This window comes from Asterias rubens, chromosome 2 (assembly GCF_902459465.1).
Source record: "Asterias rubens chromosome 2, eAstRub1.3, whole genome shotgun sequence".
Lineage (NCBI taxonomy): Eukaryota > Metazoa > Echinodermata > Asteroidea > Forcipulatida > Asteriidae > Asterias > Asterias rubens.
The window spans coordinates 3,552,705-3,694,864 of record NC_047063.1 but is presented as its reverse complement, the minus strand read 5'-3'; the positions used below and the strand labels follow the sequence as shown (position 1 = coordinate 3,694,864).

General features: G+C 39.1%; 2 protein-coding genes and 58 non-coding genes across 61 annotated transcripts; 59 read left to right on the top strand and 1 right to left on the bottom strand.

Moving 5' to 3' along the window:
- Positions 1–51,738: 51,738 nt before the first annotated feature.
- Positions 51,739–55,357, bottom strand: LOC117307398 (angiopoietin-related protein 2-like). Its single transcript, XM_033792138.1, has 7 exons — positions 55,348–55,357; positions 54,896–54,973; positions 54,163–54,396; positions 53,410–53,942; positions 53,188–53,246; positions 52,639–52,841; positions 51,739–51,998 (listed from the first exon to the last, which is right to left on the bottom strand). Exons 1-7 carry the CDS (start codon positions 55,355–55,357, stop codon positions 51,739–51,741), a joined length of 1,377 nt encoding a protein of 458 aa, XP_033648029.1.
- A 1,738-nt stretch (positions 55,358–57,095) lies between these two features.
- Trnaa-agc lies at positions 57,096–57,168 on the top strand. The gene has a single exon. It is a non-coding gene; the product is annotated as a tRNA-Ala (tRNA).
- Positions 57,169–57,244: 76 nt separating this feature from the next.
- Trnaa-ugc lies at positions 57,245–57,317 on the top strand. Its single transcript has one exon. It is a non-coding gene; the product is annotated as a tRNA-Ala (tRNA).
- Positions 57,318–57,396: 79 nt separating this feature from the next.
- Positions 57,397–57,469, top strand: Trnaa-agc. The gene has a single exon. It is a non-coding gene; the product is annotated as a tRNA-Ala (tRNA).
- A 76-nt stretch (positions 57,470–57,545) lies between these two features.
- Positions 57,546–57,618, top strand: Trnaa-agc. The gene has a single exon. It is a non-coding gene; the product is annotated as a tRNA-Ala (tRNA).
- Positions 57,619–57,694: 76 nt separating this feature from the next.
- On the top strand, positions 57,695–57,767 carry Trnaa-agc. The gene has a single exon. It is a non-coding gene; the product is annotated as a tRNA-Ala (tRNA).
- Positions 57,768–58,740: 973 nt separating this feature from the next.
- On the top strand, positions 58,741–58,813 carry Trnaa-ugc. Its single transcript has one exon. It is a non-coding gene; the product is annotated as a tRNA-Ala (tRNA).
- A 228-nt stretch (positions 58,814–59,041) lies between these two features.
- Trnaa-agc lies at positions 59,042–59,114 on the top strand. Its single transcript has one exon. It is a non-coding gene; the product is annotated as a tRNA-Ala (tRNA).
- Positions 59,115–59,190: 76 nt separating this feature from the next.
- On the top strand, positions 59,191–59,263 carry Trnaa-agc. The gene has a single exon. It is a non-coding gene; the product is annotated as a tRNA-Ala (tRNA).
- A 974-nt stretch (positions 59,264–60,237) lies between these two features.
- Positions 60,238–60,310, top strand: Trnaa-agc. The gene has a single exon. It is a non-coding gene; the product is annotated as a tRNA-Ala (tRNA).
- A 76-nt stretch (positions 60,311–60,386) lies between these two features.
- Trnaa-agc lies at positions 60,387–60,459 on the top strand. Its single transcript has one exon. It is a non-coding gene; the product is annotated as a tRNA-Ala (tRNA).
- Positions 60,460–60,988: 529 nt separating this feature from the next.
- Positions 60,989–61,061, top strand: Trnaa-ugc. Its single transcript has one exon. It is a non-coding gene; the product is annotated as a tRNA-Ala (tRNA).
- Positions 61,062–61,286: 225 nt separating this feature from the next.
- Trnaa-agc lies at positions 61,287–61,359 on the top strand. The gene has a single exon. It is a non-coding gene; the product is annotated as a tRNA-Ala (tRNA).
- Positions 61,360–61,435: 76 nt separating this feature from the next.
- Trnaa-agc lies at positions 61,436–61,508 on the top strand. Its single transcript has one exon. It is a non-coding gene; the product is annotated as a tRNA-Ala (tRNA).
- A 77-nt stretch (positions 61,509–61,585) lies between these two features.
- Positions 61,586–61,658, top strand: Trnaa-agc. Its single transcript has one exon. It is a non-coding gene; the product is annotated as a tRNA-Ala (tRNA).
- A 76-nt stretch (positions 61,659–61,734) lies between these two features.
- On the top strand, positions 61,735–61,807 carry Trnaa-agc. Its single transcript has one exon. It is a non-coding gene; the product is annotated as a tRNA-Ala (tRNA).
- Positions 61,808–61,882: 75 nt separating this feature from the next.
- Trnaa-agc lies at positions 61,883–61,955 on the top strand. The gene has a single exon. It is a non-coding gene; the product is annotated as a tRNA-Ala (tRNA).
- A 79-nt stretch (positions 61,956–62,034) lies between these two features.
- On the top strand, positions 62,035–62,107 carry Trnaa-agc. The gene has a single exon. It is a non-coding gene; the product is annotated as a tRNA-Ala (tRNA).
- Positions 62,108–62,184: 77 nt separating this feature from the next.
- On the top strand, positions 62,185–62,257 carry Trnaa-agc. Its single transcript has one exon. It is a non-coding gene; the product is annotated as a tRNA-Ala (tRNA).
- A 78-nt stretch (positions 62,258–62,335) lies between these two features.
- Trnaa-agc lies at positions 62,336–62,408 on the top strand. The gene has a single exon. It is a non-coding gene; the product is annotated as a tRNA-Ala (tRNA).
- Positions 62,409–62,485: 77 nt separating this feature from the next.
- Positions 62,486–62,558, top strand: Trnaa-agc. The gene has a single exon. It is a non-coding gene; the product is annotated as a tRNA-Ala (tRNA).
- A 77-nt stretch (positions 62,559–62,635) lies between these two features.
- Positions 62,636–62,708, top strand: Trnaa-agc. The gene has a single exon. It is a non-coding gene; the product is annotated as a tRNA-Ala (tRNA).
- Positions 62,709–62,784: 76 nt separating this feature from the next.
- Trnaa-ugc lies at positions 62,785–62,857 on the top strand. The gene has a single exon. It is a non-coding gene; the product is annotated as a tRNA-Ala (tRNA).
- Positions 62,858–62,936: 79 nt separating this feature from the next.
- Positions 62,937–63,009, top strand: Trnaa-agc. The gene has a single exon. It is a non-coding gene; the product is annotated as a tRNA-Ala (tRNA).
- Positions 63,010–63,085: 76 nt separating this feature from the next.
- On the top strand, positions 63,086–63,158 carry Trnaa-agc. The gene has a single exon. It is a non-coding gene; the product is annotated as a tRNA-Ala (tRNA).
- Positions 63,159–63,229: 71 nt separating this feature from the next.
- Positions 63,230–63,303, top strand: Trnaa-ugc. Its single transcript has one exon. It is a non-coding gene; the product is annotated as a tRNA-Ala (tRNA).
- A 229-nt stretch (positions 63,304–63,532) lies between these two features.
- Trnaa-agc lies at positions 63,533–63,605 on the top strand. The gene has a single exon. It is a non-coding gene; the product is annotated as a tRNA-Ala (tRNA).
- A 75-nt stretch (positions 63,606–63,680) lies between these two features.
- Trnaa-ugc lies at positions 63,681–63,753 on the top strand. Its single transcript has one exon. It is a non-coding gene; the product is annotated as a tRNA-Ala (tRNA).
- Positions 63,754–63,830: 77 nt separating this feature from the next.
- Trnaa-agc lies at positions 63,831–63,903 on the top strand. The gene has a single exon. It is a non-coding gene; the product is annotated as a tRNA-Ala (tRNA).
- A 73-nt stretch (positions 63,904–63,976) lies between these two features.
- Positions 63,977–64,049, top strand: Trnaa-agc. The gene has a single exon. It is a non-coding gene; the product is annotated as a tRNA-Ala (tRNA).
- A 78-nt stretch (positions 64,050–64,127) lies between these two features.
- Positions 64,128–64,200, top strand: Trnaa-agc. The gene has a single exon. It is a non-coding gene; the product is annotated as a tRNA-Ala (tRNA).
- A 77-nt stretch (positions 64,201–64,277) lies between these two features.
- On the top strand, positions 64,278–64,350 carry Trnaa-agc. The gene has a single exon. It is a non-coding gene; the product is annotated as a tRNA-Ala (tRNA).
- Positions 64,351–64,429: 79 nt separating this feature from the next.
- Trnaa-agc lies at positions 64,430–64,502 on the top strand. The gene has a single exon. It is a non-coding gene; the product is annotated as a tRNA-Ala (tRNA).
- A 75-nt stretch (positions 64,503–64,577) lies between these two features.
- Positions 64,578–64,650, top strand: Trnaa-agc. The gene has a single exon. It is a non-coding gene; the product is annotated as a tRNA-Ala (tRNA).
- An 82-nt stretch (positions 64,651–64,732) lies between these two features.
- On the top strand, positions 64,733–64,805 carry Trnaa-agc. The gene has a single exon. It is a non-coding gene; the product is annotated as a tRNA-Ala (tRNA).
- A 76-nt stretch (positions 64,806–64,881) lies between these two features.
- On the top strand, positions 64,882–64,954 carry Trnaa-ugc. Its single transcript has one exon. It is a non-coding gene; the product is annotated as a tRNA-Ala (tRNA).
- A 76-nt stretch (positions 64,955–65,030) lies between these two features.
- Trnaa-ugc lies at positions 65,031–65,103 on the top strand. The gene has a single exon. It is a non-coding gene; the product is annotated as a tRNA-Ala (tRNA).
- A 76-nt stretch (positions 65,104–65,179) lies between these two features.
- Trnaa-ugc lies at positions 65,180–65,252 on the top strand. The gene has a single exon. It is a non-coding gene; the product is annotated as a tRNA-Ala (tRNA).
- A 75-nt stretch (positions 65,253–65,327) lies between these two features.
- Trnaa-agc lies at positions 65,328–65,400 on the top strand. The gene has a single exon. It is a non-coding gene; the product is annotated as a tRNA-Ala (tRNA).
- A 79-nt stretch (positions 65,401–65,479) lies between these two features.
- On the top strand, positions 65,480–65,552 carry Trnaa-agc. Its single transcript has one exon. It is a non-coding gene; the product is annotated as a tRNA-Ala (tRNA).
- A 77-nt stretch (positions 65,553–65,629) lies between these two features.
- Trnaa-agc lies at positions 65,630–65,702 on the top strand. The gene has a single exon. It is a non-coding gene; the product is annotated as a tRNA-Ala (tRNA).
- Positions 65,703–65,782: 80 nt separating this feature from the next.
- On the top strand, positions 65,783–65,855 carry Trnaa-agc. Its single transcript has one exon. It is a non-coding gene; the product is annotated as a tRNA-Ala (tRNA).
- An 81-nt stretch (positions 65,856–65,936) lies between these two features.
- On the top strand, positions 65,937–66,009 carry Trnaa-agc. The gene has a single exon. It is a non-coding gene; the product is annotated as a tRNA-Ala (tRNA).
- A 75-nt stretch (positions 66,010–66,084) lies between these two features.
- Trnaa-ugc lies at positions 66,085–66,157 on the top strand. The gene has a single exon. It is a non-coding gene; the product is annotated as a tRNA-Ala (tRNA).
- A 76-nt stretch (positions 66,158–66,233) lies between these two features.
- Positions 66,234–66,306, top strand: Trnaa-agc. The gene has a single exon. It is a non-coding gene; the product is annotated as a tRNA-Ala (tRNA).
- Positions 66,307–66,388: 82 nt separating this feature from the next.
- Positions 66,389–66,461, top strand: Trnaa-agc. The gene has a single exon. It is a non-coding gene; the product is annotated as a tRNA-Ala (tRNA).
- A 76-nt stretch (positions 66,462–66,537) lies between these two features.
- On the top strand, positions 66,538–66,610 carry Trnaa-ugc. The gene has a single exon. It is a non-coding gene; the product is annotated as a tRNA-Ala (tRNA).
- Positions 66,611–66,835: 225 nt separating this feature from the next.
- Positions 66,836–66,908, top strand: Trnaa-ugc. The gene has a single exon. It is a non-coding gene; the product is annotated as a tRNA-Ala (tRNA).
- A 230-nt stretch (positions 66,909–67,138) lies between these two features.
- Trnaa-ugc lies at positions 67,139–67,211 on the top strand. Its single transcript has one exon. It is a non-coding gene; the product is annotated as a tRNA-Ala (tRNA).
- A 233-nt stretch (positions 67,212–67,444) lies between these two features.
- Trnaa-ugc lies at positions 67,445–67,517 on the top strand. The gene has a single exon. It is a non-coding gene; the product is annotated as a tRNA-Ala (tRNA).
- Positions 67,518–67,592: 75 nt separating this feature from the next.
- Positions 67,593–67,665, top strand: Trnaa-agc. Its single transcript has one exon. It is a non-coding gene; the product is annotated as a tRNA-Ala (tRNA).
- Positions 67,666–67,747: 82 nt separating this feature from the next.
- Positions 67,748–67,820, top strand: Trnaa-agc. Its single transcript has one exon. It is a non-coding gene; the product is annotated as a tRNA-Ala (tRNA).
- A 76-nt stretch (positions 67,821–67,896) lies between these two features.
- On the top strand, positions 67,897–67,969 carry Trnaa-ugc. Its single transcript has one exon. It is a non-coding gene; the product is annotated as a tRNA-Ala (tRNA).
- A 380-nt stretch (positions 67,970–68,349) lies between these two features.
- Trnaa-ugc lies at positions 68,350–68,422 on the top strand. Its single transcript has one exon. It is a non-coding gene; the product is annotated as a tRNA-Ala (tRNA).
- A 79-nt stretch (positions 68,423–68,501) lies between these two features.
- On the top strand, positions 68,502–68,574 carry Trnaa-agc. The gene has a single exon. It is a non-coding gene; the product is annotated as a tRNA-Ala (tRNA).
- A 76-nt stretch (positions 68,575–68,650) lies between these two features.
- Positions 68,651–68,723, top strand: Trnaa-ugc. Its single transcript has one exon. It is a non-coding gene; the product is annotated as a tRNA-Ala (tRNA).
- Positions 68,724–68,799: 76 nt separating this feature from the next.
- Trnaa-ugc lies at positions 68,800–68,872 on the top strand. Its single transcript has one exon. It is a non-coding gene; the product is annotated as a tRNA-Ala (tRNA).
- Positions 68,873–69,101: 229 nt separating this feature from the next.
- On the top strand, positions 69,102–69,174 carry Trnaa-ugc. The gene has a single exon. It is a non-coding gene; the product is annotated as a tRNA-Ala (tRNA).
- A 75-nt stretch (positions 69,175–69,249) lies between these two features.
- Positions 69,250–69,322, top strand: Trnaa-agc. Its single transcript has one exon. It is a non-coding gene; the product is annotated as a tRNA-Ala (tRNA).
- Positions 69,323–69,787: 465 nt separating this feature from the next.
- LOC117306707 (inner nuclear membrane protein Man1-like) lies at positions 69,788–110,616 on the top strand. Of its 2 annotated transcripts, XR_004520981.1 has the most exons (15): positions 69,788–71,157; positions 80,938–80,981; positions 85,572–85,647; positions 86,284–86,366; positions 86,613–86,704; positions 87,468–87,634; positions 88,449–88,550; positions 90,855–90,957; positions 95,831–95,993; positions 97,168–97,207; positions 101,676–101,763; positions 103,671–103,776; positions 104,868–104,946; positions 105,975–108,134; positions 108,303–110,616. XR_004520981.1 is itself a non-coding variant. In XM_033791188.1 (14 exons), the coding sequence occupies exons 1-14, from the start codon at positions 69,807–69,809 to the stop codon at positions 106,124–106,126; spliced, it is 2,646 nt and encodes an 881-aa protein (XP_033647079.1). In that variant the 5' UTR covers positions 69,788–69,806; the 3' UTR covers positions 106,127–110,616. The 2 variants fall into 2 exon arrangements, 1 of the variants encoding a protein (XP_033647079.1); XM_033791188.1 differs by having other exon boundaries at positions 105,975–110,616.
- Positions 110,617–142,160: the final 31,544 nt, after the last annotated feature.

Here is a 142,160-nt window from a genome sequence, read left to right as displayed (position 1 = left end):
CAGGTGAGAGAGGCGATCTGTAAAATACAATCAATGCAAGAATTGTCGTTAGAGTGAAAGGGTTACTTACATGTACATGTACAGACAAACAAAAAGAAGCAGGAAATGTTTTTAATAATAACACAGAAACTGCGAAAAAGAAACCAGAAACTATGAACGTGGATATCCTCCTTCCTGAATACATTTTAGGTGTGGGGTTTATGTAAAGGATTTAACAACACATACATTTGATCATCTAAAGAGCAAATTGAGACAAGAAATTAGAAATCAAACCAAAAATACTTTAACAATAAACACACAAACAACTTTTCAACACATTTTTCTAACACTTTGGCCCACTCTTACTAAAGCTACTTAAAGGCACTGGACACCTTTGTAATTGTCTTCTCACGCATAAAATAACAAACCTGTGAAAATTTGAACTCAATTAATCGTCAAAGTTGCAAGAAAAGAATGGAAGAAAAAACACCCATGTCACATAAGTTGTGTGCTTTCAGATGCTTGAATTCGAATGCCTCAGCTGAGGTCTCAAATTCAATTGAAGTATTTTAGTGAGATATGACCTCTTTCTCAAAAACTATGTTACTCCAGAGAGACCAATTTCTCACAATGTTTTATACTATCAGCAGCTCTCCATTGCTTGTTACCAAGTAGTTTTTTTATGGTAACAATTATTTTGAGTAATTGTCTGCTTTTTTCGAGTAACTGTCTAGTGCCTTTAAGTTTCACTTTTCTACAAAAACAAGTAAACAAGTGCACATTTTTTCCCAATATCATGAGCGTACATTTCCACAAATCAAACTTTAGACTGCATCTAATGCACAGAGACTTATCTGCTTACATGTACACAAGTTTACAACTCATGGGAAGTTAACCTTGACATCAGGAAATACTTTCATAGCATTCCAAGGTGTATACTTTATTGTATGCAAAAAAATCAACCACTCCTGTACAAAACATTACAAACATATGACTTTGGTTTTTACACCTGAACTCCATAATGGTTCACACCCTCTTAATGTGCAAGCCCAAACTGAAATCTTCAAATATGCATTTTCTAGACAACAGTTTCTCAAATTCTTTGGAAAAACCATTTCACACATGAACTAGCAAAATGCAATTTTCCATAAACGTGTGACGCTCTGTGTAAATGAATCCATGCATGCGTATAAATACATCGCCAACCGTCCGACATGAATGTATTCCGAACTGATGCAAGGACACAGCAGAAGGACACTACGGTTTTCTCCATGTGCTTCCCGAACAACAATAAAAACATCATTAGCATAAAGAAATACGCGCAGACAAAACTGCTGACTGAATGTCTGCAAAAGTTGTTTGAATCACGTAGCCTTTATGTTAATGTGGCTGCTTTTATGACATTAGAAAGCGATTCCTGCACCGGTTCTAATCTATTGATCTATCTTCTTTGAACCAAACAAAAATGGACCAGTTCACTATTTGATTTGTATTTAATACATCTAAACAAAACGGTTGTTATTCCAAAGAATTTGCAACCCTGGACTTTTCCTGCCCTTGGCAAAAGGGTGGGTTGACTTGTAACGTTACTACTTTTTTTAAAGTGACTAAGCGTCAAATGCTCACTTAACTCATAAGTTTAAAATACAGCACAATCATTCTGAAGAAATGTTAGTGGAAAGAGTCATTCTTTCTTAAGAAAACAGTTTTTTTGTAATGACTCACTTACATTTGTACAACACAAAAGTAAAGAGTTGTTGGAAAATGAAGACCAAACAGGGTTTGTTTGTTTGTTTGTTTGTTTGTTTGTTTGTTTGTTTGTTTGTTTGTTTGTTTGTTTGTTTGTTTGTTTGTTTTAAATTCTGCAGTGACTATAGTTAGCACTGAGCAAGGCCCTTTAGTCTGTGGTGCAAGATGTTCTTGCCTTTCAAACCCACTACTTAACAGCGCTTTTATGTGGGATACAAGTTATTCATACATGGAAAACATGACAGGTGGATAAGGAGGGTAGAAGAGTGATGAACAACAACGTCTTGTACATACCAAGACATTTTTCGCGGTCGTGCCCAATCACTATTTTTTGTTTAAATTGGCCACTGGTTAATCACTGTGCCAATGACTGAAACAGTTACATGTATCGGTGTACATACAGCTGCTTTAAATGCACCCCTGATCATTGGAGAATATTGACATGATTGATATAACACTACCAGGTGTGGAAATGTGGAAAACTTAATTCTTGACATCATCACCATAAAGCTTTAGGGGAAGTTCACGATGTTTGTACAATGTTAAAGTCTGCAAAGAATGTTTAGCAAAGGTGTAGCTTTCTGGTTCAAAACAAAATACAAAGGCCTAATTGCCACCATTACAGGAGAATGATAAAACCTACCGATTGGAAGGTCTACGGTTTGACACACGCACCAAGCATTTTCTTATAAATTCCTCAGTTGCCATGTCATCATTCAACCCTAGCTCAGACACTTTTTAAACATTCCTTCCAAGAAGAAACCGGCAATTTCCTGAAACAATCTACACCCCCTCTTGACACATCCAGTTCAAAACTCCACTTACATAAAGAGTACACAAACTTGGATAAGATTTCATAGGCGATCAGTAGTATTACGTGGAAACCACTTAATACCAACCCGCATAATTATTGTCGGATACTGTCAATGTTAATTAGTAATACTGAAAGTTCCTGTGGTCAGAGACCAGAACATTCACCCACCAGTACCAGTAATTATAACTTCCTATCTGGTAATCACTAGTAGTGGTCATTAAAAGTAAAGCTACATGTAGTCTTAAACCAGACAGGTAGATGCACAAAGTACACTGTACATCAGAACACACAAACTGGTGTGTGATCATTGAGTCTTGACATAACTGCTATACCTACCTACATGTACCTGTACCTGTACACAAAATGTACCTTCAGCTCGAGTCTATACCATCAACCATGTAGCCTAATATATTATAATTGTAACCTATTGTACAATACCTGTTTACTGCCCACTGCCAGAATGTTGTGAACAGGCTGCATGCAGCCTTGTACGACAACAAAAAGCAGTGTAAACATTGCATTAGAGCAAGGACCAGTATAACGTTCAACCATGGAGGAAGGAAAATATACTTTCTTCCTACATGGTTCGACACAATGCAATGTACATGTAGCTCCCTCTGTATGCTACTCTATGGTTTATCTAAACACTTATACATACCTTCAGAATCAGATATTGCGATATAACTCACTCCTCACCCTTCGAACATTGCATATATTCCTAAGAAGAAGTGTACCAGCTTGTTCGGACCAGATGTAAACAAAGTTTTTACACAACCTTTTACCAGAGAAGCAGTATCCACCCACAACTGTCACAGCCCACTCATCATCAGTTTGTACACTGACTGTACAAATGACATCATATTCAAATAGTCAACTATTAACACTTATTGTCAACACAATGTTATCAGTAGGGAAACTGTACTGGTCGTTGACAAACAAACTGAGATTAATAATAAGGGAACCCAGCAGTAAGTGAGTGAGGTTCAGTAAGCAATTATTAAACCCATAAAGGTATGTTTTTTAGGGGTCTTGTCTACGTGTACCAGCCTGTCCCGTTATATGAATCTCTATATAAAGTGGAAGGCTAAAGGTCAATGCCTTCAAAATCTAAACACCCACTATGACCCTGCTGGGCCCTCTCTACACAAGTCCCTGGCTCACTGCACAGATGCAACACCATTGCGGAAAGCAAATCCACAATACTGGGTTTGCCAGGTTTGAAAATAAACATGCTAAGATCAAAGCGGGCCTGAATTTCAATGAATACATGTAGTTCTTCCACTACCACTACTACCAGACTTTGTGTTGTGAAGTTTTGTGTTGAACAGTGAGGTACTTTTAGTCAATTGAAAAACACAAGACAACCGGACTTGTCCAGTCCTGAGTTTACTCACCCAAGGCTAAAATCACTGGCCTCGGGCCTGGTCCAATATTTTCAAGAATTTTGAGACCTGATTCATAGCAATACAGTACATGAGTTTAAAGCTGTTATCCGGACCATAAACTTAAAGGAGTGATGTGATATTTGAAGTTCAATTGCACTCCTCTGCACGTTTAACATCCTACAGGAGTGCCAATAATAGAACTCCTTAAAATTTTAAAACGGACTTTAACAAAACTGTTATTATAGCAGTAGGCCCAAGTACTATCGATGTGGCATGCAATTGCAGTATTAACTTTTTTGACAACAATTTTAAACAAGGAAAACTGACAGGCACAGTTTTTCTCCCCTCAATTTCCAATGATACAGCTGAGAAACACCAACCAGGAAATCAGCTGATAGTGATAAGCTGAAAATTTGCAAGCCTAACTAGCGTAGGGAAAATACTGTCCACAAAACTAAAAAACAAAAAAAACACTCAGACACTAATATATCCTTGCAGCAGAGAACACATCAAATAATGTGTTAAAAATTTGCAGTTTGTGATGAAGAGAAATTAAAGTCTTACTCGTTTTGCCTCCAGAGGGCAGCCTACTCAAAAGTTTATCAGACTACCTGCATGACTCAGTCACCAGCGACGTTCGCATTACACACAAGCGCATCATCACAATTGAATGTCATCCCCTGAATACCAAGCCGGGTAAATAGCCCCCTCTGTTGACTAGACAAAGCCAGTGGGTATTATTACAAAGCCTCAGTCATAACAAAATAGGCCAAGTGGCAGTTGGCATGTTTGTCCTGCAGATTTCAAGGATAAAACCCTCGCCAAATATTGACCAATGTATTGAGCTTGACAGATTTCCCCGAACAAGTCGAACGATCGAATACAGTAGTCCTGTATGGAAAATAAATACAGAGTTAATTGAATGTCCTCTTATTACTAAAAACCTTCCCCCTAGAAAAAAAAACAAGATCAACAACAACAACAACAACAACACCACACTAAAGCAATAACTAAACAACTATAAAAAGTAAATTAAAAAATTAATAAAATCCAAAGAAAGTGTCAGAAAATTGACTAAAATTGCACTTTGTTTTGCGTACATACTCTCAGTTGTGATTTATGGATATGCTATTTCTTTTCTTTTTTGAAATGGAGTACTCACTCACTGACAAAACTAATTTAAAAAAAACTAATTAACTTGTCTTTTAACCAGTCATTCATCAGCAAAAAAGATTTCCCAAATGATATCAGAAAATTTGCTCGCGGGCAGTTAATCTGTGCAAGTGTTTTTTGTTATGCTCTGTGAACTCTCACAGCCTTGTCAAGATTATAGTTTTAGCTCAGTAGAAGTTATCTATCAGGTCACAAAATTAACAAACTTTTAATGTTGACAATCTTTGTGCTACAAATAAGTTGATGAGAACTCATAAATTCATTTATGAGAACTCATAAATACAGTGCTAACACACATCAGTGTATGGGTAAAAACAAAAATTAATATTCTTTATCCCCGATGCAAACTTAACATCTATTATATCGTTGCGGTACCCGCTGCCAAAACATAGGATTCGAACTGCCTCTAGCTACCGGGCAACCTCGGATAGTCTAGTTGGTAAGACACTGCTCTAGAATTGCAAGGGTTCGAATCCCACCCGAGTAACATGCCTGTGATATTTTTTCACAGGACTCGGGAAAGTACTGAGTACACAGTGCTAACACACATAGGTGTATGGGTATAAACCAAAATTAATAACTCATAAATTGTTCAGCTAAATCTTGAGGTGGTCAACGGTAACATCTAGCACACAGGGTTGTTCTGGGAAATCTGGATGAGTATCAACTTGTGGGATAGTCACTAGTACATGTACGTATGTAGGGCCGTTGCTGACCAAAAGGTCTGATTAAAGGACACTCATATTAGAGGGTTATGTTTTAAAAAGGCGGCACATCTACCTTGGGAGGCATGTTAAAATGACTGGCCTGATACTTCAGAGGCAATGAAGGCGATTGCCTCCATGCCCCCTGTGCCCCCTGGTGATTGCCTTCGTGCCTTGAAATGCTCCATTAGAAATTTACAATTTCCCCATATGGACCCCTTTACCAAGAAGAAACGAAGCATACAGGCCTGAAATATTGGCATTTGGAATAGTTACAGTGAAGGAGTAAGGAGTGATGAGAAGATGTGGCAAAGCATTGTGAGTAAAGGTTTGTACAGAAGGAAATGAAAACAAGTATATGCTTAATTTTAGCTCTCGTTTAACTGTAAGAAAATACAAGAGCAGCATTCTTGATAGACTGCATACTCAGCACACATCGATTCTATTTCATTACCATCTTCCTTCAGCTACCCAAAACAGCTAATCATCATCGCTAGCCAGTTTCACTAGCCTGTAACCCTTAAAGGAACAAACTCTATCCCTCACTTAACCTAAACATAATCCATGGGAAACTAACTGGGGGTTGTTTATCCAAGGGTATGGATTTGCAGCTAGAGTTTCATTTTGGAACAGTGGGTCGCTCCGAGGGGAAAAATTGGCACGTGCAACAGGACGGAGGGAGGGCGAGGAAGGGCGAGGAAGGTCCCCCAGTCACTCTGAAATCATCTCAAACCATTTCTTAGGGGCATGGGGAGGAAGATGAAGAAGACCTCTGAGGAGGCGCTTAGTGTAACATGGGGGTGATAATTCATTTTGAAGTTTCAGACAAGAGGTTGATCATTTGGAATGACTATAACTGTTTATCGCCAGAATATCTCCAACGCTTTACCGCGATTGTAGAGAAGTCACCCGGATTCCAAAAAATGACGATACAATAGGTTCTCAAAACAAGTTTTATTGTTCTCGTAGATAATATCTCAGATATTTATGCAGATATGGTGTTATCGAGAAACCAAATTTAAGCTGATACCTCACAATGCAATAATTAAATGGCTCAAATCTCATAGAAAATAATCCTGTTATTCATTTTGTAGGTTTGAAAACTGTGTACAAACATCCGTCCTCGTTTGCAATCGAGATCTGTCAGCCTGAAATCTGTCAGCCTGGAGGTTAGAAAAATGGTGTGGAGGTCACTCGTTTCCTTCCTCCATGCTCACCCAGCTAATCATGCAGCGTTCTCCCTTAAAATTAGTCCGCTGGCTAAATGCTACATGTAGTTAAAACACCTCAGGACCAGTCAATATTCACTATAATTGATAAGAGGTCTTGCTGGCTAGTTCGCTAAACATGCACCATATTTTAATATGAAATATATGGACTTGGGGGGGGGGGGCAGTGAAATGGCAAGCTACATGTACAATGATCCTGCTGGCTAGTCACTGAAAACGATGATTGGAAACCCTGACATGTACTTGTAACAAAGTAAATGACTTGAAGTAGGGCCCTATTGTATTTATTTATTTATTTTGTTGTGTTTTGGCAGGGGTTTTAAACTGCTTAATGCTAAAAAATGTAATTTGAAAAAATCATTGACAATTTCAACCAATTATTTGTAATATCATTTTACTCACTATGACATCAAATTCCATGTCAAAGGTCATGGAAAGATGAGGAGACAAGCAATCAAACCTGTGAAGTTAATTGCCACTACTGCAAGGGAACAATTGACTCCAAGATGTACTACATGTACCAGTGTACATTAATTAATTTTCTCTGCATCGCTTCATCACATGACTCAGCAGTATGACTCCTCTACTTCATCCAAATAAACACAGGCTCCTAGTGTGTACTCTCTGATGCTCTGTGTTATCCATTTATTGTTTGTAAACCACAATGGTTAAAGGGACATTGGCTGCTGTTAGCTTCGGTTTTTGCTCCCTCAATACATTGTACAGGAGCAATGAAGCAGACGGCCTGCCAACATTTGCAATCTTGATGCACCGTATGCAAGGACATACAATCAGCAAGCTACAATGTAGAGAAGTGAGCGGATAGGGTCAAGGGTTGCGCTGTCCAGTCCTCCACACGATCCATCCCCCCATTCCAAGACTTTTGCTTAAGGCTGTGTCCGAATTAGCGGCTACAGCTATGTCTGGATTGCTACAGTGCATCATTATATATTGAAGTATAGAACATCCTTAGCAACACCATTAGCAACAGTCAAAGTCCATGAAGCCATAGCCGTAACTGCCAATTTGGATACCGTCTCATATTACACCTGCAGCAGGTGACCATGACCTCTGGCTTGTGAAATAGTGCTCTCACATTTCAGTAGTGCATTCTATTTTAGATAGCCCTGACCTTGTTATTTGGGTTAAATATCGAGACGTCCTGCACAAATACAAAAATGTACAAATATGTGTTTTTGAACTCAGAAACCAGCCGTGGCAGTTCCGGGAAAAACAAGTCAATTGGCAGTCTAATACATTTACCTAATACATAATGTACAAGCCAGGCCTCGAAGTAACCCTTGGTATGGCACCCACATTAATTGTTATGGTGCCATGTGCTTTTGCTGTGGTGCCCTTTGCAAAGTTCTAACACAAATTTACATATCCTCAGACTCCTAGAAGTGCCCCTTACCAAATGGAAATTGCTGTAACCCTTCCAGCCAAGAGCGACGTTCAAGGCCTTATAAGCAATGCGGAGTTCTCTTAAATTTACTGTGTACTGATTTACTGACGGCTGTTCGTCCCTTTTAGAACCTAACAAGCGTGATCCTACACAGAGACACACGTTGCCCTACCCCTTCACTTATATAGAGACTCTTGCAGATGTGTACTGTACAGCACGGATCTGTCAAGTCTCAACCGCAAATTACTGTACCATGAAACCAGGGTTGTAACCCATGCAAATAAAAAGGCAGACGTTTGACGGGACAGATACTGCCGACGACGCGCAATCAGGCTGAAATGATCAGGGGGAGTATAGAGATAAAATGGACACAACATCTTTAACAGAAAGGATGCTAGTAAATCAAAAATCTAGGTTCGGTTTAGGAGCAGATCATGCAGAAATTGGAGCCAATACAATGTGGTATCTCATAGAGTGATAAAGTAGTAAATAACGGAGAAGGATCTGGGTTGACAACAAGACAACAATCTGGCTTGACATTGAGTGCAGAAGTGCGTTTCAGTAGACATCCTTATCCTTGTATGATCCTGTTTTAAATGTCCATACATGTACAAGAAGTACATTGTACATGGGCAGTTGGGTAGCCGATGTAGAAATTAAAATTACATCAGTTAAAATTGAAAAGAACTTGTATTTATGGATAGGTCAACATTCATATTAGTATTTTTGTCAGCGCTTTATTGTTTTATGGTTTTTTGCATTTTTATGTGAACAATTACACTAGGACTATAGACTGTATTGTTTGTAACATTTCACTGTGGTACACTATAAACATGATTGATAGCTTTGTTTTCATTTTAAAATTTAATTGCAGTGTTTAGTTAGGTTCACTTTATGATTTCACACCGACAAGACATGTGTGAAGGTCCACAACATCATGGAGGTAATGGAACCATTACACACCACAAATGGGGGAAATGAAAACAAAACAGAACCCTTGACAACAAAATTACTGTTAGGGAAAAAAGTGATTTGTGACTACATTAAGAGATGCATGTATGGGCCCTTGCCATTTCTTGTTGTGATTATTTCAAATTAATTTGTACATTAAAACTAATTACACTGTGCTGTTTTATAAAAAATTATCTGGGGTTCTTTGGGAAACAAATTATCTCTTTCTCAAAAACTATGTTACATGTACTTCAGAGGGAGCTTCATGTATTTATCATAATGTTGTTTTATACTAACAACAGCTCTCCATCATTTCCAAGTAACTTTTTATGCTAACAATTATTTTGAGTAGTTACCAATAGTGTCCAGTGCCTTTAACATCAATCTAAACAGCACTGGCCACTGAATAATAAATAAGTAGCCATACTGGAAAGCAATCTACTCCAGCCAGCAGTGTAAACCCATACATGCCTCCAATACAGGAAACTACTGCTCATGTAAAATAGCATTCTAGAAACAAATAATTTCCGGAATTAAGAGACATGTGCAGGCAGAAAGCGGGTTCTTGATCCAATTAATGTCTTACCAATCTGTAGGAAATTGAGTCTTCGGGGGCTGATGAATTGTTTAACAGAAATGGTATCACTCCAGGAAATTCATGCTTTTGTTTTTAAAACTCTGTTTTTATATTTTTACAAAGAAATTGTGTTCTTAGTTTATTCAGAATGCGACCATCAGTCAAAATTGTTTTGTAAAAATAAAAAAAATACATTTTTAGAACTATGGCTGCTTTTATCAGAAATCATGACACAATTTCCCTACATGTATTTGTAAAGCCTGTGAAGCATTGGTTGTACATGTAAGTGCTGAACTTTAGGGAGAGCCATAAACACTGGGCCCTGATGACAGTTTCACCCAAGTATTTCTCTAATTTTATGCACATTGTACACAAAGGCCTTGGATTTCATCTTTAAGAGAGTAAGACCATTTTCAATTTGTGGAGGTCACATTCAGCAAAGTCTTAGGAGATAATGCGGCCAAGAGCCATCACCTATTAGAGCTGATGGCCCAAAGCCTCTAGAATCTTCAAAAGCAGCAAAACATAATTTATTAATCAGACTCAATTTATTTTCAATCAGAAATTTCAAATGGGCGTCAAAAACTCACAGCCACTCGAAACACCCAGAATGCAGATTCAGTCCAAGATTTATTTGAGATAAAAGAACCACCGACATGCCTGAGCAAAAGGGATTTACTAAGTCCAGTAATAATTACGCAGTCTTTTATTTGGCGCCGTACAAGTACAAATAGATCCGGGAGCATCTAACCGAGAGCTAAAGAAAATGCAAATTACGGAGAAAGCCATTTATTTACATAATTGCATCAAAGAAAGACTTATGCGCTTAAAAGATTAAAACTTCTAAATACCGTATCAAGTACATAATCACTGTGCACTGTGCAAGGCTCCTGTCAACATCTCAGTTTAGTGGACATTTGATGGTAGTAAATCAGAAAGAAAAAAAATCATATCTAAAGAAAACGAAGTCTGAGCAATCACGAAAGATGCTCAACCCGCCATTGCAAACAAACTGACCCAACCGACCTAGTCTTTTTTCCAGTCACAATTTACTTGGGAGTAGATACGTTAACTGACAGCCTTGCCGACAGAGCTCAGTATCCTCTCTCGACTGCTTGAGTAGAGTCTTCACTCTGCCATCAAGATCACTGAACAGGACACGATAAAACTGACACAGCAGGGTCGTTGACGACCCCCCCCCCCCCCCAACGATCCTCCTCACAGACACAGTTTGCTAGGCAACCAAATGACGCATGAAGACGAGCGATTAATTACTGAGAGTGTTTCAGAGGATTAGAGGTTAAAGACGTAATGATACGCAGTTGAGCGATTGTGGATACCATTAAAAACGACTCGATCTGTGACCCCTGGGTCTCATTACAAACAAAAATCAGGGAACCAGGGATGTGATAACATGAGACTGCATGCTTAAATTTTTAAAGGGCAAGGGCACCAAGGCATTTTCTCCTCGGAAAAGGACACCCAATGAGGAAATTGTTGATACTGGAGCATTTCAAGGGCACCAAGCAAGGGGCATGGAGGCAATCGCCTTATTTGCCTCCGTGAAGTATCCACCCAATAAGGAAATTGTTTCTACTGGAGCATTTCAAGGGCACCAAGGCAATGACCAAGGGGCATGGAGGCAATCGCCTTATTTGCCTCCGGGAAGTATCCACCCAATGAGGAAATTGTTTCAACTGGAGCATTTCAAGGGCACCAAGGCAATGACCAAGGGGCATGGAGGCAATTTGCCTTATTTGCCTCCGTGAAGTATCAGGCCTGTGCAGACATCTTGTTATCTACATGTTTATGGTCGATCTTCAAGGTGATGTAGAAAATATTTTCTGATTGGTAAATCAGACTTTTTACAGTGGTAGACAATTTATACCGGGGGCGTAATATGTTATTTTGGCAAAGACCAGGGCAATGTACGTTATTGTAGGCAATGAACGTCATAAGTCTTATGGGGATATGGTGGACACTACATTGGTTTGTAGTTTGGTACAAATACCATAGAGTTATATATAAGAACTAGAGGGCGCACGAGTGATCCTTCGTGCACAAACGCCACGGGACTGCAAGATGACAAGCGCGTCATTCTGCACGCGCGTTGAATATGAAATACACGTTTGAGGTTTTTTTTATTGAACGCTCACGCGATGCTGTTTGTTCAACTTACAAAATGGCCGCACAAACACACGCTGTGAGATGCCAGTTTTGTCAACTTAGAAAATGGCCGCCTGCACGCATGCCGGGGCGTGTATATAGGCCAGTGCGCCCTCTAGTTCTTTTATATAACTCTATGACAAATTCTGTCAACCAAAAACACTGAGTGCACGCGTGTAATTCCACATACTTTTGTTTTTCAAGACCCTACTTTATGGGACCTTTTTTTGCTCTCAAGTCCACACTTTGTAGCATTAAAACAGGGACACTGACTCCCATCATGATTATGATGATGTCAGGTGTTGGATCAATAGGCGGGGTGCAACAAAAACTAAACCTTGTGAAACTGCAACATTCCTAAGAGGGATTTAAAAGCATCCTGTTCTAGTCTGATTCACTGTTAGTATCATCTATGGAGTAGTACTTGGTGATAACACAAGAATAGCTTTTCATATCATTAAAAAATATCACACCACTCCAACAAATTCTTTGCACAATGACGATTAAGCGCGCCTTACGCATGCATTTCCTTATAAAGGATGAAAGAGGGCTGCATTATATTGGGATAATGCGGCCCTGCTGGGTTGGAACTGCAACTTCCCCTTTCATGGTAATTGTTACCATTAAGCTCACAGGGGGTTGATCGAAACCAAACGTTGCCCCCCTGTTGTCTGTTAATACAAAAAGAATACATGTGTTGTAGTACGTGGTAGTTCATGGTGTGGCAAAGCCAATACCCGAAAGTGAAACCAGATTTTTATAAAACTTATGCAGTGGTAAGACCTGTACTTTGGTCAGTATTTATGTAAGTTTACAGTAAACAAAAAGCTAATGCAGTAATGGGTATGAGGAAGCAAACTTTATATTCGTATTTATTTAATATTGTTATAGAAAGAAAATGGGAATGAGAGAGTCGGTGAAGAGTTTGAAGGATTTGAACATTCCTGAAAAATGGAGCATTGGCTTAGGCTCCCCCCCCCCAAAGCGCCCCTTATTCTAGACAAACCTCCCAGATCATGATGTTACAATTCAGGAGGTTTACAGATTCAACTCTGTGCAAGAGATACAAAGAGTGTGGACACTTCAAATCCTTCCATTTATATTGGAATGAGGACTGCACTTATGAAAGCTTTACTGGGAATCAGCCAAACACTTTGGGTGTCGAGTTACCATGGTGTTGGATTATGTTAGTGTGAAGAAGGGTCCTAGTAATAGGATCACTCCAGAGTGCATGTAATCAAAACATGACAAAAAGACTATTCCCTGTGACATTGGCATTGCTGTCCAGCAAGTTGTTCTAAGTCCAGCAGTTTCATAGCACTACATGTACTTACAGTAAAAGTGAGCAAATTTTAGTGTCAACTACATGAGATATGGCAGACTAATTTGTTCACACATTATCACAGCATGTTTAATGGATGAGTACAGTAAGCTTGTGATTTGCAATATCAGCCACTTTGTTATTGAGATTTATACATTCTATGGCCTGCTGTCGACAAACCTCATTACATTTATTAAGAATCCCAACGCTTGAGAATCAGTAAGGAGCTAGACAAAGGCATAAATAATTATAACGTTCCCCCTCGCAATGATAATTACAATTTCATGTACAATGTACCCACTGCATCCAATAAGAAGACACAGAAGAAGATGGTTGAATTGTCGAGCCATGTCAAATGAGGCATTATTTTGTCAGCGATTTTGATGTAACCACAAGCACTCCATGAATTGCAAACAGAAAACCTTTATCAGCATCAGGCCTGTACATTTAGGACCAGAAAAGTCTAATATTCTTGTATTTTTCAATGAAAACTCTCATTTTTAAACATCCGCAAAGTTCTCTTAATTCTCACGGCACACAAATCTCACCAAATGTTCAGTTTCAATTACCTAAAACACAGATATTACAACAGCAGCTGAAACACAAGTATAACCTTATTCCACAAGCAATCTGAAACACCATTTCATACCCTCTCCAAGGCCTGCAAAGCAAAGATATTTTACACACGTACCGTGCGTCAAGTGCATTATGGATTGAAAGCCACCTAGAAGGGATCATGTGGAGGAGATTCTAAGTTCGTTTTTGAGCCGTTCATCCCATCCTCTGTCACGCCAACTGTACAGGTGACATTTGAGTAGTGCAAGCATTTCATCGCCGGCGCTGAATGACAATTTTATCCCTAATTTCACGCTACTCAGTCAAAATAGCAGTCAAAATACCAAGAGCAAGTGTACGTGTTTTTTTGAAGAGCCGCACATTGACAAGATTTCAAAAAAATGTGTATATTCACAGGATAGAGTGGATACAAATAATTTAGTGCATTTCAGGCATGATAATTGGGACTTGGAAAAGAGTAGAAACCGGTTATTGAGCAAGGGTGGTTATATGTTTGTTTTTTTATTTTTTATTTTTTAGGCAAGTCGCCAGACCCACAAGGCCTGAATGCTACTTCAAGATGAGAGCTACAATCTATCATCCATCAGAAGCCTGTGCTGGTAGAGCAGAAAGCACTACCTCCCAAAATCCCCAACTTTACAAAGCAATCACAATTATTAAACTTGTCATGACCGAGACTCGAACCCACACACTGCTAATCAAACACTACAAATTCAATCTGCCAATAACTCTTTTCAGGCTTTAAATTTTGCAGGTGTATTTCCCCGAGGGGCAAAACAATTAGAATGCATATTAAAGTAGGAAGAATATCATGCCTGACAATTTCAGTCAAGCTGTAAAATGGCAATTTGCACAGTCTGCGACATCATCCTAATTAGGAAACTGTACTTGAGTTGAGGATTTGGACAAGAGGCAATTTGTCCTGTGCAATCTAGGGACTTTCAACCCATGGGTCTGACTTCTTGGAAATGCTGTATTGTAAGCAGAACCCACCCCCCCCACCCCCAAACAAATAAGACAAATTGACAGGGAAACAGTCAAAAAGGTGTCAGCTTTACCATTACTTGCAGGTAATCTTAGCAACACACTTGACCTGTGTACCTGTATGAGCATGAAGGTATGGTATATTAAAGCCTTGGTGATGTAACTGTGAGACATTTTCACAAGACCTCTCTACACTATTTCTTTCACTTTTTTTAGCTGACAAACTCCATGTATTTGACCAGTGTCCAGTGGTCATGTTTGAATATTTTGAGCCCACCCCCCCCCCCCTTCCTTTCTGGTCAACCTAAAATGTTACACTGACTGGTGCATGTATAGTACGTGTTATTGCTAAACATACTGTACATGATATAGTAAGGTCCTTGATGCTACTATTGGTAATACTTGTGTTGGAATCGTATATTAAGGTGGACATCTAAATGTATGTAAACTAGTACAATTTGTTTTAAGCATCTTATGTGTAACCTTCGCTACACAAACACGGTGCAGCTTAACAGTGTCAACTTGTCAAGTCACTTAATGAGATAATCGATTGCTGTCGGGACCAACTAAAGTCGCTTCCAATTAGTAGTACACGATTTGATGTTGTGTGAACTGAAAATTTGTTTATTGATCCAACAGAATTCTCACTCAACAGCTGCTTCCATTTTACTCTGTCATGTTTGACCATGTTGCAAGCTTGCAGGTGCATGGGTGCATCATGCGTTTTATTAACGACTACTTTTAATTGTAGTGTGATGATATTTTTTTAACATTTGTTTGATCAGAGAACCCACAGTAACAGACAGTATGTCCATCTACATAGGTACATGTAGAAGATGTGACATTCTGACAAGATCTCTGTTGTACATGAAATAGTTGCTGGGAATGTTAAGAGTGAACATTTCACGAGGTTTACCGCGGGTTAACAGAAAGTAACACAAATGTAACTTTACATAATTTTAAAAAGCTTGTATTAAAGTTTCCCCCTGAGAATTGTGCATCAATTACTAGAACAGTCTGAGGCATCCTGAGTTCATCTCACAGTCACAGTCAAGCTTTACACCATGCATGCCCTGCAACATAGACACGCACCCTGCGTGTGCAAAAACACAACTATACCCACTGGTCCGGAAGGTGTGAAAGATGAAATTAATTTTCCAACTGGACCGGATGGTTAGGACATTATAAAGAGCCCCCCCCCCTCCCTCCCATTCACTCTCGTTGCCTCGAGGAGGGTGGGTTAGAACCAGGTTGATGTCATTACAGACAACTCTGAATCCTATTATAAGATGGTATAACACATTAGGATTTCTCCTTGGTGTGATCATGGGGAGTGATCAGCCAGAGTCCTCCTGCGTGCCGAGTAACTGGAGTTGATGATGCACACACATTTGGTTGCCATTTGCGCTGGTGAATGATGAGCAAGACTTATAGATATGTTGTACATATGCACATGTGTGCATTATGGATACATGTGTGATGCATGGCTCTAATAAAAGGCAGTTGTGGTCATTTTGCAACAGGGGGCATGCTTAGTTTACTATCGACCAGCTTCATGTATTTCTTTATTTGGGTTCTTTCAGATGCCAAATGAAAGGCTACAGGTCTTTTAATGTTTGAGTGAGAAATTATCTCTTTCCTAAAAAACTAAGTTAATTCAGAGGGAGCCGTTTCTCAGAGTGTTTAATAGACGCAGCCATCTTGAATTTTTCCCATTGATATCAATGTTACCAAACCTAGGCTGGAATAACAAAATAGTCTGGTTCCTAATTGCAAAATGATTATTAGCATTCATTATTGTTATTCCATATGAGGCACACGACCAAGATGGAGGCAGCATGATAAAGTACATGTGAAAAGGGAAACAAGACAGAAAACGACATCTAAAATATTTAAAACAAGAAAGCGACAAAAAAGCAAAATTGACAGGACAAAAACAAAGCAAACCATGTGAGACAAAAAAACAGCTGGGATAGTGAACTTGTGGGCAAATGTTTATTGTTATTATTATTGTTCATTATACCCGATGTACAAGAGACCTGCACTCAAATCGATTAACCTCTCTGCTCTTCTTTTTAAACTAGAACTAAACATCATCAGAGGTCTTGTCTTTTGCAGTCACAGACTAACCTAAATAACAGCTGGAGAAATGCCTACACCACAGTGTGTCTCAAGGCTTTGTCTAGGGGCCATTCATTTCTACCAATACAAATTGTATGTAGTGGTAATGGAGCACTATATTCTCTGCTTTCCTTTCCAACCATACATGTAAGTTGAAGTTGTCCTTAAATGAGGATCCTTCTTGCTCTATAAAATCCACTGTTCCACAAGGGTTAGTACTTGGTCTTACTCTCTTTCTTGGGATTACGTTGGAGGATGTCCTGTACTTACTTACATGTACATGTATGAGCACTTACATTACATTCATAGACTACCTGTAGGCCTATAGAATGTGTAAATAAGAAGTACAGTACTTATAAACCGTTGTCAAATAGAGGACTTTTGGACGGTGCTTTTTCAAAGAACTTTCTCATCAGTTAAGTGCTCAGCCCAAATCGCAATGATTTTTGCACAACAAAATAAAATAATAATAAAGACCACAAATAAAAACATACTGATTGTTTCTGAGTAAATCCTACATGTTTGAACTTCCTGTACATTCTGGTCCGGAAGTATCAAAAAGGGTTGATACCTAACTGTATTAGTAGCCAGCCATGTAAAGGTCAAGGAAGTTTATCTCCAAATAAATAACAGCCCAGACAGCCACCTCATTAGTCATGTGCTACATATATGACTGCTCACAAAAGACATGCCCCCTCGCTGCTAAGTAAAACTTTGCCAGTTGCCACTTAGCGAAGTCTAAGCTCCAAATGTTTCAATACACTTTGACAACCCCCCCCCCCCACAAAACCCAGTAAGAAAACCAAAACATATCACTTTTTCTAAATTTGGGGCAAGAGACTTCTCCTTCTACACATAAAAACTTAAAGCCAACCAAATTTATTGATAACTACATGTACGTATTATCTTTTTTGTAAATTTTCTCAAACAGTTAAAACATACGTACAGGCACACTGTCACACCTTGGGGTTTTTTGGTCAGGTAATGTGCCTTGTGTTATTATTAATTTGTTTGAAGTTCAACAGACAATTGTGTATCCGAGCATATTTTGATTCAGAAACCCTTTGGGGTACTTCTGCATCTGGTTGAACGGAGCATAAAAGCAACGTAATCGGTCGCTGGGAACGTTTGAAAGGAATTTACCGACAGCTTTTGTGGTGAATTTTAAAAGCTTTTGTTAGCGCATCTGTAATTATTTGTGGTTGAATAGTTGGTGAGAAATGAAAATTTACATGCATAATGTGTGTACGCAATGTCCGTTTGTAATGTGCATTTTAAACAGTTTCAATCGCTCAGCCGGCAACTGTCTGATTTTGTCGAAAAGTCTTTCTTCTGGTACTTGTACCTTGTACTGGTATAATATTTTTTCACAGATCAATGTAATTCTAAATCTGGTTTCAGATCTTCTCCCCCTTTCTTAATTATTTGTGTGCAAATTTGACAAAGCTGAGCAAAAACATGCAGTCGACTATAAACTGATCTAAAGCACTAACCAGAGCACCAGTAAAATTTAACTACACAAACACGTAAATGTGGCTGGTCCAAGAAGCAAGTTCTGTATACTGTATCTTCTTTCCAAATTGAGAATAAGGTTGGTCTAATGTTTTTTCCCTGCCTTCACCTCTGTGGATCCCTGGCTCAAATCCGGCTCCCACTGAATTTAAAACAAGTTCAGAATGTTTCTGCTTGGTGTTTATCATAGTTTTCAAAGCCCAGTACGCCAATTTGGAGCATCCATGGTATTCTCTTATAAAATAAAAGTGTTTTTGAATATCGACCAAAATGTACGCATATCGGCACACACAAATCACGCATCGGCCCGATACGCTAGCTCACGCACGGAGAGAACCCTATTGTTTGTGTTGGGTCCATGCAAGTACATTAACAGCATTCCTTAAAGATGTGTGTTGTGGTGGCATACACATAATATTCTGGTTCAATAACCAATTTTATTTTCACCACCTTTCTGGGTTCATTGGCCAGAGAGGGAGAAACACCGAGTTATCAGACGCTAGCTCCAGGATGCTCTACATCATCTGCATACACGCGGCACCGTTTATTACAAGAGCAATTATTCACTAACATGAATGTCAATAAAAACTAATTAGCTGACGAAGCAGTCTTGTCTGCTTTACTGCCTGGGAATCCTAAGTGGTAGAGTGCTATTTGTTTTTATAGATCTTTTTAATAGATCGCTGTTTACTCCTGGACACAATTATCACTCGAAATTGCGTGGTTTCCTTTTTTCTCGTCGACAAACACGGTCGGCCATTTATGGGAGTAAAATTTCAAATGAAAACCACGCAATTTCGAGGCAAATGTGTGTGGATCATTGTATTCTACTTTTCAAACATCTTTCTAACCGTCATGCATTTTATAACAAACGGTTACAACTCCTTTTCAAAGACCAACTCGACTGATCCAAGGCAACATGTTCCTTTAACTAATGATGTATTATAGCAACGTGGTCATGAAGGGTAGGCCTACATTGTACACTGGAGCGACCCCTTTTCTTCCATCAACATGAACAATGCATCGCAAACGATAACAAATGTCTCATGCAACACAAATTTATGTAGCCTGCAAATTTAGCCCTGACTCATCCTCCATAATTCAATTCTGGGTGAAAATAAGTTCAAAAATATTAACAAAGTAAGTTCCTGGGTAAACAATAATGCCTTCTGGCACAAAAAGAAAATGACAAAAATGTGCGGTTGGCTATGGTTTAAAGGCACTGGACATGTTTGGTAATTTTAAAAGACCAATATTCTCACCTGGTGTATTCCCAAAATATACTTCGTAAAAATAACAAGTGAAAGTTTGGGCTCAATTCATCATCAAAAGTTCAAGAGAAAAGTGAAAGAAAAAACACCATTATTGCATTATTGTGTGTGCTTTCAGAGATGCATAACAAAAGGCACAGCTGAAGTCTCTTATTATTTGAGTGAGAAATTACATCTTGTTTTTTTTAAACTACGTTACTTCAGAGGGAGCTGTTTCTCAAAATGAAACACTATCAACAGCTCTCCATTGCTCGGTACTACTTTGGTTTTGATGCTAACAATTACTTTGAGTAATTACCAATAATGTCCGGGGGTTGATGCTTTAACTGTGAACTGTCTGTGTTTATAGGCCTATAAACCAACCATCAGTTACATATTTCTCACTTTCCACCAGGTTAAACCACAAGTTTCCCCCTTTCCCCGAACCCATGCCGCTATTGTTGAGCAAGGACTATGGAACAAAACGTCTCATTTCAACGGGGCATTCAGAATCTGTTGAAAAGACTGAGAACATTTGTTGAAAAAAGGCCATTCAGCATCTGTGTAAATTAACTCCATTGTTCACCTTTTCCGTTTACGACTTCTGGTACAGCTCCATTACCCAAGGTTTATTCTATAGAAATAGGTTAAAAAGAGTGACTCACATGGCTTAAATTTATTGCCATTTGAATGAATAATGAAGAAGAAAAAGAGAATATAACTGAAATAACGCAATTTTCACGTGAAATTTTAACACCGAGTACTTCAATGATGAACATTACATCTCAATAATTATGTTAATATGGGGAATTTTAACTGAAACTGTTGAAATGCATTGTGTTTTTTTTAAAGGATGATTGATTTGGTTTGGCTCTACACCATATACAATAATAAACACTCCGGGAAAACAAAAGTTCCTGGTATGTTTTTGTCAGTGGTGGGGAGGGGGAGGGTGTCATGGCCCAGGAGGAGGGGGCAGGGCATATCTTCGTCCTTCGGATGAGACACAAAGACATCTATATCTTGTAAAGTCCCCTGTGTTTCAGGTGTTGCACATGAAAGAACCCAGCTACAAGTGTACACGTACAAAAAACTAAAAAAGGGGGTTTCCCCAGTGGTTCTTGCAGTGGCTGCTAAATGCCACACAGCACATTGTACACCAACTAAAGCTTTCTGACTTTTTTGTAAACAAATCTGTTTCATTAACAGAAAGGTTACGACGCCCGTCAATCTCTTTTTGAAAAGGATGCTTAGTAGAACTACAGTCACCATTCCCATTCCTTGGATTGTAATACCTTAACCTACATGCACCGTAAATACATGTTTCTATCAGCTGCAACCATTTTGCTTGCGTTGCAGTCATCATCAAGATTTCACAAAAGGTTATGTACATAAAATACATTCGTTATTATATCGTGGACATATGGTTTCTTTGACAGAAACCAAATTCGGTTCACTCCGGAAAATCAATTAGCAGACCAGCAGATTAGACGGAGGAGTGTGTTTTTTTAATCTGATGATTTTGACATTTTCAAATTGTGGTGATAGGAAGCAATACAATTTTTGGAGCTTTAAGCTTACGGCACTCTCTGCAGGGTTCTCCCCATTGCGAGCGCATCGGCCAATACGCGCAAATTGCATGCCGATGCATGCAGATTATGTGTGAGATACGCGTTAATTTCAACTGATACTAAAAAGTTGTTTTTTTCTTACTTCGCAAATATCATCAAAAGAAAACTATAGAATAAGAATGCTCCAGATTGCACAGTAGGGCTTCAGTTCAGTCTGCTTCGGCCAAACAAAGATGCAGGTCCAGAACGCCCCACAGTTTTGAAAAATCCTGTGGAGAGCGCTGGTCTGTAATTTTATTTTGAGGTACCAGTGCTTTAAATTGGGCCCAGATGTCTCCGTAATTATCTCAACATTGTTTGTCAAGTAAATTTCCAGGTCTTTGTCAATGAATAATGCTTTAAAAGTTTGTCAAAACATAATATCTTTAAAGAATTACCTTGTTATAATAGTCCTTTAAGTTTTCGGGAGGGGGGATTAGCAAACTACACATTTTTGAATCTGTATCAAGCTTACAAAATCAGAGTTTACAATTACCAATGTTTCCATTTTCCCTGAGGCATAATGGTTATTAGATCCATGGGTATGGACATGTACAGTAGTTGACAACTGACATCAAAACAAATAGGCCTACAACTTGTTTTCTGTTTAACTTACACCAACCACAAAACAATATAAAAATAATAATCAATCACATCGTTAACATGACAATATAATTAGAAAGCTTCTTATTACCAACCAAAATGACCTACTTGGTGTGTCAACAAGATAAAATGACCAAGCCTGACATTTCGACCTTAGCACAGTCTTTCTCGAAGGTATAGTAAACATGTGGAGTACAACTCAAACTGTGACCAATACCTTGAACAAAAACAGTTGTTGAAAATACACAGAAAAACAAACACTAGGCCTATACACACACACACAAACAAAAACATAACTATTTTTGTTCACTGAAAAGCTATTTGCTTTCTAAACTTCAGCAAGTTCGGATTAAATCCTGAATGTCAAACCTTGTTGACTTTTCATTGGACTCAGACAAAGATCAATTCAAAGTGTAACACTAAAATCCACGACGGGTAAAACCATTGCACACACATATCTGGTGTAGCAGTTTCCACTGAGTCACTACTAAAACGCGATACCCAAACACAGGGGGAACCAGATACACAATAGGGTAGAAGCAGAGAATGAAGGTGGTTCTACAAATAACACGAGACCCAAACACATGGTGTATACAAAAGAAGATCAACAGAATAGTGGGAATAGTCATTGTGTGGTATCTGATTTGACCCTGTCTTGCCCCACACATCTCTCTACGGTTTAGGTCCGGGTTTGGGCTGGCTTACCAAAGCATTTGGTAAACAACGACACCTGTAGCTAGTTGGCTGGGTCCATTCTATTTACCCGATTCCGACTGCAGACCGTTGTACATTGTGGCTAGACATGCTAGACGGTACACTAGCCCATTCAAGGATCCTGACTTCAATCTCGCTCGCTATTTTTACCATATTACACCAAAACTAATTCTGGTTTTTGCTTTAAGTATTCAAGACAGGGTTTGATGATTACTAAAATAAACTGATTTTATAAGGAAAGCTTTGATCTACAGGTCATAAAAAAATTGTCAAAGAATATTGAAAGTATTTCATTGTAATGTAATGGCACATCCATGAAAATCCACCAAAAGGTGATAAACGTCGCGACAGTGAAAAACCATAAGGCTAAGTACCGCACCATTGACCTACAATGTATTGAGGCCTATCATGTAGACATATATTCATGTACAGACATTGTAAGACCAAGATTCTGTGTGGAAAGCAACATTTTCATCTTATTATGCCTGTTATTTCATCAAGGCCACCTTTCTCATGGGTGTGCTTACACTATAAGACTATTTAGATACACACAACACAATGTATACGTACACTGTGGGTGGGAGAATATTTGAGGTGGCCAATAAGGGCAAGATCAGGGCAACAGAGACAATTGGCCTGAAGTGGGCTCCATGAATTCCCAGTCATGACATTGTAAGGAGGAAAGAAAGGGTATAAAACATGCATTTATGGCACAACTCTTCAAAGTTTAGAACACCTGACATTAGCAGTGCTTGGGTAAGAAATTTTGAACTGAATTTTGATTCAAGTGGGATGTTAACCAAGCCCACAAAACCGAAATACAAGGGAAGAAACCAGCACCAGTAGGGCCTACATTGTGTTTGTGTGCATCAGTACAATCAGTCAAGTTCGAACTACCTCTAGCTTCCGGGTAATCTCGGTGGTCTTTGTAGTTGGTAAGCCACTGCTCTAGAATTTCAAAGGTCGGGGGTTCGAATCATACACAAGCAACATTCATCACCTGTAATTTTTTTCACAGAGCTCGGGAAAGTACTGAGTATACAGTGCTATCACATGTGTATACGGGTACTTGTAACCAAAATGAATACAATCACTGTTATTGATTTTGTGTTGTCCTTCCATCACACATCGGCCATACCATACCACCACCATGACCACACAGAAACATTATTGACATGTACCTAGGCAAGGTCAGAGGGTAATAGAGAATGTTAAGTGGGAGGTGGATCTGGGAGAAATGGATCGGAAGAAATCTCTCCAGTCCTCATGGCCCACTTCTAATCTATCCATCACGGTTGGATCAACCTATCAGGTGGAACCCATCCTCACAATGCGCGTAGACCATTAGGGCCACTGATTTTCCGCGATCGCGGAAAACGGACGGAATTCGCGGAATCCGCCCTTTGAAACGGAAAACGGGATTTCAGAAAATGCTATTATTTTTTTTTTTTTTTTTTTTTTTTTTTTTCTTGACGCCAAAACTATTGAAATTGCATTCAGAAATCAGACCATTAAAAAGTACGAGATCGTGACCGTGGATCATTCTGTTCTACTTCACACCATCCTCCATGTTTACACACATGATGTACACACGTTGTTAACATGGTAAAGCCAGCGAAGGGCATATTATTCGCGGCACGTTTTTAACATTTTTTGTTCACCCAAATTACATTTTCTCCCTCTCTTTTACCAACAGTAATACAAAAACAAGCTTACCTATGATCTATAAGAACACGTATACAATGTTTTTTCATCTCGGAAATGTCTAAAATAAAACAATAAACTGACAACATTCTGTCGCCAAAGCGAAAACAAAATGGCTGACATTTTGTTTGTGGATGGAGAACGGTCACGTCCATAGACTTGTTCCCAAGTCTTTGATCATGCTGAAACAGCGCCCTCTTGTGGATACACTCCTGTCATTAGCCTACAATGTGGCTGATGCAGAGAATCAACTGCAGTTTTAGACTTGGAATCAAGTCTATCACATCATGTGCATTTTATTGATACTGCAGTCACAGTGCAACCTTTTTACCCCGACTACATGTTTTTGTTTTATCGAACAGCAGTATACAAAATAATCCACAATAAAGAAATTAAAGTATTTTTTTGAAATTTGTCAGTTCAAATGAACATTTTACGAAGTCAACAGTGCAACTTATCTCAAATTGATTTTTAAAAGTGTGTCCCTGGGCATTAAAAAACCTTATATCTAATTAAAAAACCTAATTAAAAATCATTTAAAAAAACATGAAACGGAATTTTTTGCGCCTGAAACGGAATTCATGTTTTTGCCAAACGGAATTTGCACTTTTCTGAAACGGAAAATCAGTGGCCCTAGACCATTCTGTAACTACCTTTTGGGAATCAATCTAATTTGCGTATATCTTGACTTCAAAAATCGCAGACAGGATAGGCGCGTGTACAATAAGTGCACTGTGTACCATGAAATGGGTCAACAGTAAAATACCCTGCGTGCAGTAATGGCTATTATGCTGAATAAGACTAAGAGAACCAGACTACAAGTATCTTAGCAGCCGACCTCAGTTATGAGATGAACACGCATTTAGTGGACGCATTACAAAGTTGACAAATTTCTAGGCTATGGAAACATCAAGATCAGGTCACCATCATTTTGGTAGAAATAAAAATGTCAGCATCAAAATACAGTGTTTGCATTTCCCAGAACAATTGATACTGGGTATTAGTTACCATATTGCATGTGAAGTGTAGTCAATTGAATACAACAACTGAGTACTTGTAGTAAGCTAAAAATGTAATGTACACCTGTGTACAGCAGAGAGCTACATGTATCTTAAAGGTTACACATGAAGGAAGTCTTTCTCTTCTTAGCAAACTGGATCCATGACTACATGTACATACTGCAGTGAAACAATATCCAAAACAGAGTGAGGCCAAGCAAGAAGTTTGTAAAGACACCAACTATTGCCTTTGTTATTGCCCAGCTCTTTGTATTCATAATTCCTTCAAACAGTTGAGTTCCTGTATGATTTGTTCTTCAAATGAATTATTCAGTTCCCACAAAGAAGACTTTTTTGCAAAGACAACCTTAATGGAAACAACAGCAGGGGTGAGAACAGTCACAAATCCAAATTCTACCAAGCTAACCACTGCTTTCACAATGACTAGAACAATTATGTACATGTAATTGTCTTCTAAACTGAAATTTCTTCATTTGTGCACATGAGAGAGATTCAAGGCTGTTGGCAGCTTGGTGTTTCCCCTTGTGGGATTTTGCCAAGTTCCCTTGACTGGAAGATTGTGAAGACAGACAGAAACATTTTGACAATAAAAAGGGTCTGAAAATAGGATCAAAATTTTGAAAGGTACACTTTATTCCTCCATGACATTATAACACGATCGCGTACATCAATGTCGACAATGATGGGGTTTCTATGGTAACCCCTGGAGCTAATTCCAAGGGGCTTCTACTTCTAGACCAAGAAGTATCCTTGCTGCACTTAGAAAAATATCGGTAGATCAAAGAGCTGAATTGCAATCAATTGGAAGACAATCACATATTCTTTTTCCAAACAAAGAAAATGTCTGAAAATTTCTCATCCCTCAATGAAAGTCAAGGTCTCCTCCTGAACTACGCCTTCAAAACCATTTGACTTCTTCTATTGTGTATGCATGGATGCTCAGTTCAGATCCTACATACTGTACACAGTGCATACCAACATAACCAGCCCCGTATTTGACGAGAATCTTTACATAAAATCAGTGTATCCTTGATTTGATTTCCACTACAATGACTGAGACCACTCTGTACACAATTAGAGGATGAATCACAAACTACAGTGCATTGTGTGTACATCAGAGCATCAGAGGAGTGACACACAGGGAGGCATTGTACACCATGCTGAGATGGGCAGCCAAGAAGCCACTGGAACATGGAGCTGTAATTTGAAAAGTCTGCGGTGGATATTTAAAACGGAATGCACTTGCAGGACAAGTACAATTTTTTAGTGATGCATACATATGTAGTACATGTAGTAATATAAAGAGTGTTTACTACATGTATAAACATGGAGGAAGGAATAGCTCCTTCCTTTCTCCATGCTATAATCCAGAAAAATTAAATAAAAATACATTAATAGGATTTAGGAATAGGTACAGTGCATTCTGCTTGACAGAAAAAGCCAGACTCCTATTATGGATGAATGAATGCCTCCTCATGCAATTTCCATTCTCTTTTTAAGTACATGTATCTCAGGCCCAATCTCAATTATTTTACAATTTTTTCTGTGTTCAGAGTACACTCCAAATAACATTTTAAGTCCACTCAAAGATATACTGTAGTGTACTATACTTCATCTATCATCTGCCTGACCCTCTAACCATCAACTAAAAAATGAATGAGTATTTAATGTACATGTACATGTTATAGCACAAACACTCACCAGTTTTCCCTGCAGTCAGCAGCAATTCCTGAAACCAACTGCCAGAGCTTGTTCAAAAACACCAAACTGGACCTTTTTGATCTAACACCATTTGAACAAAATATCACATTCACCAGAAGTCATTTCCTTCCGTAAAAAAAGGTGTAAAATGTTTTCCGAGAATTTATCTTTTGAAAAAAAAAAGTTCATCATAGGAATGACGCAATCAAATATATTTCTAATTACAGTACATGGATTGGGATTATAATGCTATGCGCTGGCCGAATCCCATGGTCAAATCAAACCGTCCATCTGCTTTTGATACAACCCACATGCTCATTAATTATGATAACCTGGCTATTGATTTACTTTTTATGAATGGGCGAGCAGGACTAGCTCATTATACTATCTGAAGCCAGCAACACTTGTCTATTTAAACCGCAACCCCGAACCCTGACACACCTGGTGCACACATAAGGCACACCAGATATGACTCGGACAAGAATGGAATTATTTCACAGAATGTGGCTGTTCAATCAATTAAACCATAGTAAATTATAATACTTTGAACCCATATATTTTTACTTATTTTATTGGTGTTTTTTTTTAAATAGTGTGTGTCTAAATTTTGCTTTCTTCCTCCCCCCCCCCCCAACCTCAAAGCAAAGAATACTTGCACTTACCCTCAGATTTGATAAACTCGACTAAACAGATACGTGTATCAATGCAGCAGGCTATGCTTTGTATTGCTACGGTTTCCAACCAGTGCACCAAGCTCCAATTAATTTTGACACGTTAACGTTAAACCGGAGCCGACACATTAAACCGGAGGTTGTTGGTTCAAATCCCGCTCTTATCTTATGTTTGTTCAACCCACATACATTTTTACTAAGAATTTACTAATAATGGTTCAGGGAACAAATAAATTGTCTGAACATGCAGCTTCGATCATCCATCTTTCTTATTCTATAATGTGTAGATCTACAACTTTGATGACCGTGAATGTTTATTTGACGAACCCATCATCACAGGCCCCTTATTTAAAATCTACTGGCATCATTTTGACATCCGACACGTTGGTTATTTGACATTTCAGATCGTAGACAGTTTACAGGATAATCTGTTACGATGAACATTCTATCCGATGTCAAATAAAGTACAAATGTAACATGAGGACGAAGGCATTTATACAGAGCTCACTAAATCGACGATGGGCAAGTATCACATAATTTCAGAATTATATTTCGGTAATTTTTAGTTCTAAGGTTAAATGAACAACGTTTTAAGGCAGTGGACACTATTGGTAATTGTCAAAGACTAGCCTTCACAGTTGGTGTATCTCAACATATGCATAAAATAACAAACCTGTGAAAATTTGAGCTCAATCGGTCATCAAAGTTGCGAGATAATAATGAAAGAAAAATAACCCTCGTCACAAGAAGATGTGTGCGTTTAAATGGTTGACTTCGAGACCTCAAGTTCTAAATCTGAGGTCTCAAAATCAAATTCGTGGAAAATTACTTCTTTCTCAAAAACTATGGCACTTCAGAGGGAGCCGTTTCTCATAATGTTTTAAACCATCAACCTCTCCCCATTACTCAACACCAAGAAAGGTTTTATGCTAATAATTATTTTGAGTAATTACCAATAGTGTCCACTCCCTTTAAAGAATTGAATTGTTTTTAAAAACTCCCGAGTGAATTAAATGTCAAAGGAAAACAATCTTGTTTCAATTTGGGGAATTTTGAACAGCATAATTGTTTCAGATAATGGAGGATCAGGTTAGCTCAGTGTGGTTCACAATCCACGCCTTTAACCTCCGTGGACCCCATTTCCAATCCTAACCTCAGACAAGAGATTAACCCTTGCATGGATTGGGGTTTCAGTCCCCACAAAGCTCAACATTTCTTGTTTCCTAATCATCTTGTTATTGGCGCAGATCAGTAATTGTGCTGAGCCTGGATGTGTAATAAAAAAAATTGTAATAATGAATTTGAAAGCAAGGGATCCAAGATCATTCAAGAATCCCACTCTTTAACGTCTAAATAATCTGATTTACATCTTTTATACCCGCCTCGGCTCGGATTAAAGCTGTTTGCTAATAAATGCAGCATTGCACCCACCATATGAAAATAGAGCAAGCGATTAGTGACAAATTGACAGCCGTCCTGGTTAGGTGAGAAGAAATGGACTGTGCAAGACGCGCTCCCCAAGGCGTTGTGGATAAGACAAATAATGGGTATCGCTGAATGCACACACACTGAATGAACGGAGGGGAGACAGGGGGAGAAAGAAAAATATAATAATAAACCCCGACTTATATTATAGCAGCATACGCTCCGGTCGAAATTTGTTACCCCGAGTATGTTAGACGCTACATGACTCATCACTATGGTGTAAGTTGAACTGTCGCGTGTGCAGACCTACACTAATTGTACAGTGTTACACAGTGGGCTTTTGAGACTTGAAATGTGACACCTGGGTTTTTTCCTCTTTTTTTCTCACTCTCTCTCGCTTCTCATCTCCCATAGGCCTATAATATTTTTTTTTTTCAGGAGAAAAATGCTGTAGAACGAGTCTACCATTAAGAATTGAAAGCGAAACATGTTTAGAATGTGAATCATTGGTGGAATGTCGTTGTCAGGCTCAATTTACAAAAGAAAATTATATTAGATTTAAAACACGGAAGCAAATAGGCTGAGAGAAATACACATTGTAAGAGGTAGACGTATGAGATCAGACAATGGATGTACGAGAGCAACTTTCTCATGTAAAAGATTTAGGTTTTTGAAACTGTAGGCCTATGCAATAAAATGTCCACAATGGTGTAAGACTAGTATTTTTAACCACTTAATTCCAGAAGGTTATGAGACACACATAATGTTCAAGACACAGGCATGGAGGTGTGATAAAACTTGTTTTTAAAGTGGAACATTTTGTGTGGGCAGGTTGACATAAATGATGCACAGGGCGAGAATGTTCTGTTACTGTGGTGAGGGGAAAAGTTGAACAGCAGTGGACGTGTGCATGTACATGTACACCCTATCATTGTACTCAATGTACAAAGAATGGACCATCTAAGAAACCTAAATTTTGTATGGTGTCACTTATATGGTGTCATTTATTTTGTATGGTGTCACGTCCTTGGCCAGTACAAATACTGACAAAATGGACACCCTGCAAACAATTAAAATCACCACAAAATTCTACATGAGGAAAACAGTGTCCCAGACTGTGAACCCCTTTTCTCAATTTTTATCAAACCAGTTACAAGATATGGGTTGTTTCATGAACGATTGTTCTCTTTGGGCACTGGGGTACAGTTATACTTTATATTTATCCACAGTAGCGCCAAGTTTCAGGATGCCTGGCTGATTATTGATGTAGCTTATTACATGTATATGGTCAAGGAGACGGCTGAGTCACGGAAACAACAAATTCTGTTAAATATTCTAAATAAAGAGAAAAGTACATCCCAGTGAAAACTTTGCTAAATGACCAACCATACAACGTAATCCCATGATCTTGCATACAAGGTTGTCTGGTGGAAACAATTTCATTGAATTTAACGTGAACCTTAAACTTTTCAACTACCAACAGCACACAGCAATTTTCAATTGTTGATGTAAGCACATCTTTAATATTTTGAAGCGACAAAATGTGAACACTTAAAGGAAAGCGGTGCAACCGAACAGTGTGTAGCTAATTGTAGACACTTCCTGCATGAAAGATCAAGGCCTTGCGGTTGCTAAATTATAAATAGTTTAAATTATATTTCCCCCCTTAAAGTTCAAGAATTATCATCTGTGAGCTAGTGACATTTGATGGCTAAACTGAGGGAGGAAAGGAGTAAAGGGAAAGCAATGGTTTTGCTATCTTGCACTTAACTCAGTTGGAAATATGAATACGCAATTCAATATCTGTCTGCCCTTGGGTAAACATGGTGGTTCAAAGAGTCCCATGTTCAGAACAAACCATCTCTCTCATTGCCAACATTTTCATCAGCATCGCCTGGGCCCAATTTCATTTGAAATTTGCTTAGCACATAAAAGTATTGCTTTAACAGAAAACAGGTTACCAGCCAAAATTACATACGATTGAATTGCTGTGACTGGTGGCCTCATTATTTGTTTGCTTAATAGCAATGAAATTTATCAAGCAATATCTTAAACAGCTTTATGAATTTTGGCTCTAGTATGAGTATTCTACCTCCACAAGCTCAACCATGTCGATTTTTCTGAAACAGTCTGTAGTTGTATCTTGATGCATATTGGTTGCATTCCAACAAGACATAAGATCCTTCACTACATTAATCAGATTAGGTTTCTGGAAGACAATTAATGTATGCAGAGCCATGCAATATTTGACTGAACTTTGTCCCAACTCACTGCATCATGTACTTATTAGACTTGTCCATGACTTGACATTACCTTGTTCTGGTGTAAAGTTTTGTACACTTGTCATGCTCGTGAGCATTTCACCAGAATTGCTATCCAGTACAAATATTCCATGTAAAAAGACAGTAAAACTTCAAGGTCTTCCTTAAATGTTTTATGCACAATGATCAACTAGAGATGTTGTACAACACTTTTTTTAACCTCTCCCCAACAGTGACTATCGTACTTTTAATCTTAGCCTTCTTCAGTTAAAATAACCAAGGTGTCACACCCCCTGTTCCATTCCTTGCTCTCATTAGCCTACTCTCATGGCATGCATGATTTCACATCCCCATAAATATGTCAAAACAAATTTTACAACTCGGATCCCTTCCATCCATATCTCCCACCCTTCGTTGGTTGCCAAGAATTTTCTTTAATTAAATTCATTCATAATTTAAGAATATTTGGTGATCAAGATTATTATTTTTTATATTGCTCTGGAAGCCAATTCAGTCTTGCTAGTGTCCATGCTGACTGTCGATGGATGAGCATCCTTGGGGATCAGAGTAAATCTCCCTGGGGTCTCGCTGTCATGTGAATTTGCTCAAAGATGTTATTTAATACAAGATAGTTCTGGACATTCACATTATTATTGACCTGCCTGCTGGGGGTCAATGTCCACGTATTCCCTGCAAGCATCCTTGGTTCCCTGCAAACAAGCATCACTGGTTCCCTAAATGAATCCATGGCAGTTTACATCTGATACATGTCTACTGTACTTGTTACACTGTTTTCAGAATAGAACTGAACTTTTTAAATTGTGACCCCCGCCAAAAAAAAAAAAAGAGGAAGAAGAAGTTGTTTATACCATGGCATGGGTTGGAAATTTGTTTTATTCAACTTACACTTCTTCTTCTTCCTTTAGAGTAACCGGCCGTGATGATAATTAAAAAAATAAGATGATGGTGTGTGGTGGACAGACAAGTTTTTCGTCAAGTTTTAAGTTCACTTTGTATTAAAATAAAGGCCTACTTTTAGTTAGACCCAGTGACAGGGGCGCTAGATTCCTTTTTTCAAAATTTCGACATTATCGGTCGATAATGTCAAAATTTTCCTTTTTTTTCGAAATTTTGACATTATCGGTCATCTAGATGACCGATAATGTCAAAATGTCGCTGGCTCTAATGTCTAACTTGTATGTAGTAAACAGTTAACATCTGCACTCAACAAGATCTTCTTTTGCTGAGAATAACATTACAACCTCAGTAATCCCAGCTCAATAAGCGATTTTGTAATTGGCTTCTATTAAATTGTTGTTTGACTGGTGATAATAGATTAGCCCTACCCTTCTGCGGCAAAGATCGATTAATTTAATTATTGTTAAACTTAAATTGAACAAGCAGAAGAAACCAGGAGTAGGATTCTGACCGAGTGTAAATGTATCATTCAAGTAAAAAAAAAAATAACACAACTAAATTAAAGGAAAAGTTTCTGTATGGTGCCACCACTTTTTAAATCGATATGAAATAATGGATAATCTTTCGCCTGTCGCCACCAGTTTATCCGCCGTTAATTAACTCCAAAACCACTGATTTTTTTTCTTACCTGAGAAGAAGGGTTACCGCATACATGTATATACATCCACAAAAAAAAAAAAGGCCGGAAGTTGGTGGCAAGGTCGTAAAATTTTTCCGAAATAATAGAGTATCTAATTTACCTCAATGAGATATCCCTTTTTGTAAAAATTAGTGAAAAATTGGTGGCGCCATACGGAAAGTTATTCAGGATAACATTCCGTATGGCGCCACCACTTTTTCACTAATTTTTACAAAAAAGGATATCTCATTGAGGTAAATTAGATACTATATTATTTCATATCGAATGAAAAAGTGGTGGCGCCATACGGAAACTTTTCCGTTATCCAAATTAAATAATACACACTTCTTAAACAATTAGTAATTACACTAGCTTTGAATTTGATGGGTTAACTTTGCAATCTACTTACGTTGGATTCTGTCCACCACCGGCCTCAGTAATTCCTGGTTTTCTACGAATTGCTGGTGAGGGTTTCTCCTTTAACTCTGCATCTCCAGTCGCCTTGGAATGCTGACTATTATCTCCGTCAATTCCTTTCGATAAACCATCCATTGTATCCTCTCCCCGCTCCTCATCAACACAAACATTCGAAGGCTGTTTTGGAGACTCCGGCGGTGATGAATCAGCTGACTGTGACAACAGCTGATCGTCCGCCGTGGATGCCGCCTGCATGACGGTATCAATCGAACGTCAACACACGGTGAGTTTACAGGACCAAGTTGAGTCAGCGACTCGGCGATATTTCTGTTCTTAAAAAAAAAGAAATTCCCGCAGACGTTTTCAGCAACAGATAAATATACTCTATTTAAATGTCCATACTTTATTTGATAACAAGGCGGAGATTTGCAGGAATGATTAAGTCCCAATTAACTCCAGGATTCAAGACAGCTTATCGCTTGGTGTCGAACATAGTCCGTTTTTTTCTCCATGCTTACAAATTCGCTGGTGTGTCACCACCATTATCGAAATACATGTAGTTTCTCTTGAAGTTGGACACCAGCGAAATTTAACCACAGGATGCTTATTATACATCAGGAGGGGGCGCTGTTCAAATTAATAAAACTGCGGGGTCCACAAAAAATTAGTAATAATGTAATGTAATCGAAAAAAATAAAAATGTTTATCAAAATATCTCTACAACTGCATGCTACACGGATAAGGAGACTCAATCAAATTTAACAAGTATATATTATAAACAACATTCCTACTGTCATCATTATCTTGGTTGACTGACTTAGTCTTTTGCTCATTGTTTTTTTTTATTTGTGTACAACAAACCAAGTTGATTGAATATCATAGAGATTGAAATGAGTTTTGAGCATTGCCCAAAATTTAGGGGGAAAAATAACAGTTAACTGAATAAATGGAAGAAATACAGTTGCAGTAGGGCCTGCAGTTATCTCTTTAACAATATTTGTGCTGACTTTTTGTTTGATGCGAACAAATGCATTATTTTGTCACTATAAGATTTATGTTTGAAAATCAACATTAATAATAATAATAACAGTATTTATTTTTTATAAAGGGCCAAATTGCCAAAGGATACAAGGCGCTGAGAAGGAAAGAAGAGGAAAAAAAAAAAAAAAAGATAAAGAACAATTAGACAGAACATTAGACAATAAAAACAGAAAAGAAAATGTGTCTGTTACTTTACCTTATTTGGAGGCTTTTAGACTTAATTGTTTGTGAACCACAAATTCAGAACCTGAAAAGTAAATATAAAACACTCTTCAGTAAAGATATTGTTGTAAAACAAAACAGATTAGGCCTCATTATGGAATATCAACAGAACTGACTTGAGTTTTCAATTTTGGAAAAGAGTTTGTATAATTCGTTTTAAAATTAATAAAATTAATCAGTGTCTCAGGTTTTTTTGCGCTAACACAATTTGCGATAAATGATTATACATTTTCTAGGAAACAAAATTGCGATTAGCCCTGATTTTATTTTTAGCGGCCTCCTCCATTTCCCCATACAGCCGCCCATCCTCACCATTGCCAGAAATGTGTTTTGAAAAAGAAATTCTAATTCTTGGTCAGTTCTGTAAATATATAAGACTTTAATATTTGTCTTTTGTAACTTGAATGGGTGTAAACTGGATGATCATTCTTCTGAAAATATTGATAGGTAAGATTATTTCATGTCATTGTACACAGAAATAATATCGCTGTTAAGAACTTTAAAATCCACTAAATAAAAATAATTGCATGCCTCAAAGCTATAGTAGAAACTGTGTGGAATAATTTTCTTCTGTAATTAATGTGTCATTAAGGTTCTAGTTCTAAACCTTGTGTTAGTAGGTAACTCTAAGCCTAATTTGACTGTTTTTCATTATTCTGAACCAGTATACTAAACAATTCCATTCTACAAACATTATAGGTATAATCCCATTATTAGGCCTAAGAAAATGTCATCACTTCATACTATTTCTAGGAAAACGATTTTGGTGTTCAAAGGGGAAATGGGGAAATAATTTTATTTTAGGCTTATACATTATTTTGATGTTGGTCAAATTCTGATTAAAATTTACCTATACTACTTCAAGGAAGACGTGGAATGGAGTTTTGAAGAAAAAAATGGGGTAATACTTTTCATCTAATTCATATTAATTAGAAGAAATGTATTTTGTTGTTAGACTCTCATCTATACCATCTAATTTTAGGCCTCAATCTTACTTTATTTTTATTTTTTTATGTATTGCAATTATAAACGTTTTAATGTAGGCCTACTTCAAGAAAAGAGGCAATGCATTTTAAAAAATAGTAATTATCCTACTTATAAAACTGAAAGTATTATGATGTTAAGCTTATAAATCATCTTTTGGAAAAATAATCTTATTTGTAGGCTTTAATTATTAATTTATTTATTTTATTTTTTGTAAACAGTCAAGTTGAGACCTATTTCAAGGAAACAGGATAAAATTTCGGGGGTAAAGATAGTTATTAAACCTACTTCAAATTAATATTTCTCAGAAATATGGATTAGACTTGTCATCTGTTTAAAAATAATCTACTTTTATGCCATTATTTTCTTGAAATTACAGACTAAAAGGTAATTACCATGTAGCCCTTCATAAAATGAAGCAAGTGTAATCTTGAATCAATTTAAAGAATTGTGTTTTAAGAGGTAGGCCTAAAATCTCAGCAAATACTATCTAGGCTAAATTAAGTTACATGGATGAACAGGCATGCATCAATTGAGTCTTGAATAAAACTGTTTGCTGCAGAAACAATATGGTGGTATTTTAAAAAATAAATAGTGTAATTACCTTTGAGTGTAACGGTGATTCTTTATCAAATCCTCAGCAACTTGGTGGTAGAACTGTCGTTTTCATATTATTTGTTTTTATTTCAATTTTGTTTACACATTTTATTTACAAATTCAACACCGTCAATTTAATTTTGATTTGAAAACCTCTTCAATTAAAATAATCAACAAACTTTATGGACACCATACTCCTTTTGCCCTCACCACAAACAAACAAAATGTTGTTGTGTCTATAGAGGGCGCTATTCGATCTTAGTGTATAATCAATAATGCATGTAAACCACATAGTATTTTTTTCTAGAAATAATTATAGGGGGAGGGGGATTGCTTTATGCAGTTGCAGCCTTTTTCATAAAATACAACATATTCACCAAGTGTATTACAGTATGATTACTATCAAGTAATAGACCACAGAGTAAATTGATTGATTACACAGACAAGATGTTTGTTCCACCTGTTGTCATTTAAAACGATTAAAGGGGAAAAACTGCTTTATGCAGTTGCAGCCTCTTTTTCTTAAAAATACAAAATGTTCACCATGTATTACAATATGATTATTATCAAGTATTAAACCATTGATTCTAAACAATACACTGACAACATGTTTACATGTTCCACCTGTTATCATTTAAAAATGATAAATATATCCTTCATAGACTTCATTTCAAATCATTTATTGACAAAACCAACAGCAAACCATAGTTTTTGAACAAATATCTTAGACCGTTTATGTCCTCTTGAAGTTGTTTATCATTTCCATGGGAATAGAGAGAAGATTTCTTTCACATTCTTGAGCTGAGGCTGTGTTGAGACTGTATTTCCATAACAGCCTTGCAGGCATTTCCAATGAACTTGATGCATATAGTTCAGAACACATCCTTACTGTTTCTTGAGTCATACAAGAGCTTGGCAATCTTGTTTCACTGAATTCTCTTAAATTGGTTCTCCGAGTTCTCTGAACATGAATATTTTGTGTAGTGTTTGATGGTCCAAATGTATTTTTGCTGTGTTATTATTGTTGTGTATGTGTTTTTTGTACTGTATTCAATTTCTTTAACCTTAATAATAAATAAATAAATAATTGTTAATCTCAAGTTACCTCTTCATTTTCATTCATTGTACTTTCACTCTGGGGTGATCTGGCTGTGAAAGTACAATACTCAATTGCTACCCAGCATCCATCTTTTTCATACCAAAGTTGTTAAGGACTTAAGAAGTTGAACAAGTTATGTAGTTATAAGGTTCAATTGAGATGTTGGTGTTGTTTCACAAGCCAGTTTCACAAAGTGCTAAAAGGAAGTGAAGATGCTTCAGCTCTAAGTTGCAAAATGACCCCACAAGTTAAAGAGAACATTCTGAGACAGATGACCTGGCCAGAAGAGAAGAAAGTGTGGGTACGTGTGTAGGGGGGGGGGGGACCCATTAGATGTGAGGAGAAAGTAAGAGGGATGACCCATTACTTTCAACACAGCGTTGAATTACTTGTATGGAAAGTACATCACACGCTATTTCCATCACTTCAGTTATCATCCATCCTTCAAGATTTGTTACTTAACTATTTAATATGCCTATGTTGTTTATTTAATATAATAAATGTTGCATTTAATAATGTTTACATGTTTTGTTTTGTTTGACTGAGTGTCCATTGTTTGTGAATGTTGCATTATGTTTGTTTTGTGTAAGTCACTGTTCGCTCTCCTTAAAGTTTATTGTTTTTTTGCTCTTGGCACAAGTCAGTGTAAATGTTTATCCTGGCTTCTTAGTTCATTTATTGTCAATCCACAGAACATTTTCCATTGTAAAGTTGTCATGTGCTGTCAAGTTTTTCATGAAGCAGTTGAGTACATGTGTTGACTTTCAATGCGGATTCTTCTTTTTTCCATAGACATTTCCACAGACACATTTCTTCCATAGAAAATTTTCATTTGCTGGTCTATATCTTGATAAACTTGATGATGGGTTTTCCTCCTGGGGGACTTGTCAAAACTGCCTTGAGTTTGTTAAGTTCTGTTCACTGTAACAATGTCAGTTGCTTCCACAAATCTTGACAACTTGAGGATAGTATTCATCCTGGAAAGCTTTTCCCCTGGAAAGCATCTTGCCTTAAAAGTGTTTTAAAGATTGTCTCTTTCATGCCCACTACCAAAATATTAAATAAATAACCGTTTTAAATACATGAATACATATTCATATTTTTATGCAATGATAAAGTACTGATATTAAAATGTTAGAAAAGCAAAAAGTAAATTATGAATGCACAGTTTATCATATTGTTTTAAGAGTCCAAAATCATCAGACATTGTTCGTGGGTATAGAAAACTCAATTATGTAGTGTTTCAAACAATCCGATAATTGTAGATTCACATGTTCCAAAGAATTGGCGCATTCCCTTTCACTTTTGTTAGTGTGCAGTGCATCCAATAAATCTCGCAGGTGGCTTTTTGGATTTCCAATTCCTGAGAAAATATCCTGAAGTCTTTAATTGCCTTGGCATGGCTAAAGTAGAAGACGCTGTCAAATGAAGAAGTAGTCCTCAAAATTAATGTTTGAATCGAAGAAGTCTCAGACCTTAAGAAATAGTGTTTAAATGGTCTGTTTATTTGTAGGTATGTATGACTGCACTGTTTTTGTTCAAGATGTTGATGTTTGATGATTGTTACGAGATGTTTTTTATTTTTAACCTACATTTTTTACCGTTAGTAAGTTTCAAAAGTATAGTAAGTCCCCTATTATCACTTTCATTCAGCAATTCATCAATCATTTTAAACATTCACTCACATCATTTTGAAAATCACTTGTAATGCACCAGGTGAGGATGGTCTTTGGCAACTTCCCAAAAAAGTGGGATGGCATAAGGGTAAACAAAGTGGGATTTTCTTGGTGGATGAGAAGTTTTAAAAAGTTCTCATTTGAGCCACAGAAGACAGAAAGGCTGAGACAGACTGGTTATAAAAAAAGCTCCATGAGTTTCAACCACTATGTACCATGGCATGGTTGGCTTGTGTGCGCAAAGTGTGCTCCCCTCTCACCAAGGCGTCCCAGGTCCAAATCCCGACCAGGGCCATATGTGAGTCGAGTTGTGCGTTGGTTCTCTGTTGTGCCATGAAGGTTTTCAAGACAATCCTGTTTTCCTCCCTCGGGAAAAATCAAACACTTTCGATCTTGGCGGTGCTCCGTGGTCATAATGGGTTGATGGGCGTGCTTACATGCCTGCTTCTTGAACATGTTGTAGCTGCATCCTTCGCAATTCAGCTCTTAGCTGCGAGTAAGGATGATTAGCCCCCCAAATTATAAAAAGTTATATTAAAAGTTGCCTTACCTTTTAGGGTAAGCAAGGGTAAAGTTCAGTACACTAAGTAAATTTTAAGAAACTTGCCAACATTAAAGGGCTGAGAATTCCTCTAGAGGAAGGAAAAGTAACAAAACAAGTGATGTTGAGTTACTCAGCCATTTCCACACTTTAACATTAGTTGAAATCAAATCTAATGTACGCATCAACAATGATGGGGATAAGAAATCACAGAGCCTAAGAAAGTGACAGATAAGACAAAAAGGCTAAAACCAATTAAAATGCCACCACAACTTCTATGATTTTAAAACCAGATGTACAGTAGGCCTATACCGTGCGTATACAAACTGAAAAAATTATGATTAAAAAAGTGATGGCCTTAACGTTAAGATATACAAGGAGGCATTACAGCCTTACATTACGTACTGGGATCACAGGCCTTCGAAGATGGGTCCATATAGGCCTTACAAGTAAAACTGGGTCCATATGCCTTAAAATATGGGTCCATAATAGGCCTTAAAACAAGTAAAAATGGGTTTTATTTACATAGGCCTCAAAAGATGGGTCCAAATAGGCCTACAGCAGATGGGTCCATATGGGTCCATATTAATGTTTATCCATATAGGTCTTATTAATACATAGTAAAAATGGGGCCACTATGCCTTGAAAAATGGGTCCATGCCTTAATACAGGTAAATAACAAATAGGTCTTAAGAAGATGTCTCAAATAGACCATAACACATAGTAAATTTGGGTCCATAGGCTTTACAAGATGGGTTCATATAGGCATTGATGCATAGTAAAGACGGGTCCATCGGGTCTTAAAGATGGGTCCATACAGGCCTTAAACATGATAAAGATGGGCTCATAGGCCTTGGAAAATGTGTCCACATACTAATAGGTTCTTATACATAAAGATGAGTCCATATGCCTCCAGGTAAAGATAGGTCTATTGCCTTAAAATGAGGGACCATAAAGGCCTTAAAACAAGTAAAATGGGTCCAAGCCTTAGAAGATGGGTCCACATACTATAGGTCCATACAGGCTTTAAAAGATGGGTCCATATATAGGTCTTAAGAAATAGTAAAGATGGGTTCATAGGCCTTTAAAAAAAAGGGTCCATATGCCTTAAAAAAATGGGTCCATCAGATGAGCCTTGTAATGCACAGGTAAAGATACAGGTCAATTGCCTTAAAATATGGGTCCATATAGGCCTTAAAAGATGGGTCAATACACAAAGATGGGTCCATAAGACTTGAAAAATTGGTCCATAGACCTTGGAAAAATGGGTCCATGAGGCTTATAATGCACATGTAAAGATATAGGTCCATTGCCTTAAAATATGGGTCCATATAGGCCTTAAAAGATGGGTCCATACACAAAGATGGGTCCATAAAAAAAAAGACTTGAAAAATTGGTCCATAGACCTTGAAAAAATGGGTCCATGAGGCTTATAATGCACATGTAAAGATTTAGGTCCATTGCCTTAAAATATGGGTCCATCTTAAAAGATGGATCCATAGGTCTTAATAAATAGTAAAGATGGGTCCATAGGCCTTTAAAAAAATGGGTCATAGGCCTTTAAAAAATGGGTCCACCAGATGAGCCTTATAGGGCACATTGCCTTAAAATATGGGTCCCTATAGGCCTTAAAAACGGGTCCATTTGCCTTAATACCGGTCTTAATGGGTCTAAAGGCCTTAAGAAGATGGGTCCATATATACCTTACTACATAGTAAACTTGGGTCCATAGGCCTTATAGGTCTTGCTGCATAGTAAAGACGGGTCCATCAGGTCTTGAAGATGGGTTCATACAGGCCTTAAACATGATAAAGATAGGCTCATAGGCCTTGGAAAATGTGTCCACATACTAATAGGTTCTTATACATAAAGATGAGTCCATATGCCTCCAGGTAAAGATAGGTCTATTGCCTTAAAATGAGGGACCATAAAGGCCTTAAAACAAGTAAAATGGGTCCAAGCCTTAGAAGATGGGTCCACATACTATAGGTCCATACAGGCTTTAAAAGATAGGTCCATATATAGGTCTTAAGAAATAGTAAAGATGGGTTCATAGGCCTTTAAAAAAAAGGGTCCATATGCCTTAAAAAAAATGGATCCATCAGATGAGCCTTGTAATGCACAGGTAAAGATACAGGTCAATTGCCTTAAAATATGGGTCCATATAGGCCTTAAAAGATGGGTCAATACACAAAGATGGGTCCATAAGACTTGAAAAATTGGTCCATAGACCTTGGAAAAATGGGTCCATGAGGCTTATAATGCACATGTAAAGATATAGGTCCATTGTCTTAAAATATGGGTCCATATATGCCTTAAAAGATGGATCCATAGGTCTTAATAAATAGTAAAGATGGGTCCATAGGCCTTTAAAAAAATGGGTCATAGGCCTTTAAAAAATGGGTCCACCAGATGAGCCTTATAGGGCACATTGCCTTAAAATATGGGTCCCTATAGGCCTTAAAAACGGGTCCATTTGCCTTAATACCGGTCTTAATGGGTCTAAATGCCTTAAGAAGATGGGTCCATATATACCTTACTACATAGTAAATTTGGGTCCATAGGCCTTATAGGTCTTGCTGCATAGTAAAGACGGGTCCATCAGGTCTTGAAGATGGGTTCATACAGGCCTTAAACATGATAAAGATAGGCTCATAGGCCTTGGAAAATGTGTCCACATACTAATAGGTTCTTATACATAAAGATGAGTCCATATGCCTCCAGGTAAAGATAGGTCTATTGCCTTAAAATGAGGGACCATAAAGGCCTTAAAACAAGTAAAATGGGTCCAAGCCTTAGAAGATGGGTCCACATACTATAGGTCCATACAGGCTTTAAAAGATGGGTCCATATATAGGTCTAAAGAAATAGTAAAGATGGGTTCATAGGCCTTTAAAAAAAAGGGTCCATATGCCTTAAAAAAAATGGATCCATCAGATGAGCCTTGTAATGCACAGGTAAAGATACAGGTCAATTGCCTTAAAATATGGGTCCATATAGGCCTTAAAAGATGGGTCAATACACAAAGATGGGTCCATAAGACTTGAAAAATTGGCCATAGACCTTGAAAAAATGGGTCCATGAGGCTTATAATGCACATGTAAAGATATAGGTCCATTGCCTTAAAATATGGGTCCATATAGGCCTTAAAAGATGGATCCATAGGTCTTAATAAATAGTAAAGATGGGTCCATAGGCCTTTAAAAAAATGGGTCATAGGCCTTTAAAAAATGGGTCATAGGCCTTTAAAAAATGGGTCCACCAGATGAGCCTTATAGGGCACATTGCCTTAAAATATGGGTCCCTATAGGCCTTAAAAACGGGTCAATTTGCCTTAATACCGGTCTTAATGGGTCTAAAGGCCTTAAGAAGATGGGTCCATATATACCTTACTACATAGTAAACTTGGGTCCATAGGCCTTATAGGTCTTGCTGCATAGTAAAGACGGGTCCATCAGGTCTTGAAGATGGGTTCATACAGGCCTTAAAACATGAAAAAGATGGGCCCATAGGCCCAAATGGGTCCACATACTATAGGTCCTTATACATAAAGATGGGTCCATATGCCTTAATACACATGTAAAGATAGGTCTATTGCCTTAAAATATGGGACCACAAAGGCCTTAAAACAAGTGAAAATGGGTCCAAGCCTTAGAAGATGGGTCCACATACTATAGGTCCTTATACATAAATGTGGGTCCACAGGCCATAAAAAATGGTTCCATAAGCCTTAATTAATACACAGGTAAGATAGGTCAATTGCCTTAAAATATGGGTTCATTAAGGGGTCAATGTGCCCTACTAATCCGGGTTAAGATGGGTCAATAGGCCTTAAGAAGATGGGTCCATATTACGTACATAATAAATTTGGGTCCATGCCTTCAATAAAACATTGGTCCATATAGGCATTGATGCAAGTAAAGATGCATGGGTCAATAGGCCTTATACATAGTCAAGATGGATCCATATATAAACCTTAATACATAGTTAAGATGGCTCTATAGGCCTTTAAAAATGGGTCCATAAGCCTATAGAACTAAGATGGGTCCATAGATGCCTTAAAAGATGGATCCACAGATGCCAAGATGGGTTCATAGGTTTTAAATGATGGGTCCATATAGGACTTAATACATAGTAAAGATGGGTCTATATGCCTTAAAACAGGGTCCATGGTATTTCGTACTAGAAAAGACGGGTCCATATACCTTCAAAGATGGGTCCATTTTAAAAGGCTTTAATACATAGTAAAGATGGGTCCTTAAGCCAATTCCATCTACCTGCTGCACTAGTCCACCAGTTCAAAGTTGACCAAGATGACTACCCGATATGGAGAAGACGGAATGGCCCATCAGTTAAAGAGAAGAATGAGAAATGTCCACCAGTTGAAACAGACGAAAAAAGGATGTATGTCCAACCAGAACAGAATAAAGTTTGGGGGTGGGGGTGGAGGGGGGGGGGGGTGACCCACATGAGGAGAAAGTAAGTGGGATGACCAATTACTTCCCTCAGTGCTCAGACACTTGGTATTGGAAGGTACCAATACCCCCACACTATTTCAATCACTTCATTCATCATCCTTCCTTTAAATTGGTAAAAATAGTTTATTAAATTGACATTTAAATAAAAAATTAATTAACATGTAATTGTTATATTTCAATGATGTTGACATATTTTGTGTTTTTGTTTGTTTGACTGAGTGTCCATCGTTTGTGTATGTTGCATTGTGTATTGTTTTCACTGTTCTCCCCTTAAAGTTTATTGTTTCTTGCTTTTGGCACAAGTCAGTGATAATTGTTTGACTTCTTTGTTCATTTATTATCAATCCACAGAGAAAAAATTCCACTGTAATATTGTCTTTATCTGGCACAGCTTGCTTGATAAGCTCGATGAATCCTGCCATGTGATGAGAAGCAGTTGAAACATGATATGTGTTGACTGTCAATACTGATCATGCTTTTCTTCCATAGACATATCCATAGACATTTCCAATAGACACATTTGTTTTCCATAGACATTTCCATAGACATTTCATTTGCTGGCACATATCTTGATAAGCTTGGCTTTTCCTCCTAAGGTGATCCAACAGAAAAAGATGTCTTGAGTGTGTTGTTCACATAGACTTTCCATTCCTGACTTCTCACTGTAACATTGTCAGCATGCTGGCACAAATATTGTCAACTCGAGGTTTTTCATCCGTAAAATTCCATTCTTATGTTAAAAGTTGTTTGTCCCATGGAAAGCATCTTGCCGTACATGAGTTTTAGAGAATTGTCTCAATTCAATCAATGAGTTTACCAAAATATTAAATTAGCTAAATAATATACACATCTATCTTTTAATACAATGATAAAGAGCTGTTATATTTTATCAGTGAAGGGCAAAACATTAATCAGATCAGTAAAACTCAATTGATTAAGCTTTTATAGAGTCCAAAATCAGCAGACATTGTTCTTGCATGGGCTAGAGAACTCAACTCTAATTGTTGTTGCAATCCTACGTACAATATTGTAGATTCACAATGTTCCAAAGAATATTGGCAGTTATTGTTAGTGTGCAGTGCATTCAATAAATCTCGGAGGTGGCTTCTTGGATGTCCAATTCCTGAGAAAATATCTTGAAGTCTTTAACTGCCTTGGCATGGCTAATTATGAAGATAATGTCAAATGATGAAGTACTTCTTGCAAATGTTCGAATCGAAGAAGTCTCAGTCCCTAAGAAATGGTGCTTTCAGTGGTTTGTATATTGTACATGTATGACTGTAGTGTTTCTGTTCAAGTTATTTATGTTTCATGATTGTTACAAGATATTTTGTATTTTTAACCTACATTTATTTACGATTAATGAGTTTTTAAAAGTTGTCAGTCCTCCATCATCACTTTCATTCAGCAATTCATCAATCATTTTAAATGTTCACTCATATCATTTCGAAATATTTTGAGCTATTGTTATACCAAGTGAGGATACTGATCTTTGGCAATTACCAAATGTGTACCCTGCCAGTGATAGCACAAGGGATGGTATAAAAAGTTAACTCCTTTTGAGGAAATTGTTCATGATATTGGCTGAAACACTGAGAATAGAATTCCTCAAAATAAAGCCAATGTAAAGAAAAACAAAGATGAGAAACTAAAGCAAAGTTAATTTTCCAGTCATAACTATCACCACGGTTACAGAAAACATTAATTGTTTAGTTATTGAGAAGGAACTGGGGTTCGGACAAACACTGACAATTAAGAAGTTCTCAAGTGAGCCTTGTGAACTTCCACAAACAGAGCTTAGTATGTGGATGCTGTTATGGGCTCATTAGATTGAGACTTGAAGGAAAGAGGCAATGACTTCTCTACTTGTTTCTCTTTGGGTCATGTTCAGTCTAAACATGAGTTGCATTATGCATAAGTTGTCAATAGAGGGCGGTATATAAGATTAGTGGTATACTCTCAACAGATGCTATGACATCATGCCAACATAGAGGATTAATAATTCCACCAAGAGGATATGAAATCCCAGGTGGCCAAATAAAGTGACAGATAACATGTTTAATAAACATGATGTACAAACAACATTATTACACCATAACAAGATGAGCCAATAGGCAGAGAGATCACCATATGATGCAATGATTAAAACCTACAACTATCAACCATTATTTATTAACAGCCCTATTAAACACAAATGAGATTATATTTCCATGACCTGAAATGGAATCCACAAGATTTTTAAACACTAACTGCTCTAAATTAGAGGATGTTATTTGTATTGACCAATTATGAGGATTAAGGGTTCCTCAGTGAGCCAATGGCATGAAGAGATCAGATACATGTGATACAAAGATTCAAACCTAAAATTAATCAACCATAATTTCCCAGAATCCTAACGATTAAGACCTTCAACCCATATAAACCAATGATTTCTCAAAACCCTAACACAAATGAGATTACATATGTATGAAATTACTAACATACACATCTTCAATGGAGACCATAAATTCAATAAGAGGAGACTAATTGTATGGAAAGGCTTTGCGGTAACACCATGTTATGACTGTCTCTAAATGAGTTTGGGTGGTTCTGAAAAGCACAGTTGGTTTCAACGTTACGTTTCGATCAGTATGCTCTGATCGTCTTCTGAAGAAAGTAGAGATAATTGTATTGACCAAACTATAAGGATTAAGAATTCCTCAGATAAGCCAATATAGATAGGAAGAGATCAGACAAATACAAAGATTAAAACTTTACAACTCATCAACAATGATTTCTAAGAACATCTCATGACCGTACAAATTTCCCTTTAATTATATTAAAATGATTAACAAACACACCTTCTAGGGACACCGCGAACATTTAACATAACCACAGCACTATCCATTGAGAGATTATTTGTAATGAGGATTAAGGATTCCTCAGATGAGCCAACAGCAGGAAGACATCAGATACACTTGATACAAAAACTAAGCTATCGAACCCTTAGATTTAGAGCACAAGTGAGATTTTCTCTGAATTTACCTGATGGAGACCACAAAGTGTATAAAAACTTTACAGCTCTAATTGAGAGGATAATATTATTTGTATTGACCAATTATGAGGATTGAGGAATCCTCCGATGAGTAAAGTAGGCAGGAAGAGATTAGCAAATACATGCTACAAGGATTAAAACCTACAACTCATCAACAATGATTTAAGTGAGTATATATCTCATGACCTAACTAATTTTAATTATGAAGGAATAGAAAATACATTTGCTAAAGAGACCACAAAGTTAAACATGACAACAGCTGCATCTATAATGAAGAAAAGTCTGTTGTATTGACCAATTATGGGGCTTAAGCATTCATCAGATGAGTCAATAGCAGGAAGAGATTAGACACTTGATGCAAAGATTAAAACCTATAACTCATCAACAATGAATTCTGAGAACCATAAAGATTAAAACCTACAACCCAAGATTTCTCAAAACCCTAACACAAGTGAGATTATATCTCTGTGAAATTACTAGTTACTGTTAACACATCACGCATTGTGTAAACACCACAACAGGTCTAAATAAGAGGGTACATTATTTGTATTGACTTGTTATAAAGATTAAGAATTCCTCAGATGAGCCAATATAGGCAGGGACAGGGAAAAATTAGACACACTTGATATTCATATCAAGTTTAACATGGTCCTAACACAGGTGAGATTATATCTCTATGACCTTATTTTAATTTAATTGAGTAGAATATAGAGCATAAAAGCGGGACAAGTTCTCAAAAGAATATCACCCAGTAGACACATGGTATTACCACAGACCAAAATAATAAGTTCAATTTAATTGTTTTTGTGTTACTCCATCAGCAGCCTTTACCTGCTTTTAGTAAACACATCTTCTGTGAGGCCAAGTTCAACATGGCAACATCCATGACAACAGCTCCAGTGGATATTATTTGTATTGACCAATTTTATTTGAGGATTACAAGGGTTCCTCAATAAGGCCAACATAAAAGAAGAGACAAGACAAACAATACAGATCTTACAGTGAGTGTTTGGCATACATCCAATACAGAGGATAAAAAAGTATGCCAACAGAATAATAAGAACCTTGCCACACAATTGTACATCTGTATGATGTACACAACTCATCCATACTTCCATTCACTCAAACAGTTTCACTTCATCCATCATCTTCCTGTGATAAAACCTTACACTAAATTTAACTGCTTAAAAAAACTTATGATATTGAAGGTATTTACCATTAATTTCAAACCTAGTTAAGTTGTTCAGCAGTTTTTTATGTCTGTTGTTTGTTTTGGTTCTGTAATGTGGGATGTGTTGTACTTGTTGTTGATGTTTGTTTTGGATGTTTGCACCATTTCAAACTGTAAAGTCTCAAAGTTTTTCATATCAGGTTCAATCAGTTCAGTTCAGTTCAGTTTATTTCCACTCTATCAGTTGAATATTGAGGAGAATATGCAGAGGAAAAACGAGGAGGCGTATTGTTTTTTAGTTCCTCTTTTCAGTCTTTGAAATCCTACAGTCTCTTGAACGACCGTACATTTCCAATCAATCTTGGTGTTGAAGTCTGAGATGCGCAATATGCGTTCACACATTCGTGGGTCATTGACCTCTACTCAGTATCAACACAATTGAATGAGGCAGGTGTTTCGCACACAAGATAAAGTTATACAACTTGTATTGAAAGCGAGCCTCCTACAATTGCAGCCAATTCCTGTTTAATCAGATTAACTTCAGCTATTTACAGGTCTAGACCACTAATGATTGATATTATATACACTGACACAGATTGAATTGTTTAAAAGTGCACATTTTCGTGACATGTTGAAGAAGGGTACATACAGACCCGGCAAGGGTTGGGAATTTGTTTGTGCCGAAATTACCACAGCACAGTCACATTTACATGATAAAGTAGTTTTAAGAATAATTCTCAGTAGTAATTAAATGCTCCCTTGGCATGTACTAATACTATAGACATACATACCCGAAATCCTCTGGTTTCTTTCTGGCATTTTTGTAATTCACTCGCTGTTTACAACTCTTTAAAACTCACCGAAATCGTCCGCCGTGTTCATATGAGTCCACACTCCAAAAGCATTTCACGCCCGTAACTTTCCAAGGTAAAGCTTGCGTCCCGTGAGAAATGTTCAGTGGACATTTTCCCGGAAATATTGTTCTCCGCTAAGATGAAAAAGACACCAGCTCCATCAGCAAACGTTTCCCGGTCAATGTATAAGAATAAAAACGACACTTCACTTGAGAGAAAGAGATTCAAGTGAACAAATTCTCGCAGAATTTTAATTCATTCAGTTCATTAAAATCTCACTGCTTCTGAAAAAGTGCATAAGGTTGTAGAGTGTCACTTTTGCATTTTTTTCTTCCAAGGGGCAATTCACACTGGATTGTTATCCTTGCGCGGTCACCGAAAATGTCTTCAAATTGCACCTTTTGTCCGATGAAACTTATATAATGCTTGTAAATTATTCTCTCTATGGCTTAAGGAGGACAAATTGTATGTTTGATTGAATTTTTCTATTGAGAAAAAAATAAAACAAACCTATTTTCCATGGTGCGAAGGGATACCGACCCCTTCACAACCTACGCGGAATGCGGTAAATGTCGTCTGCGAACATTTTGAGGGAACCGTTTTAGGGCTTGCGATTGGTCAGCAGCTGTGACAACCTTCTACTGATTGGCTAATTCAGAATGCGTTATGCAAATATCCTCACGATCGTCACATGCTGAACTATTAATAAACTACTGTACAACTATAAGCACATTAAAGCATAGCGCATAGCTGGTCTCCTGCTAATTTTAAAGTAGTAGCAAGTAAGTCGTTTGGTAACCAGTGTTGGTGTTGTGGGTGACTACGATATCCAAGTAGTGTGCGCTTTCGTTTGTTTGCTTGAAGTTTTCTGGGGATGTTTTTTGTCATGATATTTTTGATAGGCCATACTTTTTAGAGGCAAACTAGCCGCATTTAATGCTTTGAAAATACTAAAAGGGTTCATATAGTTATGGGTTCATTAGATTGAGACTCAAAGGAAAGAGGCAATGACTACTTGACTTGTTTTAGAACTCGTTTGGTCATGTTCAGTGTAGTAATGCTTTAGTACATGAGAAGTTGCATGATACACTGCAGTTGTCAAAAGAGGGCGGTATATAAGATGAGCGGTATCTCTCAACACTTACAGCATGTCGAGTGTCAGTCAGAAAGAGTAGGCGTTCGAATAATTATTCTCAATTTTCTTGTGGGGGAAAACACTTTGTTTTTCAAAGAGTGTCAACTATTGTCAGCAACTTGCCGGTGTGGCGGGAGTTCTGTCCCCATGAGATTGTGTGTGTTTTCTTCTGCACATTAGAATTGCCATCCTCAAAAATGTTTATGTCGGTTTATTTAAAGACAGCAGACACTATTGGTAATTGTCAAAGACTAGTCTTCACAGTTGGTGTACCTCAACATATGCATAAAATAACAAACCTGTGAAAATTTGAGCCCGATTGGTCGTCAGAGTTGCGAGATAACTATGAAACCAAAAACACCCTTGTCACACGAAGTTGTGTGCTTTTAGATACTTGATTTCGAGACCTCAAATTCTAAACTGTTTTATACTATCAACCTCTCCCCATTACTCGTTACCAAGTAAGGTTTTATGCTGATAATTATTTTTAGTAATTACCAATAGTGTCCACTGCCTTTAAGGATTCCTTTTTTTGATTCGGTTTGGAAAAACAGATTTCTCTATCGAAAAGCACGAAACTGAGCAGACCCCCCCCCCCGACTCCCCCGTCCCTTCGCTTGACCCCAGCGCCTGCATGCCTTGACCCAAGGCAAGGCGATGAGATAACAAACGGGCTACATAAAATAATGTACCTCTTTCCCCAAAATGAGCTTCCTAACGGAGATGGAGATGGCACACGCCGTACGCCGAAAAGGATTAAAGTAAGCAAATAATGCAGGGCAGAATAAGTGTTGACTGACAATAGTGTATTTTCAGGCCATCTTAGAATAGATAATTAAATTTATTATGGTTTGACAACATAAATGAACAGAGTATTTCAGTTCCAGAAAAATGTACAGTCGGGTTAACAATCAAATGTTATAATGTGCTACGGTCAGGTGTACACAAAGAACACCCCGTTTAATTTTGGTTAACTCCTGTTTTGCGTAGCGCCCCCTACGTTCTCATTTGTATTTACAGATTCCGACAATAAACCATTCATTCAAGAGATCTGCAAATCCATTTTCCCTGAGCCTTATTACACAGTGACTTAACAGCTCAAGATTCTTATGTCAAATAACAAGAATGATCCGCGATATGATTTTCGGATCTGCTCCCTTACATTAATGTGTTTGTGATACGAGTAAAAGTAAAGTTGTGTTCCTTATTAATTCACAAAAATAATTGTGCAACACAGACCTATAATTACAGTCAAATTGTCGACCAAAAATGTAGAAGAAAACAAAACTTATGGCAATTGCCGGATTTTCATTTCACATTCCTTCAGTGGATCGACACCTTTGAATGTCGTCCAAATGATACCATATCCGTCCCCCGGCACGGTATCGGCATGCTCCCTGTACGGTCCATTCAGACGACTCGAACCGCACGATGAGGAGTACCACCAAGCTCCCTGGGACCCTTTGGCGCAAGAACCTGCGTGGTAACCGTCGTTGTCCCGATCCCGAGTAGAGAAATCGCTCCCGTTATGATGCTTCAAAGAGTCACCTAATAAGAAAAGTAGACAAGAAGGAAATGGTCATCTTAGACCCTTGTCGAAATCACGGCTTCGGCTTTGGATTCGGCTTCCGCGCTCTCGGTTGAATGAAGCCCTGGCCGCATACAACCAAAACTTCTTCTGACAACACCCCTTTTGAATCAACCCCCCTTACCCCCTTACTCTATGCTCAACCCATGTTAATTTCCAATAGAGGACAGAATGTCCGGGGGACAGATGTCCATGGACACCGGGTCAGATCAGACCTATTGTGGCTTGGTGTTGCCGGTGTCCCTGTGAATTCTGTTCGCCGGATTCTGTCCCCACACGGAAAACGAACATAGGCTGAAGGAGGATGATTCGAAAGAGGGGACTATGAGCAAATATGTACACATTTCGCCGTATATATGGGGCGGGGGGGGGGATGGGTCACATAGGATCTCGGTCGACAGAATCTCATAGCCGGACAGAATCTCATAGCCAGACAGAATCTCATTGCCGGAGATTCTGTCCCCATACTTGAAATTAGCATGGCCGAAGGAGGATGGTTCAAAAGAGGGCCCTATCAGATGAAGTTTGTTTACAGTTTGAAATAATCTCCTGCCACACCGGTGATACCAAGGTTATGTTGGTAAACAAGAAACCTCGTACCTGCTCCTCCTCCCGGTTTCTTGTCAGCTACCAGTAGTGTGTACTCGTCGCCTCTAACCTCAAAGGATCCGTACCTGCTGTAAGCCTGGGTGCCGTCCCAAGCAACTAAATCCACCCTCAGCTCCCACTTGTTCGTTCCGGTCAGACGTCGTAGGTTATTGTTGCCGAGCCAAAACTCACCAGACATATTCCCGAACCCATTTCTATTGGAATAATTATTGCAAAATATATTTAAAATTCCGTGTAGTGAGAAAGACTGTGTAACATAAGTGTTGAAATACTTCTCTCCGTTTTCTGAAGTTAACCATTCCCACTAAATTAATACGGTAAGAGGACTCAGCCGTTATTTGGGCCATCTTTTGACCAAAGTCCGAGGAAGGAGCCGGGACCGCGTGCAGCCGATTTCCTGCCGTCTGCCACGGCGTACATTTTCCACCCGCCCGGTGTTTTTTTTTTCAACCGGAAAAAATCAAAAGTCCGGATTCTTGGCATGAAATTGTACTTCACTGTAATTAAAGTTCACACTTATTCTGATCCGTATTTGCCTACCTGTATGTGAGCCAATCGCGGTAGAAATCCACGGACCCATCATGCCGCCGCTGGAATACCTAACAAGAACAAGAACATTCGCAGTTTTAAGAATAGGGTATAATCAATCAAATAAGTTTTTGTATGCGTCGCTTTTCGCTTCATGAACAACCATTCAAAACACACAAAGTGAGAGAACACACCCACAATATTCTTAGTTTGATAGTTACTGTGTTTACTTACTATCCAACCGCCGACACCTGTATCCATGTCGCAGTAGACGGTCACCCCAGGGGCAGTGCCGTGAGGGTAGACGGTGTACAGCCCGCTATCGTCGGTTCCATTGCTGAGGATGTCTGCACAGTCGGTCAGCCAAAGAGCAGCATCGGTGGTAGGGACTGCAGCAGTGGGTGTGACTGCAGCAGTTGTAGGGACTGCAGCAGTGGGTGTGACTGCAGCAGTTGTAGGAACTGCAGCAGTGGGTGTGACTGCAGCAGTTATAGGAACTGCAGCAGTGGGTGTGATTGCAGCAGTTGTAGGGACTGCAGCAGTGGCAGCAGCAGTAGGGACTGCAGCAGTTGTAGGGACTGCAGCAGTGGGTGTGACTGCAGCAGTTGTAGGAACTGCAGCCGTGGGTGTGACTGCAGCAGTTGTAGGGACTGCAGCAGTGGCAGCAGCAGTAGGGACTGCAACAGTGGTAGGGACTGCAGCAGTGGGTGTGACTGCAGCAGTTGTAGGAATTGCAGCAGTGGGTGTGACTGCAGCAGTTGTAGGAACTGTAATAAAATTACATCGCAGTTATATAATAAAGAAGACGAAAGAACAACAAATTGGGCCAACACTTAGATAGAAACCGTGTCCTTTTGAAAGGATATGACCTATAGCCAAGTTACCAAGGTTGTATAATAAGCATGAATTGTGAACTAAATAGTGTCAAAGGAATTCAAAGATACTGTTTTTGTTGGGTAGCTATTATTTGCACATTGTCACATTTACCTTCTATGCTAGGACATCCAAACCACGCCCTCAACTTCTCTTCGTTGCGAGTGAAGAGCACATCATTGAGAAAGCCGTTGGGTGGTTCAGGCTCTTCCACGGTGTTCAACCCCCCGACGCGAGTCTCCTTACAACTGCATGGGTCCGGGGGTGCAACCCACTTGACCACACCCTGTCGGACGGTTGACTGATGGATGTAACATACCTCGCTACTGGCTACGTTTGGATAGAACACTTTGGGAGGAAATAAATGGGTGTAGTTGGAGGAGTGGTGGTTGGGGTGTAGGAGGAAAGGAGAAAAATGTCAACTATATAGGAACGGTTCACGTTTGGAAGTCATCCTTAAAATTAATGCAAATAAAACTTACTTATTTAGAAGTACAGAAGCTTTCGATAATGCATTTTTGAAAATCATTTCACTTTGAATGTAGTTTTGGAAAAGTATAGACATCGGTGCATACGGGTAAGAAGAAAAATGTATATATATGTATACGTTTTTATCCCCCAAAATTTCCAACTGAGAAACTTTACTGACATTGTTTACTGCCCGTCATTCGAGCACTCCAAACCTTTTACCATAAAAAAGCCCTTGCCCACATACCGTAACCCTGACTTTAACCCTAAGCACATTACCCATGCCTAAATCTATTTACAAGATCTCATCATCTGATTAACATCAAGTAAAACGTTGCAAAAATTCTTCTGTAAGTTTGGAATAAAGGACTTGACTCACGAGCAACAACAGCACCCACGAAATCATCATCCAGCTGAATTGAGTAATACATTCCATTATACGACGGTCCTTCATCATCTAATAAAGAAGAAGAAAAAGAAGAAGAGACATAGTATCCTAACCCTATGCTCATTTCTCAAATTGGTTCGGGACGTCACCTCATTGTCTCGTACCCTACTCCAGTTTCACAGATGAGCACTGCTTTGGTAAATTCATACTGACATTCTACTTACAATTTCTCAAACTCGGACTGTAGTTTTTGTTCAGTCAAATCGCATACCATGCGCTTTCCGAACCAAGTTGGCATCTCAAATCTCCTAACAGCATTTTTACCCCTGTTCTAATTTCGGGTCCGTAGACGTTCGTAAAACCATACCCGTAATCCTTGCATGCAGCATGTAATGCCGATAGCCGCCGAAATTTGCACACATTATGGTCACATGATGCCTCACCTGTACCCATTTACTCATGGGTGAAAACAGTGTTTTAAAGCATAGGAAATTATTTGGAATAGTTAGACTTTACTCAAGTCCCAATCCCGTGACATCCCGATCCCCAGAAAACTAATGTTTTGTGATGCTCAGCATTCCCCAACCCGCATTTTGACGGCGAGCGCGCACTGATGCGGGATTAGTTGGCACGATATGCTTAGTGACCTCTCACAAGAGAATGAGACTCGAATCAAGTCAAGGGGATAGACCCTTTACATGAATAAAGATAAGTCTGCCATAATAATGATATCATTAGTTGAATGCATCTACATACATAAACAGTCAACCCTCCTACTGTCAGACCATTCAATACCATCCATAGCATATCACCTACCGTGCTTTGGTATCCCCCAAATGTCCCCATACTTTCAACACACTGCTTTCCTTCTTCTCTACAGAGAGCCTGTGCTACATATCGATCACAGTATATTCACTTGATCATGGTCCATCTTTCGCTTTCACTAAAAGTGTCCCTGTATATGAAATCAACTCCTCTTCACCTTTTACAAAATATTCAAAAGTTGTTTCTAATCAAATTAAACCATCATCGATTCTCTTATGTGGCAAATCTACATTGCTATGATCGATTCCTCACGAAGGCAAGATACTCTTTTAATGAAACTTAGATATTTCAGATATTAATACTATTTCAGTTTATAGCTTCAGTTGTATAACAGACGATATTTTACCTACATTGCTATGATCGATTCCTCACGAAGGCAAAATACTCTTTTAATGAAACTTAGATATTCAGATAATAATACTATTTCAGTTTATAGCTTCAGTTGTATAACAGACGATATTTTACCTTTTAACCACAGGTTCTTGTAAATTATTCAATAGTTGGTTTCTAATAATTAAACCATCATTGATTCTCTGATGTGGCAATTCGACATGATGTCAAAATACCAAATGAAATTTAAATAACTCAGATAGATATTATGTTGTATAGTCACCTTCAGTTGTAACAGCCGGATGTGAGCAGCGGAATTTTGGGAGCCAGAAGACCGAGGACGTCCTTTGATACCGTACCTATATATGATATGTATTCGATTGTTTCGCGACTGTGGCCGGCCGCCGTGAAAAGAACAATTTCGCCAAAGTCAACACTTCGTTCGTGTCTAAAAAAAACAACCCAGTAACACGGAGAAGTGCAAACATGGACTGCTAAATTAAAAAATGATGACAGGGGAAGATTGAATATAAACCGCTTTATTACCAACGCCTGGCGATGCTGTTTTACATTGCATTTATGAACAATTAGCTCATTTGAGAAGGGAGTAATGATCACATTGTGTTTACCTGGAATTTGTGTTGAACACGAACATGTATACCCCTTTGCATTGGTAGTGATTGGGGTGGGGTGGGGGTCCCTGATTGCAGTTGTTGACTACTTTTGTGTATCATGAACATGTGATGAATTTCGGTACCCCATGGAGACAAAAGACAAAACAAAAAAGGGAAGACAAGGAGGAATTACAAAATTGTGCTCCAAAAGGAAATTATTTTGAGTACAAAGTTTGTGGGAAACTTAGCCATATATAGGACACGCAGGAACATGGGGGATTAGCTCAAGTGGTAGAGCGCTCGCTTAGCATGTGAGAGGTACTTGGATCGATACCCGGATTCTCCAATCTTTAACCTCTTTTTGTTTTAATGAATCAAAAAGAAAGTTCCCATTTTATGCAAATTATTTGTGATTATAACATGGGGGATTAGCTCAAGTGGTAGAGCGCTCGCTTAGCATGTGAGAGGTACCGGGATCGATACCCGGATTCTCCAATTTTTAACCTCTTTTTGTTTTAATAAATCAAAGAGAAAGTGCCCATTTTATGCAAATTGATTGTGCTTATAACATGGGGGATTAGCTCAAGTGGTAGAGCGCTCGCTTTGCATGTGAGAGGTACCGGGATCGATACCCGGATTCTCCAATCTTTAACCTCTTTTTGTTGTCCAAACAGAAGAAGAAGAAAGTTCCCATTTTATGCAAATTATTTGTGATTATAACATGGGGGATTAGCTCAAGTGGTAGAGCGCTCGCTTAGCATGTGAGAGGTACCGGGATCGATACCCGGATTCTCCAATTTTTAACCTCTTTTTGTTTTAATAAATCAAAGAGAAAGTGCCCATTTTATGCAAATTGATTGTGCTTATAACATGGGGGATTAGCTCAAGTGGTAGAGCGCTCGCTTAGCATGTGAGAGGTACCGGGATCGATACCCGGATTCTCCAATCTTTACGTCTTTTTGTTTTTAAAATTCAAAAAAGAAAGTTCCCATTTTATGCAAACTATTTGTGCCTATAACATGGGGGATTAGCTCAAGTGGTAGAGCGCTCGCTTAGCATGTGAGAGGTACCGGGATCGATACCCGGATTCTCCAATCTTTAACCTCTATTTGTTGTCCAAAGAGAAGAAGAAGAAAGTTCCTATTTTATGCAAATTATTTGTGCTTATAACATGGGGGATTAGCTCAAGTGGTAGAGCGCTCGCTTAGCGTGTGAGAGGTACCGGGATCGGTACCCGGATTCTCCAATCGTTAACCTCTTTTTGTTGTCCAAACAAAAGAAGACGAAAGTTCCCATTTTATGCATATTATTTGTGACTATAACATGGGGGATTAGCTCAAGTGGCAGAGCGCTCGCTTAGCATGTGAGAGGTACCGGGATCGATACCGGATTCTCCAATCTTTACCCTCTTATTGTTGTCCAAACAGAGAAGAAGAAAGTTCCCAGTTTATACAAATTATTTGTGACTATAACATGGGGGATTAGCTCAAGTGGTAGAGCGCTCGCTTAGCATGTGAGAGGTACCGGGATCGATACCGGATTCTCCAATCTTTACGTCTTTTTGTTTTTAAAATTCAAAAAGGAAAGTTCCCATTTTATACAAACTATTTGTGACTATAACATGGGGGATTAGCTCAAGTGGTAGAGCGCTCGCTTTGCATGTGAGAGGTACCGGAATCGATACCCGGATTCTCCAATCTTTAACCTCTTTTTGTTTTAATGAATCAAAAAGAAAGTTCCCATTTTATGCACATTATTTGTGATAAAAAAATGGGGGATTAGCTCAAGTGGTAGAGCGCTCGCTTAGCATGTGAGAGGTACTTGGATCGATACCCGGATTCTCCAATCTTTAACCTCTTTTTGTTTTAATGAATCAAAAAGAAAGTTCCCATTTTATGCAAATTATTTGTGATTATAACATGGGGGATTAGCTCAAGTGGTAGAGCGCTCGCTTAGCATGTGAGAGGTACCGGGATCGATACCCGGATCTTCAATTTTAACCTCTTTTTGTTTTAATGAATCAAAGAGAAAGTGCCAATTTTATGCAAATTGATTGTGCTTTAACATGGGGGATTAGCTCAAGTGGTAGAGCGCTCGCTTTGCATGTGAGAGGTACCGGGATCGATACCCGGATTCTCCAATCTTTAACCTCTTTTTGTTGTCCAAACAGAAGAAGAAGAAAGTTCCCATTTTATGCAAATTATTTGTGATTATAACATGGGGGATTAGCTCAAGTGTTAGAGCGCTCGCTTAGCATGTGAGAGGTACCGGGATCGATACCCGGATTCTCAAATTTTTAACCTCTTTTTGTTTTAATAAATCAAAGAGAAAGTGCCCATTTTATGCAAATTGATTGTGCTTATAACATGGGGGATTAGCTCAAGTGGTAGAGCGCTCGCTTAGCATGTGAGAGGTACCGGGATCGATACCCGGATTCTCCAATCTTTACGTCTTTTTGTTTTTAAAATTCAAAAAAGAAAGTTCCCATTTTATGCAAACTATTTGTGCCTATAACATGGGGGATTAGCTCAAGTGGTAGAGCGCTCGCTTAGCATGTGAGAGGTACCGGGATCGATACCCGGATTCTCCAATATTTAACCTCTATTTGTTGTCCAAACAGAAGAAGAAGAAAGTTCCTATTTTATGCAAATTATTTGTGCTTATAACATGGGGGATTAGCTCAAGTGGTAGAGCGCTCGCTTAGCGTGTGAGAGGTACCGGGATCAGTACCCGGATTCTCCAATCGTTAACCTCTTTTTGTTGTCCAAACAGAAGAAGAAGAAAGTTCCCATTTTATGCAAATTATTTGTGACTATAACATGGGGGATTAGCTCAAGTGGCAGAGCGCTCGCTTAGCATGTGAGAGGTACCGGGATCGATACCGGATTCTCCAATCTTTACCCTCTTATTGTTGTCCAAACAGAGAAGAAGAAAGTTCCCAGTTTATGCAAATTATTTGTGACTATAACATGGGGGATTAGCTCAAGTGGTAGAGCGCTCGCTTAGCATGTGAGAGGTACAGGGATCGATACCGGATTCTCCAATCTTTACGTCTTTTTGTTTTTAAAATTCAAAAAGGAAAGTTCCCATTTTATACAAACTATTTGTGACTATAACATGGGGGATTAGCTCAAGTGGTAGAGCGCTCGCTTTGCATGTGAGAGGTACCGGAATCGATACCCGGATTCTCCAATCTTTAACCTCTTTTTGTTTTAATGAATCAAAAAGAAAGTTCCCATTTTATGCACATTATTTGTGATTAAAAAATGGGGGATTAGCTCAAGTAGTAGAGCGCTCGCTTAGCATGTGAGAGGTACTTGGATCGATACCCGGATTCTCCAATCTTTAACCTCTTTTTGTTTTAATGAATCAAAAAGAAAGTTCCCATTTTATGCAAATTATTTGTGATTATAACATGGGGGATAAGCTCAAGTGGTAGAGCACTCGCTTAGCATGTGAGAGGTACCGGGATCGATACCCGGATCTTCAATTTTTAACCTCTTTTTGTTTTAATAAATCAAAGAGAAAGTGCCAATTTTATGCAAATTGATTGTGCTTTAACATGGGGGATTAGCTCAAGTGGTAGAGCGCTCGCTTAGCATGTGAGAGGTACCGGGATCGATACCCGGATTCTCCAACTTTTAACCTCTTTTTGTTTTAATAAATCAAAGAGAAAGTGCCCATTTTATGCAAATTGATTGAGCTTATAACATGGGGGATTAGCTCAAGTGGTAGAGCGCTCGCTTAGCATGTGAGAGGTACCGGGATCGATACCCGGATTCTCCAATATTTAACCTCTTTTTGTTGTCCAAACAGAAGAAGAAGAAAGTTCCTATTTTATGCAAATTATTTGTGCTTATAACATGGGGGATTAGCTCAAGTGGTAGAGCGCTCGCTTAGCATGTGAGAGGTACCGGGATCAGTACCCGGATTCTCCAATCGTTAAACTCTTTTTGTTGTCCAAACAGAAGAAGAAGAAAGTTCCCATTTTATGCAAATTATTTGTGACTATAACATGGGGGATTAGCTCAAGTGGCAGAGCGCTCGCTTAGCATGTGAGAGGTACCGGGATCGATACCGGATTCTCCAATCTTTACCCTCTTATTGTTGTCCAAACAGAGAAGAAGAAAGTTCCCAGTTTATGCAAATTATTTGTGACTATAACATGGGGGATTAGCTCAAGTGGTAGAGCGCTCGCTTAGCATGTGAGAGGTACAGGGATCGATACCGGATTCTCCAATCTTTACGTCTTTTTGTTTTTAAAATTCAAAAAGGAAAGTTCCCATTTTATACAAACTATTTGTGACTATAACATGGGGGATTAGCTCAAGTGGTAGAGCGCTCGCTTTGCATGTGAGAGGTACCGGGATCGATACCCGGATTCTCCAATCTTTAACCTCTTTTTGTTTTAATGAATCAAAAAGAAAGTTCCCATTTTATGCAAATTATTTGTGATTAAACAATGGGGGATTAGCTCAAGTGGTAGAGCGCTCGCTTAGCATGTGAGAGGTACTTGGATCGATACCCGGATTCTCCAATCTTTAACCTCTTTTTGTTTTAATGAATCAAAAAGAAAGTTCCCATTTTATGCAAATTATTTGTGATTATAACATGGGGGATTAGCTCAAGTGGTAGAGCGCTCGCTTAGCATGTGAGAGGTACCGGGATCGATACCCGGATTCTCCAATCTTTAACCTCTTTTTGTTTTAATAAATCAAAGAGAAAGTTCCCATTTTATGCAAATTGATTGTGCTTATAACATGGGGGATTAGCTCAAGTGGTAGAGCGCTCGCTTAGCATGTGAGAGGTACCGGGATCGATACCCGGATTCTCCAATCTTTAACCTCTTTTTGTTTTAATAAATCAAAAAAGAAAGTTCCCATTTTATGCAAATTATTTGTGCTTATAACATGGGGGATTAGCTCAAGTGGTAGAGCGCTCGCTTAGCATGTGAGAGGTACCGGGATCGATACCCGGATTCTCCAATCTTTACGTCTTTTTGTTTTTAAAATTCAAAACAGAAAGTTCCCATTTTATGCAAACTATTTGTGCCTATAACATGGGGGATTAGCTCAAGTGGTAGAGCGCTCGCTTAGCATGTGAGAGGTACCGGGATCGATACCCGGATTCTCCAATCTTTACGTCTTTTTGTTTTTAAAATTCAAGAAAGAAACTTCCCATTTTATGCAAATTATTTGTGATTATAACATGGGGATTAGCTCAAGTGGTAGAGCGCTCGCTTAGCATGTGAGAGGTACCGGGATCGATACCCGGATTCTCCAATCTTTAACCTCTATTTGTTGTCCAAATGAATCAAAAAGAAAGTTCCCATTTTATGCAAATTATTTGTGATTATAACATGGGGGATTAGCTCAAGTGGTAGAGCGCTCGCTTAGCATGTGAGAGGTACCGGGATCGATACCCGGATTCTCCAATCTTTAACCTCTTTTTGTTTTAAAAATTCAAGAAAGAAAGTTCCCATTTTATGCAAATTATTTGTGATTATAACATGGGGGATTAGCTCAAGTGGTAGAGCGCTCGCTTAGCATGTGAGAGGTACCGGGATCGATACCCGGATTCTCCAATCTTTAACCTCTTTTGTTGTCCAAACAGAAGAAGAAGAAAGTTCCCATTTTATGCAAATTATTTGTGACTATAACATGGGGGATTAGCTCAAGTGGTAGAGCGCTCGCTTAGCATGTGAGAGGTACCGGGATCGATACCCGGATTCTCCAATCTTTAACCTCTTTTTGTTTTTAAAATTCAAAAAAGAAAGTTCCCATTTTATGCAAATTATTTGTGACTATAACATGGGGGATTAGCTCAAGTGGTAGAGCGCTCGCTTAGCATGTGAGAGGTACCGGGATCGATACCCGGATTCTCCAATCTTTACCTCTTATTGTTGTCCAAACAGAGAAGAAGAAAGTTCCCATTTTATGCAAATTATTTGTGACTATAACATGGGGGATTAGCTCAAGTGGTAGAGCGCTCGCTTAGCATGTGAGAGGTACCGGGATCGATACCCGGATTCTCCAATCTTTACGTCTTTTTGTTTTTAAAATTCAAAAAGGAAAGTTCCCATTTTATGCAAACTATTTGTGACTATAACATGGGGGATTAGCTCAAGTGGTAGAGCGCTCGCTTTGCATGTGAGAGGTACCGGGATCGATACCCGGATTCTCCAATCTTTAACCTCTTTTTGTTGTCCAAACAGAAGAAGAAGAAAGTTCCCATTTTATGCAAATTATTTGTGACTATAACATGGGGGATTAGCTCAAGTGGTAGAGCGCTCGCTTAGCATGTGAGAGGTACCGGGATCGATACCCGGATTCTCCAATCTTTACGTCTTTTTGTTTTTAAAATTAAAAAAAGAAAGTTCCCATTTTATGCAAACTATTTGTGCCTATAACATGGGGGATTAGCTCAAGTGGTAGAGCGCTCGCTTAGCATGTGAGAGGTACCGGGATCGATACCCGGATTCTCCAATCTTTACGTCTTTTTGTTTTTAAAATTCAAGAAAGAAAGTTCCCATTTTATGCAAATTGTGATTATAACATGGGGATTAGCTCAAGTGGTTAGAGCGCTCGCTTTGCATGTGAGAGGTACCGGGATCGATACCCGGATTCTCCAATCTTTAAGTCTTTTTTTTTTGGAAATTCAAGAAAGAAACTACCCATTTTATGCAAATTATTTGTGATTATAACATGGGGATTAGCTCAAGTGGTAGAGCGCTCGCTTAGCATGTGAGAGGTACTGGGATCGATACCCGGATTCTCCAATCTTTAACCTTATGTCTTTTGTTTTTAAAATTCCAAAAAGAAAGTTCCCATTTTATGCAAATTATTTGTGACTATAACATGGGGGATTAGCTCAAGTGGTAGAGCGCTCGCTTAGCATGTGAGAGGTACCGGGATCGATACCCGGATTCTCCAATCTTTACGTCTTTTTGTTTTTAAAATTCAAAAAGAAAGTTCCCATTTTATGCAAACTATTTGTGACTATAACATGGGGGATTAGCTCAAGTGGTAGAGCGCTCGCTTTGCATGTGAGAGGTACCGGGATCGATACCCGGATTCTCCAATCTTTACCGTCTTTTGTTGTTTAAAATTCAAAAAAGAAAGTTCCCATTTTATGCAAATTATTTGTGACTATAACATGGGGGATTAGCTCAAGTGGTAGAGCGCTCGCTTAGCATGTGAGAGGTACCGGGATCGATACCCGGATTCTCCAATCTTTACGTCTTTTTGTTTTAAAGATCAAAAAGAAAGTTCCCATTTTATGCAAATTATTTGTGATTATAACATGGGGATTAGCTCAAGTGGTAGAGCGCTCGCTTAGCATGTGAGAGGTACCGGGATCGATACCCGGATTCTCCAATCTTTAACCTCTTTTGTTGTCCAAACAGAAGAAGAAGAAAGTTCCCATTTTATGCAAATTATTTGTGACTATAACATGGGGGATTAGCTCAAGTGGTAGAGCGCTCGCTTAGCATGTGAGAGGTACCGGGATCGATACCCGGATTCTCCAATCTTTACGTCTTTTTGTTTTTAAAATTCAAAAAGAAAGTTCCCATTTTATGCAAATTATTTGTGACTATAACATATGGGGGATTAGCTCAAGTGGTAGAGCGCTCGCTTAGCATGTGAGAGGTACCGGGATCGATACCCGGATTCTCCAATCTTTAACCTCTTTTTGTTGTCCAAACAGAAGAAGAAGAAAGTTCCCATTTTATGCAAGTTATTTGTGACTATAACATGGGGGATTAGCTCAAGTGGTAGAGCGCTCGCTTAGCATGTGAGAGGTACCGGGATCGATACCCGGATTCTCCAATCTTTATGTCTTTTTGTACTTAAAATTCAAAAAAGAAACTCCCATTTTATGCAAATTATTTGTGCTTATAACATGGGGGATTAGCTCAAGTGGTAGAGCGCTCGCTTAGCATGTGAGAGGTACCGGGATCGATACCCGGATTCTCCAATCTTTAACCTCTTTTTGTTGTCTAAACAGAAGAAGAAGAAAGTTCCCATTTTATGCAAATTATTTGTGACTATAACCATATGGGGGATTAGCTCAAGTGGTAGAGCGCTCGCTTAGCATGTGAGAGGTACCGGGATCGATACCCGGATTCTCCAATCTTTACGTCTTTTTGTTTTTAAAATTCAAAAAAGAAAGTTCCCATTTTATGCAAGTTATTTGTGACTATAACATGGGGGATTAGCTCAAGTGGTAGAGCGCTCGCTTTGCATGTGAGAGGTACCGGGATCGATACCCGGATTCTCCAATCTTTACGTCTTTTTGTTTTTAAAATTCAAAAAAGAAAGTTCCCATTTTATGCAAACTATTTGTGACTATAACATGGGGGATTAGCTCAAGTGGTAGAGCGCTCGCTTTGCATGTGAGAGGTACCGGGATCGATACCCGGATTCTCCAATCTTTACGTCTTTTTGTTTTTAAAATTCAAAAAAGAAAGTTCCCATTTTATGCAAATTATTTGTGACTATAACATGGGGGATTAGCTCAAGTGGTAGAGCGCTCGCTTTGCATGTGAGAGGTACCGGGATCGATACCCGGATTCTCCAATCTTTACGTCTTTTTGTTTTAATGAATCAAAAAGAAAGTTCCCATTTTATGCAAATTATTTGTGACTATAACATGGGGGATTAGCTTAAGTGGTAGAGCGCTCGCTTAGCATGTGAGAGGTACCGGGATCGATACCCGGATTCTCCAATCTTTAACCTCTTTTTGTTGTCCAAACAGAAGAAGAAGAAAGTTCCCATTTTATGCAAATTATTTGTGACTATAACATGGGGGATTAGCTCAAGTGGTAGAGCGCTCGCTTAGCATGTGAGAGGTACCGGGATCGATACCCGGATTCTCCAATCTTTATGTCTTTTTGTTTTTAAAATTCCAAAAAGAAAGTTCCCATTTATGCAAATTATTTGTGACTATAACATATGGGGGATTAGCTCAAGTGGTAGAGCGCTCGCTTAGCATGTGAGAGGTACCGGGATCGATACCCGGATTCTCCAATCTTTAACCTCTTTTTGTTGTCCAAACAGAAGAAGAAGAAAGTTCCCATTTTTATGCAAATTATTTGTGACTGTAACATGGGGGATTAGCTCAAGTGGTAGAGCGCTCGCTTAGCATGTGAGAGGTACCGGGATCGATACCCGGATTCTCCAATCTTTATGTCTTTTTGTTGTCTAAACAGAAGAAGAAGAAAGTTCCCATTTTATGCAAATTATTTGTGACTATAACCATATGGGGGATTAGCTCAAGTGGTAGAGCGCTCGCTTAGCATGTGAGAGGTACCGGGATCGATACCCGGATTCTCCAATCTTTACGTCTTTTTGTTTTAAAATTCAAAAAAGAAAGTTCCCATTTTATGCAAGTTATTTGTGACTATAACATGGGGGATTAGCTCAAGTGGTAGAGCGCTCGCTTTGCATGTGAGAGGTACCGGGATCGATACCCGGATTCTCCAATCTTTATGTCTTTTTGTACTTAAAATTCAAAAAAGAAAGTTCCCATTTTATGCAAATTATTTGTGACTGTAACATGGGGGATTAGCTCAAGTGGTAGAGCGCTCGCTTAGCATGTGAGAGGTACCGGGATCGATACCCGGATTCTCCAATCTTTAACCTCTTTTTGTTGTCTAAACAGAAGAAGAAGAAAGTTCCCATTTTATGCAAATTATTTGTGACTATAACCATATGGGGGATTAGCTCAAGTGGTAGAGCGCTCGCATAGCATGTGAGAGGTACCGGGATCGATACCCGGATTCTCCAATCTTTACGTCTTTTTGTTTTTAAAATTCAAAAAAGAAAGTTCCCATTTTATGCAAGTTATTTGTGACTATAACATGGGGGATTAGCTCAAGTGGTAGAGCGCTCGCTTTGCATGTGAGAGGTACCGGGATCGATACCCGGATTCTCCAATCTTTACGTCTTTTTGTTTTTAAAATTCAAAAAAGAAAGTTCCCATTTTATGCAAACTATTTGTGACTATAACATGGGGGATTAGCTCAAGTGGTGGAGCGCTCGCTTTGCATGTGAGAGGTACCGGGATCGATACCCGGATTCTCCAATCTTTACGTCTTTTTGTTTTTAAAATTCAAAAAAGAAAGTTCCCATTTTATGCAAATTATTTGTGACTATAACATGGGGGATTAGCTCAAGTGGTAGAGCGCTCGCTTTGCATGTGAGAGGTACCGGGATCGATACCCGGATTCTCCAATCTTTACGTCTTTTTGTGTTTAAAGTTCAAAAAAGAAAGTTCCCATTTTATGCAAATTATTTGTGACTATAACATGGGGGATTAGCTTAAGTGGTAGAGCGCACGCTTATAGCACGTGAGAGGTACCGGGATCGATACCTGCATTCTCCAATCTTTAACCTCTTTTTGTTGTCCAAACAGAAGAAGAAGAAAGTTCCCATTTTATGCAAATTATTTGTGACTATAACATGGGGGATTAGCTCAAGTGGTAGAGCGCTCGCTTTGCATGTGAGAGGTACCGGGATCGATACCCGGATTCTCCAATCTTTATGTCTTTTTGTTTTTAAAATTCCAAAAAGAAAGTTCCCATTTAATGCAAATTATTTGTGACTATAACAATATGGGGGATTAGCTCAAGTGGTAGAGCGCACGCTTATAGCATGTGAGAGGTACCGGGATCGATACCCGGATTCTCCAATCTTTAACCTCTTTTTGTTGTCCAAACAGAAGAAGAAGAAAGTTCCCATTTTATGCAAGTTATTTGTGACTATAACATGGGGGATTAGCTCAAGTGGTAGAGCGCTCGCTTTGCATGTGAGAGGTACCGGGATCGATACCCGGATTCTCCAATCTTTATGTCTTTTTGTACTTAAAATTCAAAAAAGAAACTCCCATTTTGTACAAATTATTTGTGACTGTGACATGGGGGATTAGCTCAAGTGGTAGAGCGCTCGCTTAGCATGTGAGAGGTACCGGGATCGATACCCGGATTCTCCAATCTTTAACCTCTTTTTGTTGTCTAAACAGAAGAAGAAGAAAGTTCCCATTTTATGCAAATTATTTGTGACTATAACCATATGGGGGATTAGCTCAAGTGGTAGAGCGCTCGCTTAGCATGTGAGAGGTACCGGGATCGATACCCGGATTCTCCAATCTTTACGTCTTTTTGTTTTTAAAATTCAAAAAAGAAAGTTCCCATTTTATGCAAGTTATTTGTGACTATAACATGGGGGATTAGCTCAAGTGGTAGAGCGCTCGCTTTGCATGTGAGAGGTACCGGGATCGATACCCGGATTCTCCAATCTTTACGTCTTTTTGTTTTTAAAATTCAAAAAAGAAAGTTCCCATTTTATGCAAACTATTTGTGACTATAAACATGGGGGATTAGCTCAAGTGGTGGAGCGCTCGCTTTGCATGTGAGAGGTACCGGGATCGATACCCGGATTCTCCAATCTTTACGTCTTTTTGTTTTTAAAATTCAAAAAAGAAAGTTCCCATTTTATGCAAATTATTTGTGACTATAACATGGGGGATTAGCTTAAGTGGTAGAGCGCACGCTTATAGCACGTGAGAGGTACCGGGATCGATACCTGCATTCTCCAATCTTTAACCTCTTTTTGTTGTCCAAACAGAAGAAGAAGAAAGTTCCCATTTTATGCAAATTATTTGTGACTATAACATGGGGGATTAGCTCAAGTGGTAGAGCGCTCGCTTTGCATGTGAGAGGTACCGGGATCGATACCCGGATTCTCCAATCTTTATGTCTTTTTGTTTTTAAAATTCCAAAAAGAAAGTTCCCATTTTATGCAAATTATTTGTGACTATAACAATATGGGGGATTAGCTCAAGTGGTAGAGCGCTCGCTTAGCATGTGAGAGGTACCGGGATCGACACCCGGATTCTCCAATCTTTACGTCTTTTAGTTTTTAAAATTCAAAAAAGAAAGTTCCCATTTTATGCAAACTATTTGTGACTATAACATGGGGGATTAGCTCAAGTGGTAGAGCGCTCGCTTTGCATGTGAGAGGTACCGGGATCGATACCCGGATTCTCCAATCTTTACGTCTTTTTGTTTTTAAAATTCCAAAAAGAAAGTTCCCATTTTATGCAAATTATTTGTGACTATAACATGGGGGATTAGCTCAAGTGGTAGAGCGCTCGCTTTGCATGTGAGAGGTACCGGGATCGATACCCGGATTCTCAAATCTTTACGTTTTTTTGTTTTTAAAGTTCAAAAAAGAAAGTTCCCATTTTATGCAAATTATTTGTCACTATAACATGGGGATTAGCTCAAGTGGTAGAGCGCACGCTTATAGCATGTGAGAGGTACCGGGATCGATACCCGGATTCTCCAATCTTTAACCTCTTTTTGTTGTCCAAACAGAAGAAGAAGAAAGTTCCCATTTTATGCAAGTTATTTGTGACTATAACATTGGGGATTAGCTCAAGTGGTAGAGCGCTCGCTTTGCATGTGAGAGGTACCGGGATCGATACCCGGATTCTCCAATCTTTATGTCTTTTTGTACTTAAAATTCAAAAAAGAAACTCCCATTTTATGCAAATTATTTGTGACTGTGACATGGGGGATTAGCTCAAGTGGTAGAGCGCTCGCTTAGCATGTGAGAGGTACCGGGATCGATACCCGGATTCTCCAATCTTTAACCTCTTTTTGTTGTCCAAACTGAAGAAGAATGTGCCAATGTTATGGTATTTAACCTTTTTTGTTTTCACCCAAAAAATCTGCCCATTATTTTCATGAAAATTATTTTAACAAATACACTGAGGATTAGTTCAACGTATCGTCCACTCTGTAGTTTGTAATCCTCAAGGTTTTAATTTTATAGTTTATTGAACCCCAATAGAAGTCCTTGGTGTGACCATGGAGCTACTTTAGTTCTGTGTCTGACATTGTGCTGTCTGCTATTGAAACCTTTGACAGCTGACCCCGAGAAATGAACGCGTGACGGGTTGGCCATGCAGGCTGGAGTCACTCACACACGTATAACATGTACACACACAAGCACAATGCAGATCTATTCGATCTACGCCCGTCCGTACACTGTGCACTGTACATGCACAGACTAGACAGCATCCAGCATCCGGGAATCTAGAAGCTGCATTCATTCGGAGTGGACAAAATGGCGGCATCGGGACACACTGCGCTAAATGATCGAGAATTACGGACAGAATTGAAGCGCTTAGGCTTCAATGCTGGACCGGTTACCGACACCACTCGGAAAGTTTATTTCAAGAAACTAAGCAAGCTCCAAGCTGAGGAGAAATTGAAGGTGAAATTGCCAACGCCGGCCGTTCCAGGGCGTAAATTACTCGGGTTCAGTTCCGACGAAAGTGATGGTGAATCAGCGGGCAACAGGAGGCGCTCCACGCCGGTCCCAAGCAAAGGTTTACGGCGACGAAGCTTGAAAGTCCGGGCTCAAACGCCTCACAATGGGACGGCCGATGACCACGGAGATACACCTGCAAAGTCAACAAAGCTTCCCTCGGAAGGTTCACGGTTGAATTCCAGTTCCAAATCGAAGAGATATTCGACAGGTATGTTGCCAAGTGCAGGTCCTTCAATTGACCGAACTGTCCACGGGAATAAATCGAGAGCGCGCGCCAGCTTATTGGCTGGCCGGGATGCAGTGTCTAAATCCAGGGTTGTGCCAACTCCAAGCAAAGGTGAATTTTCGGACTCTGATGTGGATGAAAAGGATAATAAAGAAGAAGAAGATGAAGATAATAATGATGAGTTAACCGAGCCTCAAATGACTGAGGCTTCGACAAATTCATCAAATTCAAAGTACGACGTAAGAAACAGAAATTCAAGAGGCAGGATGAATGAAACGTACACAAAAGACCATGTTAATTCAGAGGCAAGCGATTTATCATCGACTGGTAACAAGACTTCCGGACTCTGGTGGTCCTCAACAGCTAAACCTTCTCCTCGGCAAAGCCTCCCGAAATCATTAACCCCAAGAACTAGCACCCCGCGCAAATCCAATCGTTTGCGTCTGTCAGATGCCTACGATGACGAGGTGGACACAAGTCAACTAAACGATAACGCAGCCCGAAACAACAACAGTAATACTCTTGCCCCAGCATCAAGAAATAACCTCAACTCCTCCAGAAACCCAAACCTCAATCAAAGCAAATCAAGTTTCAGCAGCAAAGTAAACAATGTGTCCCTTCCACGATCCACCAGTTCAAGCTTCCTGAACTCTAAATCCAACCACACACCAAGAAGTCACCCCTATGCCTATCAGCAGCCGGACAGATCAAAGTCGTCAACGAGCAACCCTCGCAACTCTGACCTACCTGAAAGAGAGGAGAACCTCTACGAAGAGTTTGCCACGGAGGACCACTCAGCCTCCAGCCTTGGCTCCAGGATTGGTCACCATGTCCCAATGATCTTGCTGTCGTGTGCCTTTCTTTTCTTTGTAGTTTTGGGGATGGTTTACATGAATGTTGGCACCGAAAATCTAGAGGGTGAGTATAGCTTGTCATGTGCGTACCCATGTCATTGCTTAGCTTACGAAGGAATTCTGCGCTTATTGCCCATATTGTAGAACTACAGTTTGTGTTTTATAGTAATATAGGGCACTGGAAAGCACAAAATTACGCAGTAAGCAAAGCCATGAAATTGGAACCTCGTTTAAAAAAAGAACTCGTTGTACACAAATGTGACCATATAGGTAAAACTTTTGTATGTAGGATTAACCATGGAGCTCCATGGATTTTAAACTACCAACAATCCCCTACGTGAACATTGGTACATGTGTACACATGTGAAACCTAATGAAAATGTACTGTACATGTTGGGTTTGTGGGTAAACGATTTCGTATTTCTACACATGATGTAGGAAAACACATATGATTGCTGCACTCTGTGGCGGAATCCATTGTGTTTTGATACCCGAGTAGTGGGCAAATGGCACCCGAGGGTGTACGAACAAGGTAATGTACTGTGTGAACTGGTTAACAACACTTGTGTTACACTGCACGTTGTGCGTTATGCGTAGTGCGTAGTGCATCCTCAGCCATGGAACATGCGTCTTTGTATTACAGTGTACATCACATGATTTGTTCTTGACCAATAAATCCTTGGAACAATGTTACATACATCATGTAGGTATACTCCTAACATTACAATGTGTTTTGTACATGATGGGGCAGATGGACAGTCGAGCATGTTTTGTGTACATTTTAATTTGAGTCGTCATGCTGTACCTAGGTCCCACTGTCACATTGTTGATGTATAATGACAGTAATCATCAGGTGTGCAGAGATATTAATTAGCTGGATTATAAATAGAATGCACAGGTGGCATTGTTTGGTTGAGGATTGACATCTTGGCACATCACAAGTATTTTATTGTGACCTACAATTACACCCAGGAATATTTTAAAGGGGGGAAAAGTTTAAGTATGGCGCCACCACTTTTTACTGAAATAATATAATATCTAATTTACCTAAATGATACTTTTATATGTATCCCTTTTTGTAAAAATTAGTTAAAAAGTGGTGGCGCCGTATGGAAAGTTATCCAAAGGGGTACAACTGGGCAAATGTTTGTTATTCCCAAGATTTAAAATTTATAATTTTTATACATAATTGTAATTGTTGGAAAATCTAACTTGAATAATTGTCTCAACTCAGACTGGAAATTAGGGAGTCCTAACCCCCCCCCCCCAAAAAAAATGAATCCCACAAACACCCAAAATATGTACAATGTGTTCTCTCTGTATCAGTACTAGTACATTTTTCGTCTCATGAGGCTCGGTACTCACTAACAAACACTGTAACGGTCCTCATGAATGTTCCCAAAGGAGTCTACTAAAAACAAGTCTAATGTGCCCCATTGTTGGTGTCTTTTGGTCGTCCTACCATGCACGATACTTCACAGAGGCAGTGAAGGCATTTGTCTCCATGCTCCATTGAAATGCTATGTTAGTAGAAATTTACAATTTCCTCAAACAGTACATGTGGGGTCACACTGCATGGGGTTCCCTATGCCTTTACCAAGAAGTAAATGCCTATTGTGCTCTTTCAAAAACAAAGCATCATGAAACTGGGTTGAGGAACTTCAACTTGGCCAGTTACATGTAAGTTTAAAGACAGTGGACACTTTTGGTAACTGTCAAAGACCAGTCTTCTCACTTGGTGTATCTAGAAACATATGCTTAAAATAACGAACTGTAAAAATTTGAGCTCAATTGGTCGTCGAAGTTGCGAGATATGAATGAAATACAAAAAACACCCTTGTCACACGAAGTTGTGTGCTTTCAGATGCTTGATTTCGAGACCTCAAGTTCTAAACTTGGAATCAAATTCGAGAAAAATTACTTCTGTCTCGAAAACTACATGTACGTGTACTGTACGTCACTTCAGAGGGAGCCGTTTCTCAAAATGTTTTATACTATCAACCTCTCCCCATTACTCGTTACCAAGTGAGGTTTTATGCTGATAATTATTTTGAGTAATTACCAATAGTGTCCACTGCCTTTAAGACATGACCAGTAACAGATACACTGTACGAACATCGTAGCGCCCCTTGACAAACTGCACTGAGAGATACATAGTGAGCCAGTTTTGTTGATGGCTATCATTCCCTGCATGACGGGACTATCCCATGCAGAACACTGACTCAGAAGTGTCGAGGAGTAACCCTCTCTCCTTGGGTCTGAAGACACCTCGGCAGGCTCGGGTGCTCGCTTCCTTCCTGTGTCACCAGCTGTTGTGCCGTCTCCCCACCGCCTTAGTACTAGTTACTGATGGTAGAAGGTTGTTATTATCAATTAATAAAAAGCAACCCCCCCCCCTCGTTGAAGTGGACTACTTTCAGCTCAAAAAGGTGTTGATCGAGGAAAGTGAGGACAGGTATTATGGGCACTGCTGCTGTTCAGTTGAATGTTTGAAAGTGTTGGATTGGATACTCATTTTGTACAACTACAATCTACACACAAGTAGAATGTGTGATAAGTTAATTTCAAGTGGATGGCTTGTTGTGGTGGCTGAGAGATAAGGACACCAGACTCACGCTCTGGTATTTCTGATCAGCAGAGTGTGGGTTTGAGTCCGGGTCGCGCATGTGTGTGGACACTGCATTTCTGTCAGTTTGTAGGCTGCATAAAGTTTGCCACTAATCACCTTAGCCCTTCCCATAAATGATATGTGTAACATTCCTGCATGCGCACAGACACTGGTTGGCAGACCAGGCTGTGGCAGACACACAATTAGGCGTACGCGTCACGCCATCATTCGCTCCTTACAAAAAGCTGTGATGTTTCCTCATTTTGCCCACAAGTAGTGTAAGGTGCTTAGCCTGATGAGCAAATTAATGTTCATCATGGGAGGGGTCTACTGTTAACCAATATGTACCAGTCCACCCTCGCTTAGTTTAGTTTTACTGCACATTTTATGCACTTAGCATGAATAACTTTGAAACCATGGAATTGGTTATGTTTAATCAAAAATCTCTCGACAAATGTTGCATGTCCTTTCGCTCAAGATTGCGTGCTATGAAAGACCCAGAATATATTGCCTTGATCTGTTTTTTTAAAACCTGTTGCTTGTTGGCATGTGATTCACTCCCTGGCTTTGGGTCAATTAGGGTTAATTATTCTTAGGATAAGCGTGCATTGATGGGATTCATTTTGGGGTTAATGGATGGGGCTGGCATTTCTCATAACACCGTTTGGCTGACTTGACGTTATCGGTTTAACTGATAACAAGATATATCCTTTACAATTGTAGACAAGGCCTATATGCTTCGTTTTTGAAAGGGCAAGGGCACCAAGGCATTTTCTCCTTGATAGAGGGCACCCTATGAGGACTTAGTAAATTTCTATAGGAGCATTTCAAGGGCACCAAGGCAATCGAATTATTGGCAACGAGGCAATCGCCTTCTTTGCCTTCATGACGTATCCGGCCTGGTAGATGTTTCAGACCACCCTTGGCTCGTCACGAATGACCGAATTCAGTATTCATATTTGAAATTTTATTTCATGATGTTAGAAATACATACCAGGGCTTGAATTTGGATAAAAACAGAATTGTGAAAAGACATCGGGGCTTTAACATGTATACATGTATGGCTTAAGTTTTTATAGACTGGACCAAAGTCCTGAAGTCGGTGATTTAAGCCTCGGGCCAGTAACCTCATGACCAGACTAGTAAGTGCAAAGTCCGGCGGACTTTTGTTTTTTTAGTGAATAGTAATACCTTCCAGTGCGTAATTATTATCTTTTAATGTTGCAATGTTGACTTTGAGTCTGGTAAATATCTTCCAATCTGTTGAGACTGGATAGTAATTTTCTCTTTTCGTACATTTATGTTACACTTTGTAGAAAGTTTATTTTCATTAAATTAAGAATCTGGTCTTCCATTTATTATATGCAAGGGGTCTTTTGATACATTTTCAGTGTGTACCCGCATGTGTGCGAAGTGCCAATTAAACTATACATGTACACAAACCAAGTTGGGGCCATTTTATTCGCTTGTTTCCAGAGGCAGTCCTTTATCACTTGTTAATACATACATGTACATCCCCACGTGATCAAGTTTTTAAAACTGTCCACGGTACATGTACATTTTTAACTAAACGGTATATGCACATGTGTGTACCGTACATGAACACGGTACATGTAGGCCTATTTATTGCAGTGTACATGGAACATGGAACATTTCCATATGCTGCTTTTGTGTTCATTCGTATGACGTGTCCCAGGACCTCATTTATTAGCGCATGATTGCACTCAATGTACAGGTGTGTACATAAAACACAGGTACATGTTTGAACATGCCTGACATTAACATTAAGAAAGCGAAGTGGGCCTGATGTATTGTACAGAATGTTTTTCAGACCTGGAATTTCGTCTGTGAGGGGACTAGGCCATTTTCATTTTGCAAAAGGGCACTTCCATTGGAGAATCTTAAAGTCTATGGGAAACTTTTGATGGGGCACCAAGGCCAAGACCAGGACAATGGTCTTGTTCACGATTCGACCATCTTATGCATACAGGTCTAGTTCCCAGACTACATCATACAGGATACAGTGCTTGCAATGCTCGTTTTAGTAATTGGACTAACTTGTCTCCGTTTGTAGTAAGCAACCTCAACATGCATTGCAAATGAAAAAACAGGATCCAAGTTAGTGTACACTCACAAATATACATGCAATGCTGCACATGCCATCAATGAAAGGGTGACTACACGTACATCTAGACACTCGTCTTTGAAAAAATAAAGTAACATTTTAAAGTTCACAAGGGCGATAAAGGCACTTGCCTCTATGTCCCCCTGGTCCCCTAATTGTCCCCCTAATTGCCTCTATTGCCTTGGTTGCCCTTGAAATTCTAGAAATTTACTATTTTCTCAAAGGTTGCTCTTCTCAGGGGGAAACTGCGTCGGTGACCTTGCCCTTCTAAAAACGAAGCCTTTACACAGTGTACATAACATTCAAATGGTTGTAAAACTGTCAGGTTTTGACATGATACAATGTATAAGGGCTACACTAAGACCATGCACGTATCTGTGTATCAGCCGTGAACGAGGCAAATAATGTATACACCATCATTAAAATTGTATACAATGCACTGTACATTTTTATACACATACACGTAGTAGTTTTTGTACTGAATGTAAATGTTTTTATACATGGAAGCACATACACAATGCAATCATCGCATTTATGAAGGTTAGCAAAATTCCCAACATTGAACATTCCTCATGTAACAATGGGTATGAAAGTGCAGTTTGATAATGATCGTAATGTTCGCTTGCAATGTTTACAGATCAAATGCATTTTATAATGGTCTCAGAATGTACACATAGAGTACCTTTTTTAGAGGATACTTTTTTGCCACAAGCAGTACGTGTCCAGAATAAGAATGGCTTTTTAAAACCAGCAAATATGGCGCATCATGACTGAGCGGTTAAGCGCAACAGACTCGAGCTCTTGCACTTCTGATCAGAAGAGTGTGGGTTAGAGCCCTTGTCTTGCCACTCGTGTGTCTTTGAGCCGGACACTTTTACCATTTAGCTTGTAGAAGAACCCATAACGCAAACAGAAAGATCTGGGCCCAATTTCATGGCTCTGCTTACCGTAAAGCAGGTAATTCTGTGCTTACGGCAAGCGTATTTCACAGGTTAGCGGCGAATTTTGGCGCTTGTAAGTAAGCGGGGAATCGGTGATCGTAATCGCAGAATTCGGAGGTAAGCAGAGCCATGAAATTGGGCCCTGGCCGTGGCTTCTAATGCTCCAAAGCACCATTAAAACCCTGTGCTATTAATCTCATAATTAAACAACTTTAAAACCATGTCTAGAAAAAAAATGATGACCACTTTGAGACACCTGTACCATGTACAGGTGTGTACTAAATGTAGATCTTCATAAAAACTAGTGACTTTTATTAAGTGTTGGTGATTTGTCATTTCATAAAAGTGTGGAATCAAATTTTACCATTAGACCATTACTAGACCATTCAACCTTGGTTTGGTTCTTGTGTGAGGAACAAAAAGATGGGAAAATCATGATTTGGATCATGGATGGAACTCGGTCTAGCACATGTTGGTTTAGTATTTTTAGGACAGTAGTTACACCTTATAGAACTAGCCTGGCTACATTGTCTAGGATAAATCTGCTACGGGTTTACGGCTAGTAGAAGACGCCTTTTCAACTTGTCAAGTTGGCTGCTAAAAACTGTGCAATAAATACTCAATTGCGAAATGTGTTTATACCTTTTAGTGAGTGGTGTTTACTTCATTTAAATTGGTTTGATCACTTCCACAATGAATACATCAAAGCTATTGTTTTTTAAAAAACTGGTCTACTTAAAACTTTCTTGGCGCAAGAAAAAACGCATTGTCTAGTAGCCGGGTTTGTACATATTTGTTAAAATTGTAAGGCACGGTGGAGTGTTTTGTAAACCCTCTCCCCTTCCCTCAATCATCCCCCAAACCCTCCACCCCTCCTTCCGCAAAATTCAGTCCTGAACCAAACGGAGCGTTATGTTGGCGCCAAACACAAGAGAGTACGACACAGCACATACATGTACAGGCAGTACATGTGTTTATGATTTATATTGGCCAACTGTACCTTTCGGTTGTAGTGACTAGCCCAGGAGTAGTACAGGTAGGTCTGCAGGCCAGGATAAGACAGTCTACGGGCTTTCCTGGGCTTTTGGTTGACCCAACCAACATCCTTGGCTGACAAGTCGTGTACATGTGTATCGCTAAGACTTGTTGTCAGTGTAGTACCATAGTAGGGAGGTTTAAAGGGATTGCATGGTGCAACACTGGTGAGCCATTTAGAAAACAAAATTCACAGTGCATCTCCCCCCTCAAAAAAAAAAAAAAAACTGTGGGGGGGGGGGCGGTAAAAAAGAGATTTTTTTTGTCCATAATGCAGAAATTCAAAGTAAAAAAAAATTCAAAATGCATTTGAGCTGAAAGCCGCTGCAGGCCTGATACTTTACAAAGGTGATTGCCTCCATGACCGCTGGTCATTGCCTTGGGTATCCTTTACCAAGGAAATAATGCCTTGGTGCCCTTGCCGTTTAAAAAACAAAGCATACTGTACAGGCCTGCTGCTGTAATGCTTGCCTGTTAGTAAGTTTTTAATGTCATTTGTTTCCAGAGTCTTTACCAAACATATACTATACAGTGAAGTAGACCCTTTTACATCTTGGTCTGCTTACCCAAATGTGAATTAAAATAGCTGCTCGACCAATCTAAGTGGACTGGCTGTATACGAGCTGACAGACTGGCAGTGAAATGACAAGCTAACCCAGTCCAAACTACATGTTACCCCGAACATCCGATAATTCTACTCTGCGGTAGTAGAATAAAGAAATACAGTTCTCTGAAGAACAAACTCTACCTGGCAAGTAGATACACACATGGTTTTACTGCAAACCAAATATGTATATTTACCCAATTTTGTTGGCTAGTTTAATATTCAAAAGGTTTAGGGCAAGCCCTGATCTGCTGAAAAAATCATACTGGTTGGATTTTTAACAGGTGTGCTGCAAGTTTCCTTCCTATGAAGTGTCACATTGATGATAATTCAATTGCAACCCTAAAAACCGCAATGTCCTGACCCTCCTCTGGGGATTCCTCCTATTAATTACCCTGGGGTAACTCTGTGGTTTTGTGCTTGAGATCAACACACTACTGTTCCGTCCCAACTTGACAATCGCCGTTCAGACTGGTCCCAATTTGAGTGTGACAGTTGGGGCGTCCCAACTTGAGCACTCAAGTTGGGACCAGTCTCAACTATAGTTGGTGCGATTGGGGTGGAACATAACCAATCCCGCTGTTGCATGTAGACCCCAAGCTGATCTTAGCTCATTTTGGGGGCCCTCCTCAATGGTCCCCATGACCACACCCACCAGAGCGTTGGCAGACGTCCATTCTTTAGGCATGTACATGTACATACATGTATGTATTTATGTACATGTAGTCTGAGAACTAAAAAGTTATGTGTAGCAACAAAAGCTCTAACTACTTTCATTATTAAAGCCTGAATATAATTCAAGCGTTGGTTTCATGGTGGTTTTAAGACGGTTTCAGTGTAGGAAAAGTTCACTTCAGGTTAAAGACACTGGACACTTGGTAATTGTCCAGTCTCCTCACTTAGTGTATCTCAATATGCACAAAATAACAAACCTGTGGAAATTTGAGCTCAATTGGTCTTCGAAGTTGCGAGATAATAATGAAAGAAAAACACGGGTTACACGGAGTTGTGTGCTTTCAGATGCTTGATTTTGAAACCTCAAATTCTAAATCTGAGGTCTCAAAATCAAATTCGTGGAAAATTACTTCTTTCTCGAAAAGTACGTTACTTCAGAGGGAGCTGTTTCTCACAATGTTTTATACTATCAACAGCTCCCGTTACCAAGTACAGTTTTATGCCAATAATTATTTTGAGTAATTACCAATAGTGTCCACTGCCTTTATATGTTGCCAAATCCAGTGTTTTAAAGTTTCAAAAAGAAAACTGCTGGGAATCAAACAAAAGCGATGTACACTGCTAGCAAGGGTTGTTTTTTTTTTCTTCGTTTTTTTTGGTTCATGTAAAATTTGTTTTGGTGCTCTTGTCATGCTTGTACTGTAGGCACAAAATATGTAACTGATCCTCGTTTAAACAGCCCTGTTTGCTTTGGTTTTTTAAAGGGTACACAATGTAAGGGCATCAAGGCATTTTCACATGTACATGTAGAGGTTAAAAGGGCACCCTCTATGAGGATAATTTCTACCAGGGCATTTCAAGGGCACAGGGGCATTATTAAGTAACGAAATCGCCTTCGTTGCCTCCATGAAGTATCAGGCTCGATTGTGTAATTAAGTAGACCTTAACAAGTACTTGAACAAGTACTTGTACATGTATGATTGATACATGGTTGTAGGTCCAGGTTTCAAACCTCTCTTCAAGGTTTTGTGACTTTGCTTTACAAAGATGTACGTATTGCACACTGCCACCCTACAATGTATTACTTTGGGCATGTAGGGCCTACTTTGTGCATGAGGAAGGAAGACACAAAGTCCTAATAGCATGGTATGTTGATCCTGTTATCGTAGACATGTTTTAACGCACTTTGGTACCAAGATGTACTAGACACTATCCTCAAAGGAGCCTGACCACATAAAAACTATAGACCCTAAATCTTATGACTTCATTTGTCATGCCCTAGCCAGTTGCATGTTGGTGCAATTACCCATTGGTGCGACCAATGGAATGATGCAAAGTTCGTCCTGAGATACATGTAGACAAAAATCAGTTTGGCTAGTTTCATACATTTGCACTGTAAATAACCCATGAACAACATTACAAAACACAATGTGTACATATTGTTTCCAGGTTTTCCAGGATTTTTTTTACATAAAATGGACTCTAATAGCAAGTTCATAATACTGTGTACACCGATGTGTGTAAAAGCAATGTGTACTCAGTACTTTTCTGACTCAGTGAAAAAAACACTGTAAGCATTATCAGTTTTGCAAGCTACATGTACTGCTAAATGTCAAGGCAGTGGTCGTATCAGTGTTCACTATAATGAGCTTGATCTACGTGTAACTTTGAATTAAAGTATTCTGATTTCCTTGTTTGTGTTTAAATTAACATTTCCCTTTAAAATGAATTTCATTTCATCTTACATGTAAGAAGATTTTCTTATGGAATAAAAAAAAGGTACATTGTATCCCCCCCCCAAAAAAACAAAAACCCAAAATTGCTTCTTGATTGCATCAATTTCTTTTCTATTTCAGATTCAAGACACTTCTACATCGCTGATGGAAGCAGCAACTTTGGGGTAAGAACTGTTGTCAGGCAGTTACAGTTTGCTTAGGAAGTCCTATACCTCAACGCATGATGACGTATGTAGAAATCTAGCCTGTTGCTGCTAATTTGGACAAGTGCTTTATTCTGTGACTGAAGAAACCATCCCATTGACTGATCCTTCAATGCCATTCGATAAGACAGACTTATAAATGTACAGTACATTTATAATGAACAGTCTACTCACGTTAATACGAGGTCCGCCGGACTGGCCCGTTTTCCTGGTATTATTCGAACCTCATCTAAAACGCAGTGATACATACATGTACTGTATGTGGTTGTAGTGCATACACTACCGTGTGTCTCAAAAAAAAACTATACAACTTTTAAAATGACTGCCGAATAAAAAGTAAATGATTCTGTAGGGAAAGGTTTAGGTGTACGGATAGCTTATAAATGGACTGAACTTTGATATGGCACCAATAACTGCGAAAATACTTTTTGATTGGGTGAGCACTGCTAACTTTTGTGAAGGGTATGAAAAACAGCGTGCGAAGGAATTAGCCTTCCCTGTGTGAGAGGTAGTCCTTTGTAGCTTACAAGACGTCGTAAGAAAAACAAATGAAATGTTCAACTCCGCTTACAATAACTGAAATGTGGGGTGAACGTTTTTATTTAAAGTGACAGATATGAACAAAAACAGTTTGTATAATGGAAATTGCAACATGTAGGGGGCCTACCATCACCCCATCCTGACTCCTATGAACACACCACTGAGAAAGTTAAAATACTACAAGAAAAAAAATGCAACTCATGCATAAAGCAAATGGTTTAATAAACCATAAAATAATTCATTCAGCAAACACAAACTGAGTGCAATCATCATATCACCATGAATTTGGTAAGCTCACAAAAGGCTAAATCCTGCGCAGCCTAATTTTGATACCCTCACATAAGTGACCAGTGCTCACATTATTTTTGTAGTTTTTGGTGTCATATGAAAGTTGAGACCATTAGCTATCCATACATCCAAAACGTTTTCCCCAGAATCGTATATTTTTTATTCTGCAGCCATTTCAAAAGTGTATAGTCTTTTTTGAGACACCCTGTACACACACGTCTACGCTAAAACAGGGCGATTTGCATCCAGTACACAAAAATATCAATGACAAAGGCATTTTTGTTGACTATGATCATAGAAATTTAATATTTGTATCTCAAGTTAAAAATCACAGCAAAGTTAAGTCAAACTTGTCGTTCATGTGACCAAGATGTGACGGATTCGATACTGCGTAGCGCCTCTGCTGATAGTTGTTTTCCCTGGTTACCGTCAGCGTGTAGGCATAGTACATGTAGATCAAGCATAAGTTATAAATTATCAAAATGTTCGGTTTTTGGATCGGACAGAACTGTGTAGCTGGTCCGATCCGATAAAGAGTTTGGCAACAAGAATGTTGTTTCCGAACCTTGACTGAACGGTACTTACATAGCTTTTACGGAACAATTATTTTCAGACTCCGTTACAAAAGTATGAACAAATAATCCATTTTGTTGTCATGGGGCCGCAAAAATAACCTTTGTCTCGTATGTCCCGAGCTCATATTAACGAGGGTCGACTGTACTTTTATGTCTTGCAAAATATTGATTACTTTTGAAATGAAAGCTCAAAGCTCAAACCATTAGCGATTCTCTGGAGAAATACTTCCATCTAGCATACAAGTACACATGTGTATTAAATGTACTGTCAAAGTCAAGGATACAACATGGATGATGAATCATTCAGTTGAATTTGACCTTTGACCGGAGAAGTGCCACACCCTGAAACCCAGCAGCATCCAATCAGGCCCCTCCCCTACAATCTTAAATTCATTCATCCTCAGGCAGAAATGTCAAACGGGGAAAACAGGGATTGGATTAAGGTATTATCCAGAATACTGTAAGCCTCTAATTGTGTATTTGTTATCATGGTTAATGATAAGAGGATGACTGCTCCCCAAATAAGCCATTTGCGAGTTTGATTGAATAACATGGTACAGAGACTTGCCAATTCGCAAGTTAACGCTTAAATTTGATTTTCCAAGACTAAAGAGACAGTTGTTGCGCCATATGACTCAAGCATTTGTATGAGCAACAAACCATTGTACCATTGTGCCAACACATTTATTCAAAATTTTGTATATGAGTTTGCCGTCTCTTACCATACTATTGCACAAATGTTTTTCCAGAACCATGGGAATGTGTGTAGGACCTGCCTCTATAGACGATGTGACCTATGTTTACATACAAACCACCCTCTGTTGAAAAAAACACTGTATACGTCATGTTTCGCCGGGCAAAAAGACACGCAGTCATGGTAACATTGCATACACTTTCTAGCTGGCTGCCAAAACAAAAAGGTTTTGCCCGGCGGTATGCGCACGAATCATGTTATGGTTTCCGTGTGGCGTCAGAGGTCACATCGTCTATAGTCTGAGGAATTCAAATAAAATATACGTGATGTAGTGTTACATGTACTATGTAAGTTTTGACTAAGCAAGTCACTATCCCAGCAATCTAACTCTGTTGCTTAAAATCAAAACAGGGAGTCCCAAACACAAAGACAACTGTAGTTTTCTGATGCGTTGTGTACAATACACATCTAAAAATTGATCTTGAACTCCCAATATTGTGTAGCATATTATGTACTGTACTCATGGACCAAAGGAATGATTGATATGTTTGGGTACAAGTGTACATGTTCGTGACTTCGTGCACCATACCAGAAGATTGTTGTTTCCGATGTTGAACTTGCATAACTATGCAAACTGTACATAAAGTGACAATCTTTTATATGAAGGAGTATGATCCGCATTGTATTGTTGATCTTATGTCATGACATCAGGCCTGGAATACACCGATCCAGTAGGCTCCGCCCACGACGCACGTGTGAGCAAGAACTTGTGGGGCTTTCCAATGCCTTTCTGCACAACTCTGCCGCGCACGCCAAGATACGCGCACGCATGTCGGACCTTATTTGTCGGACCTTCGTTGCATTGTGATTGGTCAATACGCAATGGGGCGGAGCTTAATGGATTGGTCTATTACACGCAGGCCATTGCCGCTGGTCTTGGCCTTGGTGCCTCTTCAAAACTTTCCCATTGACTTTAAGATTTGTCAATGGATGTGCCCTTTGCAAACGGAAAATGGCCTTGCGCTTTAAAAGATGAAATTCCATGACTGGTACATTGTACCTTTGCGCTTGTAACAAAATCTACTTCCTACGTAGTTCCATGATTTCTAAATAGTTACAGATGTACACAAAATCATTCCTTTGTCATTTTAAAGCTGTCAGTTACTGATCGATGTTTGAAATTAGAGAAGGGGTGGTAAGGGGTCACGCACATGAACTTTACCCATTACCAGCTCAAGAAACGATCACGCAACAACAAATTGTGCTGTGATGAATGAAGACTGTTGATTTGTAATTGATTTCCTCATAAGTAAACATGTTTTCATGATCTCACTGAGTACATTCATTCATTCATTCATTCATTCATTGTTGACTCCAGCTGGTGACTTGTCCATGCATCCGCCACAATATGTGCTCAGTTTGAAGAAGATGATTTGTGACTTGTCTTTCCTTAGAAAAAAATAACTGCTTTTAAATGTAGTAATACAGTGTATCCAATTTGGTCTTTTTGTGAACTTGGTGGCATTTTTAGTTAACATGTTTGTTGTTGTAAGGACAACAAAGTTCTTAAAGACAGTGGACACTATTGGTAATTGTCAAAGACCAGCCTTCTCACTTGGTGTATCTCAACATATGCATAAAATAACTTACCTGTGAAAATTTGACCTCAATCGGTCATCGAAGTTGCGAGATAATAATGCAAGAAAAAACACCCTTGTCACACAAAGTTGTGTGCGTTTAGATGGTTGATTTCGAGACCTCAAGTTCTAAATCTGAGGTCTCGAAATCAAATTCGTGGAAAATTACTTCTTTCTCGAAAACTATGGCACTTCAGAGGGAGCCGTTTCTCACAATGTTTTATACCATCAACCTCTCCACATTACTCGTCACCAAGAAAGGTTTTATGCTAATAATTATTTTGAGTAATTACCAATAGTGTCCACTGCCTTTAAACCAGTTACCACTGAAAATAGCTTTTTTGTAGTGTTTTTTTTATCTCTACTTTTTTATCTGGGGTCCAGAAAACTTATTGTTGATGGACCTGCACTGTGAGGATGTGCATTTAACATTGGTACGAAATATTTACAGATTTGCACACAACTTTACAAAGATAGTAATAATAGGGAACTCCCTTGAAATATTTTTGCTTGAAATGCAATGCCTTTTGTGAGAATTGAGTATACAAATTGGTTTTTATCTTGTGAGTCAGAACTCATTGTGAAATTTTTAAAAGATTCGTTTTTTCTTGCGACTCCAATGACTGATTGAGCTCCAACTTTTACGGGTTTGTTATTTTATATGCGATGTTGAGTCACATCAATTGTGGATAGTGGATACTGGTCTTTGACATTTACCAATGTTACGCATGTTTGCTTAAGTGGAAAATAAGTGCAATGACGTTTTTTTGTTTGTCTGTTTGTTTAAAGTCAGTGTTCTCCCCCTTTTCTTTTACAGAACACAGAAGAAATGGACCATATTGAGGCCATGAAGATTGTGCAGGCTTTGTATGTGAAGTTATCTGATCTTGCAGGTGAGTTGATTCCCCCTTCCTCCCTCATACTCCTCATTCACCTCTCCCATTTCAAGGGGGAGCAGTCTGTCTTGGTTGTATTCTTTCCCTATCTCAGTGGACAGTAGTTCAAATCCCACCTTGGACAGAGCCTCCAGCCTCCCCACCATGGGCACTGTGCCGTATCAATACCTCTTTTCACTAACCCATGGTTGGGATGCACAAGAAAAAAATCCTGATTGGCTAATTAAAGTGACTACTTTGCGTGCACACATGTTAAACAAATCCTTTTGAGCACTTGTATGGCGCTTGTAGTAAGTATAGGAAGCTTAGTACTACATGCGTGTCAAAATGCAAGTCGTTTGACACTATCCCATTTCAAATATATCTTGTTTGTACAGTATGCACATGCAAACTGCATACAGTTACATGTAGACATAGAATCACAAGATCAAATAAGAGGGGACCAGTTGCTCTTTGGCTCTTTGGCTTGATGCCTCTTTTGCGATTGAGTGATGAGTGGATAGGCCAAATAAAAATGTGCCAGATTACAATATGGCTGTAAGCAAGGTGTGATGTATTATTTGTGCATGTCAAGGGAAGTAAAAATAAATGAACTAACCTTTGCTTTGTTTTTTGTGTGTGATGTAAATACAGGAAAGTACGAGTGTAAAGCGCCTGATGTCACAAGCAACAATATGACATTTGATGAAGCAAAGTTGTTTCTCAAGTTTGAATTTGTAAGTATTCACTGAAGTATCATCTTGAAAACAAACTGACTGTTCTGCATGAATAAAGTAGTCAGCTTTATTTTTGTCTTAAAATAAAATAAAAATAGTAAGCAGACCCTGAAACAACAGTTAAACAAATAGTGCAACTTTAACCATGATTTTTTATTCTGTGGACGGGATAGGTCATTTTGTGGATTGAGCAACAAATTGTTTTGAGCACGGTTCTTCAATATTAATAAAATATTTCTTTTTCAGCGGAGTGAGATTAAGGAACAGACATTCTGGATGGACCGCCACTTTGAGGGTGCTCTTCAAAAGATTGTTAACAACACCCAGTGGGGTCTCAGGTAAGCTCCTAAGGATTTTAGACTAATTTCCAGGTCAAAGGTCAGAAATACGCAAAATGGTAGTTCTAAAATATAAATCACATTCTGCTGTTTCAAGCGTCACACTGTTAAAGATGAGTACACTATACGTCAGATATCAAAGGTAGAGGACATAAATTTATGTCCCTTACCCAACCAACCCAATGTTACACCATACATCAGAAAGCAAAGGTAGGGGACTTAAATGTATGTCCCTTACCCAATCAACCCAATGTTACACTATGCATTAACTAGTTTGCAGCTTGGCCCGTATTACTTGACTAAATGTACACATGTATGATTTTCATTTTATTTTTGATACTCCCAAACCCCACCCCAACCCAACATTTTACCTTCCAATGAAAGCAATGCATCTGGTCCCCCAAAAGGTTGAAAATACACTACACTTGCTTAGTCTGTTGTGATTAGTCAGTATGTAAGGGGAAGGAGTTAATTCAGGGATGAACACTTTCTTGGTGTTATCCAAAATCAGAATTTTTACGTCAGCATGGTGAAGAAAATCAGCCACTGTTTTCCCCAGTATTAATAAATTCTGCTCTTTGATCTGTACACATACATGTACTTCTCTAGTGCTGAGGACATTGTTCCCCATAACTCTGAAAGTTAAAACTCCAGGAGTTACCAAAAGGTGGAAATGCAAGGATTTCTAAATTCCTAAAAAACTGTGCATCCAGACTTTCTGGTCATCAATAACTGTCACCCGTGTTGATTGTTACTATTGAAGGTTATACAACTCTAAGAAAGAGCCTCTGACGGTAGAAGAGGGCAACCTAAAGAAGTTGACTGAACAGACCATCTGGTTGGAGTCATTGCAACCCCAGATGTCTTGGCTGTGTAGGGTGCAACGATCAGCAGTGTTGGTCATCTTTAGGCTGGTCGTGTTTGCTTTAGGTAAGTTTAATTTCATATCCATTGTCATAACCAAGGATTTACATGGTAGCATGTCGTGGCCAAGCTGTCTAGTTCAGCAGTTGACTGTTGGTTAGAATCCCGTTCATTACACTTGTGCCCCTAATCATAATTACTTCCTAAAATGTTGGGATGGTGGTGCATTCTGCTCTACCAGCCAAGCTCCTAGTGGATGATATACATGGTTATATCCTTATGGACTGTGAAGTGGGAAAACCTGTTTCAGCCCCAGGAGTATAGCATGTCCCTGGTGAAGGTTGATTTAGGTCGACAGCCCAAACCAGGTAAGTGTGTCCCTCACCTCGAAGTGGCCATACGTTGCCTTGTGAAGTCACATGTAGGTGATCTCTCATTCAAAAAGGAAACAAAAAGAAAGACGAGAAACAAAGGAAGCTCCCACAGTTAGGACAAATCAGTCGTTACGCAGCTCTATAAAAATTGGGCTGTGGAGCCCACAGTCTCTGTTGCGCTGGTCCTGGTGGTGGTGCACCTTCAAAAGGTTAGTATAGTCTTTAAGATTAGTTCAGTGAAAGTGGTCTTTACAAAATGAAAATGGCCTTGCTCCTTTTTCATTGATGAATAATTGTAGGCCTGAGATTTTCATGCCACCGCACCTCACAAAGAGAGTTTATGTACATGGTGTCTCCGCAAACCTCTCTTTATTGTATTCCTGCCATGCAAAATTTCAACTTGTATTTGAACAGTATGTAAGCTTTCGATGGTTGTGTTTAACAAATTGACTACATGTGTGTATCTATTTTGAATTCTACTTGTGGTTTTGATTCTTGTTGCCCAGTGGTGCTGGTGTTGTGGCTGGTGTACAAGTACACAATGTATCGCATAAAGCGAGACAGGGAAGAGAAGCAACGAATGCTTGAACTCGTGGATGAAATTAATGGTAAGTGCTGGTTCAGTTATTTGAGATTGACATCAAGAACTGTTGTTATTAAAATGAGACCAAACAATTGACAAATGTTCAATATCTGAAAAAAGGTTAAGTTTTAGAAATCTCTTTCAGACATGAAGAAATGTCTGCATATAAACATTGCATACATGATTAAAGGGAAGGTATATGTTTGGTAATCAATCTTAAACTTAATGGCAATGAAAACTTTCTGCTAGAAGCCTACAGCAGCTTTCGATAGTATAAAGCATTTTGAGAAATATTTCACGTTTAAGTAAAAATAACAGAAGAACAAGAGGAAGCTTTTGTACATACATGTATACATGTAGCATGTTTCCTCCCTTCATACAGTATGCATCCCAAAACTTCAACTACAATATCCACACCTTGAATTCTGAGTGTGCAGATTTTGTTTTTCAAACTACCACACAACTTTTAGTAGAGTTAAGAAACGTTTACTTCCGTGTCCAGGGGTATGTGTTTTGGCTTCCCCTGTCCAGACATGGCCTTCCTGCCCCCTTGCCCAGCCCTCCTCCTACGCGTGTCTCATCAGGTTGTTTACTTGGAGTCTAACAGTCTAAAAGTACAAGGTAGTGGAGGGAGGGGGGGTGGCTGGATTGGTTGCAAGAAGTCAAACCGAGGAAGTTGATGAACCTAGAAAAATAAAGAAAAATGAGCTGGAAGTAACAAACATACCTTTAGAGGCACTGGACACTATTGTTAGTTGATCAACATAATTGTCAGCGTAAAAACTTACTTGGCAACAAGCAATGGAGAGCTGTTGATAGAAACAGCTGTTGTGAGAAAGGCTTCCTCTGAGGTAACATACAACTGTACATGTTGTTTAACTTTTGAGAAAGAGGTAATTTCAGCTGAAGCCTTTTATTATGCATCTGAAAGCAAACAAAATTGTGCAACAAGGATGTTTTTACTTTCATTATTCTCTTGCAAATTTGATGACCAATTGAAACCAAATTTGTACTTTTTTTTTTAAGATGTCAATTAAGAATCAAAGAATAATACCGCATTATTAGTCAACATCCCCTCAAGCATAATTGCTGTACTATTTATCAAACATGTAAAAGCTCATCATTAGTACATAATGTACATTGTCACATAATGTGGATTTTCCTTGTTTAAATAATGGACTACATGTACATGTTTTACAACAAATGCATTTCCCCCTTGTGGGGCGTAATGATGAATTATCTGTTAATTCAATTTCCTTGCAAGTGGGGATTTTGAACTTTGCGATGTGGGATTACTACATGTTTGATCTGGAGAGGTTGGCGATAACATCAGGAATGTTTTTTCAATTCAATTCATTTTCAAAGTAACATTTCTTTCCACTGTTCCAAAAAAGCAGGGCTTGTCAAGGATAATAATGTACATGTTAAATGTACTCTGAGAAACAAGAACTATAGCACATTACAACAACTGAACATGGCAACTAAACAATGTTAAAAAATGCATGTACAAGCCGAAACAAAGCAGTGGTTTTGGAACTTAAAAACTTAATTGAGGAAACAACAATAGAAAATGTTAAAGCTTCTGTTCAAAGGTTGGGCATACACACTGTAGATTTATAGATACTCCCAAAAATTAACGCCAATAAAAATTCATAGTTTGTGAAAACATGGTAATATGAAATAATATGAAGTTGTTTTACATGTATGATGGGACTTTAGCAGTTAACTAGCCAGAAGGACTAGTTGGACAGGCGTTTAACTGGTTTGTGAAACATGGTAATTTGAAATAATATGAAGTTGTTTTACATGTATGATGGGACTTTAGCAGCTAACTAGCCAGAAGGACTAGTTGGACAGGCGTTTAACTGGTTTGTGAAACATGGTAATTTGAAATAATATGAAGTTGTTTTACATGTATGATGGGACTTTAGCAGCTAACTAGCCAGAAGGACTAGTTGGACAGGCGTTTAACTGGTAATTGGTTAGTGGACCACCAGTAGGCGGACCACTGCCTTACTGTTACCAATACACCCATCCATTAGGCTCCGCCCACGGCGCACGTGTAGCCAATGCCATTCTCTGCACAACTCTGCCGCGCAGGCCAAGCATTACGCACACACATGTCGGACTTTATAGTGTCGGACTTTTGGATGTGCAGTGGGTTGTGATTGGTCAATTTGCATTGGGGCGGAGCTTAATGGATTGGTCTATTGCAGTTATTCACTAGTATCTTACATATTACTACATGTACGTTGTATCATCCACATTAGTGTATTCTTGAATTGCTCCTTTTTACATACTTGTATTAAACCCTTTGATCTTGCTGCAGAGATGTTGAGAAGTCATCAAATGGCCTACAACAAGGACAAGAGCTTGTCTCCGTACCTAGCACTACCACATGTCCGAGATACCCTCATACCGCTTAAACACAGGTAAACACTAACTAAATACAACCATGTTTGTAACTCTTTCAGTGCCCACTTTTTGTAGGGGGTTTTGAACACAATGGTGCTTTCGGTATACATACATGTAGTATGTAAAATAGATCATACATGTACGACCTTGGCACTGAAAGAGTTAATACATGTACAATAACAACTCTTGGATCCATCAATCTTTTGTGGAGAATACATGTAGTACCTTGTCCTGGGTCTGAGTCAAATAAAATCTCATCAAATCGTATTTACAGATCTTTGATCTTCACATGTACGAGGGTCAGTTAGCTAAGTGGTTTCTTTCCCTGCCTTGCATCCCTGTGGACCCCAGTTTGAATCTTAACTCAGACTCAAAGCCTTGCATGTGATTGGGTTTTCAGTCCCTAACTGATTGCGTGGGTTTCCCCGTTTTGTCTTATTCCTCCTACATTACATCTAAAACTGAACATTTCTTCTCTTTTCCTGTTCATCCTGTTGTTGTTGCTAATTACGCTTAGTCTTTCAAAGCTTTTGCGTAGTAGTACAGGAAAAACATTTTAGTTTCTGTGCAATGGATTTGACTGTAAAGAACTTCGTCAGGTCCTGTGGGATCAGATTTATTTGTTCTTAAGGCTTTTCCAAGAGGAAATCCAAATGTCTATTATAGGAACATTTCTGATGTTGCACCCAGCCTGAGGCAGCAGAAACCACACTGTCGTCCTTCTGTCTGTGTGTACTTTCCAGACCAGATGAACTAGACCTCAATCATGAGAATATAAACCTCTTTCCTTCAAGAACTACTACAGGGTCTTATCCAGGGTTTCCCCCTCCCCCCTTCCTCCAAGCAATCATCACATAGGGATGTCTTTGTCGTATTTGCTCTGGCAGCCCCAAATCTTATTTCGTCCTTATCTCCTGGAACCAGAGAAAGGTCTGTCACCCCATCCTACCCACGCTTGCCCTGTTTTGCCCTGATTTGCCCTGTGTGCGAATGGGAATACTTTTGTGTTTCTTTTTAAAATTAGCTTTCATTTTGATCGTAAAAAAATTTGAATGAAGTTTATAACTTATTGAGAAACCTTCATTTCATGTTCTTGAAATACAACATTTGGGTTTGTTTTATTAAAAAACAAAAGCTTTTTTTTGGGGGGGGGGGGGGAGGTGGGAGCAGTTCATATTCAATATGAAATATTCATACAGAAAAATATTTCTGTCTGAAGTACTTTCAAAAGAAGAAAATAACATTTAAAGACCCTTAAATTCACCATGCTTATTTTTGGACTGCTACAGTGTAAATACACACTACATGTAGATGCAGAGGCCCTATATTCATGTGTTAATATGAACTGCAATAAATTGAACAGCTTTTTGTAGTTCACACTGAAATAGGATAATTCTAGTTTGATAAATTTTCACAGGTTTGTGTTGTAAGCCAAATTCGATGGAGTTTTCACAGGTTGGTGTGCACATTCTCGTCCGATGAAGTGTTCACATGTTGATTAACAACTTTGAGAGTGCACATAAATTTTACAAATGATGTGATGTGCTTGCACCTTCAAGTGGTCAAACTGGATATGCTGGTCACACGGGATATATTTTGTACATTGTTTTGTTTATTGTCCCTACTTCTCGACTCTGCGCCTTGAACTTCTCTTTAGATATACAAATGTCAATAACAAACAAATCTATACCTGTTAAATTTCAATCCAGACTGCCGCAGTCTTGACATGGGAGAACCCTTAGAAGTAGGTACAACTAGGTCAATGTACAATGTACATATTACCGTCTTTGCCTGTTTGTGAAAGCCAGAAAAATAGTTTTCTCTTTAATTAATCACCTGCACGAGATCAAGTGCTCAAGGACAAGAATTAGATTCAAGTTTCACTTCAAGTCGTAATCAACAACTCCTTCAGGACGTGTCAGGAACTCGCTGAGTGTATCTCTTGTCGGAAGCAATCAAAATCAATATCTGTTTTTTTGTAAGGGTTTGAGTACTTTTTGCGTGACACAAAACAAAATGTCCACAGATTTACATTGAAATTACACAGTTTGAGCATAATGATGATAGAAGGCTTCACTTAAAATATTACTTGCTAAAGTGCTGTAGTTTTTGAGAAACGAGTAAAACAATAACACAAAAATAGTCTAGTCTCAGGAGACTCTCCTGAAAAAATTGCTCGGTGATTTTCGCTTTTCCCAAAAACATGACGACTAATCATTGAGGCTGAAAACTTCTACAGGTAAATTATATTACATACATCTTCATTCACCGTGAGTAGGGATTCATGTCATAGCAAAAACCTTAGTTATACAAAAGGTGTCTAAACCCTTTAACAAAAGAATGAAAGAAGAAACACAACAAATTCATATGTTGCACTTCCTTGCTGGAGGCTTCTAGTGAGAGAGACATCAGAGAGTTGTTGAGATCTTTCTGCACAAGATGGTAAAGAATGACAGATGGTCTGGCAGTGTGGATAATCCTGATTGACGGTACCTGTCAGTGCCCTTGTCCCCATCCTGACAGCTGAATGTGTGTCCCATCCAGTCAAAGACAACAACACAGCTACATGTAGACAGTGTACACTGTTGCAGGCAGTTTCAAAACCAGGGTTTGAGATAGGGAACAGTGAAGCATTATTTCTATTAACGACCTATGTATTCATCTGCTTTTTAAACTGTGGTAATTTGTCAAAATGTTGTTGGAAGATGTCAATAGCTCGCCTTCAAAAGTAGAGGAATCCATTACCATGGTGTAATAAAGCAATTGTTGCATGCTGTGTGATGGGGTTCACTCAAGAGGGAAAATGGCACCCTTGGACTTGTCTTTGGAGCCTTATTGGGTGTCTGAAACTCCATGGACCCCATTGGCCATCACAGCGTGTAACAGTTGTATAAATACATGCTCTGCAACCTGATGACTGTTTTAGACAGTTTGGTTGCAGTTTGTTCTTGCTTTTGCAGTTTGTTCTTGCTTATACATGTAACATGGAGGAAGAAAATATTGTCTTCCTCCATGCTTATAATCGGGGACATTTAAATACAATGCATCATCAACACTGTATGTTCAGTATGTACTTTGGGTTAATTAACGTTGACTCTAAAACTTGACGCAACTTTTTGTACTTTTGAATTAGGAACCTTTCCACTTTTCACCTTAAATCTTAGATGCTTACAATGTTTTGCACTCACACAACTTTGGTAAAGCATTTTGTGTTGAAAATTTTACAAGACTTGGTGCGAGACTTGGTTGTAGTCCAACAAACATCAATGAGGTTCACATTGTCTTGTTAATATTAGTGGACTGGCAACGCTATGTACTGTGTTAAACAAGAGAGATCCATCGTACATACTGTCACTGAGATTGTTTTACATGCGGTACGCTGGATGGCAACGATAGGATGAATAATTGCTTAGCTTAAAGTACATGCTAAGCACCGTTTTATTATGAGAATCCTACATGTTCATGTGGCCGAATTCTGCTTAACATCCTGCATGGGTGATTCACGTCCAGACTGAACACGTTTCCTGTCTTCTAGCCGTACCAGCCTTGGTTGCTAGAGTAGCGGTATATTTAGCGACTAGTCCGGCACACACTCAAGCTTTCTCCGCTGTACCCCCCCCCCCCCCTGCTCCGTCACCCAATCAATCAGGGGAACAGATGGGCTAAGGGGTACCCAGCCCGAGGAGGGTGTTGAGGGGGCAAATTAGGAGCAAGAGAAATTGCTTGTGACAGGCCGAGTGTGTTTGCGGATATTTAATGAAGTCAAAACCCTAACATTCAGAGTAATAACTTCACCTTCTGAGGTAATTGCGGCTTCATGAAGTGCATTCTGAATTGCTATTTTTTTCCTTCTCTTTCTCTCTTTCTGGAGTCGTTGGGAGGAAGTCGGCAATTAATGTGTTTTTTTGAAATGTAGAAACAGATAGGAACTTGACATTTAAAAGGGAAGAGCCTGACCATTACACACTGTGTTTATACAACTTGGTTTAGAATTATTGAGCTCATGCTAAGACAATTAAGAATCAATCTTTCGATTCAGTAATGAACTCTTCTTCCACGAAGTACAAAAAGAAACTGTGTTATGGCAGTGTTTTACAGGCTCCTGGTTCTGGAACTCTTTGTTTGTCTGTAATTTACTAAAAATACGGTTTTGCCCTGAAGGGTCTTGGAGGAAGTCTGTCTATGTGTCATCCATAGTGTCTACAAGTCCATTATGTTGAGTATGCATGGTACAATGTGTACTATAATATTCAAGCAAACAAGGTTTCAGGCTGTGAATGTATGTTCTAGAAGGGGCACTTCTCTGAGGAAAATGTAAACTTTGTATTTGAACTTTGCAATCAACACCACGGCCAAACCACCGCGCACCGCGGCAATCACTGTGGCTGCTGTTAGTTATTTCTAGTACTGAAGTATGCCAAATTTTCCATAGCAGCATGGCCGTACAATGTGTGTTTTTCAGTTTTTATGGCATAAGATGGTGCTCTTCAGGAGGCTGGTGACTGTTTTCCACATTCCATTCAGATATTGAAATGGCCTACCCCCCCCCCCCCCTTGAGAAGGGCTTTGCCTGTTTTCGGCAGTGGCTGATGAATGTACCCCACACCTTGTCAAACCCTTATAAGAGTCTTTAGAAATAAGTGTCGTAATTCACAAGAAAAATTCAAAACCTGTCTTAAAAAGTGCTTCTCTTTGTTCAAGCACCTTATTGATGGAAACCTGCGCTATATACACCTTAATATGATTGTAGTGTTGTAATTTGGTAGTTGCTTTTTACCTTTGTATTTAGCGCTTTGGGGCCAGTAAGGCAACTTGGCGCTTTATCTTTTTTGCTATTTTTTGATATGTTATTCCTTTAGTAAATATCTGTCAAATGACTCTGTCCTACAGACGAGAGAAGCAGCGACTCTGGGACAAGGCCGTCCTTTTTATCAACACCCACGAGTCACGTGTACGGATGGAGACACAGCAAATTGCCGGGGAAGAGTTTCTAGTCTGGAGATGGCTTCTACCGTCCCTGGTGGTCGCCTCGTTCACTCCAATGACCGAACTGGTGAGATTCACTGGCCAACTATTAAAGTCCACGGTTAACATGGGGCCGATTTTATAGAGCTGCTTAAGCACAAACAAGATGCTGAGCACAACAAAATTATGTGATTGTGTCCTGCATTTAAGACAGTGGACACTATTGGTATTTGTCAAAGACCAGTCTTCTCACTTAGTGTATCTCAAATAACAAACCTGTGAAAATTTGAGCTCAATTGGTTGTCAAAGTTGCGAGATAATAATGAGAGAAAAAAAACACTCTTGTCACACAAAGTTTTGTGCTTTCAGATGCTTGATTTTGAGACCTAAAATTCTAAATCTGAGGTCTCGAAATCAAATTCGTGTAAAATGACTTCTTTCTCAAAAACTATGTCACTTCAGAGGGAGTCGTTTCTCACTATGTGTTATACTATCAACCTCTCCCCATTACTGGTAACCAAGTAAGGTTTTATGCAATAATTATTTTGGGTACACAATTTGTAATTACTCAAAATAATTATTATTATAAAACCTTTCTTGATTACGAACTATGGGGAGAGGTTGATAGTATTAAACATTGTGGGAAACAGCTCCCTCTAAAGTAACATAGGTTTTGAGAAAGAATTAATTTTCCACGAATTTGATTTTGAGTCCTCAGATTCTAAATCTGAGGTCTCGAAATCAAGCATCTGAAAGCACACAACTTTGTGTGACCATGGTGCGACAAGAGTGTTTTTTTCTTTTATTAATATCTCGCAACTTCGACGACCGATTGAGCTCAAATGTTCACCGGTGTGTTATTTTGTGCATATATGTTGAGATACATCAACTGTGAAGGCTAGTCTTTGACAATTACCAATAGTGTCCGGTGTCTTTAGGCAGAGTTATACATGGCCTCGATATTGTTCATGTGCAATCTCAGAGTTCAGTATGGAGAGAGTTGGGACGTAGAGGTACCAGTTTTCTTCAGCCACGTGGTTGCTGGGTGTCATTTTCGGTCTAAATGCAGCACAGCCCAATGGGCAGACTAGTCTGTCATCCTGTGTTGGTCCATGCACTCTTTTGGTTTACAAAATGGCATTCACAAGTTGTTGCAATTCTCTCTATATACGTACACTGTACGAGTCTGCCACACGAAAAAAAGGTATAAACCCCAGAAATTTATTTTGGTTTTCTTCTGTTTTTTCCTCTCTGTCAATCAGGAGCTGAACCCCAACAGAGTGAAAGTGTGGCAAGGCACAGGTGAGTTGGAAATGAGGCCGGAAAGTAAAAAAAAGATTAAGCATCGAGATTGCGCTGAGATTTCACCGGCTGCCACGATCTCACCTGAGATCAATTTACCTACGTGTACCCCCAGGTCCTGGCGTGCCAAGCTTAAAGGAACATTTCAGAATTGGTTTTTGCTAACAAAACAGTTGCTGGCAGTGTAAGAACTTTATGTAGTCCACCACATACATAAACTGAAAAATCTGTACAAGTTTGAGATTTATTTACCACTGGATCATAAGAAAATAGTGGACTAAAAAATAGTTACACATTTTGCATGACAATTATGTGTAAACAAAAAAGTGAGTAAAACACTCACTGAGTGATAAACTCCAAACGCGAAGTTAGATTATTTATTTCTCATTGAATATTTCAAACAGAAATATTTCAAGGGATGTTTTCTACTATCATCATAAGACCGTGTAAGTTTTGTAATGTATGAAAATCTGTGATCTTCAACAAATTTGTTTTCTTACCAATTCTGTAATGTTCCCTTAAGCCTGCCCAGCCCCTTTGCGGCAGACGTGTGTCCCCTGACAAGCTGCTTGCCCCCTTACATGATTTGGGCACCAGCTGGTGGAAGCAAGATACATTCTATTGGGTTGCTGCCGGACACACACGCAGGGTTTTCAGCTTGTTTTTTGCAAACGCATGCTTCCGTTCAAAGTATTTAGTCTACATTGCAAATGTTTTGCGTCTCGCTAGAAACCTGTTTTATTTATGCATGGATAGCGTGTGGAAACGATGGTCATTTGCATCAGGTGTGCTGATGAAATTTTGTGGACTTGTTTTGCGAGAGTGTGATCATGCAACGAAATCAGGGAGTTGGTTTGAATTGGTCTTGGCTTCAATAGAAAGCAAATAATAGCCTTTGAAAGAACCAATGTCCCAAGGAGTATACTTTTTCCTTTTTTTTTTTTTTTTTTGCTTAGCGTAAAAATGCTTGCTTTCAAGTTGTACTCAATTGACCCTTTCACAGTAGCACAATGAAGTTTAGTGAACTTGTATGCTGTATAGACAGGCCTTGCATTATGCAGAAGCAATAATGGCCTTGGTGCCCCTGCAAAAATGTACCCTAATACATGTAGGAAGGAACTTTTTCCCCAACAGAAGTGCCCTTTGCAAGATGAAAATTTGCCTCTCCCTCTTAAAGATGAATCTCCTGCCGTCGATTTCACAAAGAGTTAGGACTCGTCTTATCTCGAGTTAGGACGAGTAACTTGTCCTAACTTTGGATTAATCTTAAGGTCTGCATGCTACAGCGCAGGGTTGGGACGTGTCTAAGTCCTAAGATTAGTCTCAAGTTAGGAAGAGTTTTGTGAAATCGCCGGCAGGCCTGCATGGATAGCAAATGCAGACCTTGAACTTTGCTCTTGAAGGGGGCACAGCAACTCTCCTCTGTTTATGGGATAAATGTAAGTTTGTATTGGAACCTTGCTGAGGGCACCACAGCAAAAGCAGAGGGCACCATGGCATCTATTGTGGTTGCTGTGGGTTATTTCAAGGCCTGCAAATGTTTTGTTTTTTTCAAAAAATGATAGATCGCTTTTGACAGCCTACTACCTCTTGGATGTCTACCCAACGTGACACAATTACATGTAGAAGCCACCCTTGGCGCAAAGCCTTAAATCCTGTCAAACATCTCCCTGAGGTACGCACTTCCACACACTGACCCCAAATGCCAGAGCAGGTCAAAATTATAAACGAACAAGTATGTGTGAACAGGGTTAAAAAATAAACCAGAGTCCGTCTAGTATGGACTTAAGGGCATTCACTTATGCCCCTCGCAAGACTTCCAATTCTCCTCTACCCCATCTTAACCCTAACCCTACTCCCCCCCCCCCCTCTTTAGTTTAACAATAGCCCTTGGAATGCACAGACTCCTTCTGTCTAGCAGGTTTGCCCTGAACGCACCTGAGTTGGATGGAATAAGGATTTCCTTATTAGGAATGTAACACAACCTAATGGGCAGACTAGTCTGACACCCTTGGGCCCTTTTCGAAATCTCGGCTTTGGATTCGGCTTCAGGCTCCGCCCTCTCGTCTGTAACCCCTGAGCGTGTATACGCAAAGCACGTGCAATTGTCAAAACAACCGTGGGGCCAAGCTAGCCTGAGCCAAATCCAAAGCCAAATCCAGTCGTTTCGAAAAGGGCCTTATCGCTTCTTATCGCTTCTTATCACAAGTTGTTGCAACTCTTTCTATATAAGAATTCCAATGCTGTAATCTCAGCAGCACAGAATCAATCAGAAACTAGATGTGTGAAACAAGGTTTAAAAATAAACCAGAGACCGTCAGGCACGGACATAAGGGCATTCACTTATTCCCCGTTGCGAGACTTTCATCCCCCTTGACTCAAACAATAGCCCTCTGGAATGTACATGTACAGACTCCTCCTGTCTAGCGGGTTACTATGAACGCACCTGAGGTGGAATGGACAGGGATTTCCTGATTAGATTACTGGATGCCCACTGATTACTGACAGACAGTTAAGGGGATGTATTGCATTGATTCATAACCCTCACTCACCTGTTGTGAATAATATATGGCTGTGTGTCGGCCAGTCTCAGTGATCGCATAGTTGGTGATGGTACGCACAGGTGCTATGTACATGTACATGCAAGGTGGTGGGGAGGGGGGGGGACACCAGATGATGGCGTAGTTGGTGAAGTTATTTACAGGTGCTACAAATGTACATGCAAGGTAGGGTGATGGTGGGCGAAGGGGGGGGGGGGCATTTGGGGAACACCAGATGATTGCATAGTTGGTAATGGTACACGTTAATGTACATGTATGTTACAGGTGCTACCTTGAAACCTTACTCAGGGTTTGTGCATTCTTTCTTAATTAATGCGAGAAAGGAGGGGGGAACCAGATGATCTTGTAGTAAGTGACGGTATGTACACTACAGGTGCTACCTTGAAACCTTGGTCAGTGTCTGTGTGTTTGCAGTGTGGGGAGGGGGGGGGGTGGGGATGCTGTATGCATACTTGGATTGATTATACCTACACCTTAAGCCCAAGCTACTGGTACTGTCTTATCTGATTATAAATACAGGTGCTTTGAGTCTTGTAATGTGGCGGGACATAGCGTTGCGCTGAGTAGAGGGAATGTGGGTATTGATGATTTGAAAGTGGGGTGTCGTTGGTAATGTGCATTGAGTCAGGAGATCAGGAGATAAGATATTAAGAAATTGTCTAATGACTTGAAGGCTTAATTTTAAAAATGATTACCTTATTTTTTTCACCTACATGTACCACCAAGACTATGGCATGTCTCTGGTAGTAGATCTTCTGCAAAACAAAAGCATTGACAGTCTCAAAAGGAACTCTCTGACTGGGCTAATAAGTTCGAATAATGGGAGACTTTTGGACGGTCGTTTTTCACAGTTCTCGCCAGCAGTGCTCGTGCTCAGACCTATGAGCGCAAGACTGAGCATGTGCGCACATGCTAAGAGCCGCAAAATGGACCGTTATTTCTGCTACTTCCGCCAGCAACTCAAAAGTCTCCCATTGCTACCTTTTTCTGACTGATGTGACTCTTGATATACATCAGGTTAAAAACCTTTGAAAAATAAATATATATATTTTTTAATCAACAAGAAAACCTCGACTAGGCTTGGCGTGATTCAGCCAATACTAAGTCGCAATTGGCCTTGATTTCTGCCTGAATTATTTGGCTCTTTATTCAGTGTTATTAGTCACTCCCTTCGGTAATTTTATCTCAAAAGTCATTTGTCTCTCGACAAACTTTAGAGATTGGTGGCTCACATTTTAATTTTAAACTAAACTACTGTAATTATGATGATGGTATCTGTAATTCCCTAATCAGTTTTTTTCTCTCCAAAAAGTCAGTTTTTTTTTTTACTAACGTCATTTGTTTCAGGAATAGTAAATCCATTTTCACAACTTTGGTTTGCTCAAAGAAAACGCTTCCAAGTTTTCTTCATACATGTCATATCATGTTCTTCTTAATACTTGAGTGTTTTCCGATTTTTTTCGCCCTTTGAAAATTCTGGAAAATTCTTGAAATTGGGATTAAATAGCCTGTAATGTAGAGTATACACCATGGTAGTTGATCTTGTTCGGCTACGCTGTTCAGCATCTGCGTCTGCTGCTTTACCTTTTCACAACAAACATCTCCCTGTTTATTGTACATAATCTGCCTGTTGATTGTGAGATTGAAATGTTGGCCACTCTTAGAGTTGGAAACTTTTAGCCTTGGATGTGTTTGGGGTACATGTAGGTTTGGGTTGAAGAGATATTCAGATTTACCCCGTCATCTTGGTTCTTTTCAGGAAATGAATTATCGATATCATCCGCCATAATCGATAGCAGTACACATATCAATACAGTAATGTTGTATTCCACTCAGCATTGATGCCTCCCTTCCTTAGCAGCAGTGCTAACTTCCTTTTTATCTTTCTCTCTTTTGTTTTGTCACAGCGTTTGACAATTTGGACACAGCCATCAAGACACCTCGCTACACCCCAACGCCATGTCTCAAGATCAGGAACATGTTTGATCCAACACTGTGAGTCACTTTTTACGTCTGTTTTTTCTTTTCTTTTGGGTTTAACCCATACACCGATGTGTGTTATCAGTACTTTCCCCGAGTCCTGTGAAAAAAGATCACAGGCATATTACTTGGGTGGGATTCGAACCCACAAACCTTGCAATTCTAGAACAGTGTCTTACCAACTAGACTACTGAGATTGCCCAGTAGCTAGAGGCCGTTCAAATCTTTTTTTTCTTTCTTGTATCAAGGTTATTTTCTGCAAGGCGGAGTTTAGGGGTTGGCTGAAATCTTCTTAGTCTTTAAAATTCGCACTAAATATTTGCTTACGACAGCTGAAGACACTGTTTTGAAAATAAATAAAGCTTTACAAGCTTCTAAAAGCATTTTCCATTTTTTTGTGCAGTCAATAATGTTGCATGTCTGATCAATATTAACCCCAAAAAGTTATCAATAACTGAGACATTTGCTTATAATTTATAGGTTTGATTGAGTACCGTGATCAAGCACAGTTAATAGGTTGATTTGGAAAATTAGATGTCGGGCAGCCAAAGGTTTTGAATGAGTTGGGTCTTGATGTTGGAAAAAAAAGGCCCCGGATTTGCAGAGACTTTCAAAATTTCAGCTTTCCACTTTAAGCAGAAGTGAAAAGTCAGTTACGGTGTCTCATTACTTGTTCCATTTTATCCCTTCAGCCTTTTTCTTAATCCAATATCCTACTGTAAAGTACTTCAAGGGAGAAATGGGTGCCGTCCAAATGGCTACAAAAATAGAAGCAGCTGATAAAAAAAAGAGCGCAACAACTTCTGTCTTATAATAGATGTTAACTTCTGTCTTTTTGCTCGTTTTGTGTCCCCGTTTTTGGTCCTTTTTTTCTAAATACGGATTTCTGGGCTTCAGTGGAAATTTCTTGCAGCTGATTATATTTTTATCAACCTATAAATTCATGCTTGTAAGGAAACATATAATTACTGTATTCTTTTTAGTCTAGACGTATACCAGATAACACCATTTTGTAGTCCTGTTAAATGATGTTTCGGTTTCTTAAAGTCATGGTTTTTTTCTTTAAAGTTGATCTAGGATGTTTGTCAAGGACTGAATAAATTAGTTGATTTCCTGCTCCAAAAATTTTTGGCTCCATCTGATGTCTGAAGTGGTTCTGTACAGTTTCCACTATTTGTCATCTTTTTGTAGTTAGCAGTTTTTTTCTTCTTCATGTCAGCACTGGGGATTTTTGCTTGATGCAGGTTGTACTGTGGTTACTAATTGGGCTGTGGTTGTAAGATGGGCTTTGGTTGGGCTGTGGCTGTATTGTGTGCTGTGGTTGCTAATTGGGCTGTGGTTGCTAATTGGGCTTTGGTTTCTGATTGGGCTGAGGCTGTTTTGGTTGGGCTGTGGCTGTATTGTGTGCTGTGGTTGCTAATTGGGCTGTGGTTGCTAATTGGGCTTTAGTTGCTGGTTGGGCTTTGGTTTCTGATTGGGCTGAGGCTGTTTTGTGGGCTGTGTTTGCTACTTTGGCTGTGGTTGCTGATTGGGCTGTAAATGCTGTTTGGGCCATTGAAAAAGTGCCAAAGCCAGACTTAAGGTCTGACAATATGGTGGAGCCCCTATTCTCTAGAGGTTTTCTCATTTTTTTTTTTTTTTTTTTTAGAAGCACCGAGTATTCTTTATCCATCAAGTAAAATATAAGAAAACTTTAAGTTATTACCTGTGATCAGTTTTACTGTGCAAAGAATAGTTAATGGCCTGACGTTTCGGCCCTAGCAGAGTCTTTCTCGAAGGCTATGAAATAAATGAGAATCAAGCAGAACTTTCAGTGCATCTTGTTCTACTGAAATAAAAGGGATTTTGTGCATACAGTGCACTAAAAAGCATGAATGACAACAAGGTTTGACAATTATTTTTCTATTTTGTTCAAATCTCAGGGAGGCAGATGGTGACTGGCATGTGACAATAGAGGATGCTATACTGGAACGATGCGCCGACAATGACGGTATTGTTCACGTCGCTGTGGATAGAACCTCCAGAGAGGTACGTAAAAACGGTTATCGTATTACAAAGGAAGTAACTATAACAGAGAAGTCATCAATAACCTTACCCGGCTGGACGTCGATAAGAGAACAGAGAAAATGTCAAAGTGTCACAGAGTTTGACGAGTGTGATTTGTTCAAATGAGTTTCACATTATGAAATGTTTCCATTAATCTTGAAAGTTCAGTTCAAACGGGATGCAGTGATATGAGGTTTGGAAACTTGCTTGAGGCCATGAAGGATTCTATTTAGCATTACTTGCCAAGAGTGCTCTCATATTCGGTACCTTTTGAAGACCAAGGACAAAGTCAAAAAAGGGAAAATAAAAGGACTCAGTAGGGAAATTCTAAAGACTGGGGTGCTCCACAAGGAATTTTATGTACAAAATCTTAGGGGAAAAATCTTAAGTACGGGGACAATTGAAAGAACAAAAGATGTCTCCACAGGGATGCATGTTTTGAGAATGTTGGAGTGTGTGAGTACATTGTAGGACAAAAGGGTCCTCTGTTCGGGAAAGGTCCACAGGTGGAAAAAGCCAATCGGAGCTGTTGAGAATAAATAAAAGAGGGACAATAGGAGGTCCACAGTTGCAGGCATATACCACCTTGCGTGTGTGTGTGTGTGTGATTTAAGAGAGGTGTAGGTGGGGGGCATGGTGAAGTTTAGGAAGAATAAGAAGGATGGGGAACTTGATAACTTCAAACTCTATTTTTTTTTTTTTTTGCTTCAGGAAAGATTGCGTTGTTTGAATAATTAGTAATATTAGTGCCCAATAAGCAGGACTTGAATTTGGCGTACAATTCCACAAGACTGCAGGTTTTGTAGCTTAGTGGATCAGAAACTTATTTTTTTACAAGACCAGAGTCATCGTCAAGGATTAAAGTTTTCTTAGAACTGAGAGTGGAACAAACACTTGTATAAGGGCTAGAGCCAAAAACACATACACTGTACCAAAGGGAAAAGGGGAGCTTTGGCTGGCTGATCAGTTTACAAGGTTTATTAGAGGCAGCCAGGCAAGCTGCAATTGTTTTTATTTGCCTGTCAGACATCCATTACAAAGTGATCATTGTTTATTTTCTTGTGGTTCTTTAGGGCTGTGTGTATGTGAAATGTGCCACACCGGACAGTGCAGGCCGAGCTTACAGAGCACTACAGGGAAGCTGGTTTGATGGTAAGCAAAATGGGAAGATTTTAAAACTGGTTAAACAAAACTGGTGTCATATTTCAAACGTAGCTTTGTGTAATAGCGATTAGAGATGTCCGTCTGGTGTGATAAAGCACTATATAAGAACGGCATTTAATAAGGGAATCAATGTGTGGTGAAGAGGTTTTCAACTAGTGGTTTAATCCCAATGAGGCCTGGTTCTTGATAGTTTTACCGAGACGAAGTAACACCATGTGGGTGTCCGCGTGCTAGGTTTATTATGTTCTTTGGTGAACTTGTCTTGCTTTATATTCTACTACAGCAGAGTAGATTTTTTGAAAATCAAGAGACTAAAAATTTAACTCAATTGAGCCTTCCAGACTGGTCTTGGAATATTTTCTTCAATGGTCCAGTTGGTGGTACATTCGCTGTCATCTAACGCATTTATCCTCCTCAAAATAGAAATTTTCTGCAGTATTTTTTACTTTTTGGGAGGCTCCTGTGGCTGCATCCTTCAGATACGGAGTGTGAAGCTCAAATCTTTAAAAAAATCTGATGAGAAGGGAGGGAGGGCTCACGACAATTTACCACAAAAGATTAGTCTTTCCTTTTTAGCGTGGCACTCACCCGGAAAAATGATGCGGTTGGTTCCACCCAAAGCATTAAGCTGTCTGAACATGAAATAACACAAACCACCCAACTCTTGGGTTTTCCCGGCATGTAAAGGCATCATATGCATGTATGAATTAAATACTAAAAGTAGCTAAGCATGTTTTGTGCCTTTTTGTAGAGAATATTATTTTAATTTTTGCCACCCAGAAGTATATTACCAGCCAAATTTATAACCTTGGTAGAGAAGCAGTATATTCAAAAAAGCAACTTGCTTCAAGGACACAAGTGTCATTACAGGGATGCGAACCCACACTCCGATGACTTAACTACCAAAACTCAGGTTCGATGCTCTAAACGGCTCTAAACATGCTATAATGTCTAGAGTAAAATGAAAATTAATTTGCAATTACATAACTTCCCCCCTCCTTCTTTCTACTTTCCAGGGAAACTGGTGACCGTGAAGTACCTTAGATTAGACCGTTATCATCAGCGCTTCCCGTATGCAGTCAACTACAATGCACCACTGAGGCCTTCCAATAACCTCAAGAAATCCCTCTCTCATCCCGGCCAATCATCCTCTCTGGAATCATCGTAGGTTCAAAGGTCAAGTCAGTTGGGCTCCTTCCCCACCCCCAGGCCATCGGTCATTGTTTTCAAATTGCCGCCGTGCCTGGTGGTGGAAACTGTAGTCAATTTAATTTGGCAGACAGTCTGATCTCTTTATGTTCTTTGCTCTGGGTGCGGACTTGGTGCTCGACCTCAGATAATTGTAGATTATACCCTCTGGTTATTGGTACCGATTAATATGTACATATACATGTATCAAAGTTTCGTTTTGTTGTTGATGTGTTTTTTGGGGGATGGGGGTGGGGTGGGGGAGTATATCATCAAGACGGGAAACCAGTTCCTTGGTGCTGGTTATCATTATGCTACTTCAATAGGAGACTTTTGAGACGCTGGCGGCAGCAGATATAACAGTCTTTTTTGTTGCGGTTCTGAGCGAGGGCGCACATGCTATTGGATTGTGCACATTGGTCTGAGCCAGCACTACTGGTGAAAACGGAAAAAGGACCGTCCAAAAGTCTCCAAGTGACAATGTGTACCGAGTGACTCATGTTTGAAGATTGCTGTTCAATAAAACAGCAGCTCATTGCAGACTACTCTCAGAACACATTTCACTGCTTGACCCCCTCTTTGTGTGGATCATTGTATTCTACTTTTAAAAACCTCTTTCTAACCATATGCATTTTATAACAAACGGTTACAAACGCTTTGTATAGACCAACTCGTCCGATCCAAGGCAATGTGTTCCTTTAAGAACCAACAGCAGACAACTATGCCAAGGCCAAGTTTGCGCAAGGTCTATTGTCAACTATAGTTTGACAAAGTTTGTCCAAACTCTTTCCAGTCAATGATAGTTGGTCTTCGCTTTGACTATTTGGAACCAACCTATCGGGCATAGTCCCAACGCTGGTTACCAATAGCCAGTTTAATATAATAGCACAGGGTAGAGGGCACCAGTTATAAGAAAATGATAACAAGCGTTAAGGTGCCAGTCGCCCTGAGATGACATGGCGGAAATGACTCGCACTTTATTCAACGTCTGTGCGCATGCCCTCCATCACATAACAGCCACTTGTTAACCATCGATCATTGCACGAACTTGACCCTAGCTGAATTTTTGAAGTTTGGCATAAACCTGAGGAACAATAGTGCCATAAGCGCTTTGGCTTGGGGCTCCAACCATGGTTTTTCTGAAAAAGAAAGATAAAAAGGGCACACATTGGGTCAGTTCCCTGGAAATTGCTTTCAGTGCTCTTAAAAAGACTACTTGGCGGAACTATAGATCTTTGTGGGTGCATTTACTGCTGTTGAATAAGAAACTTACTTATAAATATTAAACTGTACAGTTTTGTTTTTGATTTTCTCTTTTCTTTTATTAAAGAAAAAAGTTGAAAAGTACTGGTCGTAATGTTTACGTAGAATGTACAAAGACGGAAATTAGTTGGTTATATGGAAGGTACAGATTTACAGAAAGAAGTAAACAGTGATTGTAAGGTTGCAATTGCTGTAGGTTTGGACTTTTGGGGCGGAAAACAGTTCTTAAGAAGAGAATAAGTTCTGTTATTGGAAACTGCAAAGACTGTGTATGAAACGCCTATCCCCAATTTGAGTTGTGTGTAACGTATCTCAAGCATAGAGGTCTTTAATCACCCTGCAACAATCATGGTCTTATCCTCAGTACAATTATATTATGTTGCTGCCATCTTGGTCACGTTCCAATTCATTGTATATAAGGGAACCTGACTATTTCTCCTTCCAGCCTCGGTTTGGCTACATTGATTTGAATGGGAAAACATCAATTTCTGGTGCAGTCTTGAATGGCAGATGAACCTTGAATGGTAGCTGTTTTCCTCCGACAGCATTTCTCATTTAGTATCCCTTCTGATCTGATGTCCCAGCACATGGTACCAGTAAAGGACGCAGAGCTGCAGGCTCTCCCTTACTCTACAGCCTGATCCAACATTTCCCTGATTATAATAACTTTTCCCCTAGTTTGTTGAAGGTAATTCAACGTTTCTATCGGATTGCAAGATTCAAAGGTTGGTTGCTGTGAGAGGCTTTTTCCCTTCCAGTGTTGCCTTTTAAACCGGTATGGGACTCACAGTTTGAAGGGACGATTGTGGCTTATAGCAAAAGCATCTTGATAGCCTATGTGTTACCCAAGATCTGCATTAAGGATTGGTCCATGATTGACGCAAGATTCAAAGGTTGGTCGCTGTGAGAGGCTTTTCCCCTCCAGTATTGCCTTTAAACCGGTATGGACTCACAGTTTGAAGGGACGATTGTGGCTTATAGCAAAAGCATCTTGATAGCCCATGCGTTACCCAAGATCTGCATTAAGGATTGGTCCATGATTGACGCAAGATTCAAAGGTTGGTCGCTGTGAGAGGCTTTCCCCTTCCAGTGTTGCCTTTAAACAGGTATGGGACTCACAGTTAAAAGGGATGATTCAAGTGGTTTGTAGCAAGAACATCTTGATAGCCCATGCGTTACCCAAGATCTGCATTAAGGATTGGTCCATGATTGACGCAAGATTCAAAGGTTGGTCGCTGTGAGAGGCTTTTCCCTTCCAGTGTTGCCTTTAAACAGGTATGGGACTCACAGTTAAAAGGGATGATTCAAGTGGTTTGTAGCAAGAACATCTTGATAGCCTATGCGTTACCCAAGATCTGCAGTAAGGATTGGTCCATGATGCTGATGTAGCTCACTGAGAAATTAGTCTCTTTGTTTTGTTGTGTGGGGATACTCTGTATTGTAGATAACACAGATATTAACCTCTACCTCTGAATGTAGGTGGTCTTCCTTGGAAGTTGTGCGCCACCTGTAAGGAAGGGCATTGATATTTCCTCGGTAAAGTCGGGGAGCGGGGCAGAAATGGCCGACTAAATTTCCGTCTGTACTTCTGCACTCTTTACATGTAATCAAAAGACTGAAATACAGTCCTGTATAATTGTGTACATAGCATTTTTAGTGGATATAACGTAGTATTCTTCTGGAATCAGTAGTGTAACTAGAGTCTGTGTACAGGATTCTTTAGGAAGTCCTCCTTGCAGAGGTTCGGGTGGAATCTTGAAAACCACCCACTTTTGTTGAATATTCAATTTAGTTGTACACTTAGTTGATTAACTCATTCTAGAATTATGTTATTCTGTTATTATTATTTTTTTGTCTGGAGAAAATGCATTGTAACGTGTTAATTTTTTGATAGGTTGTCTCATTTGAGATTTTTTTCTCTCCATTATGTTATCTCCAAAAGCAGTGCTCATTTTCTCTGATATTACTGGAAGACTTGTTATAGCGCCCTCGTGCTGATAGCAAGTGGAACAAGTGATGAATTCAATTCTATTTGTGCAGCAATGTTTTCTAAAGTAATTGGAACTGAATGGCGTTTGCAATGAAATGATCAGTTGTAGTAGAACGACTAGACATTTCTCTGAATAATGGCATTAAATTTGAATTCTTTATCTCATATCAACTCAATTTACTTATTGACTTTGTATGAATTACAGCAACGATCACTTTTTGCCCTTTTCAGTCAAGTAGGTCTTTAAACATTCTATGGACCCCAGAACAAAATTTCCAAGAGCCAAATTCCATAATGATATTCGCATTCATAGCTGACAAGTTTTGGACATTTTAGACTTTAATCAGTCTCTTCCCTGCGATTGGATGTTGAAAGCCAAACTGTGGATGTGGAGGTGGGCGGGGGAAGTCTGGAGGGGGGGGGGGTAATCACGGTGTAAAGCTTGCCAACTGGGTGTCAAATAAAGTTCATTCCATGATGGTACTAGCTGAAATGTTTAAGATGGTAAAATTTTGCAACTGCTTGTCAACATGGAAGGAAGCGCGGAGTTTATGCCCTCAAAAATGTTAAGCTCACACACCTGAAATTAGTGAATTTATTCTTGACAGAGTGATTGTGGTACATTATAGCATGGCTAGGTTTAAATACTAAACATTTAATGAAGTGGTAAAACCACTTGGGTTTTGTATGTATTTTGGATGGTTTTAAACTATTGTATTTGTTTGGTGAAAGCTTATTTTGTTCAGGGACGCAGATCCCCAAGGGGACTTTTTGATAATATTTAAATAAGTGTTTCTTTGGTTTGAGGATAGTTAGAAGATAAATGCATGGATAGGTTTTTTTCCACCACAATAACTGGCGGTCAGTTTAACTGATTAATTTTTTGAAAATTTTGCTGGGTGGTGATGATGAAAACAGTCGTTGAATTCAGATCCTTGCCGTGGTTTCAAAACGGGCGACTGAACTGTCACGACTGTTTAATGACTGTCAACGTGAACCCCACCTTGATCCCATTCACGTTGGAATGGTGTACATAACTTGAAGTATTACAATTTAAATATGACACGTATCACAGTGTGTTTGGTAAAGTTAGCCCAGCACTTGTTTGTTTTTGTTTATAAACTTAAAAGATGAATTGTCATGTGTTTAAAACTGTTTACGGTACTGTATTTATATTTACTACTAATAAATCAAATACATTTAGTATTAATAAATAATTCAGTGTCAAGTTTTTTGTTTTGTTTTGTGGGTGACTTCTATAGCTTGACTACATTAAAGACAGATGGAAACTGAGAAGGGAAAATAATAATGCTCATTTTGCTCAAGTTTTATAAAGTAAGTGCAGCAAAATACTTTGGCCCTATCTGTTTCATTCTGTTGTGCACAATTCCTGAAATTTCATGATACAAGAAAATCGTAACGGAAAATGGTGTAACGCTTTCCCTTCGAGTCGGGTCGGAAACGCCCTGAGGACCTGATTAATAAGAGTGATCCAACAAAAGTGCAATAATACTGTTGTCAAACCCTAAGATTGTATAAAACAACTGCACACTGCTTGCGCAGTCGACCGAAAGTGCAGCTTGTCAAACATCACCTTGGGTAAATTCCTCCCTGGGTCAATCGAAACACATATCGAAAGCTTACGTCACTGTACGTTTATCCAATGAAATCAGTGCATCAATGAAATCACTGTACCTGCCATTTTTGCATATAAAGGCTGGGGACCATGGAATCCGCTGTATTTTATACCACGTGAGGGCGCCCGCAAGTATCACCACATGTAAACCACATAATGTGGTTTACTCCGTTTATCGTCTGCACAATTTAAACGTAGGCGTTCTGTCGTTTCTGCACTAGTTTTAGCTGCTCAAACGTTGGTTCTTGACATGCAGAAGAGGAGCTACTGACAATAACACAGAGCTTGCAAAAAGGTAAGGATGCCGTCCTGGCAGGGAAGTTCTTTATTTATACATAATAACCGGTCACGACACTCGTACAACTCACAGCATGCAAGGCCTGCCGGCTGTCTGACTGTTTTCCTAAAACAAAAGACTGGTTGAAGAAGGCACTGGAAACTATTGGTAATTACTCAAAATATTTGTCAGCATAAAAACTTACTTTGTAACGAGCAATGGAGACTGAGTTATACATCGGATCATCACACAAATTAGTGCAACAATGGTGGTTTTTCCTGTCATTATTCTCTTGCAACTTCGATGACAAAATGAATGAGTCCAAATTTTCACAGATTTTTTATTTTATGCAAAAGCCTGTGTTGGGATACATGTCTTTCACATAGGTCTCCGATGCCTTTCAAATGCTCATTCATACCTGGGACACATTTATAACCAGACACGACAGTAGGAGCCACTATAACCCACCTCAGAAGTAATTACAGACCGGTGTGTACTGCACCCAGAATTGACACAACACTGATGATAAAACTGAGCAGACGATAAACACAAAATTGAGCGGGCTTTCAAGCACGGTCCAAGTAACGGTGGTTTGGACCCACTACTATACTGTGACCATACTATGACAGCATTGCCTGAGGACCAATCAAAACCATTATTTGAAACTCCATCGGACAATGCATGTGTTTGGTTTGTTTAGCTGTTTTACATAAATGTATTACATTTACCCTATTGTTGTGTACAGGCGCCACAGGTGTTACCAGCGTCAGTGTGAACCAGTGGAATGTTATGGATTAAAATGACCGCCGGGTTCAACTCTTTTTAATGGAAAATTTAGGCGGTATGAAACTAGAGAAATTCCCCAGGCATTGGACGCAACTACTATGGAGTAGTAACAGTTTCTCAACAGTTCGTTCCAGACGAGATCATTGGGGGCAGAATTGCCGTAAATGTCAGCACGTCATGTCGATTGAAACGTACCTGATCTGTCAGACTACGCGGGATGTGATTAAAAACACAGCTAGAGCACACGACACAAATCATTGTTGCTCGAGTGTCAAACTTAGATAAATGGTGTCTCTTGAACCTCACGTTTTGTTAACCATGGAATCAGACGACAACAACCCCGGATAAAAGCTCTGTGGAATATTACTCCGAACACCCGGAAAGGAATATAGTATATCGTGGTCAGGATGCAGTTTGCTGGCTGAATTTTTGGGTAGTAAAATAATGCCTCGACCACCACCGCAGAGGTCGGCATCCCTGCCTACTCGTTGTAGGTCCGTCATCACGGAGAGTGTCACCCTCCAGTCGTCGGTGCCTTCCCCGTTGCAAGGAGCAAAAAGCCCCGCCCGTAGTCCCTTCGAGCGACGGTACACACCCATTCGGCGGCATGGTGGTGGGGCATTCCCAAGTTCTTTGCGGAAGGATGGTCGAAGTGTACCACTGGATTACACCATTCGGAGTGGATACAAAAGTAAGTTGGACAACTCATCTTTATTATTTTAGCCATTGTGTTGTAGGCCTATCCGACCACCACTTTATAATTATAAAAACGTAGTATTTAATAGGTATTTCTGGACATTAATGAGTTAAAAAATGGTAGTCGGATTCAGCATATTTTCCACCATTATTGTGACTAATTGTCCCAATAAAAATACCCCAACATTCCGTTGTTATTAATAATGCTATTGCAGCTATTGTCTCAAGTTGTGATAAAAGTTTACATGGGCCTTGACCCCATTGATCTGTATTAAACAAAAACATTGTTTTTAGAATGGTTGCAGAAACATTTCGCTATAGTGAGTTTCAGGGAGCTATAGTTACTGTAGGTTTTCATGTCTCAACTATTTTATGAGACAACATAATGTGCAATTTATTCGTCCAGAATGTTTGGAGCTTGCTTTCAGTTCAGGACCCACACACCATACATGTTTGTTTAAGCTTGTAAACTTTCACAAGACATTTTTAGGGAGTTATGAATTCTATGAAGAATAGAAGGTATTCATGTGCGAAACTACAGAGAAAACACTAAAAACAGTAATGTGTAACTTGGTCCGAATGTTCGGAGCCTGCGAACAAGACCCACATACCATTCATATTATTTCTTAAAAGCTTGTAATATAATTTCGCAATCGCAAGTAAGGTTTCACACAGGGAGCCATATACCTTATGCCTTATTTTAGTAGACCTGCACTGCTCAAAATTGTGTATGTTATACATCCACAGGAGAAACTTCTGTAATTAAAGAAAGTTACAAAAAATATACCGTAGAACAAGAATAAGTTCAAATTTTCACAGTCTTTAATGTGTAAATTAAAGTCCCGAATGTATGAAGCTTGCGGTTTAGTTAGGAACAAAATACCATTGCGTAAAAAAGGCTTTGTTTTCAACTGCCCTGCCCGGCCATAATTCCATTTCTGATAAAGAACAAAATGACAACAACCTGAAGTGTATTGAGTTAAAGGCAAATACCACATGCCACAATGCGTAACCCTGCAGGGAAAACGTGCGACAGCTGACAGGGCCGAGCGAAGCACTAAATTATGTAGGCCAACTGCTGTCTACTCTATCTCCAAACATCGAGTCAATACTAGCCCATTTACTATTAATTATAGAAATATATTAGTACTCAGAATTTACATTGTTTTGTGGGCGTGTGTATGTAAAGTGTAACAATAGCACAGGCCAGCTGGTGCCTTGATTGCAGTGCCTGCCATGCGGTTTTCCAAAATCAATTAACGCACTTGATGTATGTAGTCCTATAGTTTGCAACGTTAGGGATTTGAATGCAGTGGGCCCGTCAAAAACTGTGCCACATGAGTGTTGGTTTTATATGATACAAGACACTTATGAAAAACCGAAAGACACTTATGAAAGTTTAATAACGGGAACATTCTTTGGACGCATGAGTTTGTATGTTCATAATGCAAACTATATTCGACCCACATAATCAAAAACTATTTGTTTATTAAAATTCGGAGTTAGTACGCCATTTGGGAGTTCATGTTTAGGTTAGTTATTAATGTCTAAACTGAGACTGCCTGCAGTTGTAACACAGTATAGTGTAATTTGGGGATACCTTTACCTGGTTTTCTGTGCCATATTTTGAGGTAAATGATTTTCTTCTCAAATTTCACGCTATCGCTAATTATTGCTTCATGGCATAAAAAAAAAAAAAAAAATGAATAAAAAACAACGTGTAAATAAAAATCTTGTACAATATTGTACCCCCCCCCCCCAAACAAACACACGAAGACAAGGAAAATTTGTCACGGGTTTCAACTCGGATTCTGCGCCATTTTGATATACACATGTGTAATTATTCTAAGGCCGTGTCCGAAACGACGACTTCGGCTACAGCTACGTCTAGATCAGCGCGTCTACCAGTGTTGAAGAATAGCAGACGCGCGCGATCTAGCCGTAGCTGTAGCCGAAGTCGCCGTTTCGGACACGGCCTTAATTAGATATCGGACCTTACGAACCCAGTCAACATAAAACCGTGTTTGCAACTGAATTGTAAAGTACACAAACATGAGCATAACACCCCACCACTTGTGTCCACAACTAGCCAGTCAAAAACAAAATACATGAAATAGCTAATATTGGAATGGGATACATTGTTTTTAGAAAGCTACAAAAAAAAACTGACGTGGCGATAGAATGAACACACCTGTGGACTGTGGTGAAGGTGAAAATGTTGCACCATGCCTTTAAATTTGAACTCATCGTATTTTGATCAATGGAAATAATCTCAGGAAGTATAGGTAGTGAAGCCGTTTACAGCACAATACAATTACGGTGCCTCTGGCAATTTGGTCTGAACCGAACAATACGAACATTATTACATCAACCGACATGGAACACAAAAATGGTTTGTGACGGCCTGTGGAAAATGTTTGCTCACTTTGGAGAGAGATGGAGCACATGACATCGAATGAAACAATTCAGAATGGGGTTTCTTTCCTAAATTACTGCATAGTTTATAATTATATCAGGTAGTCCTATACCATATCCTTTTACACTTTGAGAGCATAAAGTTTAGCAAACCTGATAAAATCTTTATAGTAGCCGCATTGTCAAATCCGTACTCTGAAAATACGGAATTTCCGCATTCCTAAAGGGACCTTTATAGCATCAATAAAGTATACTTTCTTCCTATAAAAAAATCATTATTGGCTCTTTGTCAGCAACAATGAACGTCTCACTGCTTTATCATAAAGGAATGTAAAAGGACCGTAAAAAATGCAGAATGTGTGGTATTTTGGCTATCGTCGTCTGCTGTAAATTAACCACGTGTCGTGATTATTGTCAAAAAATGGTAAAAAGTATATGGCGATATTGAAAACACCGCCCTCTTCTGACAAAAAAATACTTATTAATTTTGCAACACAGAATCTTCTTTATAAACACAACAAGGACCGATGCACCCATGTGTGAATCAATATAGACCCTATTTCTAAAACATTGAGCAGAAAATTTGTTGATTAAGGCATGGTATACACGTACTGTTTATAGTTGCCAAATTCCAGTATCCTCACTCGGTTTCACGAGGCACGAGTTTCTGATGGGACGGATCGGGTTGTTCTTCACCCTAAAAACTCTTGGCTCAGAACTGATCCGGAGTCCAGGTTCTGTGGGGGCTTGACCCTCTTCTTGGTCAGTATGACCCGGAATCTGTGTCGCATGACTGACGCAAGTCCTTTTAAAACCAGTTTTAGGGTTAGTGTGACCTCTGGTTGTCCCCTGGGACCAAGACGAAGTTGTCTCTGATATTGCCAGTGCACACATTATCAGCAGATAAACGTAAATACTGCTTTGTATAAAAAAAATTGCTCTGCAAAGCCACGTTCATCATTGTCTGCACTGGACGTGCTTTGCTCCTTTGGCAATGCGAAATATAGCTGTAAAGATATCAGGTTCCATAAACAAATCAAGCCCAGATTTATTGATACATTACACAGGTTGACAGTAACTACACTAGTTATAGCTCCCCAGCTCCCCCTGCGAGTATTTTCAAGTAAATGGACCCCAGAAATGGCCATTGTGACATTATTACACGCATATTATTACACCATAAAATATTGGGCTGAGGACTTTCCCACAGCGCCACCAGAGTCGTCTAGTTCCCAGGGGCCTGATTGTATAATGAACAATGTGAAATGGATCTTTCTGTTTCATGCTCCCAACTACCCGGCTGGAACCCCGTTATGAGACTTAGGCGCCTTTCTGATTAAACACAGGTTAGACTCACTTGAAGTGGACTTGAACTTGCTGTGCTCTTCGTGCCTGTGGGACAACGTTACCTTTAAAGGCAGTGCATGGACACTATTGGTAATTATTCAAAATAATTATTAGCATAAAACCTTTCTTGGTGACGAGTAATGGGGAGAGGTTGATGGTATAAAACAAAGTGCCATAGTTTTCGAGAAAGAAGTAATTTTCCACGAATTTGATTTCGAGACCTCAGATTTAGAACTCGAGGTCTCGAAATCAAGCATCTGAAAGCACACAACTTCGTGTTACCATGGTGCGACAAGGGTGTTTTTTCTTTAATTAATATCTCGCAACTTCGACGACCGATTGAGCTCAAATTTTCACAAGTTTGTTATTTTATGCATAATAAATGTTGAGATACACCAACTGTGACGAGTAGTCTTTAACAGTTACCAATAGTGTCCAGTGTCTTTAACGATAGAGCAGTCAGTTAAATTTGCTTTATGAAGGATGACTATTGATATTTAAGTTTGTGAAATGGAGTTTTTTTTTTCAGTCTTGACTTCTTAACTTGTAGTCGGCGTTTCTTTAAAGGGAAATGTATAATCACTGTTATAATTGGCAATAAACCAACTTGTTTGTTAGAGGCCTACAGTATACAGAAGCTTTTGATATGACGCTTTTTTGAGAAACTGTTCACTTCGAAGTAATGTGTATGTCAGGTTTATGTCCCAAGTTTTGAATTTGAGAATCGTTATTACATGCAGAAAGTCTTTACAGATTGTGTATAGACCCTCTAGGGATTATTTAAAAAGAAATTACAAGGTAGACGGCCATTTCTCTCATGACTATTTTTTCTTTTGATAACGATCAGTCTTTAGGCTACGTTCTCATAGTATTGGTATGTGATTCATATACACACTATAGTACAATTACTGAAAACTATTTTTGGCATAAAAACTTAGTTGGTAACGAGCAATAGAGTGCTGTTGATAGTATAAAACACTGTGCGAAACAGCCTCCCTCTGAACTTCTGAAGTGATGTTGATTTTTGAGAAAGAGGTAATTTCTCACTCGGATATTAAAATAGTTCAGGCCTGAAGCCCTTTATTATGCATCTGAAAGCACACATATTATTTGTGCAACAAGGGTGTTTTTCTGTCATTATTTTCTTCCGACTTCGATGACCAACATTGAGCCCAAATTTTCACAGACTTGTTATTGGATAATATTGATAATATTGCTAAAGGTCTTCAGTGCCTTTAAAACATATTGAGCTCATAATGGGATGAACGGGATTTTTCCTGAAGATATTTTAAACATCCACGCGCAATCTGGAATAGTTAAGGGGTTGGGTCAAAAGAAATATTAAATATAACAGCATCAATAATAAACTATGTATTTATCAGAGCTGAGACTGTCATTTACATGTCATCATGGGCAATTAACTCTTTAATATTGCTTCAATTTGTGTGTAAAGTGTGTGTAAACAAAATTTCAACAACTGCAAACGTTGTAAAGAGTAAATAAAGACACAATAGACAGCAGGGCCTGGAATCGTTGCCCCTGGTCTTGGTCGTGGTGCCACTTCAAAAGTATCCCATTGACGCTAAGATTTCCAAAATGGAACGGAAGTGCCCTATGCAAAATGAAAACGGCCTTACCCTCTCAGAGATGCCTTAATGGAGGGGTGGGGTTGTGACATGTCCCCCGTTTCTTTTTAAACGATGAAACAGGATATTTTGATTGATGTACCTTTAAGATTTTTTAATGTGAACTTGACTTCAGTCTTGCTCGTAATGCACATTGCACAAACTTGCAGAATGGTACATTACACCCCCAGGGTTTAAACCGATCGTCTTTTGTGTACATTTCCCAAGTCGCCCATGAATGCATTGTGCTTACTGTGTCAGCAAAGGCCAAGGAAATGAAGAATGCTCAGTCAAACCATAAAGCAGTGACTATGATCAAACAACCATCCACATTCAGCGTCATCACACTCTAATAAGCCAAATAAAAGGTCAATAAGTGTTTGATTATGTGGTATGAAAACTACAAGACAATAATAAGTTCAACATACAGCGAAGAAAAAGAAAACCACAAGAGGGCGCTGTTCAACGAATCCAGCCGAGTCCACGTTGATAACGCTGTGATTTACAAAGTCAGTCTTAATGGACGGGGTAAGGGCTCACCACTAGGTAGGCAAAGATCCACAAGTAAATTGATTATCACAATTTTGAGGCCTTCAAAAACATTATAAATTTTTGAAGAATGTAAATTGAAGAACATACAACAATTAGGCCTACCATGTGAACATGTAGGTCAGCCCTTGTACTCTATGAAATGTTCCTACTTTTTTTACAAGGAGCAATCATGCCTGAGTATGATATTCATGAAGTAGACTACCCACATCGGTTCTTTGAAGCAAGATATAGGGCGGGGTCGATCACTATTTGGGTCTCAGTTGAATAAGAGACATGTACCACTCTGTCAACCTCGACCTCAATACTCGTAAACAAAATAATTACAGATCTTAGATTTTTGCGAATCGTATCATATCAGAGAAAAATCTCAACCTCGATTTTAATCTGGGGGAGCCCCTGGTTGACCTCCGAGGTAACTTGTGTAGAATGATGTTACCGGGTGGACAAGTTATTTTAAAGCATACATTTATCGCCGGGTAAATTAATTAACCGAAGAGGCAAAAACCTGTTTCTCCGGGCTACATGGCAGAGAATTTGACGCACCGACAGTGGGGAATATGAAATCAATCCGGGGGGGGGGGGGGTAGAGAGAGAGGGAGAGGGGAGTGAGTATACCGAAGAAGATGAAGATTTGCCCAGGGCTTGGAGAGTTTTATTTATTCATTTATTTTATTTTATTTATAAACTGTGCAGTAAATCGGGTGTGGATTAAGTTAGTGAAAACCTCGTTTTCAACCTTGTACGTGCTAGCACTCAATATCTTGGCGTTTTTATAAGTCGAGGTTGTTAAATCATTGAATGAACTCGTTCGAACACAAAACCAAAACTGCCGACAAAGGCTATGTAATGTTATGATGATTTTTACCTGGCAATCAAATTTACTGTTTATCGAGAAAAGAAAATTTGTGTTCGACGGGAATTTCAATGCGATTTTTATGCTGCAATACACATCGTAAATGATGATAATTATTATTATTTTTTTACGGGGATGTGGGGCTCTGTACTTTACGCAAATTAATTGTAATAAATATATCAATATTTGATATATTATAAATATTTGATATATACATTTGGTCTATACATTTTTCAAACACTATATCTTAGTTTAGAAAATGTTTTCTAACTGTGTACTCAAACCTTTGGGTCAAAATTTGACCCAGAGGTCACGAGGGCCTGCTTACCCATAACTGGATCACTAGTATAACCCGAAATGTGTGTCAAATTGATCCAGATGGGTCACAATGACGCCGATCCGAGTTAAAATCCTGGTTTGTAACCACTCTCCTGGTCAGCATGACCAGGAAGTGGGTCAGACCCAATGGGACCCAGATCCGGGTCACTTCTGACCCGGGTTGTTTTTTAAGTGTGGTAATTCAACAAAACCTTCTAAACATTTTACTCGCGGTCTCAATTATGGGTTGGTTGGGATGGGCAAGGGTTCCAAGCTCCCCAAACTCAACCCGGTTACGCCACTTTAGAAAATGGTTTGAAAAGCAACAGGGCAAAATTTCACAAAGCTGTTAGGCAGAAAATACTGCTTGGCAAAGGTCTTTGCTAAGCAAGAAGTTAGTGGGGTACCAGGCGCAGCAATACGGTATTCTGTCTGGTAAGCTTGTTCTGCTGAGCAAGATTTTTGTTGGTGATTAGCACGTTTTTGTGAGTACGGGCTTTATTAAATTGGGCCTTGTTATGATTTAGAATTTGCCGCAGCTTACAACACTAACACATTTGAGACCTTGCTACAAAATTAGCAGCTTTCCCGCTCAAAAAATAAACTATTTGTAATGAGGGATTAAGACATAAAGATGGCTGACCCTGTGTTATTGTCTGGCTCATGTAACTGTATTACCAATCTCCTAATTCAATCTCACAATACACACAAGTGGCTTAGTATGGTCGAGTAGCCAATTTTTCTGAAGGCCAATTGACATTTCCAACTATAGTTTAATTGATACCAATTGAGTTTTTATAGGAGCGGATCGACCGAAAGTGCCTTTTCCAAACCACGCCGTAGATGTTGGAGAAATTTGTCAAGCAGTATCTTCTGCTTGACAGTTTTATGAAGTCGGGTCAAGGGCCCAATTTTAAAAAAGCTGGTTAAAGCAGAAAATACCGATTAGCAAAAAGAAAAATAATAATAGTAGAGCACCTGCCAGTCTCAACAAACTTAATCGACTTTAATATCCGGTAACCAGTTTCTGAAGCGATATTTGTCTGTGATTAGCAAGTTTTTTTTATGATTACAACAGGCACATGCATTCAACATTGACCCAATGGTGTCTGGGTTGCACTAATGTATCACAATTTGTTAACAAAATGGGCACGGTCTGACACCCGCCGTTCATCGCCCCACGAAAGTCGCATCGATCCAGCACCGATCCCAACAACACCTCACATCAATGTACGCAAAGACATATTCAGCTCATCAATTATTGACTGAAATATTGACCGAATTAGTTCAATTACCTCAAGAAAGCCCTGCCTGATCTGTAAAAATAACATAGCTGGATACTGTTACAGGGTTTACCATTCACCATGCTCATAGACCGTGCAATTAGTGTAAGCCGTTAGGCGCTTTGATATTATACCAAGGAGAATTGGTTTTTGGTGGGCCTTGGGGTACATTTTGTATTGTAAGACAGGGGACTGCTGTGGGGAATATGTGCCTCTGTATCTTAATAATAGAAAACTGTTAGAGAGAGTGGATTGGAGCGATTGAAGTTATAGCAGATGCTTTTAAGGTCGTGGAATGTTTATCGAGGCAAAGTGGATAGCGGCCAAAATTATAAATGGCAAGAGGAAATCGAATCTCACCCCCGCCATTTCGAGGTCTTGAAGTCATGTCTGATTGAACATATGGTTGTTTTACTCGGCTCATCCCGTTTGGGGGAAAGTGTATTTGTGTATCATGTTTATGGCCATGACATGAATACCCACTCACTGTGAATGAAGTTGTAATATAATTTATCCGAAGAAGTTTTTGAGAGGAAAAAGTGTAAATCAAAGAGCAATGTATTCGAAGAGAGTCGCGTAAATACGTTGTTAATGCTAAAGACTTTTTCGTCTCCCGACGTGAACATTATTTGTGAGGCATTGTTTTACTCATTTTTAAAAAACTACAGCTCATTTTTTAAGGGAAGCTTTCTACCATATCATTATCTTTATTGATAAACCTTGTAAATTTGACGTTAATATGCATAATGTTGGTTATGTGTTTTGTGTCGTACAAAAAATACCCCAAAAACTTGAATTGACGTCAAAATATAAAACTGGTAAACAGTAAACATTGACAAACGTGTAAGCAGATTGACTGGAGCACCAACGCCTGCATGAGATGACTGTCTGACCGAGTATTCTTACAGGAATTCCATTAATTCGAACACTACACTCGGTAGTGTAAGATCACACCCACACTCAATGCATTCACCATCATGTGGTAATAAAGTTTTCCATTCATAGTCTGTATTACAGAGTTGTTGTTCTGTGACCTGTCTGGGATTTTCATGATCATACGAATTGTTTTAATATAATCAGGTATTGATCTATATAGCATTTTAGTAAAAATCAAAGCCATCGTTTCGGAACATATGATGTTCTTAAAAAAAATATGTCTGTACATCAACATTGCATTGTTTACTACTGCTAATAAATTCAAGTGATCAGTAGAAATCAGAGTGTGAAAACTGTGCCTGCATCTCGTTACTTTGTTCAATAATTTTTTTTCTTCAAATTAATTTAATAAAAACAAGCGGAAAGCACCATCCAACTTTATTTGAGTTAGGCCTACCTAACAATTTGCTGGATTTGTCAATCACTACGACATTTACAACCATAATCACTCGACATCTTGGTTCAAGGAATACATCCCGCAAGTATCTCTCGACATCGTTGGCCAAATAATGAACGATTAAAGATCCTCGCCACGCCACGGTGTGGATCCTAATAACCATCTTCCCAGCTGCCCAAATCTCGGCATGCACCAAGACACTATAGAATGCGACATGTGCTGTGACGAGATGATGATTTGATTCCGGGTTTTATATTTAGAGTTGACTTTCATAACTAGAATGGCTTGCGTTGCAGTGACATCAAGTCGTCTATTATAGTTTGAAGACGTCACTTTTTGGAAATAACTGACGACGAAAACCAAAGATGATACCACAACCTTCTACTCGCTTGTTTCATGTTGTTGTCACCACTGATGGAATAGTACTTGCCAAGTGAACTGACAATACGATGTTAGCCTTATGAAAGAGATCTTCTAATAGTAATACCTTCAATTTGGAGACATCACTCTTAGAAATAGCTGACGACGAAAACAAAAACTGGGTTTGCTCTTTTATGTATCTGTGATCAAAGTTGATACCGCAACCTTCTCTTCGCTTGTTTCATGACGTGGTCATCACTGGGATTGAAAATACTACTACTCACCAAGTAAACTGACAATACGACGTTAGCCGTATGTTAAAGAGATCTTCTAATACCTTCAATTTGGATACATCACTCCTGGAAATAATTAACGACTAAACCAACACGTGGATTGCTCTTTTCTGTATATATGTGATCAAAATTGAAACCACAACCTTCTCTTCGCTTGTTTCATGTTGTTATCTCCACTGGTATGGAATAGTACACACCAAGTGAACTGACAACACCATGTTTATAGCCTTTGTAGTAAGGGTCTTCTAGTACCTTCAACTTGGAGAAATTACTTGTGAAAATGACTGACGACGACAACAAAGACTAGATTGCTCATTACTGTTTCTAAACAAAGTTGATATCACGCTTGTTTCGCACTGATATGTTGTTGTCACTACTGGGATGGAATAGTACACACCAAGTGAACTGACAATACGATGTTTATAGCCTTGTTGTTAAAGGGGTCATGATTAGACCCTAGTCATGATATAATGGTATTGTCACACGGTGTTCTTTCTCTCGCATCGCTTGATCGATTAAGTCGATAGGTTCGGGCAGTTTTCATAGAACACGGGGTTAAAAAAAGACCCTCGTGCCGTCGCCTAGTTTTGTAAAGTCTTCCCGTTGACCTGTATACAAAGTCATGAAAGAGAAGAGCGATTTGAAAGTTTTTTTTTCTGTGAAACAACATGCGGCCTTCGAGCGGTGGATGGTGGTATTATAACAACCGCATGCCTCTTGGACTAATGATTGGTGTTTGCGTCCGGTGTGGAAGTTTGAGGACTTTGGGTTAATTTGCTTCTTATGGAGTGGAGTTGTGTAATGTAGCCGTGATGGGAAGACATTAGTTCTGGTATCTGCGCCAGGGTCCTCTCTTTATACGGAGATAGATGACACTGTCTTGGTGAGGAGAAAGAAGGGGAAGTCTTTGAAGACAGGATGAAACTATTGGAGTAATCGACCGGGAACAGATTTGGATACAGTCTGACAGTTCCAACAAGCAGAGGTTTGTACCGTTGTGGGGCAGTGGGAGTGCTGGTTCAGAGTTGCTCATTCATGCTAAAGTTCTGCTCCCAAGGGAAAATTATTATGAGAGAAAGAGAAAAAACAGAAGAATGCGCCCGTTAGAAAGTTCATCACATTGAACCCATTCATCCATGCCGCCAATTATTGTAAGTTAATCGGGTGTTCGAAACTAAGCATGGAAATGATTATTTCAATGGGACAATCGAGGCCATTTGGAGGGACAAACTTTGAGCAGTACTTGCCCAGGAGGACAGCGGGGGTTGATGCCTCCGATTGTACCCACTGGACAATCAACCACGTTGTGATTAAAAAGATGGCACTCATTCACTAAAGTGTTTGCGTTCCGGATAGGTGTGGGAAATAAAAGCTACAAAGTCTTGTGCCATCCACAGGGGATCTTCAGGGGATCTTCCGTGTTTTGTGTGCCAAGATGAGTTTCACTACTGAATTGGATTACATCATCGAGGACCTTAAAAAGGGCCAAGCAGCAGGGGCCATGAAAACTAAGCCCAGTGCCGTCCGTGGGGTAACCAGTGTCTCGGTGATTAGGCACAGTGTTGCAAGCGGTCAGTCCACCAAATGTACCACGGTGAAGAGGAGGGGACCACCACCTGCAGCATCTTCAGCTCTCAGCCCCAACCAACTGGATATACTGGAGGGTAAAGCAGCGGCTGCGTTGCGGGTCATCCAGAAGGCGTCTGCTTCGTTTGATGAGGTACTGCAACAGACTACGGTCTCGATGGCTTCGACGTCCTCATCCCCACAACCACCACGTCGCTCCACCAGCGACACCACTTCATTCTCGTCCCCCATGATGAAGAAGAAGAAAAGGAAAGAGGACAAGACAGAGGGTAAAAGGCAGAAGTGGAAATCCACCAAATCGAAAAGTCCTGAAGGCAGTGTAGAGAAAGCTATTTTTAAAGAGGGCAAAGATTGGATTCAGGGGATTGAAGTTCGACGGCCGAGCAAGAAGGTAACCTCTACCGTCACGGTGTCGTACATCCAGGATGAGCGAAGAGGAAGCAAAGACATCGATGATATTATGGTTGATGATCAAGGCTCTTTAAACAAACCTAAATCTAGACTTGAACGATTGGATACAACCTCAGACCGGGACAGCTCAGACAGGGGAAGCCACTCCCCAAAAATATCCCGAACTCACCGCCAACTCAGTGTTAAATCAGATACCGTCACGGGAAAACTTGATTCGGCAATTTTAATCTCGCAAGGTGTGCAGACTTCAGACAAGAGCGATTTTAAAGATAGCAGGGATGATATTAAGATGGTTCGTAAAGAGATTGCCGACTTGAAGAAGGAGAATGAAGACTTGAGGAGACAGTTGGATGAGACTGTGGAGTGGGAGGTACAGGTGATGAAAGCTTACAAGATGCTTGCCGAGAAGCATCATCAAGAAGCAAGAGACGCTTCGTTCGGGAAGAGCAAAACTCCAGGTGAGTTGTGAGAGAAGAATTCCTGTCTGTTCTCTCAGGAATAGTTGTCCTATGTTTCCCATCACATTTCCTTTGCAACTGTACACATGTTGTTCGATGATGGATTGTCTTATTCAGAAAGTATATTATACGATTGCACGCAACCCTCCCAATTCAGCCCGAAAGTCTGGGATTATTGGCAGTATTTAAAAGAACATTGTATAAAAGTATCGGTTTATCAAAAATAAAGTTAAGACATTACAAAACGCTGTTTTTCTTTTCCAACTAAATTAAAGTTCTGTTGCTTCCAAGACGAAATGTATATTGATTGTGTGCTAATTAGGTGCTGTGATTTATGGCCAGTCTTGTTAGTAGAACAACAACTCGTTAAAATTCTTGATGCATCTTCCTTTTTACTGGTGGCATCTGACTTTTGTCTTCCTGCTTTGTGGTACATTTTTTTTTTTGTGGCAACCTCGTGGATTGCCATGCAGTACCAAAACGTTTCAGTTGAGAATAGAAACTAAATCGTTTAGATTATCCTGAAATCTCGGTGTGCAGCATAGTATAAAGGGGCTTATCCCAAATCCAACAATGCGAACTGTCATTGTATACTTGGCAAGTAGGCTAAGTTTCCTTCCCATTGTAAATGCCTTCTAAAATGCCTTGTACGTAACACCAAATGTTGACCAAGTCGAGCACATCGGGCCCATTGGTTCCACAGAACGGTTCTGCGGTGTACGTACAGATATGCAGGACCTTTTCCAAAGCCACAATAGATGACCAGTTTGTTTAGAAAGGTTTTACCTAAAGGGAATATTCGATAAACAAAGTGTCCTTGGTTAATTAAAGAGTTATTCCATTTTGGGAAGAAGGTTGCCATTTTGTTTTTCTCAAACAGTATACTGTGACTGGCATGAACCCCACCGTACGGTCAAACGAAAAAGTCTGGTCCATCACTTAGGGAGTTCGAAGAACGCATTGTAGTTTCACTAGCATAATACTGGAGACCACACCCCCAAAACCACCACCGAAACCCAAACTCGTGCAGTATTACTGGCTTAGCGTATTGCAACAGTAGTTTTCTGTGATAATGTAAAAGGTGGAGCTATTTTGGACAGTAAGACCTGTCAGTTTGAATCGTAGCCGCGCCTGTGCATTAGTACAATGATTACGTGGGTTGAATACCCGATGTGAAATGAAAAGGTAAAGCCTATAAAAATCAGTCGTGTTATGAGAGGCCAGTGGGCACCTGTGAGTGACGTCATATCCCTTTTTCGTTGGTATGCAATTGCACCAATTACCACATTATGACGTGTACCTTGCTTCCGGTATCGGCAGCCACAGGCGTTCAAATGCATTCACAAAACGAGGGAAACCTAGAAAGTTTTCTGCACCTTTCTTTCGGCATGTGTTGAGTCACTTCAAGTTTCAAAATGGCTGACTGGATTAGTGCAAGGAGCATTGACCAACAAGTCACAGAACTTATAAACAGGTTATTTTACACCTAAATAAAGACCCGAGTTTTCTTCCACCTGTAAAATGCCTTGTCAAATGCCTCAAAAGACCAAACTTCGGAAGACGTCCAAGTTAATTTCGAATATGGAATAAGGAACCAGTAAAAACCTCATGCGATCTCTTTCCGTACAAGAACGATAGTTGCACAGTGAACTTTGTTATAGTGTGACAAGTCATAAAAATGATATTCGTGAGTAAATTTAAACAAGGAACTAGAAAATACTTCTTGATACTTAAATATCAATACTGGTAATAGTACGAAAATAATGTTCGTGACCTTGTTTTACTCATTGCCCCCCCCCCCCCCCACCCAAGTAGCCTACTGCCCCTCAGCAAGTAATATTTAAGGGTAAGCTTTCTACCATCATTACCGTCAAACCGTGTTAGTTTAATGTAATTTCGTGGACATTGTTTTTTGTGTTCTACAAAAAGTACACAAACCCAGTGATCTTTGTTTTAAACTGAACATTCTTGCTAAACTTGGGGTCAGTATACAGAAGTGAGAGACATTGTAGGAAGGAAACCATGGAGGTAGAACCAACAGTTAGATTGTATAGCTTCTATATTCCCCATGGTGTGCTAAAATCACTGATATATGGGTTTAATTTGGTGTTCATTATGAAGGTAATAACGCAGATGTCCCATCGGTATGTGTATTATGCACTAAAGGCACTGGACACCCTTGGTTATTGTCAAAGATCAGTATTCTCATTTGGGGTATCCCAACAATGCACAAAATAACAAGCCTGTGAAAATTTTTGCTCAATTGGTTATGGAATTTTCAAGAGAATAAGAAAATAAAATAAAACTTGCTGCACAAGTTGTGTGCTTTCAGATGCCTAAATGAGGCTCCAGGCCTGAATTCTTTTTTGAAAATCACGTTACTTCAGAGGAAGCCGTTTCTCACAATTTTGTATATACTAGGAAATTAACAGCTCCCCGTTGCTCGTCACCAATCACGTTTTTACGCTTACAATTATTTTGAGTAATTATGAATAGAAGTTCATTTCAGTGAAGTTTTGTCCACATTAATCAAAATCAAAGGTTATGTTACCAGCAAGTTAACAAATATTTAAAGGGTTTGTACGTTTGGTAATGGCACTGAAAATCAATGACAACTACAACTTACTTGGTAAGAAGTGTACATCAGATTTGAACAGTATCCGGCGTTTTGAGACACTTTTCAATCGAGGTACTTTGTTATGGAAAAAGATCAATTTTTACCCCCCCCAAAAAAAAAATTTCTAATCTGAGAAGCGTTACTGATAGTAACGTTTCTCAGATTGTGTTTTCCAATTTGAGATAATAGAATCTTCCTGCGAGGACATAACTGCTCCAGAATATCGGCAGTATCTCAAAAACGCTGTACCACCTTTCAAAGTACAAATTTTACATGTAAGTTTTATGGTATCTATACAATTATTAGGAATGGAAAAAAAACAGTGGGTGGGTTTCAATTACCATGCGTACTGTGTTAATTTTGTTTACACTACCCAGTAGGCGTTTACACCTTTATCATGTCATTTTGGTCATGTTCTCTGTTTACATCCAAATAGTGCTGAATGCTCATGTTAGCTACACGAAAGGAACCCGACTATTTATCCTTCAAGCCTCATTTTGGTTTACATTGATTTGAATGAGAGAAAATCAAGATGGCCGCACCTAGATACAGGTTACATTCATCCACGCTCATATCCACGAAATCTTCCATCCAATGGTTTATCTCATTTATACCACCAAGAGCCATTCAGATCACCAAGGTTTTCTTTATCGTCTTTTAATTCTTGTTGCTTCATTTACTCAACGGTTCTTTGTAATCCGTCACCGCCTGCAAGGACGGGATAATCGACGGTTTAACAAAAAGAGATTTAAAACGTACCATGTTTGTTCGCTCTTTAAAACAGTTAAGCTGGAGACTCATGGTTACGCCATTGTGACCCCCCCCCCCCCCCCCCCCCTTTGCCATACACGCTCACACGTACACATTACGGAATGAACAAAATGGGCGCCCAGCCCTCTGGACTGATACTTTCCTAGTGGACTTTTGGTACTCGTTTCAAGGGTTTGAACTCTGTGTAAAACCAAAAAAAGTTTCATCTATAAAAACAAAAACAAAACATTTTAAAATGTCCTGGTGAAATGCTCGTCTTGTTTTTCATGTGATTCAAAATCTCGGTTCACCACATTGCATTTAGGAGGACTGGTGGCCAAGTACTGGTAGCAGATTTGGATAGTATAAAGTAATGTGGTTATGTAAAAAATATATTTATTTATTTATTTATTCAGCTGCAATACATTATGGTCCTGTGAAAAAAAATAAAAAAAGGCTTTTCGGCGATATCTAAACAAACCGACCACCTTTTGAAACGAAATTTTCACACGGTAAATTTACAATTGCTGGATTAAAACTAGGCAAGCTTTGCCTTTTTAGTCAAAGGTTTATTTGTTATATAATACTTTGAAAGAACAGTCTTGTTGTAAAACACGCTGTTCGCTTCATAAGTTCATACGTTTATACTTCACCATGAATGTTCTCATCAATGTCGAGAGGCGGTCGTCGATGGTTCATGTTTATTCCAGAGCAGCTCCCTGGGGATTAGAATGTTTCGCTTTAATTGGTCCCAGTGGGATTTCCGATGTATTGCCACTTTAGAGAGATAACGTAACATGGTCAGCTGTTAAGATGTGGGTGGCAACATGCTCGATGTGCGCGCCAAAAGCGTATTGACAGGCGGTTGATTCATATTTTTAACTCTGGGGGGGGGGGGGGGGCTGTAAAAAAAACAATATTGAAGAGAACAAAAATGTTCGTGAAAGATTAGACAACTGTTTTCGTGCGACATCTTTTTTGCCAAAATGGCAGCTGGAATAATTTTTGTTAAATTTATTGTAGAAAAATATTGCAGAGGAGAATGACAGTTTTCATAAAAGATAGGCAATCAGGCAATCGTTACTGTGGCAGTAGCGTTTTTGGCAAATCACAGCTGACATAAAGTTGAATGGGATAGTTCAAAAGTGGACCAAATAATAGCTGACATATGAAAGAATGATTTGTTATGCCCCAAAATTTGAATCTGAAAAACGTTACCGTGTAATGCGTCTCAGATTGTGTATTCCTATGGGGCTTGGTATTGCTGCGTGGACATTATTATTCGGCAATACTAACAAACGCGACGACCTTTTTAAAGGCAGTGGACACTATTGGTAATTACTCAAAAAAATTATTAGCATGAAACCTTACTTGGTAACGAGTAATGGGGAGAGGTTGATAGTATAAAACATTGTGAGAAACAGCTCCCTCTGAAGTGGAGTAGTTTTCGAGGAAGAGGTAATTTTCCATAAATTTGATTTCGAGACCTCAGATTTAGAATTTGAGGTCTCGAAATCAAGTATCTGAAAGCACACAACTTCGTGTGACATGGGTGTTTTTTTCTTTCATTATTATCTCGCAACTTCGATGACCTATTGAGCTCAAATTTTCACAGGTTTGTTATTTTATGCATATTATTTTGAGATACAGCAGGTGAGAATACTGGTCTTTTACAATTACCAATAGTGTCCAGGGTCATTAAATGAAATGTTCAGATGTTAGTTTAAAACAATCAAACAGTTCCAAATAGCAAAGACACAGTTTGCAATTAAATTGATTTTGCTGTTACAATGGCACGCCTTTACGTTTAATTATAACATGCTGTCATCAGCAGCATGTCTGGAAACGAAATTCCCATGCCTGTAATATTTTTGGTTCCTAAAGTGAAGTTTACCGTCAATTTAATTCGTCAAAGTGAGCCAACTATTTCAGGTTCAACGTTCATGGCCAATCATCAGGCATGGTCCATAAAACCCAAAAGGCGTCGATGGATTCATGATGGTTTCGTAGCACGTTGGGAACTGAACGAACCGGTATCGGCTTGGCAACTGGAACATACACAAATCTGTCTGTTTCATTATTGCATCAGAAATGACCGGGTAATAAAACAGTAAGATTTAGTTATTTATTTATTTCGGGCTAAATTAACCCGATAAAGTCATTACCCACAATTTTGTTTACCGAAATGGCATTTTCTGGCAAATTTCTCAATAGACTTTTCTCTTGCAACGCCACTGCCCGAGTTGTTGAACATCAAGGTTGGAAAAGTGTGGAGGAGGGGGGGGGGGGGGTGGCTATAATGTTTTTTTTTACGATAGCTACTACAGATTGTAAAAATGTTACGCAACAAAAAGTTTCTGAATTATTTTGAAACAAAAGCAACCAATCATGGGAAGCATGTTTTTGCTAAGATTGGAAGCTTGCGTAATTGCCGTTGGTTAATACGATTGAATATCCTGGCAGTGCTTACTTTCGTCCTTCCGTGCTAACCAGAGCGTTGTGTTTATCAACGATTAACAATATTTTTCTGCGCTTGTAGAGTTTGGGCTTTGTGAAATTTGGCCAAGGTCTCACCACGTAAACGCGTAATCCAAATGCACACTGCATATACACAGTAACATGGGGATCCGACTCCATAAGCGGCGTAATATTTTAAATTTGCCTTTTGGTGACGTCAGAAAAAAAGTGGGTCAACATTATTGTTTGTTTCATTGATTTGATTACTTTGATCCCCAATAATAATCTGTGGTTGTTTTATCACACATTATTGACAATGTTCAATGTTAAAGTTTGTATTATTTTGTAGAAACTTTCACGTTAAAATCATACTTTTCATTCAATAAAAAAGTAATGAACGAACTGTCTGTCCCCACAGTGAAACAGTTATTTCAATAGAGGGCGGAATTCAGGCACACGGCATGTAGTTGTAAAAGGCTGGCGCTTTCCGTGCCTGGCGTGACGTAAAGCCGAAGACGCATCGAATCCCAACTCTTTCATGATGCCACTTTTCTTGTAGATTTCTTATCCAAAAACCAGAAAACTCCATTGTGGTCACTTTAAATGCTGCTTATGACCACTGTAAATGGTGCTGCGAACATGGTATTTTTCGTACGTGAAGTCTAATTATTGTCGACAATTTTTACTTAAAGGGAGGCTATATATACCTTTGGTAAATATGCCACAAATTAATGACCATAAAATCTTACACAGCTGTTGATAATGTGTACACATTTTGAGAAACGATTTCCTGCTATTAAGGAATGTCATGTTAGAGAAAGAGATAAAAACATGTTCAATCTGAGAACGTTTCATACAATGCAGAAAGTTTCCTCTCACACTCAGATTGTGTAGGCCTATATTCCATAGTTCCATTAACCACTTCAGATTTTCGGCGATATCTGAAAAACCACCAAACGCTACGTTCTTTTGAAATTAACTTTTCACAGGTTATTTGTGTTGTGTCTAAATGCATATAGGATTGAAACAATCAAATTGTTCCAACCCCAAATGTATACCATTGCCTTTAGGCTAGTATCATCAGTTTTAAGATACTTTAACATGATTTTGTTATTGCAAGCTATTTTGTTTGTTACAGTGTATCTAACGTATAAAAACTGTATTGATGGGCGCCATTAACCAATGACGATTACAGATTCTGGATTATATCAAAAGTAAAAAAAAAAAAAAAAAAAAAAAAAAAATAATAATAATAATAATAAAAATAATAATAATAATAATAAACATATTAATGAGACTCAACCAAAATGACTTATGGTATACAAACAAACATGGCCTGACGTTTCAACCCAAAGGCAGAGTCCTTCACATCTTGGCTGCTAACTATAAACCTAAAAATGTTTGGTATAATAATTTCACTTGACACTGTGTTTAATTGATACTATAACAAGAATGTACGTAGATAAGATAAGAACTTTATTATCCCACACTGGGGAAATTAAAACTGGCCATGATTCAAACAGTACAGACAAAAACGCTTAAAATTATTTTAAGCAAACATTTCCTTGAAAACAGACGGGATAACCTGTTATGAAGTTAAATTGAATTGTCATGAATGGAAGTGTTGATGAAATAAAAAACATGTTTGGATCATTAGGGAATTTTGATCAAGTCTAAAGACGCTGCTCTCAAGACCAAGTCTTCATTATCACCTGACAGTCTTAAAGGCACTGGCCACTACTGGTAATTACTTACAATAATAATTGTAAGCATAACAACTTACTTGGTATCGAGTAATGGAGAGCTGTTGTTAGTATAACACATTGTGAGAAACGGCTCCGTCTGAAGTAACGTAGTTAAAGAGGGAATTGCTCATCCAAATAATAAAATACTTCACCTGAAGCCTTTTATATAGGCATCTAAAAACAAGAAGTAATGCAACAAGGGTGTTTTTTTTTCTTTAATATTCTATTGCAAAGTCGATGACCAATATTGAGCTAAAATTTTCGCAGGTTTGTAATTGTATGCATATTTTTATGTTTGAGTACACCAAGTGAGAATACTGGTCTTTGACAACTACCAAACGTGTCCAGTGCCTTTAATTCTCAATATTACGTTTTCAAACTTACTAGTGGCTTCATAACTTCAGTATTATAGCCAGAAAACATCATTCCTGACGTCACTCAAATTGTGTTATTTCTGACCGCATGGGGGCGTGTGTGAACCGACGAACTGTGTTTCCATTGTTTTTGATATTAATATTTTGGGGCCAATGATACATTTGAAAACAAAAATACAGGCAGTCAAAAAAAGATAAAACTGTATCACTGAAAATAAGCCGTTGAAAACGCCACAGACAGTTAAATGTCAATTGGCTTATTAGTCTCACCCAATTTAAGATTAAACTAAACTTGACTTTATTTGGTATAGTGTGGCTCACCTTCATCTGCATATGGATAAAGTAATTATTTTTGGACAGACATTTTGCCACGTTTCACATTTGAGAACTTAAACATGGTGTGCATTGCCTTGTTTGTTGTTCGTTTGTTTCTCTGTAGAAGGCTCTTTGGTTCAGCGTTGCCTTATTTAGTGCCAGTGTAAAACTTTAAACTGTTATTTTCAAAGGCCCATAGTACAAATTTGATCAAAAAAATGACATACAAGCCTTTAAATCTAGTTGCGTGGTGCTTTCGTTTACGAACTTGTCGATCCACGTACCAAAAATATGTTTGTTCTAAATAAGTAAACGTAAAAAAAAAAATCATATCAAGATTTCCAGAAGTAACAACCCGAACGGCGGTCAAAATGAAGCCCACACATTCTATGAAAAAGTCATTGTACGAGATTATGTCTAAACATGTTTTGCTGCATGCGAAAGTTTTTTTGTACCAACCCCATTTTCGAAAATTGTGTTTTTAAAGCACGCGCATTTCTATAGGCCTATATACTCCCCCTCTAATCACGTTAAGAAGTCAGGAAAGTTGTACATCCCCTAAAATGTAGGTCAGCACAAATAGGCAATGATGATCTCTGCCGATACGACTGGAAATTACATTCCTAATAGTAGTCCAATCCTGAAAAAAACCTGCGTCTGGCAGACAAGCAAGCCTTCATTATCTTGTTTACCCTCTCCACCATAAAAGGGAAGACACGAAAAAAGCACGCTGTATTTCGCTGAAGGCCAGTGCAGTTTGTCCATTCAGTTTGTCCGTTCTCTGAATGTATATACCGAGCGCTGCTGCTGATGATGATGCAATTAAATGTTGTGGGTGTTGAAACCTGGCGAAAACAATCTCAAAGGTGACATCCCCTTTCCTGAAAGCTTAGTTATGTGAACTGATTAGACTTCGAGCTGTGATTTGTGACAGGTTTCAGTCAAGAATGGAAGTGGTAAATAAATATAAAATGTTACGGGGGAAACGGTTCGATCAAACTGAACGTGTACATGTGATTTTTCAAAAGCCCTTATTAACTGGAGTAACGAAAACACGATGTGGTAAACTTCCAACTATGTCTCGTGTGCGCTGGAGTTTAAAAGTAAAGACCTATATAAAACATGATTCCAATGTCGTTTTTTTTAATGCACTAATGTTCAATTGAGTCCGTATATGAAAATGATCATTTTCCCTCACAATAAAATTGTGTTCAGGCAATAATATTTGATACACTTTACTTTATGCGAAACTTATCCATTTACGTAATATCAAATTATTGGAAAGTTTGAGTTCATTCATGAGCTTCCATAATATTCAATCAAAATGGCGTTGAATTTGACAATCACTTTTACGCAAATTCTTGCATGCAATGTACATGCACGTCGAATGTCTACTTTCAATGAATCTCGCTCTAAAGGAGTATCGAATATCTTGAATTACATTTCTTGCCATTTTAACGCGATGGAAAGGCTTTTATTTTTGTGTACACTTTCATTGTATAATTAGGACTTTATCGATCGAGAAATAAATGCACACAAAAACAAAATCGGACCATAGAAACACTCTTTAAAGGTTGTGCATAGCATTGGTGAGATTGAAATTATTTGTTCAAAGATTGTGGTATTTGTGCCTGAAATTATATCATTTTTAAAGAAATTAGTGAAACGATTTGGTTTGGATTTGGAAGTCCGAAATCCGATGCTTGGAAACATGGTAAAGGGATGGGGGTCGGCAACAATTGTTATGACTTTTATAACCGATTGAGCCTAAGAAGAAGGTGCACTTATCTTTCAGAGTTATATTTCCGTCTCAAATACAATCAAGGTAAAGAAACCAGCATTTGGAAAAAGTCAATAACTGCATGAAAGTAACGAGAGGAACTGCTTTCGCGTACGATGTTATTCAGCCGAGGTGACTGTGAATTTGTTTTCGTCAATATAATAGCAAGCTACGATTAACTGTCCATCTTCTGTATGACTTTTTTATAAGCCTTTTATCAGCAAAGCAACCAACCTGTTTTCTCTGCCTGAATAATAAAAGCCAACTGAATATTCATAAGCAGTGAGAGTTCTTCTCATCACACGCTTTGGGTCCCAGCTGCACGGTTTGACATTTCTAAGGATCAACTCGAGTAATCACTCTCAAATCAAGCTGTGATGCTTAAAGGCAGTGGACACTTTTTGTGGTTGTCAAATACTAGTCGTCTCACTTGGTGTTTCTCAACATATGCATACAATAACAAACCTGTGATAATTTGAGCTCAATTGGTCGTCGAAGCTGCGAGATATGAATGTCACATGAAGTTGTGTGCTTTTAGATGCTTGATGACGAGACCTCAAATTCTAAGTCTGATGAGGTCTCGAAATCAAATTCGTGGAAATTACTTCTTTCTCGAAAACTACGTCACTTCAGAGGGAGCCATTTATCACAATGTTTTATACTATCAACAGCTCCCCATTACTCGTTAACAAGTAGGTTTTTATGCTAATAATTATTTTGAGTAATTACCAATCGTGTCAAGTACCTTTAAGCATAATACTATTCCAAATCACAATTTGCCGTTTCGCGCCGTATATCAGAGAAATGTAAAAGTGCAAAAAAACGGCAGATGATGGAGTGCCGCGTTGCTTATAAAACTGCACGGTCGGCTTGGTGCCTTATGGACAGTAGCTCGTAAAACGGTTGAAGTTTAAACGTTGTCCGTTGCACGTGGCGGCGTTAACGAGTCTTCATTAAACGCAAGGCTGGTCCAGCTGGTGCTGGTGGTGACTGTATATATATGTAGGCCTATAAATTTGATACAAAGTACTGCTAGACGTCAAGGTTGAAAGAGTACCTTCTCAGCAGACTAATTTGTCAAACAAAAATGAATCTAAATTTCACTGCTTTGTTTATACTCGAAGTGTTTCAAAACCCGTTTAAACAATATAGCCATGAACTGATGGTGTGTATACATCCTATTAGTGTTAACATCTTATAAAATGCAAAAAATAGCTAATGGTCTGACGTTTCGACACAGCAGAGTCTGTGACCCCAACCCCAGCGGTTATAAAACTATAGCGGTATCGCTTGCTGTGGAAAATCATTAAAGTCACTGATCACCCGAAGTGTAACCAATATTAGGCCTATATTAGCCTGAGCTGTATACAGAAGTAAATTACAGCTTATTCAGAAGTAAAATCGTACGACCTCTACATAGCTTGGAGGTATGGAGAACAGTCTCGAATCGAGTTACAGGGTGGGAGAAGTGTTGTTTTACGTCTTGTATCTCTTAAAGCCATTATACACTTTCGGAACAGAAAACAAAATAAAAGTTCACAGGTTTACAAAAACTTACAGGGTTTACAAAAGGTAATGGTAAATGACTTCTCTTGCAATATTATTCCATGAAATGCTTTACTTTTTTTAGAAAACATACAAACAATTATCGATTCTCGACATCGAGAGTTACGGATTTATAGTAAACACATGTCATGACACGGCGAAACGTGCAGAAACAAGGGTGGGTTTTCCCGTTATTTTCTCTCGACTCCGATGACCGATTTAGCCTAATTTTTCCCAGGTTTGTTATTTTATATATAAGTTGTGATACACGAAATGTGGGCCCTTGGACAGTACTGTTTACCGAAAGTGTCCAATGGCTTTAAACAGGCCGGACCTTAAATGTTACAAAAACACGCTGATGGTTCGGTGTACTTTCCCACCGCTGCTCTATCATATTATAGTGTATTGTTTCAATTGTGTTTCTACGTACATATTATTGGACAAGTTGTAGAATTGTTGCTTTTTTGCATATACCTACACACACAGCTTTACCATAAGTCTCAAACAGGTTTATAAGATTTTCACTGTCTGCTCTGCATTAGTGTATTGTTTCAATATTGTGTGTCCTCGTACATGTACTTCTTAAAGGACAAATTGTAGAATATTGTTGTTAGTTTGTATAATCATGCAAATACACACTCATGAGCTTTACAACCAGTCACAATTAATAAATATAACATTTTCACCGTCTGCTCTTAATTAATTATTTGTTTCAGCTGTGTGTTCACGTGCTTATTATTGGACAATGTTGCGTATTTTGCATAATCATGCATCGATACATCCAAAAGAGCTTAGTCTCAAATAGCAAAACAAATCAGAAAGTCTACTCCGCAGAGTAGAACATATATAGCAGGACATTTCTCTAAAGAACAAAACCTACCTGGCAAGTATACACATGGTGTTACCGCAAACACAATAATATAAAGTCTCGAATAGGTTTAAGATTTTCACTGTCGTTTATGCGCTTCGCTGCTTCGTTTTCTTGTTCTGTTTAGGCCTGGGTTTTTTTTTCTCCCCGTCATCATCACCGAAACATCCTGATTACTGGTCGGGATAAAATCCCGGATCTCCCCGTCGCATTTCTCATTCTCCGGTGTCCCTCTATACTCATCGCTAAAACTAGTTACACTGATTTGACATTTCAACGGATGACGATTTATGGTGTTCCACATACATACATTTATCTTGCTTGACATGCAATGTTGTAAGCGGGCAGCAAGTGCATTAGGTTCTCACTGTCACTTCCTCGTTATTTGAATTTCAAATGATAGCAATTCGGATGATGTTGTTGGACTATTCATTCTCTATTCTGTATAAAAAATATAAAGTGATTTTTGGAGCTGTTTTTCTTTTGCATGGTATGGGTGATAGTAAATATTTAGCAAAGTTACTGGTACACCAATTTCAGTTCAGTCTAGTTTATTTCCACTCAATCAGTTTACGGAATTATCTGAGTCGAGTAGGGAACATGCCTCCTCATTTTGGGGAGGAATGTTTCTCTGGAGGAGAGTCGCTGCTGTGGTCTCGGCGTTTCGACCAGTATGCCATACACTCTGCTCGTCTTCAGGGGAATAAAATACGGAGTTACTGGTCAGCAAATGCAATACTCTGCACATCTTCGTCTTTGCTCTGCTTAACACAAGCTCAGTATAGTGTTCGAAACGTCGAGAAAGCAATGGCTCATACAGAGCCAGCACTCCTCTCAAAGGAGACGCCGTCATCGCAAGTTTGCAAATGTTACGGTACTTTGTACAAAATTCAAGGCCATGTGTATGAACAGTTTTTTTTTACGCTAGGAGGCAGCAGAGGCAGCAGACTTAGTTAGTAAATTTAATAGTTTACGTAGTTCTTAGCATGCTCACATTTCCGAGAACAATTAATCTACCTGGTAAGTCTGCTGCTTCCTAGTGTCTTAAAGTCTCACATTGCCTGTCTTTACAGGGAGCGATATTTATCGCATATATTCCAGAATTGATGAGTTGGTGTGTAGGCGATAAAAACGTCCCTAGATGGGACTGACATAGCCAGTCTAGTTTATCTCACCGTGCTTCTTATGTTTGTGCGTTAAACATGTCATTATTTATTAAATATATGCTCCGTTCTTGAAAGAGCAAGGGTATTTTCTCCCTTCTTTGGGAAAGGTGCATCCTATTATGAGTAAATTATAAAATTCTTCTTGAGCATTTCAACGGTTCGAAGGCATTGACCAAGGGGCATGGAGGCAACCGCCTTTGTTGCCTCCATGCCTCCATGAAGTACCAGGCATGTGTTGAATAACACCATCCTTCAAGGAAAGTGATGCAAGACACTCAATGTTAAACATTCCCCCTTCCAATTCATACCCTGCACTCGTATTCAAACCTCATAGTTTTAACCAGTGTCCACCTATAATTTCACCAACACCAAACTGTTTCGTGGTAAAAGGCCTAGCAACAACAAAATCACCTGTTAGTACTTTCAAACCAACCCATTCAAATACAAAAACAGGTTGTTCGCAAATTCAATTAAATATCGGTGTCTCGGGTACACCATAATTTATTGTTTTACCTCCATTTTAAAAATGAAAATCTACATTTTAATTTGATAGCAATTAAAAAAAAAGTACAATAGCCTTTCACTACGGGTGCTATAGACGAATCTCATTATGAGAAAGCCAATTGCAACCATGAGCCATATGGTCCTTTCATTTTGATACAATTCTCTTAAACCGAGGGGGAGGACATAATTAAAATAGGAATGACCGTATTGTCATCGAAAGATTATTATTATTGTTGTTAAATCAAGGACGGATCGAGATCACCAGAGTGCCATGATACACGGATGGTTGTTTCCTGAAGCCATGATAGAGCCTAAAAATGCTGGAAATACACAGTGGTATGTGGACCTGTGAGTGAGTTTGGGATTGATGAGCAAACCTATACATTCCCTAAAATATAGCGACACGCTTGCTCGCTCGAGACCGTGATTTGCAATCAGGGTGACGGGGAACGCGAAGACAGCGAGACGGGGGAAACCCATCGCTGTTACCCGGACACCACAGGCTTACCCTTAATCCATTGTCGTGATTCATAGAACATAAACATCCATGGGCCGGGTGCACATTTTTTTGTAGTATATAACTGCCATCGTCAAATCCTGATGTTTTTTTAAGGATTCCCTTTTTGAGTCGATTTAGAAGAATCTAGTATGTGTGTAATACAAATAATAAAGAGTCTATCCCTGTTATTAAGCGAAACAATTTTCTTTATGTTAGAAAAAACTCTCAAGGTCTGTGAAACTATGTATAGATTATAATAATCGTATACCAAACATGGCAGGGTCCTTGAAAACTTGTCAATGACAAATAAAGACAAGCAAATCCAACAAATACATAGATTGTATTGTTGCTTTGGTACACCGATATGTATTTGGTAATAATACTAACACCTATATCTTATATATAGCGCATTTTCAGCAGCGTATATCGATGTGTTGTATTTAAGTGCCCAGGAGTGGATTTCGCAAAGAGTTAAGACATAGGTTTGCCTCGGGTTTGGACTTCGGAAAGAGTTAGGACTAGTCTTATGTCGAGTTGGGACGAGTTACTCGTTCTAACTCAGAACTAGCATAGTCCTAACTCTTTGCAAAATCGACCCCTAGTCATTGGGTCATTATCATTCATGTTCTCTTTCTTGGCTCCTTGTGGAGTATGCTGCCCCGGGCTGCCATCACGCTCCGAGTTTTTTTTTTCAAACACAATATTCACCTCTACCTCTACTCGCAGGTACCCGTATATACCTCCCGTGGGAAGGGAAACAATAGGAGACTTTCCAACGCTAGGTGGCAGCAGACATACCGGGTAAATTTCCATTGTTTACGTAGTTCTGAACATGCGCATAATTCTGAGAACAATGGATTTACCCGGTAAGTCTGCTGCCCTCTATCGTCCCAGAAAGTCTCCCATTAGAAAGGTTTGTCTTGCCCTTAGTGTCACGACCCGGATACGAACCCACACCCGATGACTTAACCACATGAATTCGATGCTCTAAATTGCTCGGCCATAACACTCTGAAGTACTAACTCCCTCAGTACTTACCGAGACCCGTGAAAAAAAAATCAACTGGCAGCGAGTGGGATTCCCGATAGTTGTTTTCCCTTTTTCCCCTTTAGAATTGCCCGATAATCAGAAGTGTTAGTGCGCAAGCGCGATATGCAATTTACATAATTTTCGTGGGAAGGCGACTTTCGGTGTTAGGTTGTTGAAACCTGGTCGACAGCATTATACCTTGCCACAGACAACCATTAGCAACTTGATAAACACTATCGGTGGCGTTATGTTGTGGGAACAATTCTCTCTTGGGATGTACTTTCGATGATACTCGGCCTCAGGTCAAAGGTTATCAGCATGAGCAGATTGATGTAGTCCTAAACATTCAACATTAAAGAGGTGGTTTAACGATGTTTTCTAATGGGAGCGTTGTGTTCATCAAATCGTCTGATGTCTTCACAAAACGCGTAAATAACAACGTAGAAGTAGCGTTCTCATGAACACATTTAGAACATACTGATCGAAACGTCTAGGTACATATGAATAGCACAAACCTTCGGCTTACTCTCGTACCACACGAAGTGACTGCACACATTAGACTGTAGAATACCACTTTACAAAGTTTCAATAACACAAAACTAATTGGCCATTGGAAGTATCAAAGGATTTTATTGTTTTCTTTATTGAGAGTACAAATTAGTTTTAGTCGTGCCCCCCCCCCCCCCTTTATAAAAACTTGCAAGAGCAAGGGATGGAAGATTAATGGATTTGACTTGAGATCGATAATTACAATTATTTACCTCATACCAGGAAATATATTCCCCAAATTTGAAATTCAGACCCCACGTCTTTAATGTTTTAAAATAATCCTAGGCGTACCTGAAAAATGTAGGCCCAAACACAAAGCTCCTACATTCTCCA

Coding starts and splice junctions, on each gene's coding strand:
- LOC117307398 (XM_033792138.1), bottom strand. Junction 54,397..54,895: donor CGTGGGTGCTGTTGTTGCTC/GTGAGTCAAGTC, acceptor TTCCTCCCAAAG/TGTTCTATCCAAACGTAGCC. Junction 51,999..52,638: donor GAAACCGGGAGGAGGAGCAG/GTACGAGGTTTC, acceptor TTTTCTTATTAG/GTGACTCTTTGAAGCATCAT.
- LOC117306707 (XM_033791188.1), top strand. CDS start 69,807: ATGGCGGCATCGGGACACACTGCGCTAAATGATCGAGAATTACGGACA. Junction 87,635..88,448: donor GCTGGTCGTGTTTGCTTTAG/GTAAGTTTAATT, acceptor CTTGTTGCCCAG/TGGTGCTGGTGTTGTGGCTG. Junction 95,994..97,167: donor TCACTCCAATGACCGAACTG/GTGAGATTCACT, acceptor TCTGTCAATCAG/GAGCTGAACCCCAACAGAGT.